The following is a 134092-nucleotide window of genomic DNA, read 5'->3' as shown; positions in this document are numbered from 1 at the left end:
TCTCTACTGATAAACATAACGGGTCTGAACAAAAAATCATTCCAAAAACTAAAAATAGATAGACATTGAATCAAGCCTAAACATGACGAAGTGTTAGTGCGAGAAACAGGTTTTTCTAGTGTTCTGTATGACATTTCTACTCAGGATTCTTTGTGTGTACATGTCTGGAACATGGAGTTTACTACTGCGCCTTTCTTTCTTTTCCGTAGGGTGTATAGTGTTACAAGTCGGCAAACTGACAGATGAGACGCCATGAGAACCATATGTCAGAAGTTTTATTTGTCAAGTTACTGTTTCTATGTTTAAGCTATATGACAGAAACGCCGTATTTTAGTTGCATTTGGACATAGGTTGTTGGCACAAACTTTTCGCATGGAGGGAACCTACTTTAGGCGAATATCATTTTTATTGATTCATTTTTAAAAGCTTGTTTTAGTAAAGCTTGTTTACAGAAATGTCAGTTGAAAGCATCAAAAAGCGACAAAAGGTTTCAAGGTAGGCTTTTCTACACATTAGGCCTTATCCTTTCTACCGCGATAAAAATTTGTAAAAAGCAACATGCATACTTTTTTGCCGCCAAAACAATCATATCAAACTCAAAATTGTGCATTAAAAAGTGATAAAAATTTCATTTCAACTAGGACAGGCTAGGAATTGTTTTGACATATAGCTATATTTCTTGTCAGCTGCCATCTATTGTTATAGCAGCGAAACACAAGGATTGCCTTTGTTCGAATGTTGTTATTCCAAACGCTCGCGTCGCCAGAGCTTTAGTAAACCCAAAGTTTTGTTCAATGTAAACAGACTCTTATTTCTATACATTGTGCTTTCAGGACCCAGACATTGGTTGAGGTTGATCCAGAATCAATTGCTTTCAACCTTACTCAACTGCTTTGCAGGTCATAAAGTTAAACATTTGTGGTTTGATATCGTTGTATCCCAGTCTGATAAATGTTTTGAAGTAGTGTGATTTAGTCTAAATCCAGGGGCGGCTCGTGCTAGGGTGCTGCGGAGCTGCAGCACCCTCTAGATATTTTTACTTAATATTCCCACCACAACATTACAGATACCTTTCATGATACTTATTTTTTATTCTAAAGTATAATTTTTATAAGTATAATTTCCGCCTTGATCGGCATTTTTTTCATTTTTTTAATAAAAAATATGGCATTAATATGTTATCTATGGTGGAACTGCAGATCCAGTTTTATGACTAATCGTGACGTTTCATGACGTTTTGCACTTGTGCGCATGCGCACTTAGAAAAGCTACATGCCGGGCGAAATAGGCGACAGGGGCTGCGGCTCGCGCAGCTCCACCAATCACGCAGCGTGCGAACCAGCCTGCAGTTCAGTGTTGTCTGTTCCGGGTTTACTGTGCTACAAAACCAACCCTGTTTGCTATATTCTTAAGTTCGACAGTGAGTACAGTTAAATAATGATTTTGCCATCTTCTAATTTAAGGTTAGTCGTGTTTTTTTAAAGATAACTGTAAGTGGGCTTCAGTTTTTGCAGTGATCATTGAATTAAAAAGGGTGAAAAAAAGTGTATGTACCAAAAAAAGTGTAGTTACTTAAAAAGTGTATCTACCACCTTGAAAATAAAATAAAGGTCATCTAACGGTTTGAAAAGTTACGATTAACGTTTACAATAAAAACCTGAATAAAAAGTAAAGAAAATTGGGATAAAACATCTGCTATTCCAAATATTTCATGCAGGAATAAGCAACCACAAGAACTACTCAGTTTTATTTTTGATTGCTAACAAAGAAAAAATAGCTTTGTGACTGTAAAGTTAAATACCTTACTGAAATTCAGGCAATATTAAACGCAGAACAAACAATTGCACAAGCAACAGGAATTTTGAAATACCTTAGTGATGACAATTTCAAGTTTTGGTTTCTGAACACACCATGGGGATAGTATTTGCAACCAAGTGCAATCTTGTGTATTGATATAATGGGCATGTACTGTTTCTCTAAACAGTAGCTGCTAAATTGCTTCACAGGAAATGTTTCTTAAGAATGAACATTCTACAGGGGAGATAGTAGTGACCACCAAGCATATCCTGTTGTTAGAAAAGTTACTGAAACTTTTAAAAAGAAAGGCCAGTTAGCCAGCAATTTCCATGAGTCTCTCAAAGGCAAAACCGTTCTTGTCAACACTGAAAAGGATGCAAACTTTTCCAAGGAACACCATTTTTTCCAAAAAGACTTGCACTTGCAGTGATAGCAGTAAATAGAAAAAAAAAAGAGTTTCTTAGTTGTCATTTGGAAATCAAGGAAGAAGCTATCGATTATTTTGTCAAACTATAACTTTATGATTCATTTAAGTTATCAAATCGAAGCACAAGGTTTAATAATATGTTTTAAATTTAAGTGGGAGTGTTGTAATTTTCAAAGCTTGAAGAGTTTTGCACTTAAAAAAAGGAATTATAAGCTGTTTGCCACCAAATAAAGCAGCAAGTATAGCAGTTAAGAACCTTAAAAACAATTAATAGTTGTTACACAAAAATTAAGAAAAGGTGTTGAATAAAATGAACAAGTTCTGACACAAATGTAATGTGGTCGTTAAATTTATCAGTTATGATACAAATAAAAAACTTTATGACTAGTTTTTTTGTGGCAATTATAATCCGTGAAATGTCATAGAATATGTTGAAAATGCTTACTAAGTTACCTAAATGATCTATGACCATGTTAATGAATGAATAGCAAGTGTGTTAGTTAGTAGTCATTGTCAAACCAGTTTTACTTTAATGTTGTCCAACTGAAATACGACCTTTTTTCGACTCATTTATTAATTTTTTTTATATATATACTGTTGTTGTGTTTTACCGTTTTTACAACCGCTTCGTTTCGGGTCTGTGTCACGTGTGTTTTGTGCCACTTTTTTCCTGCATGTTATTGAGTTTAGTCCAGTGGTTCCCAACCTTTCGTTGACCGTGGTCCCCTAAAAACTTTTGGGCCACGTGGCGCCCTACAAGTAACCCTATAGGACCTGTGGCCCCCTTAAAAATGTAAAAGTCAATCTCGTGTTGGAATTCGGTACTATTTCGGCTTTAAACAGGCCGAATAGCGCAAACAAGAATCCGTTATCGTGAAAAACTGCAATACAGATAAATAGTATGTGAAATAGTCGATTAAATTAGGCATGAAGTTAAAAAGAAAACGGCTTTTAGTGCAGGGTGTTTCAGGTGAATCTGTACGCCCGTGACCCCCCGGAACACAGCCTTGGTTGGGAACCACTGGTTTAGTCCGTCGCTGTGCAAGTAAACAAAATTCCCCAATGATACCGTCTGCTGTTTACACTCGTGTACATTATTGCGTAACAAACATTACTATATTGCTAACTTATATTTGTTCTAAAATTTGGAGCAGCAGCACCCCCAGAAACTTTAGGCACGAGCCGTCACTGTGTAAATCAAAATAAATTTTGTTACGAAATCAACATTACAACTTATCCACATCACGTTATAGCTCAATCGATTTTCACTTTGCAGCGATCAAGGAGGATTGCAAGAATTTTGTGACCTGACAATCAGCCACGAAAACGAAGAAATATGTTTGCACAAGTGTCTGTTTGGCACAATGTCAAAATATTTCGACAGACACTTTTCAAAAGTAATTTGAATACATTTTTTTTAATAATATTTTTTTTTAGTGAATAAATATAAATATTGATTACCATATCCACTAGCGTATTTAGGGGGGGGGGGGGGGACAAGGTGCCATGGCCCCCCCCTCAAGAAATTTTGACCGGCTGTTTTAGTATTGAATCTTGCAATTTCAGACAAAACTGTAAATGGCAATGTGCGTAACGCATTGATGTTCGTCACACATCTTAATAAACAATGCCAATCTAGGCCACTTGGCGTCCAACTGCGCGTATGACGTCACAATGGATTTTATAATAGCTTCGTTATGTCAATTCACAATATGGTTAAGAGGCACCCACTGTCAGAAACAACTGTGTAGAGTGTTAAAAAGTGTTACATATATACGATGGAATCGTGACTATACGTTCGTTACTTACAGCAAGAGTAAGGGCTTTACAGGGCCTTAGGCTAACCAGCATTTAGTTGATATTGCGAGTTTAGTAGGCACAACAGGTGCTAACAGAGAGGTCTACACAGTCTACCGCCAGATGGCGCATTTCCACCGCAAGGTGGCGCATTTTTTGCCGCAAGGTGGCGCATTTTTCGCCGCAAGGTGGCGCAAAATATTTTGTATTATTGCCCCCCCCCCCTAAAAACGATCCTAGATACGCCACTGACCATATCTATAAGAGCACATGGTAAAGGTTTCTTACTTAGATGGATATTCACGATAAAAGCTTTGCGCTGGAAGACGATGAAGAATTTCGAAAGTTGAAAGTATTTGTTGACAGCATTTATGACGGGGACGTGTGTACTGATGATGAATATGATGTTACTGAAATGTATGGAAAAGGTATGAAGTTGTATAATTGAACGTTTTAATACTTTAGCCTGTTGCGCTATTTTTACCAACTTTTGTGGCAGATATCAGCGACGAATTTAGTACAGATTCAGTAGAGCACTACATACGTGAACAACTAAACAGGTATCGAGTTATAGTACAAACTACACAATAAATTTATTTTTGCACAGCAATACACAAAAAAAACCTCTAAAACAGCAAATGTATTTGACTGCACCATTATTTTATTTCTGCATTTTTACTTTGTAGCGACAGGTTGGGGTTGCACAAGTACTGTGACGTTGTGATAACCAACGGAACGAGAAATTTTCCCGTCCACAAATCAGTTGTAGCTGTTCAAAGCGAATACTTTTCAAAACTCTTTACCACAGAGGTAACCAATACCATGTTAAATACCATACAACAACATGACCTGTAATGCTTTGTATGCAGATGAAAGAAAAATATAAATCCACTTGTCATGTAACTGGGATCAGTGATGAAATCATGGCATTGATATTGGATTTTTTTTACACCAAACAGATGTGGGTAAAAGACGACCAGTTTTTTGACCTATTAGCTGCCACCGACTATTTTTGCATGACAGGTAGAATATGTCAATTGTTATCCATGCTGCTAGAAAAGAAAAACTACTGTATACCAAGGTCTACTTGCATGTAACTTAATTGTAAAATTATATTGAGTCTCATTTTTGTAGATATGACTGAAATGTCTTCAGAACTTGTGTGTTTGTAATTTGCAGAAGTAAATGAAGAAGTCGGAAATTGCATGATTAGTTTGATAAACAATGACAACTGCATGCATATGTGGCTGGTAGGGCATAAATACAAAACGGCTTCATTGATTGAAAGGGCAGGAGAGGTAATATGCCAAATTCTTGCCTCGGAAACTCCATGTGACGAGTATCTTATCGACGAACAGCATGTTGACGACTTTATGGAAATGATAAGAGTAAGATTTACTTAATATATGAGCGATGAGTTTATTTTGCTTGGTGAAACCAAACATAGCGACACAATAGCACTAAACCAATCACCAATCCGAAAATAACTGAGTAGAGTAAAAAATGTTTCCATAAAACTTTATGGAGTGCTAAATAATAAAGGGCACAATTGGTGAATAATGGTTAAACGAGCTGCAGCTACACAGTATTACCAGGCGTTAAGTAATCGGGGTTCACATAAAAGTGACTTTAGCGCATAACGAGTAAACACGACTTGGATGACATTGGGTGTACCAGTCGAGGTTGTCAATATCAAACTCTATCTGGTATCACAAATGCACCGAAAAACACTAAACTGATTTAAACAGGCAAAACTATCGCATGATGATTTCTTGAGATACACGATTTTCTGGGTGAAACACAACTTTGACGACCGAATTAAAAAGTTTGAACATTTTTTTGGCATGGTCGATAAAATACACCTAACCCAATCAGGCTGGGCACATCTACTAAATGAAGAGGTAAGTTGAGTTGAGTTGAGTTTATTTCGCCGGTGATACAAATCGTAGCAGCACAATTGCACTAAAATATTCACCAAGCCGGAAATAGCTGCGCAACGTTGGGACGTTATAAAGCGCGACAAAGGTAGGGGCACAATTGATGGAAAGATGATGAACGCGCTGCAGCTACACCGTTACTAAAAGCGTTATGTGGCAGGGACTCACATCAGAGGGTGAGGTTGGCGCATTGGGACATCAAGACTGGGGGGGGAAACGTTGGTGGAACCAGCCAGGTTGGGACCTAATCTAACCACCCGTGTTAGGGAAAGAGGGTGGGGTTCAACAGGAAAAGAAACCACCAAAAGAAACCCTGTTGGATAGTTTCCGGCGCCGGAAGGAAGGGTGTAGCACAAACATAGTGACGATTGAACATGAAAGTAATATTGTATAGTTTGTAGGGTAAACCCATAAAATAAGGTGCATTGTCAAACTTGATTGAGTGAATTGATTTTGTGGTTTTGCTAGAATTTAAAGTTAAGGCGACAAAATCGTAACGGATCTAGGTGAAATGTTTAAACGTTTCACTTAATATACACAGTTTTGTTTTTGAAAAAACGTACTGTTTCGTAAAAAGACCGCCAAAACTCCGCTTTTAAAATAAAAGCCAGATCATTTGTTGCTCCGTATTACCTTTGTGTGCAGAAACTGCTGAAAAAAAATTTGGTTGCTGCAAATGCTGTAATTTCTTACACAAGACAGTTTGTTCCGAGCACCACAACAAGTAAGAATTAGTTAGATCAGAACATTAAATTACGTAATTGTAGTAACATAAACAAACAATACATAAAATCCCGTTTACACAACCTCATACTGGCATCAATTCAAACTCACATATAAATCTAAGTACGAATGGCCCATGCCCCGTTGACGGCGTTACACCGAATCAAGTCTATGTCCCAAGTAACCAACATGGCATGGCTATTTTTTTTTTATCTATTTAGGACCTAAATATTTTACCTAAATTTTAGGTTGTTATTGAACTTTTCTTTATTCATTTTTTTCACTTTTTACAGAGTTTAAGTTGGGAAGAATGTACGTGAAGATCAATTCGAACGTGTATAGTTGTGATATGTCGTACGTAAGGTCACACATATCTGATGAAAAAACGATTTTTGTACCAAAATGGCAGTTGTTTGCTGTAAGTGTCTCATACTAACTGTGCGTAGGTAACATTTAAAAAAGACGGCAGATACTGCCAGTTTCTTAATTCGGCATTTTAGGCACAATCCAATTTTTTTAACAGAAAATCTTTGAGTTTTTATTACATTCTTGTTCATACCCACATTACAACACAGAGTCATTCCAGTTCACAGCTTCGTGCCCCAATTATTGCAATTTGTGAAGAAACTTTGTACATAATAAGTGAACATGCGGTGTGGACTTTCTTCGGTAACGGAAACTGGAAGGAGGAAGCGCGGTTGTCTGACGACAGAGATTCTGGCGCAGTTGCTTGTTATAAAGGTATGTACAATCTAGTATACCGCAATAAATAACTATTGAGGTATATATGTGATATAGCCCAGGAATAGCCCTAACTTAAAAACACTGTCAAGCGATTTGTAATGTTGTCACTTTTTGTCACTAAATCTTTCAAGTTACAAACTTTTATAAACATGCTTTCATGGTTAAAGCAAACTTAAGTTGCTCGACGACCTCGCAAGCTGACGTTAGGGTAAAAATACTGATTTAGCAAGTGTTCTAAAATAAGCTTTTGTGTACGCACAAAAATGGGTTATGATGTAGATACCCTTTACGTTGCTGGGGGATATTCAGCAAAATCCAGCATGGAAAGTTATAGAAACGGTTGTGTGCCACGTGGAAAATGGACAAAGCGTGCTTCTATGCAACACAAAAGAAAGAATTTAATCCTGGTATCTTACAAAGGTTTGGATTTCATAAACCGATTATATTGAAATTGTTTGTATTTATAGCTTTTATTCGATACAGATTGCTTGTTTGCTTTTGGTGGAACAACTGGCGATGATTTCTGGGTGGCAGCCATAGAAATTTACTCAATACCCGAAAACACTTGGTCAACAATTTCTGAAACATGCCCTAATATGTCCTGTATAAAAATGGGTGTAGTTTATAGCGATAAAGTTTACATTGGTAAGTTTCATTATACAAAGAATCTGTTTTTGTTTTTTTTCTGAAAAAAATGCGGAAAACTGCAATATGCCTTAAAAAAATCTTGGGACCGTCAAATTTATTTCGTCCTAGTTTAAAGGGCAAAGTGCCCTTCCAATGGGGCAACTAAAGGTCTAAAGTTTAAAGCCTACAATTGATTAGTACCAGACGTCGATCGTCATGCAAGTATAGCGTCCATTAGGGACGTCAGAATAGTTGACATATAAACATAAATGGCAAACCTGCACGATCTAAAAGGTTTTAGATATACAATTCCCTTAGGTACAATCTAATACAAAAATTATTGCCACAATGTGAAAAACCAGTGGCAGAATTTTGCAACCAGCTGTTATGCGTCACCTAGTTGTTTTATTTTTTGTGTGTTTACTGCAGCGATTTTTGTCCAGTTCAAAAATGCGTGTTTTATAATTACACCAAATTACACTGGCATGACCCCATTCCCTTACAGAAATCGATGCCAGTGTCTAAAATAGTACAATCGCTACCGGAATTTTGATTTTCAAACAACGTTTAGACCAGTGCTTCCCAACGGGGGTTCCGTAGAGCCCTTTCAGGGGTTTCGTGAACTTTAACGGTTGGACGGGGTTCGCAGCGGTTTGGTGTAGCAATTCAAACACGAATGATTCATAATATCATTGTTTCAAACTGCTAATCCATCTAATCTCGCCCAAACCATGTAATTAACTTTTGTTACACCATTGATCAATTGTGATGTAATAAACACAACCCAGATACACTCTAGCTAAATTGCAAGATAAATGTAGAAACGACCGTTCCAAATAACATGGCAATACGTTTTAGTGAATCGTTGAATTGAAGTCAACCTTTATAATGTGCTTGATCTTTTTTCTTTGATGTAGCCTAGTTGTATTAGATTCATTATAATTATTTTATGAGAGGTTCCGCAAAGTTTGACAAATTACATTAAGGGTTCCATGCCACTAAAAAGGTTGAAGAGCACTGGTTTAAACTATAAAGTCTTATATGTACGCAGTGTACGAACAAAGCGGAACCCATGTGGTAACATTTGACTTGGCTCAACAACGATGGGTTCGTGAAAAGTCAGTGGAAACAGCGTTGGTTGGAAGATGTGCCAGTTTCACTTTTGGTGTTACAGGTGTTGAGGCTTGCACAATGGATTTTCCATATCGTTAGGAAAAGCAGACTCATTTTCTAAACTAATAATAATATTGGTTATCTAGCATGTGTTTTACGTACAATAATTATATGCGTGATGATGTAATTGCGGCTGCATTTATAACACTGTAATACATTATTGTGTATATATCAGTCCTAATAAGGTCAGAGGCTATATATTACGTTGCAAAACTCAACTCCCGACTGCAACTATAGTTGTTTTACCTGACTGACTAAAAAAGTTACTTAATGAGTTAATGTTGGCTTTTTCTGTTACTACAGCAAAGAAATGCCGAAGTCATTGTTTTAGTAATCTGGTTATTGCTGGAAAATTAAAATCTAATATGTTAGACAGGATTCAGCAAATCAACATACACTAACAATATATTATTAGTAACACAGAGGGGCGAAACTTTTTGATGCTAAATAAACATAAATTTGTGCGATATAAAAAACATTTGCAAACAAATTGATGCTAAATTTTAAATCATTTATTTGTTCACTGATCAGTAAATAGACAAGTGCACACGTTTACGTCAATATTGAAGTTACTAACTCGCAAAAAAACTGAATAGTTTTAGTATTAACAACCACGGAAGGAAGGATGCAAATAGAAGTTTAGAATATTTTCTTTTTTAAACTACGTTTATATGCTTGTGGATATATGCATTCTGAGACATATCTGATATTTTCTCTTCCAAACTCTTCACCCAAAAAGATCGCAACATCCAACAAAGGCATCGGAGCACCTTGTGTCACGCTCACAAGGCCCCGTACACATTTTGCGAATCTCCGGCTTACAACATCACTTGTACGGATCAATAGTTTTCTGTTTTCGTGCTTTTTTTCGATGACCATCTTCTTTATATCCTCCATAACGGATTCATCTACGCTTCTTAGAGTAAAAGCTACTTTAGTGACTTTTTCTTTTTCTTTAAAATTTGTTTTGTTGTTGATCTTTCTTGTACCTTTGCACCCGGCAAACGTTCCTAATATAACCGGAGCTGCTATATCTTCTCGAAGTCCCTGAAAAACATTGGTCTCGCTGACTTTTTGGACAATACCCTTCACTGGGTCAACGCTGGGGTCGACAGTAATTTTCCAAAGAAATCCATTCTCAAAACTGTTGTCGTGAGACAAATATATCACATTTCCGAATTTCAGTTCATGTTTGATGTGACAAAGAGTCGTTTCAAATCCATACGTTTTCATAATACATACATGCAAGGTTTCTACCAAATAGGAACAATTGTCGAGCAAACTTCTATTTTTGTTATTGTTTTTAAGTATTCTGTTAATACCGACTTTTTGTCGCTAACTTGATGCTCTGCAAGAAAAAAAGCAGTTACTAAATACTGTTTATGTAAGTTGATCAGTATATCAAAATAACAATTTTGTATTAGACAAATCCTGCAAAGAAACAGAATTTAAAAAAACAGTCCAACCGGCATAAACGTTGGTTGCAATTTATGAAGCATATTTAATATTAATTGCGCCATTTTATCCTAATGAGGTGTTTCCCTAAATACAGATTTCGTTGTGCTGTGCTATGTGTGTAAATGACTCAGTGCAGGTCAACTACCAGAAACTAAGTAAATTACAGTCTAGATACGTGTTAAGGATTTGAATTCGTTTATATGCCGATAAAATGATCAAACCTTCGACAGCAACACTTCACAGTAGACTACAAAAGTTAGTATTTGGCAAAATTTTGCTTTGTTAAGCAAAACAACGTTATGCCGGAAATAAAATAATTTTGGTTGCTAGGTTCTCTTTCTTTGCAGTCACGTTAAAAATAAGCCACAATAATAGTCTAAGCGAGTACACCGTATAGATCTTTGCAGCAAAACTCAAACAACTAATAACTAATTGAAACAAACTATGCCGAGCTATGTGCTGAAACACTTGTGTGGTGAAAATATTTCGCATTTAGTTATTTAAGTACACTGTACATCATTTGGTATTTGCTTTCTATTGGTTTGTTTCGCATTTTAAAACATGTTTATTTGTGTGTCGTCTCCACAATTGTTTCCCATTAATGTGTTTAATTATGTTTCACTTATGTCTAGCTTAAAAATGCGTTTCACCTTTATTACCTTTTTTAACGTTATTTACACTTTTGTCTTTCTTTCACTCAAACCATATATTTTCACTTATCGAAAAATGCGTTACACCTATATTCCCTTTTTTTAACGTTATCCACACCTTTGTCTTTCTTTCACTCAAACCATATATTTTCACTGATCACAAGTTTCATTTTTCACGCATTATTGTTCTGCCGCATTTTCTCAGTAATCACCACTCCCAGGTGTGCCTGATAACCTAATCGTGTGGAGGACCATGATTGGTCAATCGCCTATGTGTCGAGGTCGGCATGTAATCGTTGCATAAGGAGTGGCAGTCTTCTTGTGGGCGTCTAGGTAAAGAGACCTGGGTTGTTGACGTTGTACATGATATAGCTTTTAATACAATAAACTGTGAGACGCCCTTTTAGCAAAACCAGTGTTAGGTAGATCCGGCTTTCGTGGTGAGCCGTTACTGCAGGGTTCTGGACCCTTTACAGAATTGGGAAGACAGTCTCGGGGAATAGATCAGATTGGCAGGGCTTTTGGGACTTATTCGGCAAAGATAATACCGCCACCCGAAATCGCTAGACCCAATTCCGAGCTGTCAAAACAATTCGGTAACACTTGCTATCAGATAATATCTGAAATGCAAGCAGAACACAAGTTTCGACAAATAACAGACCCTGTAGAGTTATTTACAGGGACGACAATCGTTGGTCGTACGGGTCATAAGTCAACAAACGGTTTACAAATCAACAATAAAGTTCAGTTCTGATTGATACATTTAAGTTGTGACATCATAATGATCCTGAATCTAGACCAGTGGTCTTTAACCTTTTGAAATCCAAGGGCTATATACCTTATAATTAGGGCGATTGTTTTTTGACTTGTCAAAAAAAGTCAAAATTTTGTCAAAATTTTTAGAATATGTCAAAAATTGTTAAAATTGTTTACAAAGTAAATTTTTTTACAAAGTTAAAATCGTTTGCAAACTGCAATGTCGTGGTGTTGCAGAGGTTGCACTACCAGTGAAATATTCATTTTACACCTTGTAGCTTACTTTATAGTACTGTTATAGTTGGCCCATTGCCTAATTATTGCGAATCATAAACAATCAAGTTTTTAAATGGGATTACAGAAAGGCCAGATCTTGACGCCCCTAAAAATCGGCTCGAGTCTAAGTTTGGAAAGGCGGTGCTAGGGCATGTAAACTATGCGGCCCGCGCAAATCATTATTAAACTTATCCGGCCCGCAGTGAAAAAAGTTTGGTGACCCCTGGTTTAGACAAATGTACTGAATAATTTTTGTTGTGTCTTAGCTGTAGTTTTTTGGCAATGGTTTTTAATTAGCTCATTCCCGTTTCAGAATAGGCTTGGTCTGTGTTCAGATTTTTGCCCTTCTGTTAGACTTTGCACATTATTTCGCTCTAGTTAGATTAGCCTCGCCGTATTTTAACTTTTTGAACAATAATGCGTAATTTAACTACTTGAATTCTTCATAGGTCAAAATTTTGTCAAAAGTTTTTTAAAGTTAAAATTTGTCAAAATTTTCAATTTGTAGGTCAAAGTTTTTCGTTTTTTAGGTCAAAAAATAATCGCCCTACTTATAATCACTAAATGGCTCGAGGGATACTAATTCAAAACATACGTAGAAACATGTTGAAAAGGGGACACAAAAAATGTATATTTATAACTTATAATCCGAAAACTAATAAGTATGAATGAAGCACAATGCTCTGTTTGATATTCAGTGCCCATGGTTGATAAATGATAAATGTGATGTACTACTTAAGTAGTTCAATGGAAACCACCAAAAGTTTTTTGGCCAAAACGCGGAGGTGGCGAGAGCCAAAGAAGCAGCTATACGGCCTGGCGCTCTATGCTAACTGTGTTTCAAGTATCTGCGCTTACGAATGCAAATCCTGTTTCAATAGAAAAGTATTTGTCTACCAACCGCGTGAGGTCAGCAACAACAAAAGCCACAATGAATTTTTGCTAAAACATCCAGTTAACGTTTTTTAAGTATACTTGTTTGGTCATGGATTTGGACACACATAAGTACAGTAAACAAATCCCAATTGAAGTAGATCAAAAAAGTGTATACAAATGATAAAACGCAACAGCAACATACAAGCGCTCATTACGCAGAAAACCCAATTTTACGGCCATCAACTTTATGTGCAACAACATTTTATGTGGGAGTGGAGCTAAATTACTCAGCTGTAAATCATACGACTTTTAAACACAAGTTGCAATCGACGTCACATTTCAATACTTGGTTTGCCCACATCGACAAACAAAAAGGGGGAGTTTCCCTATGAGCGGACTTTACTTCGCCCTGCTCGACAATGTAACAGACGTACACCGACAAAATTGCTTAGTCAACGTTTTTGTAACTGTTGTGTATCGACGCATCAGTTAAGTGGGTGCTATATTTTTTTCTGGGGCGATTAAAAGAGGGCCTAAGTTAAATGAAAACGCCTCACCAGGTTAATGAACAAAACCAACTGCTTGTTTTCCTTCTTACATAAAAAAAAACATTGAACTTTTTGTTTTTACTGTGTCTGTGCGGTTTTGTATTACACAAAGTTAGCAGGCCAGACAATTGTTTAGCATAACTTCAAGGGTATTTTGCTCATTCGTCTTAAAATCTGGCAAATCTTGGTTAAAGCAGTAAAACAGCATGGCTTTGTTTTCGATCAAGGTTTTTATTGAAACTGATTTAGTAAACATACCGTAACCTTAAAAATACATAACTTGTTGAACACCGCTTTAAACGACATTATATTAAAGATAAAAAACTTTGCTCAACTTAACTGTATCTTACAATCTGTAGGCTATGCTCAATAATACTAAAACTATAACTAGTGAGCATATGATTTAGTAATGTAACTGCTTAGGTAGTTTATGATTTTGTAATGACACATCTCTTGACTAGGTAGCATATTATTTTGTAATGACACATGCCTTAATTAGAAAGCTTATGATTTTGTAATGACACATACCTTGATTAGGTAGCTTATGACGTTCGTGGCGTAACTTTGTCGCCATCTTGTGACACACGTATTGAAGCAAGTAGTTTTCAACGGCCTTTAGTTCCACAAGTGACAAAGCCCTTTTTTAATGTTTTCGTATAAGCCCTACACGTGTGTAGTGTCAAGCAGGAAAATGAATTAAAATCAATCGAAATGCCGGAGATTGTTAATGACACATATCTTTTGGGTTATTTATCAGTTGCAAACAGACACCCCGATGTTCCTTTAAAAGCTAATTACTGAATGTGTCAAGTACAAATATTTGATGTCAACTAAAAATCGGTTTAATACTGCAACATAAACCATGTTAATTTAAGCAAGAATAATCTTTGATTTAATATCGTGTTTATATGCCAACAACATCGAAATGATGTGTTTTTTTTTTACCTTTACTGGACCTGCGATCGGTGCGTTTGACAGTGATGAGTTTCTGCTATAAACAAACCGATTAAAAGGTTATTTGGTAGGACGACCCGGGTGAAACTATAATTGTAACAACTTGTTGTAACCTTTGCATCATTATCTCCTTTCGTTTTCTTGCTTCTGCAACAACCAAACAAACTGCCTTTTTCCTTGCTACATTCATTCAGGTTAATCTAGCAATACAGACAGGCTCTGTATCAAGGCTAAGTATAACAAGTTTATGTACGAGCAGCAGGTTTATCTAGTGGGTTCTAGTGGGCCATACCGTTCAGGATTCTTTGTGTGTAACTAGTCTGGAACACGGTGTTTGCCAAAGCCCATTTCTTTTCTTACTATGAGGTAGTATTACAGGTCGATACACTGACAGAGTCGCCATGATAAACTTATGTCAGGAAGTTAATCTCAGTTAATAAATACTGTTTGCATGAGTAAATCAGTACATAAAACTAGTCATTTCGTATTAGCCATATTTTGCAAAGAGTGCTGTTTGTTTACACTATAGAACCCACAAGTTCTCATTAGATATCGTCGTACCAATACCACATCAACAAAAACAAAAAGCACATAACCTGTTACTGAATTTTCGGAAAAGTAAACATTGACCTTTTTATGCTCAGAGAGTGAAATTCGCTTTTTTAGCTTAATATTTATACCGATAGGTATAAAGTGGTCTCGCCGCTATGCCTTTTGGCGCAGGTTGCAAATTGTGATGTACAATATATGTTTTCGCCATGTCACCCAAAAGAGGTAGGCTACTACCAGGATTTGCTCAAATAAGGTCACCAACAGAAACTATGTTAATAATAGTTTTTTTTTTATTTGATGGGCAAAGCATCATCCGGAGAGCAATTTCTCAGGATATCTGTCATGGGCCAAGAATGGTGTACAACACCAAATGTGAAAAACCTCAAATGCAACACTGTACACTACAAGAAATTTAAATAAAAAATCTCCTAAATATGCAATATAAGCGTTTGTACCTTACATTAACTTATAATAACTCGCAACCACAAATTCAGAGAAAATATAAATAGCAAACAAACCATGAGCTAACTGTTATTACCGACGTTTAACTTGTGTATGCCGACTTACACAGTTTATTCATTGCTGAAATATTTGCTAATATACAATATCTGAGTCAGTAAGTTGTATCACAGGTTTCGACTAATAACAGCTGTGTCTTAAACTCTCATGATGTAATGTTCACAAATGATGTTTGGTTTGTGGCGCAAACCCTGGAGACTCATTTACAGGGACAACATTCGTTGATCGCAAGAGTCACAAGCCAACAAAGGATTTATAAGTCAACAGACTCTACCTCGTAACACACAAAAAATGCTAAATACGGATATGTATGGTGTTTGAAGCTTCATACTAACAGTTTGTCTTATAGTTCTGATTGACATGTTAAGTGACAACAGATTGACACTGGATAAACCTTCTATTTTCTGAGGAGACAGTGCAGAATAACAACAGTACCATCTTGAATCCAAGCAATAAAACATACTTCCACACAGCATTCCTTTGGGAGGCGTGAATGCCCAATCAAGTCGGTCTTTGCATGCACTTAAGCAAAAAAAGTTAAAATGTGTTAAGTTTCTAACCATCGATCGGCGCCTGTCTTGGCCTGGCACCCTACCACTGTACTGGAAAAAAACTTTTTAATCACCTTAGCAAGGAGTACAAATTGCCATTAGGACATTGCTACATAATCTCGTTGGCTTTAATAACACGAGGCGATATGCCGATTCAAGTCGGTCTCATGCACCCCCACAGGGGACAGGCACAAAAAAATAATTAAACATGCTTTCAGGTGGTTATAATCTTTATATTAGGGCCTTGCTTGATTTGACCTGGTTTATCATATCCCAAAACGCATTCGTAAATCTATGTTCACTTTAATTTTATAACCTAACGCTTTATGTAGTCGTATATAGCTACCATACATCTTTGTGTCCAGTCAACATTCAAACAATATTTGTCTGATCTTGGTCCTGGACACAGATAAGATGGGCAAACAGATACCAATCTAAGCGTTTCATCCAATATAAAAAAAAACGATAAAGCACAATAACAACAGCTGAATTCTTTAAAGTAAACAAAAGGCTAGTTGCGTATAGCTAAATCGTATTTTAAGTCATAGAAGAACGAGAGACAAGAACCTGCAACAAACCGTCAGTTTTATGTGTATTAAACCTTTCTTTATTACGCAGCTACAAAATGATACGACTGTTCTCGCTTTAACGACCTGTTGCCGTCTGCGTCACCTACAAATATTTAATCGCTCACGTCACAGAAACAATTGAGGGGAGTTCCCCCAAAGCAGACTTTACTTTGCACTGCTAGACTAACTGCAACAGACATCCACCAACAAAAAATCTTGACTGTTTTAACTGTTTGATCTTTAACGTACACCACTTGTTTAGAAATTACTTACCGTTACGACCAAACAGAAAAGAACTAAACAACTTTTCGATTTTACTCTGGTCGGTGGGGTCTTGTGATGCACAAGATACACTGGGCAAAAGGTTTAGCATAACTTTATTTTGTGATTTTTTGCGTCTCAAATTCTACGAAGCTCTGTTAAAGACACAGGATTGCAAAATATGTGTGATGAAAGTATTTTTGCAGCTGATCAAAAATATCATTGTAATAAGATTGATGTGGGTTGGTAGAATGTAACAAAGTGCTATGAAACGCAATAGGACGTGAGTTTGGTTTCGCCAAAGTATTTATCGAAACTGTCAGTAATCTTGCCTACTCAGAAATGTTAACCCTAGACAGCAGGATAAGTATGTTCCATGCAGTCGGGCTTTGAATCATACCAGGAAGGACTCGCTTGTTGTGCGAGAATGACATTTATGCGAAAGGCAATAACGCCTGAAACACTCCTTTTTGTAATTAGTGAAGCGCACCTGGCACCGCGCAGGTATTACAATGGGATTGCACTCCAAATTCCGATCCGATTTCTAAACACGCACAGATGTATTGTGTGGAAGCACAACCATGTACGTACTCAAGGTTACAAGTACGACCACACAAGAACGTTTATTCTGCGAAAAAACTACCTCAGAAACATGACAAAACAAATTGCTGGCATGTTGACCGATGTTAGTAAGCAGTGACAGATGTACAACATCGCCTAAACGAATTCAACACACATGCGAAGTACATGTTACAGTTATTGTAACAGCTTTTAACATTTATTATTTAAGAATTGAAATGCGGCTTATCCACAACACAGCACAACAATGGCATAAAATCCGGGTTTTACACACTTTTAAGCTGATAATTTGGGAATACTACATAAAACTTTTCGACTAATCTAAAACTACAAATTAACATACTGCAAGTGATCCCAGCAAAATTCGTACAAAGGTAAATCAAGTAGAAAGAACTACAAAGGTATTAATAGAGGGTGGCATTGTGGTGCAATTACACAAAAGCGATGCGACGTACCAACACGGTTGGGTGATTTTGCGGGGTTACACTTGGTCATGAAACAGGAAGTGAACGAAGCGCCTTTCTTTTGCTTAGACGGGAGGCGAGAGTCTAGTATCGATGGGCGCTGGTATCATCATACTTTTGACTGGATTTGCTGGTTTTGCTTTGGTTAAGTGTGTGTTACAGTAAAGTAGTGACATTGCTTTTAAAAATATCAGGTCATTGTTATCAATTTTTGAACGGAGACTGTTTGAGAACACAGAAATGTCAAGCCCAAGCTTAAAAAGACGAAAAAAAGTAACGAAGTAAGTCCAGGAACAAAGTGTTAAAGTTTATGTACAGTTTGGATTGGTTGTCCAAGGCTGGACAACAGTCGCATTGTTTTTGTAGTTAGTAGAGTTTTTTTTTCAACTCAGGTGAAGTTTTACAAAATACTCGCTTTAACTTAAGAACCTTGTGGTTTTGCTTGCCAGCACCATTGGCATCATGTCATCAACAGAGCAATAAAGCACGATCGTTGCGTTGCGAACAATTATGTGTAGTGTACTGTATAGTGCAGGGGTGGGGAACCTTTTTATCGACACTCGTTTAGGTCGCATAGACTATTTCCCAGGCCTAGAACAGTGATGTTCAAACTTTTGTTACACAGGTAAGATTGTAGAGCCTTAGGCTCTTTTTAGTCCTATGGAAATAGCTTTGTGTACCCATATGAGACCGTAGGCTCTTTATAAAATAAGGTCAAAAAGTACGTTTAAGTATGTTTTTTCATCACCCGGTGCAGTCTGTAATATCAACATCCTAAAATGTATTTTGACATCGAATACCGCACTTAGTGCGATAAAAGACCGCATGGGGCCTTTAGGTCACAGGTTCCCCAGCCCTGGTATAGTTTGACAAAAACGACGTAATACGCCGGGCTTTTCGGGCCCGGTTTCGGCCAGATTCTGACTTTACATTCTGTGTCCGTATTTTTTTTTAAATACAAATTACCTCGATAAGTAGCTAGTTGCTGGTTTTAACCTAATGACCAAAATGCCTTGTTTAGGCCATTGTCGATTATTATTGTCCGTTGTGTCTGCCTTCTTTGTTGTAGGACAGCCGCGGCACACTGGTGTGCCGCAAGACGATGATGGGTGTGCCGCCGGTGTGGCCCTAAGAGGGTTTTTGTGCGGCCAGCGAACTAACTTTTAAATTATAGGTGTTTACTTTAGGTGGAATACCTTGTCAGACCACCGATTTTAGAAACAATCATTCATTATTACTTATTAGTAATGGCTAGAAATAAATGCGACGTTTTAATCGTGTGATGGAAATAGTCCCTCCTGTTGAAAATCAACAATTCCAATTGTTGGTGTTGCGTCATATTTTTCAATTGTTTCGGCATTGTATGCCATTGTTTTCATACATAGTAGTTTATTGCACTTGTGTTTTTTGTTAGCTACACCGTATATCTGTTTTTTGTTTATTGCATTACAAAAGTGTTAAGTACATGAAATGGCATAAACGCACAACATTTTTAAGCACATAATATTTTTGTTCATATTACTTTTTCAAAAACGTCGTCCCTTTACTAACGTAAAAAAATGTTTTTGGCCCTCAAAAAGTTAAAGACCCCTGGCTTAATGTTTTTTTTAGTCTTTTAAAAAATTTCAAATCGCATTTTTGGTTCGGGTGTGCCGCCGAACATTTAAAGCATGTATGGTGCGACGTGCGTGAAAAAGGGTTGCGAAGCACTGTTATAGGACTTCCAATCCAACTATCTGACAAAACGGGCTTGTTTTAGACTCACTTTCACTCTGAAACAGTCACACTAGTGGTTTTTAACTAGGGAGTAATAACCACTAAAGGGGAAACTTTAAAAATTTATCCTGAAAAGTAAAAATTACAACATTTTGTTTTAATTTCTTGACGTCATTCTTTTGCGACATCAAAGTTAGTAGTTTTATAAACGGATCAAATAAAGTTTATTTGGTTTAAGTCAGGGGCAGCGATATAATCAAACGGATAAGAGCAACTGGTTTTACACAAAACGCCCAAGATTATAAACTAATAAAAAAGTTTTGCCAATTATGATTTTCAGGACTTTGGTTGAAGCGAGTGAAGATCCGGCTTTTGATCTAATTGAACTGCTTCAAAGGTACCAACTAAATATCTTGGAAATAATACCAGCGGATTAAAACACTGTTGAAAATGTTACAACCCAAATTTTGGTTTACTTGGTGGTGCTTATTAAAGTCAAAACAGATATTACAGGCAAACTCTTTCGATTTACATTTTGTAGCGAACGAGACAAAACAAAAGAATTTTGTGACCTAACTATCAGATATGGAAACGAAGAACTTGCATTGCATAAATGTATGTTCGGAACAATGTCTGAATACTTCCACAATTTGTTTTCAAAGGTACAAACGGCATTTTTTGCATACACATTGTGTCAAAATACGTTAAATGAACTTTAAGCGAAGTCTAAATATAAGTGAATGTGCAATCCTTGTTTTCCTTGTAGATTTCCGTCGGAGATCAAACAATCGTTATGGAATGTGCCGAACAATTTGGGAAGTTTAAAAAATTTGTTGAAACGATTTATAATGGAGAGCTGAAATCTGACGGTGGATTAAATTTTACCGAAATGTATGGAGAAGGTGCGACACTTTTCTTATTTTTATTATGGTTTGTTTTACTTTTTTCTGTAAGATTGCCAAAGTCAATTTTTTGTATGCAGAAATCGGAGATAACGTTGACAGACATTCAGTGGAAAAATATATTAGAGAAAAACTTAACAGGTGGGCAGTGGAATTTTACGGATTTGCAAATGTTGTTAAATTTGTACAATTTTTAGTGATCGTTTGGGAATCCACAAGTACTGTGACATCACAATTTCAACAGGATTACGGAAGTTTCCAGTCCACAAGTCAATCTTGGCTGTTCATTCCAAATATTTCGCAACAATGTTTTCTACCAATGTAAATATCCCATTTAGTCGTTACGGACTAAATAAAGAGATTTTTTACAGTTTAATTACAGTATAGCAAAATTACTAAACATATATATATATAGAACATATGTGCTAATTTAAATCCATTAGATGCCCCAAGCACCTACCAATATTTAAAAATAAGTAGGGCACGAAATAAGCCTGATAAAATTGGTACTTTCTTTCAATAATTAAGTGGTATCGGAAGCAGTTGAACATCATATGACTTAAATTGCCCTTTTGATCAACTGGTTGTATTTGACTGAGAATAAGACGTAGAAAACGTCTAATGCTGGTTGATCAGACTTATGGATTATGCCAGGCAACAATGTGATATTCATTTACGACTTATTGGTGCCTTTAAATGCTAAAAAACGCTCAACATTCTACTCCGCCTAGTTTCTGCTCCTCTTGTTGCTCGATTGTTGGTCCAGAGGCGTAATAAAAACTTGTTGTCATTTACAACCCGGGAGTATCCTGGGTTCGAATCCCGTGAACGACAAAGGGCAATTTTCAGTTCTCGGACTGCCGCCTGATTGTCGAAAAATGCAATAAAAAAAACACCTGTTATTAAGGCATGTTTTATAGATGAAGGAGAAGCGTACCTTAACTTGTGAGGTGACCACAATTAGTGATGACGTCATGGCGTTGGTGTTGGATTTAATTTACACCAAACAGATGTGGGTGGAAAATGACCAGTTTCTGGACTTGGTTGCTACAAGCGACTATCTGTTGATGAAAGGTATACTAAACCAGCCGTTTTTTTAAATCAGGAGTGGGCAACCTTTTTAACACAAGGGCCAGTAAGGAAAATGTAATACTTACACGAGGGCCGCACATCAAATAAAGACTAATTCATATTGCAACGCTGACTAACTCTACGGCAGTTTTGTAAGTGCTGTCTACTTCACCTCCCTATGCGCCGATGTTCCCAGATACTAAATGCGATTAACGTGCGATGTAACTTCCACACCACATAACTTTTGTCTAGAAATTCCTATGTTGCCTTTATCATACGGTTTGGCTCAGTACAATTTAACAGTCTTAATTTAAAACCAGCTGTTAAACATAACATCTTAGTCAATCTGCGTGGCAAAAGTCTGTTACACCTTGACCGTACCAGACAAGTGGATTGTTGCAAAACAATTCTTTACCATAACACAGCGGTTCTCAAACCTTTTTTTGTTGCGACGCCACTGTAAAAGTTTTCTGGACTTGCGACGCACCAGCAAATAGAAGTTAACGAGAAAACTTATTATTTAAGTTGTGTTAATTGTTACATCAACAAAAAGCCACGAAACGGAACTATTCAGCGACGCCCTTGAAAAATTGAAACGACGCACCAGGGCGTCGCGACGCATAGCTTGAGAACTACTGGACTGTAGCTTATGGGTTTCATCGCACCTCAAACTGGAAACAGAAAGAGCAAAAGTTCCAACATGATAAACACTCAAATACCTTTATTTAGGGAAAAATAGCTGGAAGAAGATGAAGGGCCCCACAAAAAAAATAAAAAGGGTCGCATGCAGCCCGCGGGCCACACGTTGCCCACCCCTGCTTTAATTGTTTCTGTAATTGTTAAAGAAAGTATACAAAAATGGCGTGTTTGGCTGTTAACATATGAGACAGTATTACCAATGAAAAAACATTGTTTAGCACGAAGCAAAATAGGTGTCATATTATGCTGATTACATTTATTTGTTGTTTAATAAAACATACATATACTTTGCCAATGCAGAATTTCAAGCGGAAGTTTTAAAATGGGGTGTTGAACTGGTAACAAGTGAAAACTGCATACAAATGTGGATTACTGGACATCAGTGTCAAGCAGATTTATTGATAAAACGAGCAGGAGATGAAATTTGCAAAAACCTGTCTTCCACACAACATTTTGAAAAGTTTCTCGTTGACCAGATGCATTTCGAAGAACTTTTTAATCTTATCATGGTAAATAAATATGTTGACATCTATGTGTATTGTAACTGTAACTGTGCTGATTATATATTTTTTTAAATGATTATAACAGGGCAGAATATCGGATGATCAGGTTTTAAGATATGCCCTCACGTGGGTAAAACAAGACATTGACAAACGAAAAGAGATGTTTGAAAGATGTTTTGACAGAATTAAACCGGAGTCTCTTTCTCATCTCGGTTGGACCTATTTGCTAAATGAGCAGGTAATTAAAATAAAGTTTGTGGTTTAAAGTTACCGTCATATGAAATACTTTTTAAAAGAAACTGCGATCGATGGTAATACGAGTCGCTGGTGCAAAGCATTTGAAAGAATTTTTTGAAAGAAAAATTCTGAAAAATTCTGAAATTCTATTGTGTTTAGTGGTTAGCCATTCATTGCCCCTTAATATTGACTAAAATCGACAGCATATAAATCACTTTATGGTTGACACAAATTTTGCTTTTATGCAGCAACTGATTGTGAACAACCCCACAGCCGCCAATGCAGCGATTTCCTACATGAAGAATTTTGTCCGAAGTACTAAAACAGGTAGTTCAAATGTAAATATCGTTTTTAACAGAGTACTAGTAATAAAAGAGTTTGAAAGCGCACACCTAACCGGAGAAAAACTTAGTCTCTGCATTATTTTCTATTAGGTAGCACACGACCGATTGCGCTTTGAACAGATAGAAGAAACGCAATACAGTGTTCATTAATTAATATCACACAATTGTTTACATAAATTCATATGACCTGGGTTACCACCGACCTAAGGCTAAAAGTAAGAATAGCCGCAAGAGATTATGATTGTCCAAAAAATGTGTTATGTGTTGCAGATTTCACTTTGGGCACAATGTACGTGTTGTGTTCGGAAAATTCTTCATACTTTAAAGTTTATGAATGCGACATGTCGTCCTTGAAACCACAGTCGTTCGATGAAGAAAAAGTATTCGTGCCAAAGTGGTCATGCTTTGCGGTATTTATAGTAGCTAACAAACAAATAACTATTTGACTATGTTAGTTATAATTACAAATATTTTTTTAGGTTATTTCAAAAAACTGAAAAACGTTTTATTGCAGTAAACCTTGTAGATCAGGGTTCTTTAACCGGGGTTTCGCGGAACCTAGGGTTCCGTGCATCTTATTCAACAATTTTGCAACATGAAAATTCAACGGCGCCAATTTTACGCATTATATAACCAAAAATCATTATCGATAACTTTATTTTTTCTTAAATTTTGGTAAACGTAAGTGAGATCGCCTAGTGAACACGACGTTACAATTTTGTAATACAAAACAGCGCTAAATATTTGTTTTGCTCACAAATTTTGATAAAAAGTGCAATAGGATTGTACGTAATAATCGCTACAGTTTGTTTCTTTGATCAACACTGTTCATAAATTTGTTTAATCACAGAAAGGACACTTTTCCATACAAAAACCTGCATTGACGGTTTTTAATGCAACCTTAAACATAGTAGACCAAGGCACACTGAAGTCGTATGCTGGCGGAGGGTGGAGAAAAATTTTGGACAAAAACGAAGACGGCAGTTTCTTAGGGTTTGGAGGCTTGGAAGGTTTTGGAGATTTTTCCAATCCTGTGGTTGCATGCTACGATGGTATGTTTTCAGTCTATTTACTGAAAACATTTGGATAGTCTAACTGTTGAATTTTTGCTATAACCTTGAAGTTATGTCATGATTTAGATATCATTTACGTTGCTGGAGGAAATTTTAAACCACGTCAACTGAAAAAATATGAAAAAGGAGATGTCTCAAATAAATGGAAGTCCCTTGCAACTATGCCCAACAAAAGAGAGAGTTTTGCTTTGGTTCCGTACAAAGGTATGGAAAATAATTTGGGAGTTAGTAATTGCTTTAGTTGTTTACCTTGCGGTAGTGATGTACCGAAACGACTAAATTTCGGTTCTGATGAAACCAAATATTCGTTTGTTTTGCCCAATAAATTTTTCCAAATTTACCAAATGACTTATAACGACATGAGAACGTCAATTATAGAACAAAATATTTGTGTTTCGTCATCATTGGTTTTGTGGGGTTAAACCTCAAGCATGGTCGCCAACCTGCCAATGAATTACTGATTTTTTTTTGTTTACAGTGGGAAAAACGATAATGTCTTAAAAATTTATTGACGCAATTTTAGTTATGGTGTAGTTTGAAAGATTGCGTGGTACCTTATGAAGGGGAGAAGATTTGGTTTCCGCCCAATCGTAACAAGTTATTCGGCCGAAACCGAACCTATGCAAAAATAGCCGATTCGGCCAAAAAAATTCTCTACTTTACAGGTTTGTTGTTTGCGATTGGTGGTCAAACAAACTGGGCAGCGCATTCTGTCGATGTTTGTTCAATTCGGGACAACTTATGGTCCACAACGCCCACAAAATGCCCTGTCATTTCAAACATTAAAATGACGATAGTTCATGACGACATAGTTTACATCGGTAGGTTTGTCACTAAAAACAAGTGAATACCACAATTGATTTTAGCGCTAAAAACTGTTAATTTTCCGAACTTGATAAATTTGTGAGTAGAGATTTTGAATGTTATATGTTTATCTGCGCAGTTTACGGGTTAAACGAAACCCACGTCGCAACATTTGACTTGGCTCAACGGAAATGGATTCCTGGAAAGTCAGCGGAAACGGCATTGGTTGAAAGATGCGCCAGTCTTACTTTGGGTATTCCAGATTTTCGAGCTTGCGTAATGGACTTTAATAACACTGTAAATAAGGGGGACAAGCCCGTGTTTGGCGACTTTGCGAGATCGACCATGCTCTCGACGTCATCTGAAACACCTAGTTACAGTTTTAGCTTTCCAAAAGTATCGTTTGGAACGCAATTCAAAAACAACGCATAACAAATGTTACAATAAATTGTAATTACTGCAAAATTCCAATCTATAATTTTTAAAAAGATCAAAACAAGGAGCCTAGTTGACTAATGTTCTTACCACGCAAAGTGTTGGCTGTAGTCTCCCCCCTACATAATTGCGTGGTCTCGTTAATATCTTTATTTTCCATTTTCTGTGTATAAAGCTCTGATAGGCGGTTTGACCCTATAAGCATAAATTGTGAACCTAATCACAAAATTTTCTCAAAGAACTCTTAAACAGGCTAGAAAGTGATTCAAAATAATATGAAAATGCGTGATGTTTAGCTTATTTGCTCCAATCGAACACATATAGAAGCATTTGTATGGATTATTTTCCAATTCCTGTAACTGTCACTAGCGATCGACTTCCGTTTAAGCAATTGACTCATTGTGTTCTCCTGCTCTCAAACGCCAAAAGATGAAAAACGTTGTTTGGGCTTTGGGGAAGCGCCAAAGTGCTGGTTTATACGTTAGTTTATTGCAGATTATAGTGTGATTATAGAATTTTACCGCATTTTATTTGAATCGTTTACAGGTAACTGTGTAACTTTGATTATTTGCTATTGTCATAGCACCAACTACTTTACCAACAGAGAGAAATTAAAGTTTTCGATTTAAATTTTAGTCAGGCTATCGGAACACACTTAGGCCCACATGTACTTTTTTAAACCAACGAAATTATGAATATAGCTTCGGCCTGGACATATTTGCCAAATAAAACGATTTGTCGATGGACTGTTGTTGTTTAATACAAAGTCGTGAGCAGAATTGAACGCGAAAATACAAGTCTGAAATGAAAACGTGGCAAGTTGTGATTTAGTGCCGGATTGTTTTAACGTAGCCTGACAAAAAGTAAGAGAGAAAAAACTCAAAAAAAAGGAAGAGAGAAAATAGTTTCATGGCCTTTAAATTATGCTCATTGGTGGTTTGCGTTTATTTTTTTCTTTAAAAAAGCCTCGCAGTTTTTACTATAAGCCGGTACTAACTAAGACGGAAAAGACATGTTTCTAATGTTGTTTCATCAAGAAGTTGTGAGAGCATTAAATGTCACAATCTCCACAGGGACAAAAAAGTTTCCTTTCCATAAATCGATTGTCGCTGTTCATTCCGAATACTTTTTGAAGCTCTTTACCATCAAGGTAACTTTTGGATATCTGTGATTTTGGATTATTCGACTACTTGATTTATGTCTCACACAGATAAAGAAAAAAAAAACGAATTAGTTTGTCACGTGACTGGAATTGACGACGACCTCACGACATTACTCTTGGATTTTGTTTACATCAAAGAGATGTGAGGAAAAGATGATCAGTTTTTAGAGATGCAAACTGTCACAGACTACCTCTGCTTGACAGGTAACTTTTAAAAGCTAGTTTTCATTCCGTACAAATATATTTAAATTCACCAGCTTTCGTTATTTGAAATATTGCAATGCAAATTTTGCTGTCATAGTACTTAGTACTTAAATTTTTAGCTCTTAACGCTGAAGTGGTTAATAGCATGGTAGATTCCGTCTCACAGAAGAACTCCATCAACATGTGGATAAAGTTTGAAAAAGTAATGTGGCGTGCGAAATGTGAAAGCTAACAGCCTTGGTGTTCAGTTTCTCTGTATCGACAAAATTTTTGTTCATGACTTTATGAGACTTATCAAGGTTAGTTCGCTTTTTGGCGATTAACTTATGCCTAAAAGCTCACCGCCAATTTAAAACAGTGTACATCAAGCGCAGCATCGACCATGACGACGTCTGTGTGTTTTGGAAGTCAAGCGCAACTTTAGGGTGCGGTGGGGTAGGTCGGGTGTAACGCAGTGCTGTGTTATGTGACTGATGTTAGTAAGTCAACTTTTTTTCTAAACCAGCAAGGTCATTCGTTCTGCTAGTCATACGCTGCTTTTTTCGTTTGAATTGTCGTCAAAACGAACTACGAGCAAGGTGACAACAGACTGACAGGTTTTTGATTAACAACTTTGCGTTCACATGTGTTTATGATAAGTTATGACATTTTTGAAAACCAATGTCAACCTTAGCCTATTTCTGAATTGAAACTATGATTCAATTGCTTGCATTTGTGAAGTTAAATTCTGCAGCAGATAAACTAATCTATAAACTACAAGACATAACACAAAAAGTAATGTGATGTGCGAAATGTGAAAGCTAACAACCTTGGGCGAAATTAATATTTCTGTTTTTACAAAATAAAACATTACACTGACACTGATCGTCTGGTGCTCTTTGAAGTATATTTTGTATACCATTGTCAACCTTTGCCTATTTCTGAATTGAAACTATGATTCAATTGCTTGCATTTGTGGAAAGTTAAATTCTGAAGCAGTTTAAAGTGTTAAATATCGGACAGTTTGTTTTGAAATTCGATTTTTAACGGAGCGTAAGGTTGGGCAACACATTCTGCTTAGATATATGCGGACGGACAAAGAAGCAGCATTCATACTTACTTGTCACGTGCCTTCGGTTATACTTTATCCATTCATTACAGCCTCTTTGCATCAGTTTTAGTGGCGGGCTGTTATTGTGGGGTATTGACTCGGGCACATCGACATGTTGCCATTTTTGGTAACCTATTAAGATCCAGTTCACTGGAATTGTTGAAATTGATTGGCAAAATCATTAACTCCGTCAATAATTTCCAGATTAAACTTCTGTTTAGTTACATTTTTGTGACAATATCTTAACGTCGATTATTTTCTGTATCACCAGATTTAATAGTACAGTAACAAATCAACCAAGAGCAAATCTATTTGTTAGGTTTGTAAAAGTTTAGACAGAAATGTCGATCTCAAGTACAAAGGGACGAAAACAAAAAACAAGGTGTGGGCAACATTATGTTTTTTTAATCGTGCATGTAATATCTAAACCTTAATACACGAGCGAGGGGGAAACGCCGGATTTGTTCGGTAAATCCTTTCTAATAGGTGTGCTTTGATCGCTGGTCTACATGAGGCTTTAGCGGTGATCCCAGTAACGAATAAATTTGTCATGGTTGTTTTCAAACAAACACTCGATTTTGTACATTGCCTTTTAGGACACAGACTCTGATTGAAGCGAATAAATATTCAACTGCCTTAAACCTCATTCAGTTGCTCCAAAAGTAAGTTTTTGTGTTTAACAGCTTTAATGTATACATTACGTTTTGCAACAATATCTGGCATGAATCTTGATACATAATGTTAGGACAGTCTTTTTGTGCGCAATTTTTATTTCCGTTGTGCAGGGATCGAGAGGAAACAAGAGATTTTTGTGATTTGACGATCAGACATGACGACCAAGAGTTTGTTGTACACAAATGTCTGTTCGGGACAATGTCTGAGTATTTTGATAACTTGCTTTCCAAAGTGAGTATAAAGGCCCGTTTGTTACATTTCCAAAATAAGATACTGTGCGGTGAAACATTCATGTTTTTTTACTGGAATCTAACCCGGCACCAAAGCAGTTTAGTTTTTTAGCTTTTTTGAGACAAAAGGTTTCGAGCATTCTGCCAACCGCTTGCTCATGTTTTGTACAGATCGCTGCTGGAGAAAATACTCTGGTGATGAAAGATGGCGAAAAGTTTGGCAAATTAAAAGAATTTGTTGACAATTTTTATGAGGGAAAGTTAAGTTGTCACCAAGAGTTTGATTTTGCTGAAATGTATGGACAAGGTAAAAGAAATGGAAAGTGTAATATTTTTTCATTAAACAGTATGTTCTGTACAGAAATTACTGGTGAAATTGACAGCAATGCAATGGATGAGTATATTCGTGAATGATTGAATAGGTAAAATGTAGACAACATATTTCATCGTTTTCAACTATATGGATGCAAATGTTGTCAATAAACAACTGTGTTTTGCTGGAATATTTTAACGTTATATTTTAGTGATCGTTTGGGTTTGCGCAAATACTGTGACGTCACGACTTCCACCGCGACCAGAAAGTTTCCCGTCCATAAATCCATAATGGCAGCTCATTCGGATTTTTTTTCGAAAATGTTTTCCATCGAGGTAGCCTTTTTAAGAAGCCTGTTGCAATTAAAACTCTAGAAATACATTTTTGCGCAGATGAAAGAAAAGTACGAAAACACCTGTCACGTGACTGGAATTGACGATGACAATATGGCCTTGGTGTTGGATTTTGTTTACAACAAGGAAGCGTGGCTAAGTAGTGATCAGTTTATTGGCTTGCTCGCTGCTACCGACTACCTTTGCATGCAAGGTATTGCATTGAAGAAGTGATCATACGGTACTTGCGGCCAATGTAGCTAGAACTGTGTTGTAAGTAAGGTTAAAAAAGTTGCACACCTCGTTAACAGTTAACTATGATCTCACTTGGCTAGATTTGAATCAATAAAACCAATTTGAATCAAGTCGACTATGCCGTGGACATATTACAGGTCTTTTCGTGTAACTTGTGTAAATATTATACACAAAACAATTTGATTTGTTTCACTAACTGCATTTGTCATTGATGTGGTTGCAGTAATTAATGAAGAAATCGTGACGTACATGGTTTCCTTGGTAACAAATGACAACTGCATCGTTTTGTGGGTTGCTGGAAAGGCATGTGGATCCGACTTATTAACCGAACGGGCAAAGGTTGTCATTTGTCAAAACTTTACATCCAATACACATCCAGATTTTTGTCTTATCGATAAAAAATACATACAGGATTATATGAAACTTATCAAGGTTGGTCGTATTGAATTCTGTTCGCTAATATATTTAATCTTGCAAAATTCTTAAATAGAACAAAATACCGGTTGATGAGTTTCTGAGACTTGTGATTTCTTGGATAAAACACGACTCCGACGAAAGATTAGGAAAGTTCAAAGATCTTTTTGACATGATTAAATCAGATTCTCTCACTCAATCTGGTTGGGCTAGTTTGCTAAACGAAAAGGTGAAATATAGTTTTTGTAACAAACTTTATGTTATTTTAGAGTGAAATAAATATGTCTTATTTATAAATAATTCTTAACTATTTGAAACATTGCACGTATTTAAAAAAATCGTTGTGCTGATTTTTAGAAACTGCTTCAAAACAACCTGGTAGCTGCGAATGCTGTGGTATCCTACACAGAACAGTTTGTTCCAAACACCAATACAGGTTGTTGTATTGCTGTGGTGAAAGTTGAAAATACAAAAGCAGAACATTTTCACGCAATTCAAACTACACTTAAAATTAAAATTAAAAAAGGCGCAGTTAAATCGATTTGTCCAAAGCAGTGGTTCTCAAACTTTTTCATTATTTTTTTTCAAAACGGTCCCTTCGCCATTATTTTGAGGGCTCGCGGCCCTTAACCTGAATGTGTATTTCATAAAAAAACGAAAGTTGATTGCAGGAGTTTAGCTAGGTATGCAAAATTGCACATAATTATGATCCAAAGACAGCTTGTGACATCACAGACAGAAAAAAATCATTACTAATGTGCGCTAACAATTGTATTTTTGTAAGTTGTCATGCAATAAAGGCTGTTGTTTAGCAATGAAGACACTCTATCTACAATTCTACTTCGATTTAAACTTATTCAGTGGCACAAACTGACGCCAAATAAGATTATTGAAGTACTTCAATCTATTCGCGGTCCCCCCAAAATTGCCTCACGGACCCCAGTTTGAGAACCGAAAGGTATATTTTGTATGTATTAAATTTGTTTTTAATATTTTTAGATCTAAAGTTGGGAACGATGTATGTAATGTGTCAAAATGGACACCGCATTTACAGTTGCAACATGTCATTGTTAAAAACACACATCTCCGATGAAAAAGAAGTATTTGTGCCAGAGTGGTCACTTTTTGCGGTAAGAATTATAACAGTTGTTATTTCAAGCAGATTGTATTACGATAAAATACAGAACAAATTAAAATCACATTGCATACAGTAAAAATTAACTATGCTTTTGGTTTTGGAGATATTTTTTGTGAACCTAGGTCGGATTTAAGTTTTAAAAACTCTTACAGTCGTTATTGGTTTCAAATGCCAAATTCGAATTATTTTCAGTTTTATTAAATGTACAATTTTTTTGAATAGTTAGTCATTGAAAGCGTTTGTCAAAATACAGAAAAGTTCACAACTAAAGCTATCGAATCCCATTATGGCATTTGTTAATGAAAGATTGCACATAATTAATGAAAACAAAGTGTGGTCGTATGATAGAAGAGGAGGTTGGGACGAGGAAGTTGTACTAAGTGGAATTCGGAGAAATGCGGGCGTTGCTTCTTACGAAGGTCGTTGTTTATTTGTGTTTGGCTTTAAACTCGAAAAAAAAACTTTTATGATTGTGCTTTAATGCAGAAACCCTGTACGTCGCAGGAGGATGCGATTCATGTTACACATATTGTCAGTTTGAAAGCTACAGAAAGAGAAGTCTCCCGAACAAGTTGAGAAAACTTGCTTCTATGCAGAACAGCAGAAAAAAATTTGCCCTTGTTCCATATAAAGGTAGGAAATTATTTCACAATTTCCAACAACAGCTTGTTTACATAGTTTTTTCGTTAATAATCAGGTTACATATTTGCAATCAGCGGAGTAGTAAATGTATCTAACTTACAATAAAACCACAATCCATCGAAGTTTACTCGATTCGAGAAGACTCGTGGTCTTCTGTCCCTGGAGTTTGCCCAGATTTACCTGACATTAAAATGACGGTGATGCACGGCAGTAAAGTTTACATCGGTGAGTTTAACTTTTCTATTTTGTTTAGATTTTCGCCTACCGCGACCTTAAAAGCACAAATTTTAACACCGCCCCTAGAGGCGCTGTACGTCAACTTTTGAAAATCATTGCGTCTTTGAATACAAAACTTAGCTGAATAGTCCAGCGTGTCTGACCCACATACAAACATAAAAAGTCTTCATTAGGATTCGTCCTTGGGAGCGTCCTGGGTCGAACCCTTTGAAAAAAATAAAACATATAATTATCTATTGTTTCCCTTTAGTTTACGGAAAAAAAGGCGCAGCTATGGCAACATTTGACATGGAACAAAGGCAATGGGTTTCTATAAAGTCGGCGGAAACAGCATTAGTTGGAAGATGTGCCGGTTTTACTTTGGGCTTTCCGGGTTTTATGGCTTGTACACTGGATTTCTCGACCTAATAATCAAAGTTATAGAGCATGTTACGCTTGTCCTTTTCCGATTTGTTAAGTTGCTTGGTTTAGAAAATATTTTCAGCCTCATGCCAAGTTCAGTAAACATATTGGTGTCACTGATATTACAGTTATATGACTCTTTGCGTGTGTCGCAATATAAGCTATTTTTCGTGACACACTGTGCATGTCTACAACATAAAAGTAGTCGAGAAAAAAAAAACTATATATATATGTTGTTGGTGGGATTGCTTCAATGCAAAAAGAAAAAAAACTTTAAACGTTGTCATGCATGCCCGCTATTCGTTATCGAATCTTATATACAACACAAGGGAAAGACACACTTTAAAATCTCTGCCCCAACTCGCAGTTTGAGAATCTTTGTTTTATGAAATAATTTCGTAGTGCATACCCACCTATTTTATGGTTTATTTAAGTTTATGTTTAGTTTCTTCTGTAGCAATGCAGAACAAACTTATTATTACTTGATTATTTAACCCGCAAACGCGAAAAAACTGCAAAACTATGTGCAGATTTATAGTAGATAATTACTATCAATCAAAAAAATGCCAAAGGTATATTTAAACTGTAAGTTAGTAGAGAATTCTTACACATTCCGTTGCCAATATGGTACAATTATGTCATAAATATTTACCTTGCGCGTTATATCCTGTTCTTCACTTTTCGTTTGCTTTTCTGGCCGCAAAGCTTTCTCTGCGTGTTTTATTTTATTGTCAAAGTATTTTAAACCGGTTCACTTGCGCACCTGCGTGAATGGCGCTAAAAATGGATACAGGATTTGAACACAACAATAATGCGTTTCTAAACGTTTTCGAACAGAAAACGAGACACTAATGTGATTTAGGTAGCGAGTAGAGTCGATTTTGTTTAGATGAGTCGTAGTCTTTAGTTCTGCTTTTTTACTTGCTTTCGTTTCATTTTGCGTTTGATATTTGTAATAAAACTTTCTTAATGTTTTTTTTTTGTTTCATAAATCTCTACCATACTTTTTGCAATACAATATTGCAAACTACAACTTGCTTATGTTTATAACCAGTTTTATTGCGTTTTTGCCGCAAAGACCTAAACAGACACGCCAATTTGGTGCAATAACTAAGAATACACTCTAAATTAAGTGGCGTTTTATGACAGCCCAGATATTACAAACATAAATTATTACAAACCCATTTGGCTACCATGTATGTGGCTGCTTGTAATCAGTGCGGCTTGTTTTGCGCTCATCGGGTTTGTGTTGAACAAAAAAAGCATTCTTTGTTCAAAGCATTGATACGTCCACTCTGAAAAGAGCCTTTGTTTGTTAGTTGTCAGCCTTAAGCCTTGCTGTAGCGAAAGATCTTACTCACTTGGGTTGGACTTGCTTTCTAAAAGAGCAGGTAATAAAAGAATGTGAGTTGTTTGTAACTTATTAACCGTTACATATTTTTTGTGGAAATTACTATGATTGTTTATGTGAAGGAATCTTTTGTTTGTGGTTAGTGATTTATAACCAGCAATACTTAATAAAGATGAGCGATAATGGTGATGAATTGGTAAAACAATTATCTTACTTTGCAGAAACTGATCATAAACAACCCGTCAATCGCTAATGCTGCAATTTCCTACATGAAAAATTTTGTTCCTCATACTGACACAGGTAGTAAATTTTAAAGAATGTCGGAAATGTTTTAAAAATATTACCGATGTGTTGTGCTGCCAGCATTAAAGTTGTCAACCGCCCTTAACCTTCAGAGTTTTTAGGACAGAGTCCAGGAATCTTTACACTGGTGTCTTTAGCGTTTAAGTTTCGACATCACAATTTTACATGCTAAAACACGTAATGTAGCCTGAATTGATGTAGATCTGAAAAAGGACAAACAGAGAATAATAACAATAAAAAAGTTACAAAGTATTTGCACATATATCAAAGTTTCCTCCGACAACGCGTTTGTTTTTTTGAACTTGCGACAACGTCAACTGTTTAAAATAGATAAACTAGTCTAGCAGATTACTGTGTAAATAATGCCAACAGTGGTATTTTTGTGCTGTAAAAGTAAGTTATTTTTTATGTCGGATTATGTTCGCAAACTTACGAAACTGTAAAAAAAAACTGCTTGTAGCCCCTAAAAAATTGCAAAAAAGTCTAAAAGTTTAAATAAAGACCAAATACAAGGATACTCTTTTTCTACAAACTAACGGTCTAGCTTAAACCGATCCGTGATATAAAAGAGTGGTTTGCCGATACCACTAAAATCTAATATAAATCAGGAATGCGAAAGTAAATTGAAACGTCAGGCGAAAACTTACACAAAACAAACGCAACAGATTGTTTACTGTTTTGCAGATTTCTCATTGGGTACAATGTACGTGTTGTGTTCGGAAGATTTTGGTTTTAAGATTTATAAATGCGACATGTCGCCCTTGAAGCCAAATCCATGGGATGAAGAAACAGTATTCGAGCCAAAGTGTTCATGCTTTGCGGTATTTATAAGTATTTTTAGACTGTCATAAAAAAAAACGTATTTGAATATTTCCTTTTTTAATTACAAATAAATTGTCACCGTAATTTAAATACATCAAGTATGTTTTTAATGCAGTGAATCTTATTGTAGATTCATGGTCAACCTTAGTGAACAGTTTTGCGATACTGTCGCAACATAAAAAAGAAACATCATGACATGTGTTATTATTTATACACGTTGATTAACCACAAAGCCGCTCACGCAAATGTAAACTTCGCCTTTCCCGGTATTTTCAACCCCATGCATTTACGCTGGTGACTTCAACTACCAGCACACGACGTGGGGGTACAACTCAAGCAACACAGACGGAGAGCAACTTGTCAACCGGGCCAGGAACGCCGGTCTCACCTTCGTTTAGCATCCAAAGTTGACTGCAGTTTCTACTCTTTCAGTTGGAATACCGTAACCAATCCCGACCTGTTATTTGCGGCAACCGGCAGTGGTTTGGCACTCCCGGAGCGATGCGTGACCCCAAGTTTTCGGTCTTAACACCGACCTTCACTGATCACTGCAGGCAGATACCTAACGTCAGTCACTAGCAAGCCTGCAAAGCGATGGAAATTTCGCATGACTGACTGGAAACCCTTCTGCCTGATCACCAACGATGAAGCGGGTAAATACCGGGATTTATGTAATCTTGTTATAGAAGCGACTAAAAAGCATCCTACGAGGATATCAAAAGACCCACACGCCGTGTTGGGACAGCGAGTGCTATCATTTTTACAGCACCTTTTTTACCGCATCCCCGGGTATCAAGACGGACGCATCTGCCATATTATTGCTATCCTATCCGAACAACGTCGACAATCCATTGACTTCACACATTCCAGTCGAAAGCATGGAGCACTATTAACAGACTCACTGGCAAAACAACTTCCCCGGAAAAGTGTACCATCATCGCAATTCGCGATAAATCGCTTCGCAATAAAGCATCGGTTTTGTTTATGAGTTTTTGTTTGATGCTGGAACCAAGCTAAAATCTTGGTTGTGGAATTTTCTAAACCTGCTTGCGTCAGCTTATCATTCGAAATCTGGAGGAAAGAGACAGTAATTGCAATACCAAAGCCAAACAAACCTCTAGGCGAAGCAAAGAGCTACCTCCGAAACAACATCTTCTCCACCACAAGATCACAGAGCCAGCCCACCTCAATCAAACAATAACATCAAGGCACCCCTTCGTACCGGCTGCTGCTAAGCTACTCGGCGACAACAACAGCTCAGACGCAACCGTCTGGATGACCACCTAATGGAAAAAGAGATGGAGAAACACTATAGCATCCCATTTCATTACCACCCATCGAGCAAACCAGCAGGATTCGGGTTGCCTCAGAGGGCCAGAAGCATCTTAAACAGGCTGAGAACGGGGGTAGGCGCTTTAGATCATCCATGCGCGAATGGGCCCTGGATACTTCTTCGGTATGGCGTGGTGGAACAGACAGCAGGCCACACAACATCATGGTGTCCGATATACTGTCCACCAAGTGGAAAGAGCGGCTTGGCGGCCTTGGATAACAACAAAGTCCGTTAGCCGCTCGACAACTGCCCTGACATTTGAGCAGTGATAACAACGTCCAACAGAAAGAAGAGGATCAGCAAAGCATTGGACAACAAACATTTTTCTCTTACATTTGCCTCGTGATAAATAAGGCCACTCAGCCCGGTCAATGCGACGTGACAATGAATATGTTCTAAAACAAAATGTCTGTAAAACGATTAAACTTTTGGAAACGTTTTTTGGTGATTAGTGACATTCTCTCGAAAAGTACTAGTTTACTGTTGTTCTCTCAGATTAAACACAGTGACTACAACACAAGTGCATTAATTATAGTTTAAAACAAAGAGAAAAATATAAAACAGATTAAATAATAGAGAACATAAATATTTGTTCAAAACATGTGGTATATTTATTTCCTGGCTTTCAATTTTAGATCCTAAAATGAAATTTCGTAAAATTTATGACTTGCACATGACTTAATAATAATTAAAAAATTAAACACTTGCAATTTAACACAGCCCTAAATAAGCTATTTTCTAAGAATATGTTTTGTCATTTGTTGACAAATAAAGTAACAAGCGCAACATTATCATATACTTATTTGTCAGTGCTTGTTTATTTTTTTCACAGTTTTCATCAATTGTTTAATCGCAGGAAGGACCATTTTCCTTACACAATCCGATATTGACGGTTTGTAACGCAACCTTGTATGTAGTAGACGATGATACTGTGATTTTCTTAAGGGAAACAATTTTGAAGAGAAATGTTTCTCTAGATTTGGAAGTTCGAAAAATTTTGGAGGTCTTTTCGATGCTGTGGTTGCATCCTACAACGGTACATTTAAACCGCATGCACGTAAACGATCTGATCTGTGTAATAAACCTATCAAATTTCTTATGAAACTCTGATTTCATTCTAAGACATATTGTAATGTTAAATATTGTAGATACCTTATACGTTGCTGGCGGAAAACTAAATCAACGAGAACTAAAAAAATACCACACAGAAAGTTTTCCAAACGAATGGAGCTCCCTTGCACCTATGCCCAACAGCAGAATGTGTTTTGATTTGGTTCCGTACAAAGGTAGGAAACCCACGGATCTGCCCAGTTCCTGATTGCCTTAATTGTTTACTTTACAGATTTTTTGTTTGCGATTGGTCAAACAAACTGGATACCACATCCTATGCAAGTTTACTCTATTCGGGAAAATTCGTGGTCGATAACATCCACAGAATGCCCTAATTTGTCAGAGATCAAAATGAAAATAATTCATGACGAAAAAGTTTACATTGGTTAGTTTGTCATAAAAAACCAAATAAAGACATTAATTATTTTCCGCTAAAATAGATAATTTATCGACCGCAGTGGTAAAATCAACAAATAATGTGAAATATTTATTTGCACAGTTCATGAGAAAAAAGAAACCCGAGTGTCAACATTTGATTTGGCTCAACGACGGTGGACTTCTGGCAAGTCGGTAGAAACGGCAATAGTTGCGCGGTGTGCCGGTCTTACTTTAAGTGTTCCTGGTTTTCGGGCTTGCGTCATGGATTTTACTAACACTGCAAAAAACGGAGGCAACTCTGTGCTTCGCGACTATAGCAGAGAACTACCAAGCAGTCGACGTCATAGGAAGCACCTTGTTTCAAGTGCGTAATGTTTGGAACGCAATTAAAAAAACATAAATTACAAAATGCCACAATTAGTTTATAACCATAAATAGAAGTGTTTATCACAGCAAATAGTTTTGCTTGTGCTTTACATATTCGCGTGGTTCTGGAATGATTTTCTGGTAAAGTTTCTGCGTGTAATTAGTAACTTAGTATAGCATTGATTATTTTTTACGTCCTTAGCAATTGATGTGGGTTCAATGACTTATAAGTAATATATTTGTGCATTCCTGCTCTGAAACTAAAATCGGAATGCGTATAAAGTAGGTTGTTGGAAACATGTACCAAATTGCTGGTTGGTGTGATAGTTTATTGTAGTATAGTATAGCTACCATTTTTTCTCCTTGTCATTTATTTTGCTTGTGTGCAAGCTGTTGTTTAGCTTTAAAATATAATTTGCTAAATGATGTTATTTATGTTGCAAAGATTGTTCTCACACGATATCATTAAACATACAACACAAATTAAATGATGGAACAGGCCAAAACGTATTTTACAAGCCAGTCAAATTAACCATTATTTCATGGTTGGTTGCGTGTCAATTAATCAACTCCTGATTGTTAGATAAAGTCTGTACATGAGCAAGCTGTAGCGTGGCCTCATTTTTGTTCAGCCTGGTCTCACTTTTTGTTGGTTTTGTTGTGTTGGATATTCATAGCTTGTATACATTGTGTAAAAACGAAGGTTTGAATACTGTGTACTTTGTTCACAAGCCGGTGTCAGTCACATAGCCGGTGGCAGTCTCCTAACGTGCTGTGACGCTTTAATAATACAATGATATTGTTTCACATACGTAACTATGTGTTCGTGAACAAGGAGTTGTTGGTTGTTTTGGAGGTTGATAATTCAAACATTTTACCCGATCAGTTTGCACCGATTGAGATTTATTTGATGGACCGCTATGCCCTAACCGGGACCTTGTAAGCAATAAGTTAAAAATGCCAACACTGCACGATGATAAGGTTTACATAGGTCTTACAGCCTCAATTTATGATCCCAATTTTTGAAAATGAAAACTGGTACTCTTCTTAAATATGCTGATGTGTTCAGTTAAAATATGTAATCTTTAGTAGAGCAACGTTGCCTGTTACTGCGCTCTACTGTAAGGATTGTTAAAAATGTAGAAGCCCAGCAGCAGGTGTTACTGCCTAAAAGTTCACCACAAATTATAAACACTGCATGTCAAGCGCAGCGATAATTACGATAATGTTTTTATGTTTGTGAAGTCAAGCGCAACTTCAGGGTGGGGTTGCGCCAAACATTTCTGTAAACCCAGTAAGGTAAATCGTTGTGGCAGCCATTTCATGCATTGACAAGGTATGTGCTGTGTCAGAAATAATTGTAGACAAGGTTACAACAAGCTGACAGGTTTTGACTTACAACTTGGCCTATACATGTGCCTATAATATAGTTTTTTAAAAACATGTTAGGCTTTGGCTAGAATTGAAGCTGGAATTGAAAGTGTTGCATTAGGTTTTTGTACAAAATTGCACAGTTTAGAATGTTAAATATTTGAAAGTGTATTTTAGAAGTTGACTTTTAAATGAAACGTCTAATTAGGTGGACGCGTGTAAACAACACCCTTATCATGAGTATTTACTACTCTTAAGCTTTGTACACCACAACACCGGCTATTTATAATGCAGTTATTTACAGAACGCAGATTAAATCGTAGCAAAGAAAAGAAGCATGCCCTCCGTTGCAGTTGAATTATCTAATTATTTAACCAGTTTTGTGTAAGCTTTAGTGGCCTTATAGTACTTTTCGTAACAATTTTCACGTTTAGCAACAAAGCAAATAGGTGCAAGCATATTTGTCTGGTTTGCAAACGTTTTTGGCAAAATGTCGGTCTCAAGCACAAAGGGACGAAAACAAAAAACAAGGTGGGAGCAACAAATCTTTCTTTTTTCAAGCCGTACATACTCCACACTTAACTATATACAGGTGCCGGACTATGCACAATACAATCATTTTATTAGTCACACCTTGGAATTGTGTTAGTAATGATATTTGGCCTCAGTTGCTCGCCTTTTATGTTGCACTGTTGCTTTAGAGGCCGGTTTAATTCGTAAACAAAAAAGGGCACAACGCACTGCGTTTAATGAATAAACTTCCCTTGATCGCTGGCCTGCATAACGTTTTCGTGACTGATACCGGCAATGAATACATTTGTACTGGAAGTGAAAAAACATCGCTTTGCTTTTCAGGACTCAGACTCTGATTAAGGCGTGTGAAGATTCAACTGCGTTGAACCTCATTAATCATCTTCGAAAGTAAACGTTTTGTATTCATGGCCAGGTTTTTTTAAGGTTTGGGTGACCGCTAAGTAGTTTTAAGAGACCGCAAGTGTTTCATTTAAATACCAAAAATAGCCATATTTGCCATATTTTTTGGGGGGGGGGGATTTTGGAATTTTGGGAAACCGCTGGAAAAATTTGGGGGACCGTTTGCGGATCCAAAACACCTTAAAAAATACTGTTCATGGCAAATAATATACATTTTAGCTTGCACTTACATCTTACGTCAATAATGTGCACGTGTGCATTTTTTATATTTTTTTTATAGAGACCGAGAGAATACCAAAGAATTTTGTGATTTGACAATCAGACATGAAGAGGAAGAACTGGTTGTACACAGATGTATGTTTGGAACATTGTCCAAATATTTTGATGATCTGTTTTCCGAGGTATACAACGGAACATTTTTTTTTGTACAATATCACATCTTAAGTTTCGTTAAAAAGTAATATGACACAACCCAGTATGTTTTACGTCCAGATACCCATCGGGGACAACTCAATAGGGGTCGAAAATAGTGAAACATTTGGAAAGTTGAAAGAATTCGTTGAAAACATTTATGAGGGAAAGCTGAATTTTGATGGAGGTTTTAATTTTGCTGAAATGTATGGACGAGGTAAAAGAAATAATACATTTGTTTACATGTAGCATTTATCTTTATGTTCTGAGCAGAAATTGCTGAAGAAACTGACAGCCATTCAATAGAAGAATACATTCGTAAACGTTTACGCAGGTAAAAAGTTAACTACATATTTTGGATCAGTTTCATTTACACAGAGAGAAATACCTTTTAAAAAAACTGTACTCCGCAAAAATATTTTGAATAATGCATTTCACATTTTACAGTGATCGCTTGGGTATGCACAAATACTGTGACGTCACGATCTCCATGGCGACGAGAAAATTTCCAGTCCATAAATCCATCATAGCGGTTCATTCAGAGTATTTTTCAAAAATGTTAACTGTAGAGGTAGTCTTGTTAAGGAGCCTGTTGCTTGCAGTCTCAGAAACAGAACCACCTTTTTAGATCAAAGAAAAGAACGAATCCACCTGCCACGTAACTGGAATTGACGATGACGTCATGGCCTCGGTCTTGGATTTTATTTACACAAAGGAAGTGTGGCTAAGAAATGACCGGTTTATTGACTTCCTTACTGCTACCGACTACTTTTGCATGCAAGGTATTTGCGTTGTAGAAGTAACAACACCGCACTTGCTGCTAATGTAACTAGAATTGTGTTGTGAGCGAGTTTAAAAACAGGTTTGATAGTCAATTGACTGCCGGAGAGCATGCTCTGCCTGGACTCTAGGTGGATCAATAAAAACCTTTTGACTTTCATCTATTTTGAACTAAATTATAGGCAAAAACAGAAAAAGAAAATTTTTAGAATAGATGTTAGTCAAGACTGTTGTTACATGCCACAGATCTTTTCATATACCTACATGTCTTCGTTGTAGAAGGTCTACACACGAAACAAATGGGGTTGTGTTTAAATAACTGAAATTACCTGTGTTGGGCTTGCAGCAATCAATCAAGAAATCGTGACGTGCATGGTTTCCTTGGTAACAAATGACAACTGCATCGATTTGTGGATTGCTGGAAAAGCATGTGGGGTGGAATTGCTAACTAAACGGGCAGAGGATGTAATTTGTGGAAACTTAACGTCCAAAATACATCCCGATTTTTGTCTTATCGGCGAAAAATTTATACAAGATTACATGAAACTTATTAAGGTTGGTTGCACTAAACCCTCCAAACCATTGTTTCAATTTTGTAATTTCTTATGTAGGTTAAAATCTCACTGGATGAATTTTTGAGGCATGTGATGTTTTGGATAAAACACGATTTCGACGAGAGATTGGGAAAGTTTAAAGATCTGTTCAATTTGACTAAACGGGATGATTTCAGTCAATCCAGTTGGGCAATTTTATTGAATGAAAAGGTAAAGAAAACTGATTGTCAAACTGAACTTTGAAAAATTTAGTTCTTATGAAGAATGGAATAATCCCATTTCCTATTAGCCAAGTCTTATGTGATTTGAAAGTTGATACGTTTCACGTACGAAAAACTTTATGCCGATTTTCAGAAGCTTCTCAGAAACAACCTGGTAGCTGCAAATGCTGTGGTATCCTACACGGAACAGTTTGTTCCAAACACCGAAACAGGTTGTTGTTTGGCTGTAGTGTTGTGTATTTTAAATGAAGAAGTGTATTATCAAGAAAATCCAACTACACGTAAAAAATAAAGTTTTGTGTCGAGCGTTTGCTGTTTATTTAATGAAGTCCAAAATTGAATCACTAAACACCGGGAAAGAAAGAACGAGCAAAAGGGGCACGATAAACACGCTTCGATAATCGCGGATCTGTAGAGTTGCTACAGTTTCATAAAAACACGCGGTTAACTTTATATATGTCTGCTGGGAGTATCTTTTGCACCAACATTTTTTTTTAGATTTTAAACTGGGAACGATGTACATCATGTGTCAAAACGAAAAACAAATTTGCAGTTGCAACATGTCATCTTTAAAACCACACATCTCCGATGAAAAAATACCATTTGTGCCAAAGTGGTCAATTTTTGCAGTAAGAACAAAAATAATTGTGATATAAATTTAGTTACATTAAGATAGGAAGGATACTAAGTAAATGGCGTTTCGCACAGTACCATTTAGCAAAGCTTCTGGGTTATTTTCTGTGTAGTAAATTAAATCCTAAACACACTCTAAAGTTAACTTTTTAAATAATTTTCTTGAAAATTTTATTTAGGTTCTGTTTGTTTTGTGTTTTTTACATGTAAAAAATGGTTTGAGCAATTAGTCATTAAAAGCATTTGTCAATATACAGGACGGTTCACATCTGCAGTCGTCCAACCTAATTATGGCAGTTTGTAATGAAAGGTTGCACGTGATTGATGGAAGCAAAGTGTGGTCATATGATGGAAGGGGAAGTTGGGACGAGGAAGTTGTATTGGGTGCAAATCGGACAAATGCTGCAGTAGCTTCTTATGAAGGTCATTGTTTGTTTGTTTTCGGATTTTAAATTGCGAAAATTGTTTTGATTTGTCATGTTATGATTACGTGGGAAGGCAGATACCCTGTACGTTGCCGGTTTTCACTCAACACTTGACCGCTACAGACAAGCAGCACTTCACTCAACATTTCAAAGCTACAGACAAGGTCGTTTACCGAACAAGCTGAGGAAACATGCTTCTATGCTATCTAGAAGAAGTGGGTTTGCCCTGGTTCCGTATAAGGGTGGGGAATTATTTCAACTACACGGTAAATTTTAACAACAGATTGATGCCAAATAATTCTTCTTAATCAGGTTACATGTTTGCAATCGGGGGAATATTTAAAAAAAGCGAGAAGAAAAAAACGCCGTCAATTGAAATCTACTCGATTCGAGAAGACTTGTGGTCTCTTGTACCTGGAGTTTGTCCCGATTTACCTGACATTAAAATGACGGTGATTCATGGCAGTAAAGTTTACATTGGTAAGTAAAACTTTTTTTACGTTTTTTCGGCACAATTAACGGCCGCGTTATGTATAGCTTTGTTGCGTTCGCGAGCATGTTTTATGAATTTTTTTTGGCGTCGGCTAAAACAACACAACGTGTAAGCACTGCCTCAAAACGTGCTGTACCGCGCATTTCAGAAATCGTTGGGTTAACCTGATACATGTGTATGTCGTTTTCTTTTCAGTTTACGGTGAAGAAGATGCAAATGTAGCAACATTTGACATGGAACAACGCCAATGGATTTCTCAAAAGTCAGCGGAAACAACATTAGTTGGGCGATGTGCCGGTTTTACTCTGGGTGTTCCCGGGTTTATTACTTGCACTATGGATTTCTGCACCTAATAACTAAATTAATAGAGATGCACAAAACAGCACTAGACAAGAATACTGCTATCTTATAAATTTCGAAGGTTTTAAATATCTTAGTGTCACTGACATCAGTAATACAGTAGTATTTAAACTTTTCAAGCACGTGGGGTACTATAAGCATTGTAAACATTTTTTGCCGCCAAACTTTGCAGGCCAACAACACAAAAGTAGTCAAGGAAAGTTAATTTGCAACTTAATTGTAATAACTGATGAGTTGATCTTCTAAGCTTAGTCGTGACTGGCATCACCTGTCCTTGAGCGTTCATCAGTCTAGAACAATGAGCGAAATTATAATTAAATTCAAAACTTGTCCAGTAGACAATCGTTAACTCTAGGTATTAGGCTTATTTAGCTTAGCACTTTTTTAGCCTGTATGCTTTTGTGAGTTTTTTATGTTGTCATACTTGATTGGGATATTTACATTCTTTTTTGCCACTATGGTACAAACATATCATAAATATTTACCTTGCGTTATATCCTGTTCTCCAGTTTATTTGATTTTATCGCTATTTTTGCGTGATTCATTTGTTTGGTAAAGTATTTTATGAGGGTTCACTTGTACACCAGTGTGACTGGCGCTAAAAAATGTGTACGGAGGAGCGTTGAAATGTACTAAAACGGGATCAGTTGTGCCAAAACTCCACTATTCCAAACGCAAAGCATTTACATTTTGCATACCCAGCCTAACATATTTATTTCGGATTTAGATACGTAAAAACTGCGTTCCTAAAAAAATGTAGCAACACTAATGTGCTTTAGGTAAACAGTAGAATTTGTTTAGACCAGTGGTAGCTTTACTTCTGGTGTTTGGCTTGCTTTGGTTTTATTTCATATTTGGTATTTGGAATAGAGCTTTCCACTTTTCTTTGTGTTTCCTAAATCTCTACAGTACTGTTTGCAACACGTTGTTGTAAACTAAAACTCGTTTACGAAATATCAGAATAATAAGCAATAACAAGAGGTCATCATGTCAGCTTACAATCGGTGCGACATTTTTATTTTGCGATCATCGGATTTATTTTAAACAATAAGGACCAGAAGCATTGGTTAGAGTTGAGCCCGATACGTGTCGTGTTCCTACTCTGTGAAGCGCCTTTGTTTGTCAGTTGTCAGCTGGCCTTTGTGCCTTAATCCTTGCTGTATAGCAAACGGCTGCTCACAGTCTGTTTGGATACACATTCAAAATTGTATGCAATGAAGTTTGGCAAAATAGAAATGCCACGTCAAAGTTTTAGGCATCTAAATAGGCTTTAAACCAACTCGGTTTATCGAATAATTGTAGTTCTTCCTTTGCTTTTGTTTTATAACTTTAACGCATGTATAGACTCTGGACAGAAGGTGCAGGCACAGGATTATTTTCTGGTAACATTTGTGCTAAAATGTCGTTTTCAAGTCGAAAACAAAAAACTCGGTGAGTGAAAAAGTTTTATCAGATCATAAAATTGAAACCTAACAGCCTAAATTAAGGAATTGTTGTTAGGTTCAAAACTATTGGTCCGAAAGTCTATATTATCTAGCAGATCGAAAGTTTGTTGAGAAACCAATATATTTTGGAAACATACTCTACAGCTGAATTTAGCAGTGCCACGTTTTAGGCGCAGTATCAATAGAAACATTAGGTCTTTTGTTCAACTTCCATTCATAACAAAACCCTTGCGCCGCGTCGCCCCTATAGCAGACATTGTCATAGTGGTTCAAAATAAACCGCTTTTGTACAATGCTTTTCAGGACACAGACGTTGGTTGAGGCAAGTGAAGACTCTACTGCGTTTAACATTGTTGATCTGCTTCGAAAGTAATAATGTTGTTGTTCATATTGTTCTGTACATTTGTGCAAGAAGACAAAATTAGTTTACCGTTGCGCTTATACTACTTATTTGCAGCGATCGAGAAGATACAAAAGAATTTTGTGACTTGACGTTCAGTCATGGAGACGAAGAATTTAACGTACACAAATGTTTATTTGGCACAATGTCTGAATATTTTGACAACTTGTTTTCCGAGGTGGGTAAGACAGACTGTTAGTTTTTGTTAAAAATGTTCTCCTCATGTACATTGTATCAATGCACGTTAGCACATTATGGAAACGTAATAAACGACACAACGTTAATAATTCCTTGAACAGGTCGCCGTTGGAAACAACAAACTGGTGATAAAAGATGGCGAAAAGTTTTCAAAGTTCAAAGACTTTGTTGGTAAAATTTATGACGGAAATCTTAATTTTTTTGATGAACCTGATTTCTCGGAAATGTACGGACAGGGTGCGGTGTTTGTTTTATTTTATCTTCTGTTTAAATCTGATTTGTTTAAATTCCGTTTGTTAAAACCTTTCAGAAATCACAGATGACGTCGACAGAGATTCGATGGAAGATTATATTCGTGATCATTTAAACAGGTAAAAGCTGAAAAGTTGTTGTTGAGTAAATTTGTAGAATAACTTCAAAGAACACCAGCTCTGCACAAGCACTGTGACGTCACAATCGCAACAGCATTACGAACACTTTCAGGCCACAAATCAGTCTTGGCTGTTCATTCCAAATATTTTTTAAAAATGTTTACCACTGAGGTATATTTACACGACTTTGGCACTATTGATGTATTAGAAAACTTTTTCATTTTTATTTTTTGTATTTTATTGCAAATAACATTAATATTAATCAATACAACCGTACAAGAGTGCTCATTTTTTATCGCATAGATGAAAGAAAAGTACCCTTCGACTTGTCACTACGTTCCTTTTTTAAACAATTATAATTTTGTTAAAAAAACAATTTTATGTTTGTTTTGTTACAGAGACAGATTGGGATTACGCAAGTTTTGTGACGTCATAATTGCGACTGCGACAAGAGTGTTTCCAGTTCATAAATTGGTCGTCGCTGTTCATTCCGAATACTTTTCAAAACTATTTACCACTGAGGTAACAAAACAAACAGCCGTTTTTAGAGTCAACACCAACGCTTGATATTGCATTTTCGCGCAGATGAAGGAAAAATACGAATCTATCTGTCACGTGACAGGAATTGACGATGACTTCATGGCGTTGGTGTTGGATTTTATTTACACCAAACAAATGTGGGTTAAAGATGATCAGTTTGTTGACTTGCTAGCTGCCACCGACTATCTCTGCATGCCAGGTAACTGGTATGGTAAAGTTTTATTGTTCAAATGTATATACACAAGCATCAGGTTAATTGCATTAGTCGTTTATTTGCATCACTTAGAAATCCGATAAATTTGAAACTGGGTTTCGATGCAAAAGTGGATGTATGTGTAGCGATTGTGCGCTGTTGCGAGGTATGTGTGCGTTGCTACTCATTTGTGAAAACAGTTTAACGATTCGATTTTTTCGGCCACGGTTGATATAGTGATTTAACATTTAGAAAAGAACAAAATAAATTCTGTTGCCTAATTTGAAACTTCACTCTTTTCGTTCAGTGTTCAAACACAATTTCCAGTATGGGTGGAACCCTGTTGCTGAAACACAAGCATTTCTGTTGCTGACAACCTTTGTATTTATTTCTCTTTGAACTAGGATAATAAGAACTATAGAACTGGTTTGTGTTTTCATATGTACTTTTCCACTTTTCTTTGTTTTTGCAGATCTCAATGCTGAAGTGGTCAATAGCATGGTGGGCACTGTTTCAAAAACCAACTGCGTTAAAATGTGGATTACAGGACTAAAATGCGATGTGGATGTTTTGGTGAGAAAAGCAGGGCAAGAAATCTGTCGAAATTTAGCAGCAAACACATTGGATGATCAGTTTCTCAATATCGACAAAATTTATGTTGATGACTTTATGCGACTTATCAAGGTTTGATTCATTTTTGTTTTAAGTGGCCTGGGAGCCAAAGTTTTATGAATTATACAACTATTATCGTCTCAGAGCAAAACGTCGGATAATGGGTTTATGAGATGCGCACTTTCATGGATGAAGCACAACATGGAAGAAAGGATTGAAAAGTTTGGGACATTTTACGACATGGTTGACTCGGGTTCTCTCAACACACGCACTTGGAAGATGTTGATAAATGAAGAGGTTCGTTTATAAGAAGATTAATAAGCACGCCTTGGTCTCCATATATACCTAAAGTGCATGAAACACGTAAAAGTTTCCGTCAACACCAAACTGGTCGAATGAATTTTGATTCTAATCTCGTTACGACCACCCGTGTTTCCTAATTTGTGAGCAACCACCATGAACCCTAAGGGTAAAAAACGTGTTTATTCAGTTGCCCCCATTCAGTGAATAAAAATCCGAACACAGACATAAATCCCTGATCGGGATTCGTCCTTGAGAGTATCCTGGATTCAAACCCCGTGAAAAAAAGTCAAAAGTTTTTTTGTTGAAGAAATTACCAACAATTTCTGGTTTAAGAAAGAAAAAATAATAATCTAAAAACAGTGCAACCAGGTGGTTTTACGTTGTTGTTTTTTCTCTTTTATCTGCAGTATCTCGTCGACAACAACTTGTCGGCAGCAAAAGCAGTAATATCCTACATGAAAAACCACGCTCCAACTACTGAGCAAGGTGAGACTGCTGTGCCGAGGTCAAAACTGTGGCAAAAATACAGAGACATATTTAGGTACGATGTATGTATTGAGGAGCGGTTCAAACGACATATACAGTTGTGATATTTCAACACTGAAACAAAAACCACTGGACTCAAAATCTGTTTTTGTACCAACATGGATCAAGTACGCGGTAAAGTGATCTCTTATTTTGAACAAAACAAAAGTCGTATTGATTAAACAGAGGTGTTATTTTTAATAAGGTTGACGAACACTTCTGAAAACTTATATTTTACAGCACTCTGTTCTAAAATTCTTACATTTTATTCAGATGTCACTAACATAGAACCTCGAGCTTTTTGCACTAAATGCTAAGCAAGACATGTCGATAAGCGAAACATTAATTAAACAGTTAATTTTTATGTTTTAAATATCATATATTGTTGCTATTTGCTTTCAAAATATAAAGCTTCTTTACTTGTTTGGTATAAAGAGTCACCTTATTTGTAAAAAACACCAAGTTCTGCTAGATTTGGTGCATACAACCCACATTTCTTGTATCCGCCTAAATTGCATTTAGGATGCTTCCAATAATAACTTTAAGCACACTTCGGAATTGATGATCTGTACGGAAATGTTGTACTTATTTGAGCATGAATGGCGGTCTGAACTTTGGTCCTATTCCTCTAGAGGAGGTTGGATTCAAGAACTTAGCGAAACCAAAGATGAACCGCGTAATGGTCGAATAACTTGTATTAAAGGTGTGGCTATCCATAACCGTACTTTTGAATAACCACAAAAAAGAAAAAAAAGAAAAAGCATAAAACCCTTTTTTTCAAAAGTAGTTTGTTTACAAAAATTCTAAGAATCACAAAAATTAAAAGATCCTCTGACACTTTAGTGTCACTAGGCATCTTGTTGGAATTCCCAGGTCGTATCTAGATCCTACCGAGATTATACAATATTCAGATCATATATATGTTGCCGGAATGAATTCGGACTGGCGCGGTTTGCAAACATACCAACACAACAGCAGGAATAAGAAATGGAAAAGACTGGCATCAATGGGCCACAGCAGAACAAACTTCGTCCTTGCTCCATACAAAGGTTTGAATGTACAAAAACCACAACACACACTCAAAACCTAAAACAAGATTTACTGACGCAGATTTTTTGTTTGCTATCGGTGGACGGGAAAAAAGCAGTACTTCTGAGAATTCAACCACTAAGTTGGCACCGATTGAAGTCTATTCAATAGCTCAAAACGCGTGGTCTACAATGCCCCAAACATGCTGGGATCAAGGCAACATAAGAATGTCTGCAGTGCACGATAATAAGGTTTACATTGGTAAGTCAAACAGTCAAACTAGATCGACAGTTTTCAAAATAGGCGCAAATACGACCTGATAAAATACAGCTACATTATTTAAATGCTGGTCTGTTGTATTTTAGCAAAAAAACATTTTGTTGGACGCGACTTTCCAAAATGTGACAAGTTATTTAGATCGCCTGTCTTGATTGCTGTTTTAGACTGTGCCTCTTTAATTAAATTTGTTTGTTTAAATACATGGTGACGCTATAAGATTTTAATATAACTACATCGCAATTTGTTAAAAACGTGAGTTTGGTTTCCGCCCAAACTTTTGGTGCCGTATCTAAATTTCGCAAATTGACGCTGAACACTTTTGGACAGTTACTCAACTCAGTGTTACTCAATGCAAGTGTTACTTAATGTTAACGCCACATTAATAGTTTAGCAGAACAACATTACAATTTGATTTAAAGACTTGGACATCTTTACAGTTACTCAACATATGACCAACTTCGTGCAAGTATCAACATTTGACTTAGCTCTACGAAAGTGGGTACCTGGAGAGTCAGTAGAGTCAGCGATGATTAAACAATGTGCATGTGCTGCTTTAAGCCTTCCCGACTTTGTCGCTTGTACAATCCACTTCCCCTAATGAGTTTGTTGACAAATATTTTTACAAGCAAAACCGAAAAATTTGTTTTACTCTTCAAATTGCCTTATATTGTTTCCGCACAAAAAAGCCTATTGCATTTACATATATAATTTGTACAGTTTGTTCTGTAAAAAATAGAATAGAACTTTGTTGCTTTGGTGATTGTTGTCGCAAACCTTAAACAGGCAGATTACAATTTATTGGTGTTACTGTACATTAAGCCTAAGAGCGTAAGTTTAACTCTTGTCAAAAGTTGTTATTTGTCGACTTGCTTCTAGGGTTAGGTGTTCAGTATTACCACTGCTCTTGTGGGATTTCGTATTTGATCAAAGTGACAGCAATATGAACCAGGTATAAATGTCGAAGTTGGAATGTTAATAAAAGCCGACGAAAACGGTATCTTCAACTCGCATAAAGGCGTCATACTCAATTAGGCATACTAAACTACGGTAGAACGATTTAGACACACTTTCTTTCGCCATGCAGTGTGCTCTGCATGAAGCCTAAAAATTGGCGAATAACATATACAGATTAATATCATATGCTGATTGTAAGTGTTCCGAAGATAACTTAGAGCGTGCTTATTACGAAAATTACAGCATCTATGCGAAAAATAAACCAACACTAGCCGACACTTCTAAAAATATTTCTATGACTAATCACCGTTCGTCAGATCTCCTCTTAAATAGCGGTTTTCGAGTCATAACAATATGTATCACTGCCTAAATGCTCACCGCAAGGTTTTACAGAAGACGTCAAGCGCAATTTAGGGTGCGGTGGGGTTGGTCGGGTGTAACGCAGTGCTGTGCTTTTTGAATGATGTTAGTGAGTCACCTTTTTTTAGAAACCAGCAAAGTTTCATTCTTACTGTTGAGTCATATGCTACTTCCTCATTTGACAGCATCGTCTGTTGCTTAGAAAGAGCTATATATAAGCAAGGTTATAATAACGCCACGAAGTTGACTGCTAGTTTTCGACTTTTATGTTTGCCTTGCATGGCCCTATAGTTGGGAAAAGGTTTACCATTGGCAAATCAGAATTGAAAGCTGAGCTTTAATGACATGTATTGTAATTTTGAGAAAAAAAATACACACTAGACATTCTGGAGAGGTAAATATTCAACAAGTTTATTTAAAGGTTGGCTTTCATATGAAGCGAAACGTCAACTAGATGTGCATTTCTACCATAAGTGCTGAGTGCAGTTTAAACAAAATAGCAAATTTGGCTCCCTTAAATCCGGTTATTTATGAAACCAAGATTTATTTTTAGGAGAGAATAAGGAACGGCAGCTGTACGTGAGTTGGCCGCCTGCCGGTTACATCATCTATTTATCAAAGCGTCCATTCATCTAACCCGGCTTGTCTGAGCTTTAGTGTCGGGCTGTTATTGCAGTGTCTTGGCTTGTTCAGAAGTACTAGGTGTTATTTTTTTGGAATACGATAAAGATCACTGATATGTTTGGATTTGATTAGCGAAGTCATTGACCTCGACAAAATTGAGCAGTTGAAATTTGTGACCATTTCTATAACAATATTCAAAATATTTAATGTGCATTATTTTTTGTATCACCAGACTTAAACATCAAGAAACAAACAATCAGGTGCAAAAATATTTATCTGGTTTGCACAAGTTTTGACAAAAATGTCCGTCTCAAGTAAAAAGGGACAAAAGCAAAAAACAAGGTCGGCATAATAATACTTTTTGACATGTTTACCTTCGGTAAAAAAGGAAAGAAACCTTTTATTTCCAGTTTTTTAATCGCAGCAACTACAATGGCGCGTAAATTACTTTGTCCATTTTAAAATAAACCACTATATGTCAGTCTAACAAGGCATACGTTAACACCTAATCCGCGATAGGATTCGAAATTGGCAAATAACGTATCCGAGGATATCGCTCTGAGCTACACTTACCGAAAGTCCAATAACCAACACCATTGCACGCCTTCTGCATATGTGCCAAAAAGGCTGGGTTGGCTCATTTTCATGCACTGTGATTCATAGGCTATATCACCCCAGTAACAAAGAAATTTGTTGTATCTTTTCAGGACTCAGACTCTGATTGAAACGACTAAAGATTCAAATGTGTTGAACCTCATTAAGCTAGTTCAAAAGTAAATGTTTTTGTGTTTTAAGCCTCTTTACATGGAGCGTTTAAGCGTATTCGATACGCTTACTCGATACGCATTTCTCTCGTTTTCGAAAAAAAAGGAATACGTTCCAAACACCAAGTTATGTATTTCAATAATTTTTTCGTCCAACTGGTGCAAAGTTGTCCAAATTAGTCGTTTTTTATACATATAACGCACAAGAGACTCTAATTAAACAGATTTAATATATTTGTACAGTCATACAAACGATTTTTTTAATGTGCTACGTGGCCTGGAAATGATTAAGGGTCTGCTGGCCTGTAAGCACATTCCATAAGTGGCCCGAAAATCAGGGTTGCCAACTAAAAAATTAAAATTATCATTGTTGCCAAATCATGTCACAAAGATCGATGTTGCAACTATAACTCAGGGTTGGCCTACCGTGCAAAAACTTGGTCATATGCCTAACTAAATTACAACTTTGCGCGTTTTTGCGATTGAAAACGTGTTAACTAGTTTTAGGAGGTCAATCTTACGGAGTAGATCGCTTTCAATACACAAAATAACTATTTTAAAAACATAACTAAATTTCTAATGATTTTAAAGTGGCCTGGATATTTGACTGGCCTGTAGGCATATGCCTACTTTGCCTAATGGTTAATCCGGCACGGTGTAAACTTAGAAATCGGTGCGTATTACTATTGGACAATAAAGTCAGAGTAATCTGTACACTTTGAATGTTTCTTCCAATTACTCCTGATAGTTTAACTGTTCACAATAAAGAAATTCATACATTTGGTATGTCTAAACTCGACGCAAACAACCGCTGCACATAAATTAATTCAGATTTTTTGGAAGAATAGACTGAAAGTCTAAAAATACTTTAAAATTAACAATTAAGCGACCTTATGTTTGTATATCACTTTACAATAACCACCATATCGTTTTCGCGCAAAGTTGAAAACCTTGAATGCGATTCGGTTCGACAACATGTAATTTTACGCTTTACCGAATCCAAATCGTGACGTCACACAATGCGCATCAACGATACGATTCGATTCGCTCATGTAAAAAGGCTTGCAAGAATTTATGAAGGAGTGTGTCAATAAAGCGCAATCGTTTTGTGTGTATTTTTGTATTACTTTTCTGGCAGGAATCGAGAGGAAACAAAAGATTTTTGTGATTTGACGATCAGACATGACGACCAAGAATTTGTTGTACACAAATGTCTTTTTGGGACAATGTCTGGCTATTTTGATGATTTGTTTTCCGAGGCAAGTGTAAAGGAAATTACTACAAAAGATAATGTGTAGAGTAAATTATAATTTAAATTAATAGAGGAAAAGATTCTAAGCATTCGGCTAATTGTTTGCCTATGTTTTGCACAGATCGCCATTGGACAAAATACTCTTGTGATAGAAGATGGCGAAAAATTTCGCAACGTGAAAAAATTTGTTGACGACATTTATCAGGAAAAGCTAAATTTTGATATGGAATTTGATTTTGCTGGAATGTATGGGCAAGGTAAAAGCAATTAGGTTGTTTTTTTGCATGTAGTATTACCATAATTTTCTGAGCAGAAGTTACTGGCGAAGTTGACAGCAATTCGATAGATGATTATATTCGTGAGCGATTAAACAGGTAATTTTGCTTGTTATTACCAAAATGGGTGAAAGTACTATAATTAGACAAAACAATGTTTCCTGCAATTCTTTTTTTCCTTTACAGTGATCGCTTGAGTATTCGCAAATACTATGACGTCACCATCTCCACGGCAACAAGAACATTTCCCGCCCATAAATCCATCATGGCCGCTTTTTCGGATTTTTTTTCAAAAATGTTTTCCACAGAGGTAGTCTAGTTAGGAAGCCTGTTGCTTAAGAGCACAAAATATAAAACTTTTTTCAGATGCAAGAAAAATACGAATCAACCTGTCAGGTGACTGGAATTGACGATGACCTTATGGGGTTGTTGTTGGATTTTATTTACACAAAAGAGATGTGGGCGAGAGAAGATCAATTTCTTGACTTGCTAACTGCCACTGACTATCTCTGCATGCCAGGTAATAGCATAGTGCAGTAATACCAAATTGCGACCAGCGTGGTCACAACTATGTTGCAAAGAGGTTGTCTTAATCACATTGACTTCAAACGATAATGTAGACCTCTGAATGCTGCTAACTAATTATATGTTCGCCAAAAGTTTCTACGGGTTAAAATGTCAAAAACGAAACGTTTGATGTCATACTTTTTTCATTCCAAACTTTAATAATTAATTACAAATCAATCACAGAGTGCCGTGACGAAATTGTGAAATTTATCACCAACTCATCCAGCGATTTTAGCATTGAACTTTGGCTATGGGGGAAAAAGTCCGAAAATGCGGAAGTGACACAACTGGCGGAACAAAAAATTCGTCAAAACATAATTTCTAAGACTTTTGGTGACAAATTCCTCACCATTGAAGAACAGCCTATAGAAGACTTTATGAGAGGAATTCAGGTTTATTAATTGTAGTGGCTTTGTAAAATTAAAACTAACCTTGGAATTTCAAATACACTTTTTTCAGGGAACACAGTGTGACGAGAATAGGATATCTGACGATAAATTGATAACATTGACAATTTCATGGATAAATCATAACTTTGAAAGAAGAATGGAAAAGTTTGAATCAATTTATAACTTGATTAATCCGAAATCTTTAAATCAACGTACATGGGCACTTTTGATCAACGAATCCGTAATTATTTTGTTCTATTGATGTTTAAACTGTGATTATACTTTCGTTTTTTTACTGTGAGTTTATTTAAATACCAAATAATAGGGGAAGACAATGTAACACTTCACTATCTATGGTTTAGAAACTTCTAAAAAACAATCTGGCAGCAGCAAACGCTGTGATATCCTACATGAAGGAATTTGTTCCAAAAACTGAAACTGGTGGGAAATCGTGGTTTTTATTATACAATTTTTTTTTGCACAAAACCTTGACACCGTAAAAAATATAGGTTTATCTTTTGGCACAATGTATGTTCTGTGTAGTCGTTCGAAAGATGTATACAGATGTGACATGAAATCGTTTGAAGTTCAAACTTCGGGCAACGGTGCTGTTTTAAAACCAAACTGGACCAAGTATGCGGTATGTGATTATTGTAAAGATTTTTTTACTAGGTTTCGTGAGTATTTTAAAAACCTTACGGAATTACGCTCGCTGCGTTTAATACTTTATCGAGGACAATAAACACAATGCATGTTAATGCTAAAACTAGTTAAGTACAAAAAGGTTAAAAAAAAACTTTAAAAACCAATCATGTACGGTCAAGACTATCGTTATTGTATATGAACAAAAACAAAACATAAATGTTAACAAAATATACAGCACATTTTCTCTTTTTGCGTTGCCACTGCTTGTATAAAATATTGGTGTAAAAATTTAAACATTTACAAATTTACTGTTTAGAATGGGTTGGATGTGGAAATAAGTGATCAAGCGCTGTTTGCAGTGGATAATGAAGTGTTATACATAGTGGATGGAGTAAAATTGTGGTCATACGACAAACGTGGAAAGCGTTGGGAGCAAAAAGCTTCAAAGAGTATAGACAGCAAAGAGGCTGCAATTGCATGTTTTGATGGTAAGTGTTGTGCGAATTTTTTTTTAAATGATTGACAAAAGTGGTAAATTTATGGCTGCCGTAGACCTTTAGTTACAACTGCCGCTGCCGTAGACTATGTCCTAAGTAAACTTTTACAATACAGGTGCTCTCTGTGTTGCTGGGGGAGCAGGAGGACAGGAAATAGAAACATACAGAAAAGATAATAATGAATGGATGAAGCGTAATCCAATGTCTTGCTGCAGAAGAAAGTTCATTTTGGTGCCTTATAGGGGTAAACGCGTTGTTAACTCTTTCTTTCAAACAAACTAAATTTGCTGCTGGTTTTTGCAGGTTTGATGTATGTACTTGGTGGAGAGAACAAAAATTTAACAGCTCTAACCGAAAAACATGGGTGGGTCAGTAAAATACAAGCTTTTTCACTAACAAATCAAACTTGGACTGGATATTACCCAACATTTCCTTATTTTCCAAATTTAAAAATGACATTTCTTCATCAGGAAAACTTGTACGTCGGTAAGGATCAGATTACCTAACTTGTTATGCATAACTCTTATTGCGATGTTCTGTATTTGTAACGCTTTAATATTTAAATAAAACATTTACTACACAAGTACCATTTGTATAGGGTAGTTCTAGGATAGTAGGATACCTTTTGTTTATCATCCAACAATTTATCGGCTATCACGTAGAAGCCGTATTGACGATATGCATTGTGATGTTATATTCGTAGTAAAAATACTTCACATTGCTTATAGACTGCGGGCTCCCCATTACTTCGTGAGATAATTAGAACCATAAAGACGTATTAAACCATATAAGTGGTAGTATTTTTTATTACTTTAATTCTGCCATAGTTAAATAATGGGCTTCGTTTATTTACAAGACATGAAATATGGGTCCAGTGGCTGATAATCGCTGCTTAACACGAATGATGTGGGTGTATGAAAAACAAGTTATACTTTTAAAGCTTTGGTGTTGCATAAATCGCTATAAACTAAGCATTAGATTTCTTGAACATTTAAAGTTTACGGCCATCCTGACATTCAAGTGGCAACGTTTGATATGGCTCAATTGAAGTGGGTAAGAGGAAGATCTGGGGAAACGCATGCAGTGGAACAGTGTGCAAGATTCACTTTAAGTTTTCCGGACTTCAGAGCTTGTGCAATGGACTATCATTAACACATCCGATTATTGAGTTGTTACACTGCATACATAAATGTGCGATATTTTGTACACGGCATTCTTAAATGTTAACAGTATATTTTCAGTTTATATGGACTTTATTTGCAAGAAGCAATAGGCCTATTTATAAGGGCTCGCCACTGCGCCCATGTGGCTTGCCTACACGAGTGTTAAACGCACACAAGGGCAAAGATTTTCAACCACTATTGTGGATCTGGATCAACAAGTGAAGTTTCTGCAGAAGCATGTTATATTTCTAATTTGATGAGAAAACGGTTCTCTGATTTCGTTTCTTACTAAAATCAGTCTCAACCTACACAATAAAGTTACTAACTAACTTCTTAAACAATTATGCATGTTTTACCAGGCGAACATGCAGCAAACAAAGAGAGTGTATCAGCGTAACCTAAGTAAAAAAGATTGTGAAACACTGTTCTTATTTTGTGTAGAAATTAGCAAAACATTACTATGCTAAATGCGAAACGTCACAAAATAATTATTTGCGAATAACATATTTACATTTATAGTCCGAGACCGATACGTAACAAAGCCTTGAGTACCGTTTGCATCATATTTAATACGTTGGTTGCTGTTCAGACTTTGGTCAGATATATCAGTTTGATGTAAAAAAGCAAGGAACTAATAGGTACCATAAAAAATACTGTTAAATCATGTAGCAACGAGAGCATAACTTCAGTCAGTGCGACTCTTTTGTAATGCTAGTATCAGGTTTTTCGAAAACAATACCTGTATTCTTTGTGGCTGAGCCTGATACGTGCCTGGTACCCACCAAACCTATTTTTGTCAGTTGTTTGCTGACAAAGGTCTTACTTCTCATTATATCAGCAGATTGCCTTTATAGCAAAAGTCCTGTTGTTGTAAAAAGGTGCTCAACGCCGAATACGGTAAAATTGTGCAAAGGTTACGGGTGACACAAAACTGTTTGTAATCAACATTCTGAACAGGAGGTAAAGAAAGAGTGTGGGTGTATCTTTTGGTAGCATCAATTTTTAAAAATGTCAGTTTTAAGCATAAAACGAAGAAAACCATTAACAAGGTAGGTTTTTTTAAACATTCATAGCAGATTATTTTGTACAGATAGAATTATGGAAATGAATAAATAGTAACATTGGGCAAAAATATATCACAAATAAATAAGCAGTTGTTTACTAACACTGTAATAACTATAGTTATAATAAATTATAATATTTTACTCTCTGTACCAAGTTAAACGGGCCCTTCGTTTACTTTTTATCACAACTGAGATTTGTTCTCAAAAACCCAAGTAGACTTATGGTCGTTCTTGTTAAAAGTAAATATTCGCGTTTGTGTGTTGCTTTGCAGGAAGCAGACTCTAATTGAAGCTAGCCATGATTCAACTTCATTCGACCTCATTGATCTGCTTCGAAAGTATGTATTTTGTTTTTAATAATACAATACGCTTTATGGTCAGCCAGTCGAACCAGAATTCAACCCGAACCTACCAACCGGTTCAAACGGTTTAACTCAATAGAGTCGAACCGTACCGTACCGCAGCGTAAATTACATTTTCTTAAAACCCCGAATTGGAGGAAAACTCTATATTTTGTTTGGCTGTTGAATCGTAACCGAAACAGTTTTCGGCTAATTTCCCTAAACCGGAACTGAACCAAAATAATAAAACTGATAATGAAAGACATGTAAAACGATTCGACTCCTTGTTTACAATAATGTAGTTTTGTACCCTAAAAATATGAAAATAATAAACCACTTGCTACTTTGCGCTAATTCTTGCTTTTTTGTGTAGCGATCGAGATAAAGCAAAACATTTTTGTGATCTAACCATCAGAAATGGAGAAGAAGAACTTGTATTGCACAAGTGTCTGTTCGGAACAATGTCTGAATATTTTGACAACATGTTCTCCGATGTAAATTTAGCTTGTGGCTATTTAATGATATTGTATCAATGCACTTGTACTAAAGAAACTAAGATACTAAAAATACAATGATGAAACAGATAACCATTGGAGACAATTCATTTTGGATAGAAGATCGCACACAATTTATCAAGTTAAAGCAATTTGTTGAATACATTTATAATGGAAACCTGGGTTTAAGTGGTCAATTTGATTTTTCTGAAATGTTTGGACAAGGTAAGTCTAGTTCTGTTATTTTGTTTATTAGGCATTTTTAATTTTGTTTTGAGTAGGAATTGCCCACAACATTGAGAGCGATTCTATAAAAGAGTTTATTCGTGAACAACTAAACAGGTAATACAAAACAACAGTTGTGTGGAACTTTAAATCGATGCCTGGATCTGTCTAGCAGAAACCAAATTCATTCTAAACGTATTTTGGTTATGTTAATATTTTCTGCAACTACAGAAACATTTTTGGATGCATTTGTCAATAGATATTTTAACACAATTGCAAAACCTAAACATTGCTTATTTACAGTGACCGTTTGGGTATGCGCAAGTTTTGTGACGTCACAATCTCGAGTGCGACAAGAAAATTTCCTGTCCACAAATCAATAGTGGCAGTTCATTCGGAATACTTTTTAAAGCTGTTCACTACAGAGGTATAGTCCGTGGCCCCAGTTTCCCAAACGCCCGCATCAGCATACGTTTTATGGTGCAGATGAAAGAAAAATATGAATTCGCCTGTCACGTGACTGGAGTTAAAGATGACATCATGACGTTGGTGTTAGATTTCATTTACACCAAAGAGATGTGGGTGAAAGATGACCAGTTTGTTGACTTGCTAGCCGCCACTGACTATCTCTGCATGTCAGGTGTGGTAGGCAAGGCCTGACTTTTTATACTTCGTTAATATCAGAGGTGTTCTCATAATCAATGGGATGTGGCGTGATGGGGTACTAATTTGTTAGAGTTAGTTGTAAGATATATTCTTTGCAAGTACCCCATCAATTGAAAAATGGACATAAATATAATTTAACGTTATAATTAAATGTTATAACACAGTAGAGAAAGAGAAATAAAGCGACAAATAAGAAAGTTTTATGTATAGCTGAAAACCGTGAGAACTGTTGAGAGGTTTATTAAGAGCAGAAAAGTTAGATAGCTTATATATACAAGTATATTCAATGCTGTGAGCAATATATATATATATACATATATATATATATATATTTCAATAGAATAATTGGAACTTCTTACAGAGTATGCCAAAGCCAAACAATTACATTTTTTTATCACAGCATTGAAAGAAGAAATTGTGACATGTATAGTTGGCTTGGTTACAAGTGATAACTGCATCAAAATGTGGATTGCTGGAAAAGCATATGAATCAGATGTATTGACCAAACAATCGGGGATTGAAATTTGTCGAATCCTTACTTCCAATTCCTCACTCTCTGAAATGCATCTTATCGATGAACAAAACATAGGAGATTTTACAGAACTCATTAAGGTTTACTAGCTTTTATCGTTTGTGATGTGACATCTACTATAAGCAGTTATACAAAATATACTTTTTAAACAGGACAACGTACCAGTTGATCAGTTTTTGCGGTTCACACTTTCTTGGATAAGTCAAGACTTTGACAGGAGAAAAGAGAAGTTTGATTTTCTTTTTGCCATGATTGAATTGAAATCTGTCACTCAATCAGGTTGGACTATCTTGCTAAACGAAAAGGTATTTCCCTTTCATAAAAATATTGTAGATTATAGTCTTTATACGTGTAATTAAATATGGTTGCGGTGCAAGTTAGTAACCGTAGTAACCTCATGGATGAAGACTATGACGGAAAATCTTGAACTGGATGATGTCTTTCAATGTATGTCGCAGTAACTTGCAACGTATTAATTTTCCAGAAACTCCTAAAAAACAATCCGGTAGCTGCAAATGCTGTAATATCATATGCGGAGCAGTTTGTTCCAAACACCCATACAGGTTATCGTATTCTTGTTTTAATTATTAAATAATCTTTAATAACTTACATGTGTAAGCATTTTTTAGAAAATAAGCACAATCTTACGTTGCTCCAAGACTTAAAAACAGCGTTTGTTTAGACCTAAAGTTAGGAACGATGTATTTGATGTGTCGGGATCAAAACGAAATTTTGAGTTGTGACATGTCTTTATTGAAGCCACATGTTTCAGAAGAAAAGGCACTATTTGTGCCAAAGTGGTCAGTCTTCGCGGTAAGCATTCCCTATTTTGATGGCAAAATCTTGTTGCATTTTGTAAATGTTTTGCTTGGTTTTTGTAAAATTGCTGACAGCACTTTGCACCTACTGCGTTAGTTTGTTGCCATATATTGTTTTCAATTTTCAATCGTCACTGATATACACAGGACAGTACAAACCTAAAATTGAACAAACCAATCATGGCAATTTGCGATGAAAGGTTGCATCTCATTGATGGAAGAATTGTGTGGTCGTATGCTGGAAGTGGAAGCTGGGAAAAAGAAGTTTCGCTGAATCACTACCGAGTAAACTCTGCAGTTGCTTGTCACAATGGTAAATAGTAGCGGTGTTGGGGTTTTCTATTGAAACATAACTCTGTTTGGGTTTTACTGATACGCTATCATTATCCATTGTAAATATATCTACTGTTTAGACACCCTTTACGTTGCTGGAGGAGAAACATGTCAGAAAGCATTGTGTATAGTCGAAAGATATAGAAAAGGATGTTGTCCAAACCAATGGACAAAACTTGCTCCTATGCTGGGAAGTAGAAGTAAATTTGCTCTAGTTCCGTACAAAGGTAAGACATTGTGCACGTACATGAATATTTCTGAAATCGGTTGATTTTTATTTATCCATCCATTATTAGATTACTTGTTTGCAATTGGCGGAAACGTTTGGGTAGACTCCTCACTGATTTTAAACGGTATGTGCTTTGAAAGGAGGCTTCTTTGTGAAAAAGGCGTGCAATCAATAGAAGTTTACTCAACTCGAGAAAACGTTTGGTCTCAAGTATCTGGAGCTTGCCCTGATTTGATGGACATTAAGATGACGATAGTTCGTGAGAATACAGCTTACATTGGTTAGTATTAGCTGGCCTGCAAGGTTGCCATACATTTTCATTTACGTTAGGTTTGTGGGTATGTTTTGAAAAAAAAGATTTGGCAAATATTTCAAGATGGTCCCCTTAGGCTGTCAGGTAGCAGAAAATATGCACTGCAATTAATAGTTGTTTTTATCGAATGGACCTTTTTTTAGTCAAACTTCTCCAGCAGTAAAGCACAAACTACAAGAGCACGATACCTCCTACCTATAAAAACAAGGATGTAAACCAAAACTATTTTATTTGCACGCAGTTTACGGAAGCAGTGATATCCAGGTAGCAACATTTGACTTGGCTCATCGACGATGGGTTTCAGGAAAGTCAGCGGAAACAAGTTTGGTTGGGCGATGTGCAGGTTTTCTTCTGGGCGTCCCCGGTTATATAACTTGCACAATGGATTTCTCCAGTCACGAAAAATGAACAGAGAAACGTAATTTGAACCGCGATAAATTTGCTCCGCTTACTTTGTGATGTTTTTTTTCTCCCGATGTGTGTTGAAATTTTAGCGTAGTTGACATGTTTCAGTTTAACGACTTTTAATTACAATTGTCAATTTAGGAGATATAACTGGCAGGGCTGAGGTAGCAAAATCAATTTTTGAAATAAATCTGTGAAAAGTAATCATCCACCTCAATTTATCAATTTTTTTAGCGAAACTTTATACTCTGTAAATAATAGTTGTATGCTTTAGTACATTTCTTTCGTGAAAACAAAATTGTGTGAACAAAATGCATTCACATAGATTGGAGCAAATTTGCATTGATATGCGCTCAATATTGCATCCATGCGCCAGACAGAAAACAGTATCTGTTTACTTAAGAGAGACCAAAAATATCCGGGCAAAGAAAAAGAATTACATTATTATTAAAGTGCAATCAAACTGACAAAGTCTGCTTCCAAAATGCTTCTTCGAATCAAAAATGTGACGATCCAAACCTGTTTGAAATGTTTGGTCCGGTCTCCGAAAAGCAACAGCTATGTCCGTTGTGATAAAGGAAATAAATTAATTGTACCTTGCCTTCAATGCGCGAAGGCATCTAAAGTGTTGCCTTGTCATGTGCCGGTTTGATTCGGTGCAGCGATTGCAATAGGCCTGGTGATACTGTGAATCGTATATAAGTAGGCCAACGCTAGTCTGCATAAACAACTTAATACCGATCCCCGCAATAAGTGCATGTTCATCTTAACTGAATTATGGTCAAACTGGCAACACCTTACTATGAAGATTACCTACGCAGCCAACAAAGCAGACAAAAGTGCTTAAAGTTTGACTTCGATTGAGCTTATTACCGAGGCCATGTAGATCATTCAGAATTGCGCCAGCCTCAGCCCCTGTCGTGGGTTCGAATCCCAACATATGCCAATGCTTGACTACGTTTGTATTATTTCTATTATACAGGTACTGCTAAATGTCGATGAAATTAAATCCTTTTAAGCGACTATTGATAAGTACAACCTGAACAAAAAGAAAAACAATAAAGCAAATTTCTGACGCAAAAAGCTCGTTCGTTTGTTAAAATTCAAATCGTCAGATTAAAAAATAGTTATCGTGTATCGTATCTATAACAAATGTGTGCAAAGAAATGTAATATTATGCAAAGAATTAACTTAAGACTTCCCGGAGCCATAGTTTGCTGTCAATCATTTAGCATGCGGCATATAATTTAAAATTTAGTAATCGGGCTTTGTACGTTTGGCAAGACAAAGTTTGCAGAGATGCTTAGGGTTAAAGTCTAATGTCGTTATGAAGGTTGTTCACGCCACTCAAGGGTCACTTTTACAACGGCATGGCAGCTGCGTTTTACACTTTAGAACTCTTCACGTTTCAAAAAAGTGGGCGTTGCACACTTTAAAAGCTTGTGTTTATTCTGCAGCCCTTGCTGCAAGTGTTGAATGGCTACTTTATCCACCTGAGGATTCAAACTTTGAACCTCACGTTACCAGCAATCACCCTAAAGGAAAATTAGTGCGAATGATCTAGTCGTCAATCATGCTGGTTTGAACCTATGTTCTGCTGTAGCAATATAGATCAATAACAGCACGTCAATCAAGTCGATGCGCATCATAAGCCAAGTTCACCGTTGAGCTGGACAAACATTTAACTAAATGATGCCAAACTTTCAATGGCAATTCGTCGTTCGATTGAACACTCAGGAAAAGTTACTGGTCCAAGTTTCTACGGACTAAATCCGGACAGAAAATGCATAAATACGGCATAAGATGGATATGATAGACACAATTACAAGAAAAGAAGTTGATCAAGAGTGCAAGAAAGATGAGACTTTTGATCGTTCTGTTTTTCGCCGGAGCGGCGTCTGCCCTCAGTCTTAACATGCCTAGTAAGTGCTTAGTTATTGTTAGATGTTGCTGGTTCATAGAATTATATTTCCTATTGCCTGTGTTATGCCTGTTATAGCTGTATATATTCATTTCATTTAGGCGCGTCAGTCACGTCCAGTTCAAGTGCAAGTGCCTGCACCAGTTCCAGTTCGGGAACCAGATCTGGAACAGGTTTTGGATTCGGCAAAGGTAAATCGCTCTTTGGCGACTGCTTCAGGGAACTGAAGGACTGCTTCAGAAACATCCCTTGTGTTTCTTCCCCACCGACCAAGACTGTAATCGAAACACCGTGCATCGTTCCCCCATCTCCACCCAGGCAAATCAATCCATGCCCACCACAACAGAGGATAATCAGAAGTCCGTGCCCACCACAGCGAAGGGTTATTCGAAATCCATGTCCACCCCAACAAAGGGTAATTAGAAACCCGTGTCCACCCCAACAGAGGGTAATTAGACGCCCTTGTCAACCAAGGACCATCAGACGTCCGTGCCAACCCAGAACCATCAGACGACCATGTCAACCACAGCGTTCTTACTCTCCATGTCCACCGCAGCAAAGAGTTGTCAGACGCCCATGCGCACAAAGAACCGTCCGACGCCCATGTCAAAGGACCAGAAGTCAGCCCTGCTACAGACGGCAACCACAACCATGCTACCGACGTCAACCGTGTTACCGTCGTCCGTGCCGACAGACCGTTAGACAACCTTGTCCACAAAGAAGGGTGATTAGACGTCCATGTGTTAGTAAGTAAATTTTGATTTTATAGTTTATTTTTGCTTTAATACGTGACTTTCTACCAGCTCCTGTGGTTGCCCCGTGCATCGAACCAGAAATCGTCACACCATGCATTGAACCAGAAATCGTCACACCATGCATTGAACCAGAAATCGTCACACCATGCATTGAACCAGAAATCATTACACCATGCATTGAACCGGAAATCATCACACCATGCATTGAACCGGAAATCATTACACCATGCATTGACGAACCAAAGATCATTACCCCAGTCATTGATGAACCTAAAGTAATCACACCGTGCATTGAACCAGAAATTATAACACCATGTATCGACGAACCCGCGATCATCACTCCAGTGATCAATGAACCAAAAGTGTTCACACCATGCATTGATGAACCCGCAATCATCACTCCAGTGATCGATGAACCAAAGGTCATTACACCGGTTATTGAGCCCCAGATCATCGTTGATGAACCCAAGGTTATTACCCCATGCGTTGATGAACCCAAAGTAGCTACAAGATCCAAAAATCCGTTTGGCTTCTTTGGCTCAAACTTCCCATCGTTTGGGCGTAGCAAGTTTGGTGGTGGCTTTGGAAGCAGCTCATTCGCTTCAGCATCATCACATGTGGTAAGTCAAAGACATTTGGGCAGCCAAACATAAACACCGTGAACTTGTAACAAACGACATTTTTTATGTTTTAGTCTATTAGCAAATAAAGGGATGGACCTCGGGAGCACGTCAGTTAGGTAAGTTTGTTGAGATTTTGAAAGAGATAATAAAACAACAAATCAATGTTTTGTTTTGAAATGATAGGCAACAACCATTATGTACCACGCTATAATTTTCGCTGTTTTTGTTGGTTACCAGTCCAATGTGATAATGTAAGTTTATTTTTGCAGGTGTAGCAGCTAAAGCAGTCTCCCAGCAACGTGATTGGAATGGATCAATCACTATAGCGTGAGAGGCCGTCGTTTGTTCTAACTTTTTGGAAAAGCTCTATGACTTCTTTCAGACATTTTTTCTTCCATCTTGGCAATCTATGTCAGCCTTGAACTTTCTTCTAGTGCAATGTTTCATTTGCATCATTTTTTTCTTTCCAACGTTGGCAATAAATCGTCCCCTCGAAACATTTGGAGTGTTTGTTTATAGATTTTATACTTTCGTGATATTTTAACTGCTTTTAAACATCGCGCATAGTTTTATTATGCACCAAATCGAAAGGCGATATGTATTTTAAAACACCTTAAAAACACGTGTTTATAACGTTTATTATTTTAAAAACTACAAAAAATAATAATAATATAAATACTCATGTTAAAACAATTGTTTCGAATTGGCAGAGATTAATTTAAAAAATGTTCAAATAAAATAACTTACATCTGTCCTACAACATTAGAAACATGTATGCAATTTTTTCATAATTAGGCTACTCAACAAGCATCGATTTGCTTGCTATATTTAGACCCAAGTTTGTATTTTCGGCTTAGTTTGAATACAAGTGCCTCCGAAGCTGAATGAAGAAAGACCTGGGTTTAATTTTTTCAAGGGTTGCAAAGAGTCACTTGTGGGCACTTTAGTGGGGTAAAGCGAAAGCATTATCAGTTTTGTACGCCACATAGGTTTGTTTCAAATAAAGGCTGGGATGATAAGGTACAGATTTTATTACAAAGTTGCCGAAATATATTTTATCTATTTCAGGGACATAAACGGTCCTGTTAGATTCTAACTTGTAAAGGATTGCATCCACACGTCTATGATAGTAAAATTGGTTTCTGAGTAAAATATAGGCCACAAAATGCACAGTGATGTGGAGATTTTACGACTCGAATTCGAAAATAAACAAATTGGGTACAGGTTTTAAAAATTCGTGCACATCAAGGTCTGTCTTCTAAACAACATTAACCTATAGCTCTTTGTTGTGTCGGCGGGCGCAGCATTTCTTGCCTACATTTTAAATCTCTTCTGTGGTTAACAAACATTTGTACAAAAATACACTAGCAACATTGCATATGTTTTATTGCTAACATTTTATTGTACTACGTTAACGTTCAATCTAATACGTCGAGAATTTATATATGAAACTGTGTGTGTACAAAGCTGTACAAGCTTGGCCTTTTTGCACTTGGCAAGCTAAAGTTTGTACAGTGCCTCAGGGTTAAGGTTCAAAACTGACTAGGTTCATTACGGTGTTTGTCCATGCCCCCTAAAGGGTCGCACTCACATTGACATTGCCACTGCCAGTTGCCCTTAACATCTCTTCAGTTGTTACACAAAAGTGTGATGGGTGCTTTAAATCTCATTTGTCCAAATGAAGCACATTTTGCAAGCCTTTCTGCAACTGTTGATTGCTGTGCCTGCCGCCATAGCAATTATCTGCATAAAAATCTCTACTAGGTTTGACCTCTTCATCAATCATATGACATCGGGCTATATTTTCTCATGGTAACTATCCAGACGTCAATCAAACATTTTGCACGTCACTTGCCAAGTATGTTGCCGAGCTGGACAAACACGTTGCCAAGCTGATGCCAAATTTTCGATGCCAATTCTTCGTCCACTCGACCACTCAGCCAACGCGGCTCTTCCGGGTCCATAGGCATTCAATCCAAGCCAAAAATGCATAAATAGTGCTGTGGCTTGACCTGGTTGACACATTTCACAGAAGACGTTGATCAAAAGTGCAAGCAATATGAGACTGTTGATCGTTCTGTTTCTAGTTGGTGCGGCATCGGCCTTCAGCATCAATACACCTGGTAAGTGCATGCTTTGTATGTTGCCAAAAAACCCTTACTTAAAAACTTAACAGCTCCTTTCTTTATGAAAATGGTATTGCAATCCACATTTTTTTTATCGTTGCAACACCTGTTTACATGTTCAGGTATCTCAGTGACCTCAAGCGCCAGTGCCAGCGCCACTTCTGGGACCAGCTCTGGAAAGGGCATTGGGTTTGGTGCAGGCAAGTCGATTTTCGCCGACTGTTTTAGAGAGTTGCAGGATTGCTTTAATGGCATTCCATGTGTTTCGACCCCACCTACTAAAACCGTAATCGAAACCCCTTGTATTTCTCCATCTCCTACTCCCACAGTGGTTGAAATACCATGCACTCCACCAACAACCGAGGAATTAATTGTCCCGTGCCCTCCGCAACGGAGAATAATCAGGCGTCCTTGCCAACCACAACGCGTTTATTCTCCATGCCCCCCACGGCAACGGGTGATCAGGCGTCCATGCCAACCCAGAACAATACGACGTCCTTGCCAACCGCGCACCATAAGACGTCCATGCCAACCACGCACCATAAGACGTCCATGCCAACCCAGAACCATAAGGCGTCCATGTCAACCCAGAACCATAAGACGTCCATGCCAACCCAGAACCATCAGACAACCGTGTCCACCCAGAACCATCAGACGTCCATGCCAACCCAGAACCATCAGACGTCCTTGCCAACCCAGAATTATTAGACGCCCATGCCAACCCAGGACTATAAGGCGTCCATGTCAACCAAGGATAATCAGAAGAGTAGTTAGACAACCTTGTCCTGGTAGGTTTACTAGTTCTAGTCTTTATTTTAATGTAGTTAATGCCTCTAACTATATTGTTGTGTTTCAGCTCCCGAAATCGTGACCCCATGCGTTGAACCCGAAATCGTGACCCCATGCGTTGAACCCGAAATCGTGATCCCATGCGTTGAACCTGAAATCTTGACCCCATGCGTTGAACCCGAAATCGTGACCCCATGCGTTGAACCTGAAATCTTGACCCCGTGTATTGAACCCGAAATCGTGAGCCCGTGTATTGAACCTGAAATCGTGACCCCATGCGTCGAACCCGAAATCGTGACCCCAGTCATTGAAGAACCCAAGGTTATTACACCATGCGTTGATGAACCAGTGATCATTACACCAGTCATTGATGAACCAAAAGTGGTCACACCATGTATTGATGAACCCAAGGTTATCGTCGATGAACCCAAGGTTATTGTGCCGTGCGCCGACGAACCTCGAGTGGTTACACCGTGCGTTGATGAGCCTAAAGTGGCTGCCCCGTGTGATAATCCATTTTCCATCTTTGGGTTTGATCTGCCGTCAATTGGGCGTAGCAAATTTAGCGGTGGCTCTTTTGGAAGCGGCGCATTTGCGTCAGCATCATCACATGTGGTAAGTTAGGATTTTATTGCTGGTTTTGCATCGCACAAGTATACCGTAAGATTGCTGCACAAATATATTTCGAAACAGTAATGTTATGTTGATTTGTGTACAGATTTAATGTTTGAGAATATATCTTTTTTTTTCAATGCTACCAAAGTTCCAAAACTTATCAACGACCCCAAATAGTAATACCCAGTGAATTCTTATCCTATTGTCTGTTAAATGAACGTTGTTTTTCGTTTTAGTCCATCAGTACTTAATTTGATGGAAAGTGGGAGCACCTCAGTTTAGGTAAGTTTGTCAATAACAGTCTAAATACGTCAATCAATAGCGTTTTACTTATCTTTTATTAACGTCAACAAATAATTCTTTTCAGTTGATATTTTACTAATTGTGGTTGTTGTTTTTGCTTTCGCTTTACAGATGTAGCAGCTAAAGCAGTCTCCCAGCAGCAGACGTGGTCGAAATTGATCATGTAATATAGCGTGAGCGGTCGTCGTTTGTTCTGACACTTTGGAAAATCGCAATGCCTTCTTACTTCAAATTTTCTTCACCTTCACAATCTGCGTCACCCTTGAACTTTCTTTACGCCCCCTTTTTCTTCTGCACCGATTTTTTTCCTTTCCAACGTTGGCAATAAATCGTACCCTCAAAACATTTGTGATTTGTTTAGGATTTTTTGTGATTGGTTTACTCCAAAAGTCCAACAAGTGTTTGTTTGTGTTTCAGTTTTTTTTGAAAAAAACTGTTATAATACAGAAAATTAATAATATTGTGAACTCAGATCATGGACAATCGATCTTTTATCAGTAATTTACCAATTTCTATTGCAATTAAAGTTAAAATTTGTAAATCATTTTTTTTGTATGTTATGGCCGCCATCGTCTCCACTTTAACTCCATTTTTTGATTACCTAATTGCATCTTTCTGACAAACATTTCTAATTCGTGCGTGTTAATGACCAAGTAACAGGCGCCTGTTTTTTACACATATAATTGGCTTCCTAAAATTACAAGTTTATGCTTGTAGACGACGGTTTATTGCCAACAAGAAGGAAAGAAAAAATTTTGATGAAAGAAGTGCCAAAAGAAAAAAGTATCAAGGTTCAAAAGAGTTTTGTAAACAGGACAGAAAAAATACACAAGCAAAGGCAGCAAAGGGTCCCCAAATGTCAGAATTAACGTCGTCGTTTTAGCTACTGGTAGTTTCTTGATTTTCACCATTGCTGGTATAGCGGGAGCTTCTTTTCACTACACTAAACCTGAAAAATATCAATAATATTACAAGTAACTATCAATACGCTTCATGGCACTTTAAAAATATATTCTTTTTATTCGATACATTGCGCTATTATAACTTATACGGTGCTACAGTGTCTTTATGTTGTAAAAGGTATACCAGCCTTACCTACGCTGACGTGCTCCCGAACTTCGTCACTTTACTTGCTGATTGACTGAAATATATGTAAAAAAACATGTTATTCGTACCATTTATGAATTATTTGAACTGGGCTATAGGACAATAAGCAATCAATTTAAAGGTAAATCATAGCCATGCCATTAATAACTTATAAAAGGGAACCATTGTCACCAAGCTTGTAAATAACTGATTTTAATGTGTTTCATATTATTGCCAATTACTTTTGAACATGGACAAAAATATAAGTTGTTCACTTACCACACTCGATGATGCGGAAGAGAAGGAGCTAAGAGAGTTTCCACCGATGATGCGTCTGAACGAAGGAAAGGAACGGAAGCCGAATGAACCAAACACGTTCTTTTGTGGCTCATCGACCTTGGGATCATCGATGACAACTTCAGGTTCATCAACGCAAGGTGTGATTACCTTGGGTTCGTCAATAATAATCTCGGGTTCGTCGATGATGATCTTTTGTTCCTCAATGCATGGTTCGACAACCTTTGGCTCTTCAATGACTGGAGTGATGATCTTCGGTTCGTCAATGCATGGGGTAACAATCTTGGGTTCATCAATGACTGGTGTAATAATCACAGGTTCATCAACGCATGGTTCGACGACCTTTGGCTCATCAATAACTGGAGTAATGATTTTGGGTTCATCGATACATGGAGTAACAATTTTTGGTTCATCAATACACGGTGTAAAGACCTCGGGTTCATCTATGCATGGTGTTATAACCTTGGGCTCGTCAATGCATGGTGTAATAATTTCTGGTTCAATGCAAGGTGTGAAGATTTCTGGCTCAACGCATGGTGTAATGATCTCTGGCTCAACGCATGGTGTCACCACGGGAGCTAAAATATTTACGTTTTAGGCTAATTATATCTTAACCATTGAAAAGAAATACTTACTAATACATGGACGTCTAATAGTCCTTCTGCAGGGTTGTCGATAACAAGGTTGACGTTGGTAGCAAGGACGTCTGATGGTTCTTGGTTGACAAGGACGCCTGATTGTTCTTGGTTGACAAGGACGTCTGATTGTTCTTGGTTGGCAAGGGCGTCTAATGGTCCTAGGTTGGCATGGACGTCTGATGGTTCTGGGTTGGCAAGGACGTCTGACGGTTCTTGGGTAACATGGTTGTCTGATGCGTCTTGGTGGACAAGGATTTCTAACTATTTGGGGACATGGGCGTCTAATGCGTTTTGGTGGACAAGGGTTTCTGATTATTGGGGGACATGGTTCTCTGATTATTGGGGGACATGGTTCTCTGATTATTGGGGGACATGGTTCTCTGATTATTGTGGGGCATGGGGTTTTGAATGGACTGGGAATAACACAAGGTTCGATTACAGTTTTGGTGGGTGGAGTAGAAACACAAGGGATATTAAAGCAATCCTTCAATTCGCGAAAGCAGTCGTCCAAAATTGACTTGCCTGAACCAAGTCCAAATCCGAGCCCTTTTCCAGACCCGAAACCAGAACTGGAACTGGCACTTGCACTGGAGCTGACAGAAATGCCTTAAAACATAAATAAGAGTAATTGTACAGTGTCAAAGAGGTCAAACAATAGGAAAATTACTTACTAGGTGAATTCAGGCTTATTGCAGAGGCTGCGCCGGCCATAAACAGAACGATCAACAGTTTCATCTTGGATGCACTTGTGATCTTCTTCTTCTGAAATTGTATGTTATCATGTGTCACTGTATCTGTATATATATACTTTTAGCCGGATTTAATGGCCGAGACCCCAACACCTGCTGCTTGTAAAAGCGGTCGAGTGCCCAATGAATTGCCTTTAGAAGTTTGGCGTTGCTCAAATCACATGTTTACCCAGGCTTTGAATGCACTTGGTAATTGCCTTGCACTTGGGTCAAGATGTGATTGACGTCTGAAATATCTTAAAACTGATGTGGAATAACAAGCAAATGATGATTTCGGTAACAACCTTATACACCATGACCATACATCGTAAGAGTGACAAGTTGAAGAGGTTTCACCACAAAATTTATTATTGTAGAAATAAACAACGAAATACAAACTTGGTCGAACTGCAAATAATGTCGTACTGTTTGCCCACATGTAAAAAAACAAAAAAATACCTCTTCACTTTGCCCATCAAAGTGGCGTGGAGTATAAATGACAGCTGTTATATAACGGTTTCCATGGTCAAGGGGAAGGGTGCGCAAACAATAATTCGAACTTGCCTCTCAGCCAACAGTAAACCCTTAGCCACTGAATAAACACTGCCTCGCCAAACTCAAGTGCTAGCCACGTCAACTTTCGCTGTGCATCGCAATGATATGATTGACAGTCAATTGAAATAGGGGCGGTGGTTGTAAATGTTATAAACCATAAACTCTCGAGCAGCGGCAGGAAAATTAAATTTATCACGAAATGTCACTTTAACGGTTCACTTATTTTCACATGACCAAGCTGGCGCAATGACACGTACACGCACCATAGTTTGTCAACTAGTATGATAAGTTTTTTTCACAACCAGAAAATCTGACTGTTATTTTTTTTAATGTTACACAAGTTTTTTTCCGTTGATATTAGGCTACATATTATCGTTGGCTTGTTTCTACTGTAATTGTCCCAAAAAGGCATAAGCAAAATGTTTTTTGAAATGAACCAATAGCGGTTAATAACCACCACGTTAATAGGCTCCACAAGATTCGTCTTAATCTCAGTGACATTTAAACGATCAGTTGCTATAGAAATCACTAAATTTATGATTTTACAAGGGTATTTCCCTAGTGTTGCAATGACGTCACCAAAACGGGTATTACCCGTTATCAAAAGTAGTTTCTCTATTTTATTTATTTTTGTTGTTTATTTTCGCTTCAAAAACTTTTTTCAATACAATAAGAGCTGAAAGCAAAAAGTTACTATATTTCTATTTTATTAAAGAAGGGTCCGAAATAACTGCGCAAGGAAAAATAAGGATTTAGATGATGAATCAGGAAGTTGGTTAAGGAACAGTAAACAGTAAACACCGTTTGTTTTGTCTGATCTGAATTGCATGATTAAGCTAAATGTTTTAATGTTACGCTTTGTACAGGCAGTCGACCAGAGGTTCATTATAGACAGGCACAGACAGTCTGTTATTAAAACAAACCAAGTTTTTTTCCTGACAAATGTTCCTGAAGCTAATATTTTTGGGCGTAAAACAACGAACATACCTCTGTTCTGTTCGCAAAGCAAAACTACCAGCCTGGATAGTTGTAATGTGATATGATGTCATGAATCAAACCTTGTAGCAGTATTTATGCTATTATAAATAACAGAATGAGGAATTTTTCACCACTCACTAGAAAAAAAAAAAAGATTGCAGACTTTGTTGTGCCACCTGCAAAGGAGCTCAGGTGTGCAAATGCAACAAATAATTTAATGTTTGTTTTAACGAAGAGTTTATGTGTACACAATGTTTGGTTCTAAATATTCTCAGGAAAAAGATACAAGCCAGCATATGAGTGAAAAACATCACAATGTTTCTGACGATGACAACCAATACTGGCTTCTATCTTTTCGCTCAGATTTTGTATCAGTTTTGAAAAAGTTGGCAATAAAAATGTTCAATACCTATTGATTACATGTTCAGTGATACATAGGGTATTTTGAAAATTGCCGCTTTTAAATTCTTTATTACATAACTTCAGTGACAATTTTGTGACTAACATCTAAACCATTGGTTATTCATCTGAGTTTGATTGAATCCAACGGTTCACTAATGGTGATTTAAGGTTTGACCGAATTTCTCTGGATTACAAATATACATGATCAATTTCAGTCAATCTTAAATTAAACTAAAACATAAGAGGGTTGTTATCACTTATTTATTTCTCACTGCGATGCAACCAAGAACAGTGTATCCAACAGTAATTATTTCTTTGCAAGTAAAGAAACCATTATTGTTTGTTATCAGCAATATACTAAACCACCGTACATTTTGTGTAAAAAAAACTAGTTACAACATCTACCAAATCTAACTTACTTCATTCTACTTCTTGGTCCACATCCTATTGTTTTTGATTTTTAATATTAGGCAACTTACAAGTAAGAATTACCAAAATTTGCCCGGGCGATAGAAAAATAAAATCCTGCAACACTAAGCCAGTTTGTCACCATCATTGTAACTTGTAAGGATTTGCCTAAAACTAGAGAAGATTACAGAGGTTGGCATGATAAAACCATTGCCAAAAAGTTTGATATTATCAACAAGTTTGATATCATTAAGAGTTATTTCATGTGTTTCACTGTGTAGGTTCAATCATAAATAATTTATAGTCAAGTGGGGTAAAAAAAAACATTTTTTTGAAATTTTGTTGCCAAACTTTTATTTTGGGCCACAAAAGGTCAGTTTTTCTTCCCAACAAAGCTGATAGGACTACTTTTATAGTTATGTGACAAGTTTCTGATTTTACTAAAACACAAAAAAAATATTTGACAAAAACTGTTGTTCTTTTTTAACCCAAAAAAGGTACAAATAAAAACAATGTTGGGGTAAAATAAAACAAGTGGACATTATGACCATCTAAAAAAATTAAGTGGCAGTTGGAACTTTAATTCAATTATATGAACTTAATAAACCATCTTAAATTCCAAGATAAGACAGAAATTTTATTAATAACTCTGTTACAACAAATAAGCCAAAAAAACACGAGCCACATAAAATTCTTTGTTTTCGAAATTTTGCAAACCAAACTTACAGCAGTTAGTAAACTGTTTGTAAATTAATAAAACACTTTTAAATTGGTGCTAAGACTTTCCATGGCTTTGTTCCTTTATTGCACTGCATTTATTGCCTTTGATTTGGTCTTTTTTTTCATTTACCTGTCTTTTGTTGGTATGCAACTAGGTTTAAATAGAGCTCACCCACTTGCTGACCGGTCATGTAACCTAAAACCTTATTGAAATAAAGTTTAATTTTCTACCCCAAACTGAATGAATTACCACATAATGATTTGATAATGTCTTTTTCTTACTTTGTGGCATTTTTCTTTAGGCCTGGACCCACATTTGTACTTTTGGCCATGCAGGTATAATTTTTGGTAAAAAATCCTCCAAAACTGGGCCCCCAAAGCAATTTTAAACAACTTTGGTTTAAGTATATGTTTTATAGGCTTTCTTTTTTACTTTTTGCAGGTGACAAATAAAAATGTTTCGGCAAAAAAATTTTGGGGTGTAAAAAATACTTTTTTATTACCCCATTCCTATAGAACCGTTTGGGGTAAAAAACAAACAACAAGATATCTGAAAAAATTAGAAGCTAGCCAAATGGAGTCTTTTTTGTTTAATAGGTCATAGAAGTGACACAACACAGAACAAAGGTCATTGACACCCAACTTGTAATAAAAAATCTGCAGAAAAGTTTCTAAAGGTTGTTGAAGACTTTTTAAGATACAAATTTAACTACTGTTATTTCAACCTGCAGAACATTGCCTAGAAACAAGATTTGAGAATATTTTATGGCTTATTTTTTAGGCAGAGAATAAATACATCCTATGGAAAAGAAAGCATTTTAAAAAAAAATTTTCGTTTAGCTGTGACGGTTTTTTTTTTTTACCCCAACTTCAGCAATTTTTTTTTTACCTGATTTGACCTTACTTGATGCAGAATTGTGTAAGTATGTCTGAGGTGTCAGCAAAACGGCGAAAAGTAACAAGGTAACCTTTGAAATATTTGTAGAAGGAATTTTTATGCTCAAGCATATTGCTTTGTTCTAGAACACAGGTTTTGCTGGAAGCAAAAAGTGATTCTTCTGAGTTTACCATTACAGATCTACTACAAAGGTGCCTGTTTGCCACAATTTTATTTCATTTTTATTTTATATTACAACTATTTTAGTAATTTCTCTAAGCAAGATCTAACCCTTTCTCTTACACAACTGACTATTTTACAGAGACAGAAATGAATCACAGGAATTTTGTGATCTAACTATTACTAATAGTTATGAAAAAATCATTCTCCATAGATGTCTCTTTGGGACAACAATCAGCTTTTTCGATGATTTGTTTTCTGGGGTAACATGATTAGTCTTTATCACAAAGATTTAATTACAATGTGAATATTAGAATAAGACTGTGAACTTCATATGGTTTTATTTGTTTAAATGGAAACCTTTTGGCAGAAACTTTTATGAATAGATGTTTTTTTAGCTGAAGATTGAAGAACCTGGACTTCTTGAAATAGAAGACAGCAATAAATTTCAAAACATTAAAGAATTTGTTGAAAAGTTTTACAACGGATCGGTTGTTAAAGATGATGAAATATGTGTCCCTGAAAAATATGAAGAAGGTTCCACATAAAAAATAGTTATAATTATATTTAATGCATACAAAAGGATGAAACCATTCCATGGTCGGTAAACTGCCGACTGCACTAGCTCATGTGACCAATGTCTTGTCACTAGCTGCACTGATGAGACAATATAGGTCGAAACAGTGTGTCCTGTCTGCTGGTTACCTATTATTCCGTTATTTTGTAATTATAATTTGTATATTTAGTGCGTTTATTTAAAACATCTACCAAACAACATTATTTTTAAATTACGGTGTAAATTTTATAACTTTTTATTGATAGTTGTTGGTGACACGGATAAAAATGCATTGGATGATTTTGTCCGACACCAACTAAACAGGTAATCTTATAACTCCAGTTTGTTGTTTTATTTAAGTTTTTCAGCCTTTTTGACATAGAAAACCTTTTTTTTGCAAAAGATGCAGGTACATTTTTGTTAAATTTCGAGAACTAAAGGCAGTTTTGTTTTTATTAGTGACAGGTTGGGATTGCGAAAGTTTTGTGATGTTACCATTTCAACAGGAACACGGAATTTCCCTGTCCATAAATCAGTTCTTGCTGTGCAATTTGATTATTTTGTGAAAATTTTTACAACAGAGGTTGGTGATAGTATTTTACTGTTATTTACTATTACAAACTGGTGATAAGTTTGAATTTAAAGGTGTTGTTTCCTTTAAAAACATTTGTCCACTTAACAGATGAAAGAAAAATACCAATCAACTTGTCACATCAGTGACGTTGATGATGAAATTCTAGCATTGGTGTTGGATTTTATTTACACGAAGAAGATCTGGGTTAATGAAGATATGTTTTCTGACTTGTTTGCTGCCACTGATTACTTTTGTATGGAAGGTAATGTAGCATATGTTTTTAAATAAAACAATAATGCTTTATTACAACAAAAATGCGACTGATGAACTAAACCTATTTTGGAATACTACATTTGTCCACCTGTATAATACCTACCCTTCAAGTCCTAAATCTTTATTAATTGTATTGTAGCATTTAATGATGAACTTGTAAACTGCATTGTGGGATTGGTATCAGATGAAAACTGTGTTGAAATGTGGATTACTGGAAAAAGGTTTAAAAGTGAAATTTTGATACAGCATGTGGAGCAAGAAATTTGCACACACATATTGTTTGTCATTAGCAGTAAGCAATTTTGCAACATTGACCAACTATACATTGAGGATTTTGTTAAATTAATCAAGGTTTGTTTCCATTTTTTTCATTAAAAAACTTGACTTTGCTCAATGCCCTTTTTGACACTAGTTTAGTGCACTTGTTAAAAATGACCTGCCACATGATGAAACTGTGAAATTCAGATCAACCACCCCTGGCCATATATTAATTTTGTCATTTGAATTAGGAAAAAGTGTCTGGTGATCAACTCATGCAATGTGCAGTTTTGTGGATGAAACATGACATGACCAAAAGATTTAGAAAGTTTGGAATGTTTTATGAGATGATAGATACAACATCAATTTCTCAATCAACTTGGGTGCTTTTAATGCAAACAAAGGCATGTTTATGTACATAGTATAGTTTATTTCTATAAAACATTGTTTTTGCGACTTGTAATTGTGCATTGCTTTTTGACTTCAGGTTATTTTTTTTCTTACTGGCGCTTGTCCATGAGATTTTGGCATGAAAGTTTTAATTATGTTTGATAAAACTCATACAGAAGATCATCTGGTTTAGAGGTAGGCAAGACCAAAACATTGTGACTGAATTCTCACAGCAACAATGGCCTGATTGATTGGTTTATGATTGGTAATAATTACTGCCTCATACATGACCACAGACACCACTGGGCAAAGCTAGTTGTATTACACTGTAAAGGATGACAGATGTTACATGGATTGCTGGTCTTGCTACTCTGTCATCATATTTTTACCCACTTCCATACTTTCCACTCAAAATGCATATTACCAAAACTGAGGTGAAGGGTCATTAATGGGTTGTTATTGAAACCAAGGTTTACTGCACAGCAAAAAAGGCAGCTCATCATAAACACATTGTGATTAGCAAACAACAGTTAAGAAAAATGTGTCTTTTGTCACAGCGTGTCTTTTTAATGTTAACATGAAATAAATTCGGTAAATGATACCTAGGTTTTGTATAGTTTATGCAAAAAGGTGTTGTTATACATAAAGATTTAACTGTGTGCTACCGAAAACCCTGCTAAATACTGCATGTCAAAAGGCTACACAGGTCATTTTATTGCATTAGGCTACTGCATATGATTTGTGCTCAGTTAAGATTATCTTTTATGCTTTTGCCTCAATATGACTTCAGTGTCTGTAATACATTCTGGGTTTTCTAGAAGCTTTACCTATTTTGCATTTTGAGGTTAAAGGACAATGTTAACAACATTATCGAGATTAAAGCTAGAGATCAAATTCTCAGAGGATTAGGAGATTTTTTTCCTAATTCTATTTCTTTGCTACAATTGTAAATTAAAATGGACAAAACAAATTTGTATTTTTTTCAAAAAAAAAATTTCAAAAAAAAATCACCAAAAATTCTAATAAACAGTGTAGCTGCAGTACATTCAGTCATGATCTACTTTATTGGGGCCTTTAGCAGTTGTGATAGGTTGAGTGTTGCTCAACTAATTCTGACTTGGTGATTGTTCAGACTAATTGTGTCCCTGTGCTTTTTTACTTGGCAAACTCAAATCTACTATCTTAAGGTATCATGTGACTGGACGTAACAAAAAAACAGTTCTATGACCTGATTAGAAAAATTAGTATTGCTTAACATATAATAAAATAATTATTAGTATTTTAACAAAAGGATTTATGAGTATATGGAAAAGTAGATTGCTGAAAGTCACTACCCTAAAATATTTTATTTTATATTACAGGAACTTATGCGCCATAACTTGGATGCAGCAAATGCAGTGATAAATTACACGCAACAGTTTGTCCCAAGTGCAGAAACTGGTTAGTTTTTTGTAGTTGTTGTTGTTTTCTTTTTGTAGCAAACAAAATTTCAGTTGCTTAAAAGTCAAGCTTGTGTTTGGTTGTTGTTGTTTTTCTTTTATATTGTTTTATATGTATATATATTTGTCATGCTGATAATATTGTTTATCGGCCTCTTTCCTTGAAGAAGTTACCCCATTGCCCCCTAAAATGGGTGAAAGTTTGTAGCATGAGTTATAGTTATTATGTTTTGTTGTGGTTAAACAGTGAGCTACTAAAATGGGTAAAATTGTGTGCTTTTGGTGAACTGGGAAAGTTTGTCGAATTTCCATTATGTTAAAAGGTGTCAAATGTTCTGTTTTGCCCTATAGCCCCATCATTTACTCTACTAGCCCTCTGAAATGGCTGAAATATGTTAAACAATACCAGCATTGGATGAAATTTTAGCAGTTTGTAGAATATACCATTGTGAGGTGTTTGTTTTTGTGTTTGTTTGTATAACCTCAATGGGCAATATATAGTTTTGAAAAACAAGATGTGAAGTACGTAAACAGGTAAAATGGGCAGAGTGTATGTACAATGCAAATATGTGCAAAGTCAGCCCTTTAAATATGTACATAACAAGGCAATTGCTCTGTCAAGTTTAAATAAAAAACCTAGAATTTATATCTTAAAAAATCTATAAATAAATCTATGAAAAAACATTCCAATGAGTGTGTGAATATTCCACAGAGTTAGCTTTGGGCACAATGTATGTGATGTGTCAATCGGGTGATGTCTATAGTTGCGACATGTCTGCATTGAAACCCAAAACATCTACCAACAAATCTGTTTTTGTTCCAAAGTGGTCAAAATTAAAAGTAAGTTTAACCTAACATTTTCCTCAGATTTATCTCTTCTGGCAATTGTGTGTTTAGTCCTATACCAACGTTTTGGCGTCCTATACAGGTCGTCTTCATCAGAGAAATAATACTGAATGCGTGTAGCAGTATTTTTAACATTGGTATGTATTTTATCCACTTCATTGAAAATAAAACAAACAGCATTTGGAGAACTTTTACATAGGTTAATTTGTATTTTCAAAATCATGGTACTGGAGGCCTATTAAAGACGCCACGCCAAATCAAGTTGGTCTCCCAAGCATTTCCGGATGGCAAGGCATAGGTTAACAAAAAATAGCTCGTTGTTGGATTTAATCTGTTCCGCCCTGGAGCTCTCAATTGAGCTACACAACGCACAAATTCAGTGGTGAGGTCGCGAAAGTTAAATCACAAGCACCGTTGTTTGCCCTGTACTTGGCGATCCCCTGCCACGAAGCTGACGTGTGCAGCATATGTGGCAGCAACAGTGCTTGTGATTCGCTTGTGGCGGGCTCGATACTGAGCTTGTGTAGCTCAGTTGATAAAACGCCAGCGGACATGTTCCTGTCATAGACTTTAAGCCTATATGTGCGGCGCGCGTGGTTCCCGCAATGAACCACAACGCCCTACACTAAATCTTGTTTTTAAATGTTCTCTTGTGTCAGCTGAGCTTCCTGAGCTATATTTTTCATTGCTTGGAAGCGTGTTGTTTCTTATTCTTCTCGTAGTTCTCATTGGCCGTCTGCAGTAGCGAGTAAGTTACTTATCACGATTACTAAAGCTTGCTGCATGGAGCCGGCCGGTTCCGCATAAGGACAATTTAGTTCTTGCTATATTCTGGTTACGCAACACACATCTAGTTTCATTTATCTCGAGTTAATGGAAGAGGAATGAAAAGAAAGATCAACGAAAAACATTGGCTTTTTGTGATCATTTCGAAAACATTACCATGAAGTATTAATTTGTTTTAAGTTAAAAGCTTGAAAACTGTGAATCACACAATATCTGCTGGCATGGATTGCATAAATATTTCAAAATCACCAGTTTCTGCAACAGTCCATCTTATGGTCAGACTGTTTAACACAGTGGTTCCCAAACTTTATCACATTTTTTTCAAAACGGTCCTCTTGCCATTATTTCGAGGGCTCGCGGTCCTTAAGCTTTAATGTGTATTTCATAAAAACGAAAGTTGATTGCGGGATTTTAGCTAGTTATGCAAAATTGCGCATAACAATCATCCAAAGACAGCATGTAACATCACAAACAGGACGAAAACATTACGATTGTGCGCGAACAATTGCATTTTTGATAGTTGTCGTTCAATAAAGGCTATTGTTTAAAACTTATTTAGTGGCACAAACTGACCCCAAAAAGATTATAGAATTACTTCAACCGCTTCGTGGTCCCCCAAAAATCGCCTCACGGACCGCATATTTCCAAAATGTTTCCGAATTCGAACAACGGGGTTTTTAAGCCAATCACAATAGAGAAAGTTCGCGGGTCACGGCATCTTTCAACCAATCACAACACACCCTGCGTATCAGATTTTGTTAACCAATCAGAGGACCTGCCTTTCATCGTATTTGAAGTATGTTTAACACAGTTTAGTAATGGTTGTAAATTGTAATAGTTAAATGCAATCGCAATTATTGTTTTATTTTTTAAACATAACGCTTTAAAACGATTTTGATAGCAATGTCAGTGTCTATCATTCATGAAAAGGATTCTCTGCAGCAAAGTGAGAAAACTTGAGCAACTAAAAATGGATTATTAATTACTATGGTTTTCTAACTTGAGATTTTTGACACTTTTGTCCTGTATCTACAGAAATGTTCAAATAAATTTAAAACCAAGCCAACACGCCAAATACAGCATAGATAAGTTTATGACCAGGCTTTTCTGTAATTTTGATTGGAGACAACAAGCAGTGGAAAGTTTCCATCTCTTGTGCTCAATCTGCTACGCATGTATGGTTGAAACAGAATCAAGTCTTACCTGAAAAGAAAACCTCGAAAGGACAAGAACAGAGTGGTCAAGACACCACAAAACATTGACCGCAATTGTTTAAAGTGACCAGCTATTGACACTCACATTTCTTTTTGCTTGATATCAATAGCACAAAGTGTAATTTCCTCAGTGCCCCTTCACATTTTCCATGCGCTTTGGTTTGAAATATATTTGCTGTTTTTAATTAAACTGTGCAGCATGTACATGTAGATCTCAAAGTCGTAACATTTCCCACTAGTTGTGGACATTTGGTACTTAATTAATTTAAATTTAGACACAATACATTAAATAAAAATATCATGACATGGTATAAACTTATTCAGTATACTTCATAAATTAATTACTTTTTCTTAGAAATGTTGTGCAGTACCTATATAGTTTCCTAAATGGTAAAGTTTATATTATTGTTGTTCTGTTTTTATGTTGAATTAAACAGTAGTGTTGACTACCATGGTGAATTTTAGAATCTATTTGCACCAGTAAAGCTATGAAGGACCTTGCAACTGTAGAAATATTATAATAAAAGATCGACTGAAATCATTAGATGTGTTTTTCAAAAATTGTGATTAGACCCTGCATAATGAACAGAAATTGGTGACTGTAAAAATAGGTAAACATTTGACTTAATTTAGAGCAGGGGTGGGCAACCTTTTTTACTGTAGGGCCAATTATAAATGTCAAAATTGGATCGCGGGCCGCACCTGTGCATCACACAAAGTGATTTTGCTTTGTCTCTTACCAAATATGCTTAACTACAAGTATAATTCGTATTTGATTCTAGCCACATTTTGCCAGATCGCAGAAAACTAGCATCAGGCGCATTAATCAACTCAAAAATAGGTAATAATTGGACCCGTTTGCCAGTGCTTTTGAAATCCAAGCGTCTCTGCGGGCCACACAAGCTTTAATTAAGGGCCGCATGCGGCCCGGGGGCCGCAGGTTGCCCACCCCTGATTTAGAGTATTGTTGGTTATTATCAGGTCGAATCAAAAATATATATACACACTATAAAAAAAACATTTACAAAATGGCAGTTAGTAGTTAAACATTATGATCCATATTTATTACCACAAGTAATGGATATAAAAGTCATCTAATATAAATTTGTTTGTAAAATGAGAAAGTTAAATATATATTATATCCCAGGCTTTACCACTACATTACAGATCTTTATTGCACCAACAGCTGCCAGTATATTTGTATTTTTCATTTATAAAATACAAATGTATATTGTTTTCTGGTTTTTCTATATGCTCTAAATTGAGACTGTTTTTAGGTGGTAGTTATTCTGTACAACATTTTTGGATAAAAATATTTATTATTTCAATCTCATAAGAAAAACGCTTAAGTAATTCTTCTCATAATTTACTTTATACTGTAGCAGCCTTTTTCAATCGTCCAGTTGTTTCAAAGCATACTACTACATTTTGTCATTCAAGATAAGTTCTGTTTTATTATAAACTTCCGACAAAACAATTACCAGCATTCATAATGTAAACAACATACATTGGTGGTACAGAACAACATTCAAGTCTGAACAAACTGGGAGTTGTTTGGAACAACTATGCAAATGGTGTCCATAGTGTACATTTAAGTTAGAACTGCACTGTGTACAACTTAGAAAACCATTCATCTATGTAAGTTAGGAACAGTTTGTTGATCCCAAGGTATGACATGCATAATGTGATAAATTGCGTTGATCATAGGGCTTGCACTATAGAGAGAATGTGGCAAAATACACACTTGTTTGCTGTGCCCTGCTCATCATATGCATTCTAAAAAAGACATTGATTGATTGAAAGGGATGTGTGTTTTCCTAATATTTTGCACAAAAGCTATTTCAGACTTACAAAAAACTGTATAATTTACCATTCATAAAGCATATATTGCACAGAAGTCATTTTATATTTAAATAAAATTATAATTGACCGCTATTCATAACCTAATGAGCATTACCTTCAGTTCAAACTTCAAACACCCCAACTGCATCAGTCTTTATCTTGTTCTGGCCCGCAAAACGTATTTTTAAATCAAAACTGACCAAAAAACTTTGAACCGTCGACAACAGTGAAGTTAAAGTCACCACTTAGCAACCTAGACGTGACGTAACGACAACCCGCAGGTTTCCGCTGTTGTGATTAGCTAAAAAACCCTGTTGTTCGAATTCGGAAACATTTTGGAAATATGCTCACGGACCCAAGTTTGGGAACCGCTGGTTTAACACAACATGAATCTGCAAACATATGAACTAGTGTGGGAACAACGACACGGATTATAGACTTCCAATAGTTACCGAATCATAAAATCAAAACACATTGAACCGTAAAGTAACACTGCGCGATGTGTCGCAAACAACATGCGATTTTTAACGAAAGGTCACGCGTATAAAGTTACAATTTTTCAGTGCCAAAAGTATTTTTTTGAAAGCCTTTGACCGCTACATATGCCTTGTCATACCCAACTGCGTGGGAGACCGAACTAATTCGTAACTCCTCGGGGCTCCCAGGAATGACTATGGTAATTTTTACTGTTAATTTGTAAGTTATTTATTTTTTAGAATGAAAACAAAAGTTCGAAATTTGGCCAAAACTCCACTTTGGTTTATGGGTTTCAAAAATTGTTTGCATTTGTTGATTATGATGTGTTGTCTTTCAATGAAAGCTGGCAAAATGAAGGTCGTTTGCAAACTAAATGTGTAAACTCGGCAGTTGCTTTTGTTGGTGGTAAGTTGTTTCCAAGCATAAAAATGTAATTTAACTGTTTTTGTTTGTAAATAAACAAACAAATGTACAAGATTAAATTTTTTTGATGAAAATGATTATGTAGGCCAAACTTTATTATCTTTTTTGTGCTACAGTTGGTTTTATGTTTTTGATTATAACTTGTAGATACTTTTTATGTTGCTGGGGGAAGCTATTTCGGGAATGGGGGATTGCAGAGTTACAAAAAAAGTTATGGCAATCAGCAAACTGAGAACCTCGCCTCCTGTATTTATGGCAGATCATGCTTTGCCCTTATACCACACCAAGGTAAAAAAGTGAAATTGAGTAGTGTTATACACTCTTTGGGATGAATAGTTTTATTGCACCCTAAAATGTCATGCCTTTAGCGTTTATTCATTGAAATCCACTACCTAAATATTCGTCGCTTTGCGATCTACCGTTCACATACATGTCAACAAATAATTACAAGACTGAGTTAATCATGTATCCCCTTTTCATTTAAATTGTGGATAAACGTTGTTTTTGTATTTGATTTTTATTGCTTTTTGCCCCAAATATGATCTCCTATTTGGTTAAGAAAAAATACTTTTATAGTTTGCATATGTTACATATCTGTTAAACGTTATTCCCTGTCGAGTTTTAACCCGGGTGGACACTGAACCCATAATATATTTAAAACGTCTTTAAATACCAGAGACATGACCCAGTATGTCCCTACTGTTGGTTAGTGCGCTACAAAGCATTTTACAGTATTTTGTAACTTTTAGTTAGATCCACATAGGTTTTATCCTTATTATTTAATATATGTACGTTACTATGTTCACAAAACCCATTAGGTCAGGCCCATAACATAACAATGCTAAAATGCTAAAATTGTATTAGTTGTATATGAGTTTCGGTTTGATCTTTTAGTCAGATCAGTCCGGTATTTGCCCCTACGTGATTTACTGCTACCTTTATGTCGCATAAAATATTCAACAGTCAAATTTCACTTCGCAAATGTTCTACGCAAGTGCGCAGCTAAGAACGATAGGGGGAGAATAGTTGCTTGATATCTGTTTGGTTTTATTTTGTACAATAATCCAAGGGAATAAACTCAACTCAACCCAAATGTCGAAAAATTCAACCAATATGTTTTATTTTAATGTATGTTTTGTAAAGCTATTCAAATTAATGAACTAAAATGTTTCATACTTATTTTAGTTCCGTTTTTAACAAAACAGGGTATTTGTTTGCTGTTGGTCACAGCTGCTTATATGCGAAAGCGCCGATAGAAGTTTACTCAATAGTGTCAAACACTTGGGAAACGTTAATCCTAACAGGTCCGGATGTTTGCGACGTCAAACTGTCTTTGGTTCATCAAAGCAGGGCTTACATTGGTAAGTTACAACGAAAAAGCTGCGAAACATACTTGGTACAAATTATCACGTAAAAACTTTACCTTTATGAACGGTTCTCTTTGCAAACAACCTTTTCAATATGTTTTTTTTTGCGCTTTAAGCGGATAAAATTGGATTAAGGTAGGGCTAGATACATACTAGGCAAAAAACGAATGCGTTAGGTTTTAACCTGTGGGTCGCGACCCCTAGGAATATTAATTAGCAACAATGTGAAATGAACTATCTTAGACTCAAAAACATATTTTGTGTTCTCAATCTGAGGGTTGTGTTTTAGTATTTCGCTCCTGGTATATATAACACCAGCATGTAAAAACTCACAATTTGTTTAAAACTTGTTTTAGGTCATATTATAACCATTACATAAACCATACATGCTTAGTTACGCGACTATGCTGAACATAACTGATTCAACGAAATTGCGACTGCGCGATATCGATAAAGGAACATGAAAAAAAGTAAAATTGTCAGTGGTTAAGAAAACCAAATAAACTAGCAAGCTCAGACCTTAATTTTCGTCTAAAAACTTCAATAAAGTTATTATGAAAATAAGCGCTGGAAGTTTTTGTAAGGGGGTCGTCAGTTGTATGGGTTGCTACAATGGGACGCCTGAAGAAAAGTTAAAACCACTACTGGTATAAAGGAAAGGGGGCAACACTAAAAAATAGCCCAATATTGGTGGTGTTCCAGTTTTTAAATCTTCATTACAAACACATTCATTGCCTGCTGTTTAGTTTACGGGAACGATACCATCCAAGTTGCAACTTTTGACTTGGCACGACGACGGTGGGTTTCTGGGGTGAATGCAGAAACTGGAATTGTGGAGCGATGCGCCAGTCTCACTCTTGGGTTTCCTGATTTTGCATCTTGTACCATGGGACAGCCACTACCTAAACCAGGAGTCGCCAACCTTTACCTATGAAAGAGCCTCAGAGTTATTTACTAATCATTTTAAGAAGACAAGTTTAGGTTGTAAAACAAGCAGTTTTGACGAAGTTTTACAGCCGTACGTCAATGTTTTTCAATTGACTGCAGATTAAAATCAGCGTGTCACATCCGTCTCAGGAGAATATTTTATTTCATTTAAAAAACGATTTTGCTTTTACATGAAACCCTTAAACTCGCCATTAACATATGTTACATTGGGTCAAGTTTCACATAGTAAATGAAACACTGGGAGCCAAAAAGCCGTAATGAAAAATAAAATGCTACTGCAAAAACGTTTGTTTTACGACATTAAACGTTTTGTAGTTAGCATAATCGTCACAGATTTCGTAATCATATGTTACAAACTTTAGGTATTTTTAAAAAACGAGCCACATTAAAAGGATCAACGAGCTGCATGTGACTCTAGAGTCGCGGGTTGGCGACCCCTGACCTAAACCTACTGACCATAGTGCCTGAGTTCCCCTCTCTCGAACTTACGTGAAGGCGCTCATGACTGAAAGAAGGTCAACTTGTTATAGCTGTTGCTAAATTTTGGTCACTTCTTGAAAATCGGTTTTAAAGTGCACTGTATATTTAGCTCAACTACTTGTTGTTTGTGTTTACTTTATTCAAAAACTTAAAAAAGGATTGGTCCACGACGTACTGTAAATTTAACGGGGGTAGCATGGCCTGAAACGAGATGGGAACCACTACACTAAAATATTTTTATAACAGTGACATAAATAGTTTATAGACCAATTGCCGTGAAACGAATTGCAACCACTGTTGATAAAACAAGAGAATTTGCATACTGATTTCAAATGGGTACTGAGCCGAGTGCCACACACTGTATATGTCTTCACTGCCTAATTCAGAAGTGTCCTTCATATGTTTGACCCTCTCCCCTGAAGGGTATAACTGATTTTATATTTACATGCCCTCAGGTCTGAAATAACCATTCTAATGTGATGAAATTTGAGTTGTAAATAGTGTTTTGCCTTTTATTGTTTACGATTTAAGCAAGACCTGTCCAGTGATTACTGTTGTGCTTGAACATCATGTCAAAGAGGTCCAATCCAAAGGTTTACGATTGCGGTGACTCGATTTAAACATCTCTGCTTGCTTCATGCATGAATTACGTTTCCGTGATTAAAGTTTTTGAGCATTTTTCGTCAATTAGTAGTAAGCTGTTTTTGCGCAGGCCCTGTTAAAGCTAAATATTGAACACCCGAAGAGTATAAAGTATTTGTTTTCTGAGCTTCATTACTTGACGCGACAATTATGTTAAAAGAGCATAGAAAAAGTTTAACTTCATGCTTTTCCTATTTGTCCATCCGCATCCCACTATTTCCTCATGTTAACAGTACAATGTAGTGCTTACTTGATTGTTTGCCTCCCCAAAGACAAACCCAACAATTCTCTAAAATCCATGCCATTTTTGTGTTTGAAAACTCTGTTTTGTGCTTGCTATGAATAACATTTGTATTTACACATTTAAATGTATACAGACCCAAAGAAACCGTGACAATAATTTGCTTTTTCATTTTAAGAAGAAAATTTAAAGTCGTAAAACAAGCAGTTGTAGCGTAGGCAAGTATTACAACCGTAGTTTATTTCCAAAGTAAAAAAAACAGTCATAGAAATCAAACATTTTGATAATTTCAAGGGGGGATTTCCCCAGTATTTTAATGTCCACAAAATACGGGGATTCCCCCGCATCAAACGCACTTTCTCTGTTTTCCAACTTTCCATCAAATACTTACAGTTATTAGTCATCTTCGTTCGTTAGTTTATCAAAAAAAGTCAGATGTAAATACATAAGGAAAACATAGCACTTGATGGAACAAACTGGGTAAAGTACAGTAAATATTTTCTGTTAATTGTATCTGGTCTGATTTGCCTGCACCTGATTATAAACAACTTAAAATGTTGAAATCTGGGACTTTACACGGACAGTCTACCAGCGGTTTTATTCTTATAGGTTGTGGTAAAGCCATGCATCAACCTGAATGGTTGTAAAAATGATATTCTATATGATGGATCAAACGTTTGGATAATAGTTTAAGCGATTATTTACTAGCTGTAAACGTTAGGATAATAATTTAAGCGAAAGCATTTACTAGCTGTAGTGTAGGAAAAGTATTAACTATGTCTGAGGTTTCAGCAAAAAGACGAAAACTAACAAGGTAACTTATACAACTTATTATCATTTTTTCTTATCATGTTGAAGCTTATTTTTGCACCATTCCTGAACACAAGTTTTGCTGGATGCAAAAAAAGGTTCTCCTGAGTTCAGTCTTATAAGTCTGTTAAGAAGGTGTATAATTGCCTTGGTATTCATCATTTTAAAAAGTAACAAAACTGTTCGTTATACAGGGATAGAGATGATGCACAAAAATTTTGTGATCTTACAATCACTCATGACCATGAAAAAGTTATTCTTCACAGATGTCTCTTTGGGGCAACATTGAGCTTTTTTAATGATTTATTTTCCAAGGTAGTATGTACATATTATTGTTTTGTGGATAATCTGTTTCAAAAATATGAAGTCATAAAACAAAATTTATATTTTATTGGGACTTTTATACTGTTTAAAATTACTGTAATTTTTTTTACTGAAACTTATTAATAGGTTGCCATAGAAATATTTTATTGCGACTTTTATATTGTTTAAAATCACTGGATGTTTTTAATGAAACTTATTAATAGGTTGCTGTAGAATTTGGAATTCTAGAAATCAAAGATCGCTATAAATTTCAAAGAATTAAAGAGGTAATTGAGAATATTTATGAAGAAAGGGTGTCGGAAGACCAAGAAATAATTCTCCCTGAAGGCTTTGAAAAAGGTTACACATAGTAATACATACAACAAAAAATAGAAAACTGTACAGCAAAAAATAAAAAAAACTATTTTATGTATGGTGTATGTTGTGCCCTTTTTAAATGTTTAATTATGTTGTTTGAAAAAATCAATTATTGTACAAATTTTATCTCTTTGATTAGTAGTTGTTGGTGATACTGATCAAAGTGCATTGGACAATTTTGTTCGACACCAGCTTAACAGGTAATCTTCAATCTTCTGAACTGTGATGTACAACTTTCATTTTTTTGACAAATCCTTTGTAAAAATGTAGGCTACATGTTAAATGATGACTTTTGTGATTAATAGTGATCGCTTTGGATCGCAAAAGTTTTGTGATGTCACAATCTCAACAGGAACAAGGCAGTTTCATGTTCATAAATCGATTGTTGCTGTACAATTTGAGTATTTCAACAAACTTTTTACAACAGAGGTTGGTACTGTCATATGTAACATTATTATCGCAGTTGTTCATTACTTTGTACAATTTTTAAGTTTTATTTTTTGCTTCTAATATTTAAAATTGTATCACTGTTTGAATGTACCACTGTTTGTCAACAACCTTCTAATTTCTGGAGCAGAACGTATTACTTTAGTGTAGCCCAGTAGTTCTCAAAATGTGCACAGCGATGCCCTGGTTCGGCGTTTCAATTTTCCAAGGGCGTCGCAGATTCATGGCTTTTGTTGTTGTATTAATAAACACAACTTTGATAATAAGTTTTTTCATTAACTTTTATTTGCTGGTGCTTCGCAAGTACAGAAAACTTTTCCAGGGGCGTCGCAACAAAAGAAAGTTTGTGGACCACTGGTGTAGGCACTTGAGACTGTAGTAAAAAAAGTTTTTGTTTTGCTTTGGGCAAGTTTATGCTTACTATGCAGATGAAAGAAAAACATCAATCAACATGTCACATTGGTGAAATTGATGATGAAATTCTGGCATTGGTTTTGGATTATGTTTACACCCAAAAAATGTGGGTTAATCAAGATATGCTGAGTGATTTGTTAGCTGTTGGTGATTACTTTCGTATGGAAGGTAACATAACTATTATGCCTAAAAAAAACACAATTTTCTATATTATTTTATTGAAGAAATTAAAAACAATGTTTTAGTAATTTATTTCACCTAAACATTGTAGTCCAGTGCTAAATCTAATGTAATTGGATTGCAGCATTCAGTAATGAGATTGAAAATTCCCTTGTGGGATTGGTATCATTTGAAAACCGTGTTACAATGTGGATTACTGGAAAAAAGTTTAAAAAAGAAAAGTTAATGCAACAATCTGAGCGAACAATCTGTGCACATGTGCTTTTTGTTGCTGACAGTAACGAATTTCGCAACATTGACCAACATTACATGAAGGATTTTATGAAATTAATCAAGGTTATTGTTATTTGTTTTTCATTCTACGACCTTTTCTGGAGAACTGTCATGAGTAACAATACATTTGAAATGATATATTATAATTTTGGCATAATTATATAAATCCTCTACACCAGTGGTTCTTAACCTTTTTCCTTACTGCACTCCTTTCAAATCACCAACCAATTTTTGCACCCCCTGGTTTTTTTATTTAAATAGAATAGACCTAACCAACCTTAATTATTCAGCATCCCACACCCCCTTAAAACAGTTCTCGAGGTGCATGCACCCCTGGTTAAGAACCCCTGCTCTAGACTAAACATGTTGCTGTAATCAGGAAAAGGTGTCGGATGATCAATATATGAAGTGTGCACTTTTGTGGATCAAACATGACATGGACAAAAGAATGGAGAAGTTTGAAATGTTTTATGACATGATTGAACCAAAATCACTTTCCCAATCAACTTGGGTGCTTTTAATAAATATGAAGGTATGGTAATTATAATGTACCTTAACTTTTTTGTAAAATAAAAAACGTTCGATCTTTTGCAGTACAGCAACACTAAAGGTCTACAGTACCACCAGACTAATGCTAAAACTTTAGAGTTTACACAGCTGCATGATTTATTAGACAAAAAGTGATTACACTTTTCATGAATGTGTTTAATATGTACAATTGCACACAGCTTGCATATTACTATGAAATCCAAATTCTAAAGCAAGTGGAACCAGCAGGAAAAGGACTGCTAAATATTTGGACTGTTTTGAAAATTAAGACACATAATTGCAATATGGTTAAGCCACATTTCGTCAACTATTGGGCTGAAATGTTTTTTTTTTTATTACAGAAACTTGTAAGCCAAAACTTTGCAGCAGCAAAGGCAGTGATACCTTACATGCGAAAATTTGTTCCAAATGCTGAAACTGGTCAGTATGTTTAGTTCATTTATTTTGAAGTTGATCTTGTGTTGTTGTTGCAATATTCTCGCCAAGGTGACCATGGTTAAGTGTTCACTAGAGTGCCTTCTAATCCTATCTCCGTCGCTTGTGCTTCCAAGAACTTGAGTGGTATTATTCCAACCTAGTGGTTGCAATTGGTCAAACTAAATTGACAAAATTTTTGAACAAAATGAAATAAAAAATGATTCACAGGACTTGACATTTTCTTGTTCATTTTAGGCCCTATTTTAACTAGAACTTGCATTACATCTTAGTCATTATTGCTCTTTCCATCATAACCTAGACTTTTTGTACATTATTAGTTGAAACTAATTTCCTCTGAAATGTTATTTTTTTACACAGAACCGGGTTTTGACATATGTTTTGACACATTAAATTTTACCAAAAACATTCAAATGAATGTGTGAATATTCTACAGAGTTAGCTTTAGGTACAATGTATGTGCTGTGTCAACGGGGTGATGTGTACAGTTGTGACATGTCTGGATTGAAGTCAAAGGCATCTGACAACAATAGTATTTTTGTTCCAAAGTGGATGAAAATAAAGGTAATTTTAACAGACCTTTTTTCCGGCAAGTGTTTAGTGCACTTAATTTATTTTTTGCATATTTGCAGGACCATCTGATTTTTGTGTTTATTTTTCAGACTGCAGAGTCCTTCGTTTAAAATCAAAGATCTCCTTTAATTTATGGTTTTCAAAAATTATATGCATTTGGTGATTTTGTGGTGTTGTCCCTAACTAATGCAAAATGGCAAGATGAAGTTCGGTTAACTCATCAAAGTTCGGAAGCAGCTGTTGCATTTGTTGGTGGTAAGTTGTTGTTGTTGTTGTTGTTTTCGATAAAACACCCTTGGGTTTATTGGTAAACACACATGGTAGAATTGGTAATTTTTTAACGGTGACGGAATATCTTGTGCAAATAGCTACTTTTCAATAGCAACATCTTTAATTCTATGTTTGTTAAATTTATGTTGTACCATGCAGATACTTTATATGTGGCTGGTGGAACGTTTAACTGCAAGCTGGAAAGTTACAAGAAAGATTTTAGCGGACAACGAACCACAAAACATACCTCGATGAAATTTGGCCGATCATGTTTTGCCCTTGTACCATATGACGGTAGGCTAATTCATACTTTTCACTATTAAAATCGAATTGCATTTGATCGAACAATATCGAAACAACGCTTAAATTAAACATGCCATCTTTAGTTTTATATAGGGTAGCCTACATAGGTTTTAATCTTAATAGCAATTCTCAAAAACGAAGGCTCAAGCAAAATTATTGCCGTTTCTTAACAAATTTGTGAAACCATTTGAAACAAATACACATCTTTATTTTAACTTAAATTTTTCATTTATAGCCTACATATTATGTGTTCGTATATTCGTTGATATTTTTTGCATATTACACAACCCTGCGACTTTTCCGTATACTAATATTACTAGTTGTTTGCAAATCACAAAACCTAAAACTTGTTGAAATGTCGCAATTCGTTGAAATATTTCTTATATGTTTTGTTCCGCTGGCAACAAAACAGGTTATTTGTTTGCCATCGGTGGCAAAAGAAACACAGAGCCGACAAACAAACATAGAAAGAGACAACAACCTGTACTTAATGTACCACCTCCAACGCCGATAGAGGTTTACACAATAGAGTCAAACACTTGGGAAACGTTAGCCCTACCAGGTCCGGATATTTTCAACGTCAAAATGTATTTGGTTCATCAAACCAGGGCCTACATTGGTAAGTTACAGAAAGAAGGTTGTTCAACAAACACAGTAATGCCTGGTTTAAATCATCACTTTGGTCGCTAACTTTAACCTACTCCTTGTGCAACCAGTCTTTTGAAAGTTCATTTTTGCAAAACGCATCGACTATAAAGCTTGTAAAGTGCCATTTGTCAGGCCTAAAATAACTATTAGGCAAAAAAGCAAATATGCTTAGTAATATAAGAAAAGGGTGCATCACAAAGATATTGCAACAATACAACAAAAATATCAGCTGTAACAATCGCTAAGGATAAGCCACATACGAGAACAAAGTGTTCCGCGCTTAGGCCATCTATAGAGGGCTTCACGTGTCTTTAAATTATTTTTTTGTTTGGCTCCAACAAATAGAATCAACTTTATGTTGTCGGCCTCACAAACCTTCCAACATAACGATGTAACCAGGACTTACACTTACCAAAACCTTTTTTTCCGCACTAAAATTTTGTTGTTTGGTGAAAACGTGTTTATTAACTGTCCAATTTTCGGTAGTGTCCCAGTTTTTAAGTCTTTCGTAAAAATACATTAATTGCTTGCTGTTTAGTTTACGGGAACGATACCATCCAAGTTGCAACTTTCGATTTGGCACGACGACAGTGGGTGTCTGGAATGAATGCAGAAACTGGAATTGTGGAACGATGCGCCAGTCTCACTCTAGGGTTTCCAGATTTTGGTTCGTGTACCATGGGACCGCCACCGCCCGTTAGTACATAGGTACCGCTCCATTAGGTTTCGGTTCAGGACTTTTTAGTAAATAAAAACGAAAATATATTTTAGGATATGATTTGTTTTACAAAAACATAAACATCATCAGCCACATACAACAAGTCTAATTGCTATGTACAGCACTTGATTGCTTCTAAACAGACGTTATTTGTATTAACGTTGGATTTTAAAATGTTCTTTTCTTTTGCTAGATATTCTTTGCCTTCGTGTCGCTAAAGTTTTCGTTGTGAAAACGCATGTAAATAGCAACAACATTTATTTAGCATTTTTTACAAAAAATTAGGCATTAGTTGTAACTATCCTCTGGAAAACAGTCAAAATGTTTTGTTCTGTGCTCGGACATCAATCGCTCTTCAAACTAGCGTCGTAAGTTGGACCAAAATTCTCTGGCTGGATTGGCATAAGTTTACATCAAGTGGCCTTGATTCTGGCTGGCATAACACTCGGCCACATTTCAGTTCTTAAATTGGCGATGGCTTTGTTTATTTAAAATCCGATGAGGGTTTTGTACTTTCGGATTCGGTCCGTCCCCTGTTTTTTTTTTTTTTTTTTTTTTTTTTTTTTTCGGTATCATCTTCAGAGGAAGTGTTACTAAAAAACACTGTCAAAAGAAAATTGTGCTGCTACGATTTGTTTTAAAAAATGTATATTGTGCTTGTGTATTTGGTTTGCTCAGTTTGGGTGTCAAGAAAATGTTACAAAAAAGTTAGTTTTGAATATGACCAGCGAAGAAGTAGCAAAAAAGCTGGGACGCAATCTTCTACCTAAAGGGGGCAAGACGTAGCCGAAAAGGGGGCAAAAGCGCCGTTAAGGCCGGAACAGGAAGTTTTAAGCATTCGGGGTGGATATCTTGCAGAGTTGTGCTAATAACTTCTCCGCTTTGCAGGTTTACTCATAAATGCTGATAACTAGTTTAAAATTGAAAAGCTGACATGCTGAAATTTAAATTTAAACTAATTTAAATTCGGTTTTTGATTCTATTTGTTGACCTACGGCTGGACCCCTTTCTCTGCACATTTGCTATCCCACTGGCGTGACAATTTCCTTCTGCATTTATATGTGACAATAACTTAAGTTGTCTGTTATTTTTGTCACGTACGTCGACCCGCTTTTAGCCCACAACGAACACAACAAGTTTTTTTTTTTAATTTGGCTTGCTCGCGGCCACGGCAACTTTGTCTCATTAACAGTTCCCTGTTACCAATCACAAAACGTATTTGCAAATCTGTCACTGTATATTGTTCACAAAAGCAAACTGCAATCATTTGATAAGCACCCAAAAATTGCACTTCATACAAATAATATGCGACAACCAATACAAGAACACAGTGCATAAAATATAGCGCATAACGATTTAAAACAATTATAGATGGCCCTAAATAGGGTCCCGTTCGCCAGGTGTTCAACCTGAACTTGACGACGCTGCTTGGGCGCCTTAGCACGCTTTTCTGCGCGTTGCTGGTAGGTGCCTTGACAGTATAACCTTCCTTGCCACTAAACAACTGTCGCTTCGTTAACTGGAAGCAGTTGTATATGAGCTGTGCAGTTCGGTCAGCAGGTGCTGGATTGTTATGGGGTTGTAGCCGGTCGTTTTGGCGCGACTCATGGCCATAACGACCCTGTCATGGTCCGATCTGTAAAAATATATGTCATTAGTATGTATGTAAAGAAAACAAAAAACTTGGAATAACACAGTACATGGGTTCAAATTCAAACTTCCAGACACATCAATTGAGGGTAACCAGGTGCTGGTTGGCTCTGCTGGCACCTCTACAGGGACAGTAGCAACACTTTGAGTAGTTACAGTTTTAAAATCTAAGCTACATTAAAAGCATTCATTCATGCTTGTTTGCAACAGCTTTTAATAGACACTTCTGCACTATCTATTACTAGCCGGTAGCAGTAGCTATATCTAGAAAGAAAGGTTTAAACAACTGCCAACTTTAAAAAACAAAAAGCATACCTGCTGAGTGCTGATGATAGCCACAACTGCACTTCACCAAATTGCAACACATTCCTGTCTGTGATATTGCCATGTCTTGCACATTTTTTAAATTCAGAAATGATCTTTGTCTATTTTAAGTCATGTGCAGACTGTTGAGTCAAGCTTGTAGCACATCTTGTCGTGTTCCTGCAGCCTTTCATTCCAATCTTGGCAGTATGACCTGAATTGGGCACATTTAATGTTAGATTTCAAAAATGTTCTCAATTATATAGTGAATTAATTAAGAATCATTACAAAAATTATTACAACTTAGCGTAGGTATGTTACAGTGCAAAGCATAGTTTAAAATGTCCCCAAAACAACTGATAAACTAACTCTCACAATCTCACACTGTGACCTAGTTTATGGGTGTTTCCAAAACAACTGACTATGTTAGCTTCTTCTCCATCCCCATACACATTATTGTTACAACATATTGTAAAACAACAGCTAGCGACCTAAATTAAACAGCAAATACTTGACTGGGTAAACAAGTCATACAAATACTGAGCATAAAACCAAGATATACTTGTCTATGGATATATATATATCCATATCTCTGTAGAGCCTAGCTTTAAAATGTCTCTAAAATAACTGACCCAATGATTATTCATATTGGCGAGTAATAGTTCATGTTCAAATACATTCCGTAACAATATCTAAGTAATCAAATTAACTGGAAAAACCTTTACTGGCCGAACAGAGCTTGTAAAAACAACCTATAGTTCTACTGGGTCTAGTGTACAATTGTACGTACATAGGTTAATGACGTCACAAAATCATGAAATTACGTCACAACATAGTTTAGGTCATATGATGACGTCATGCAAAATTTTGCGTATCTATGACGTCATTAACCCTGTTTTTAACCGCACTAAAAAACTTGACGTCACTCATGCGCCCCCTTACAAACCACTGTGGTGAAAAGGGGGAAATAAAATGGAAAACAAATTTAAGGTACAGTAACAAATTGAACTTAAACAAGTTTTATACATTACTGCTCACATCTGAGTGTTTTTGAAAGCAAAGGATACTTAAAATACCCAAAAATGCTGCACTATAAATACGAAAATGTGAAAATACAAAAAAAGTTATCAAACAAAGACATGTTCATTAGGATGATGATGACTCAATCGTTTTTTTCTCTCAAATACCTCACGGAAAATTTGTCAACTTGTCAACAGAGAAAGAGTTGCAAATGGGTCTGAAACTGGAGCAAGACCCGAAAGTAGCAGCACGAAACTCGGCCGAACCCGAATCGTTTTTGGGGAAGCCCGTTTAGGCCGGAAAGTTTTATTAACATGCGTATATATTAAAGGAGGGGTGTCCAACACGTGGTACGCGTGCCAAAAGTGGCACGCACAGCATTTTAAATTGCACGCAATTTTTGGACATTCAGATGGTAAACATTAGGATTTGTCCCGCATTTAATATTTTTCTATTGATTCTTTTTGGCCTTTATTCTAACTTCAGTAAAGATGATCAGTATCAAGGTTACACAAATCCATTAAATAAATTGGTCGTTTTTAGACTTCATGCGTCCACCTTTAGCCGCTTGAAACTGTCCAATTCTGGATAATTCCGGGGCTTAATGCTGTCGTATTAAATTGGTATGTTATAACAGGTTTCTGGAGTATCATAAAAACGTTATACTCATTACTCGCGTTTGACAACATATTTTTTCTACCGTTAAGACGTTTAAGACATGGTTTGAAAAAAGTAGGCCTACCAAACGTTGGCGCGCGTGCATATTTTAAAACCTAGATTGGCACGGCGGTGCTTTCGAGTTGCACACGCCTGTATTAAAGCTTCAAAAAAGACAACAAAAAAACCAAAATACATTACTGAGGTAATTTTCACAAAGCAGCTAATTTGTTTGTGGCATATCGGCCTTTTCGGCCCTAAGCTAGCATCGAACGCAAAATCAGCCATCTTTGAAGGTTTATTTATAAAAGAAAGCAATATTTAGAAGATCTATTAATTCATGCAGGCCATTTCATCGTCAAATTGTGCTACTGTGTAACTCATAGTGTTAGGAGAAATACTTTGTGTCGTACCAACAGCGTTTTGTTTTTTATCACTTAACTTGCTTGTTGCAAAAAATAGTTACGTAGCAAAACATAAAAGATAGACAGGAAACGCGAAAAAAGGAAGCAGCACCTTGTGGATACCGATAGAAAAGAATGTGCTGTACATCGTCGTCATCACATATCGAGTTAGGTGCATTACGAGTATGATGTGCGGTAAATCAGATTCAATACTATCCAACAATTTCTACGACCAAATAAACAACGACTATTTAATGTCTTTTTAACTGCATTGCTAATCAATTATTAAAATGAACTGTGATGTTTGTGACACTCCAAACGAAATTATGTTATGTATGTTACTTACACAAAACACGATAATTTTCAAGGACAATCCAAGATGTATTGGCGTCATCTTACGATCGCACTCGTCTGCTGATTTTGAAATCCCTTACCATACAGGATCACAGCCCCGAACTTATGAAGTGACCGTTTTTTCGCTGAATACTACACGTTTTTACCAGTCATTCGCCCCTGTTTTCGCATGTGACTTGTAAATTTGCCTTTTGCCAAAACCAACAAAAAATTGTGAAGCTGCTCAAAAATACGTAAGCCCAAACCGTGCGGACTCTACACAAAGTCGACATGCCTCAACTAAATTGTCTGCTGAGAGAAAAGTAATCAAGCGATCGACTTGAAATTGCTCATCAGCCTTCTTGAGGCTTGTATCTATTTTTTACCGTCTTTGCCGACTTCGAATTCCAAAAAATGACTTTGTGACGTCACAATTACCATTTTTAAAAAAGGTCCTTTGGGAGAGGGGGCACTGTGCAGCGCCCTCCGGTGACATATCTACCGGGGGTGCATCAATCGACGGTAGGGGCCCTAAGGTTTCTTGCGATGGCTCCCGCTTGTAGCTAGCTCGTCGCAAAGCCGAGATTTAGGCTCTCAAACATTCCCTCATATCATTTACTTTTTCTTTTGTTGTTGTGTTGGTAATTCCCTGTTGTGTTAATACATTAAATAAGGAACCCAAGATCGTCATAATTCCTCGCTCCACAGAAATATTATGATTCGTAATTATTTTTGGTTGTTTTTCGGTCAATATTGTTTATTGTAATGTTAATTATTGTGAGCATTTGTGGAATTAAGTATTATTTCACACTAATTGCAACTTATAATATCATTTTTTATCAATTTAGTCTAATGCTAGTTCTCTTGTTGGTTTATCAACACTAATTTGTAATTTGGTGTTGTACCTAACTTTTGTTCGGTAGTTTATTTCGACCTTATTGCAACAGTGGTTTGTGAGGGGGCGCATGAGTGACGTCAATTTTTTTGATGTTGTTAAAAACAGGGTTAATGACGTCATAGATACGCAAAATTTTGCATGACGTCATCATATGACCTAAACTATGTTGTGACGTAATTTCATGATTTTGTGACGTCATTAACCTATGTACGTACAATTGTACACTACACCCCATACCTTTTTGGTGCAGTGTCGATAGTGACATAATGAAGTCCTTCCTGATTGACAACTTAAGCATCAGCAGGGGCCAGGAAGAAGTGATTATTGCCGTTTGGCGCTAATTACCGACACCTGCTGCAACTTGGGACAAAACTCAGTGTAAAGTTTCCCGTCTGCAGTATTCTCGGCAAAATCAAGGCTTTCTTGAGCATTGGCAGTTTGAAATAAACAGTTTACTTAAAAACACAACTGATCCGGCTTTGAAAAGCCAAAAAACGCATAAAAACCTGTTCATTGACACAGGTACCTAGAGTTTGATTTTCGCGCAAGTGTCGGTCACGGTCGAGCGAGCACGGGACAAATGAATCAATAGGAATCCCTAAAATCCCAAATGTTTCAAAAATCCCAAATGTTCCAAATTTTGGGAAGATGGGTTGCAGTCAAGCGCGAAATGTTTTAAAGCATTTAACCCAAAAAGTGCGCCCCGCTAACAGACACCTCGCGGTCCGGTGGTTGCCGACCTCTGCTGTAGATGATTGTTCTTATGTCTGTTTTCCTATATGTTATGGTGTGTTATAACCGAAATTTGTGTTTTGATCATGCTTTTTAGACAGTATTCAGTTTTTAAACATATAGTAAACCATCGTTTAGTTCGGTGCGAAATGTGGTGTGGAGGATTAGAAAAGTCACCAAAAAAAGTAACAAGGTATTGTTGAACCGTTCTGCTTCCAAAAACATTCTGCTTAATGTTTCGGACGTAACACACTTTTTTTTGCTAAAAACCTCCCTAATACCACGTTTTTCAGAATACAGACTCTTGTTAAACCGGACGATAAATGTGACGAGTTTGATCTTATTCCTTTGCTGCGCAGGTACGACTTTTGTTTACTTTTATCATAGCACATAGACAGGGCATTTGAAATGTGATATATATTGGTGTGGAAAAAAATACGATTGGGATATAAACGTTTAACAACGGCTGTCATGGTCGGGTTTAGATATTTAAGGCTGTTTTTGGCCGGGTTTCGGAGTTGTATTTTCGGGTTCAGAAACCAATTTTGTGCCCGCTTACAAACCTGGTTTAAACCGCAATTCCTGGGTTTGTCGTTATAAAGGCCGACTTGCAGCGTAGTTATGATATGGCATAGTGACACAGTTATTACACATTTTAATTTATACTTGCAGAGACCGTGACGAAAACCATGAATTCTGTGACCTTACCATTATCCACGAAGACAATAGTGTTGTCGTGCATAAGTGCTTGTTGGAGGCAGTGTCCGAAAATTTCAAAAGAACCTTTGCCAAAGTGTGTTTTAAACATGTGATCAGTAACTAAAATAGCTTTCATGAGCAAATATAAATACGTTCACTATTTTCTATTATTTCAGCATTAGCCCAAGTAATTCTACAACTTTATTTGAACAAAACTAAGCAGACTATTGTTGTTTAGACAATTGCCGAAAAATGACTACAGTTTTATTTCTAGCTTTCCATAGAAGACACAACAGTCACCTTAAAAGATCGCAATGAATTTGAAAAAATAAAAGAGTTCTCCCAAACCATTTATTGTGGATTTGTGAGGGAAGAATTTCAATCCGACTTTACTAAAACTGCTGGAAAAGGTAGGTGTTGAAATGATTTCTTTTTCATAAATAAATACCCACATATTTATTACAAATTTTTGAAGACATTACAACCGAACAAACGTTAGAGGAATTTATTCGTGATCGACTCAACAAGTAAGAAGCCTTACTGTATTGGAAATGACAGTAAAGTAACTTTTTGGTCTGGGAAACAAAATGAACTCGATTCTCCTTTATTTCCTTTTTAGCGACAGATTGGGGCCTCATAGGCATTGTGATGTCACAATTACAACCGGGACGAGGGAATTCTTTATTCACAAGCCAGTCGTAGCTGTACAAGCACCTTATTTCGCAAAGTTGTTTACAACAGAGGTATTATGACTACAAAAATGTATAAAAAACATTTTAAAATAACAAAAATGTGACATGCCATACCTATGGTACATTTGTTCAGACAACTACGCGCAAACTAAATTCGTTTATATGACCAAAATTTCAACACAGCAGTTCACCATTGGTGTGTCCACTGCGCAACCTTAAAGAACGTTGTAAAAATGTTACCTAACACTGCAGACAATGTATTAAAACACCGACTCGTATTGGTTCCTCAGTTCACTTTTTTGTAGATGAAGGAAAAATACGAATCGACCTTTCACGTGACAGCTATTGACAATGACATTATGTCCATGATTTTAGAATTTATTTACAACAAAGAGGTGTGGGTAAAAGATGACCAGTTTCTTGATTTGTTAGCTGCCGCTGACTATTTTTGTATGGAAGGTAACACATTTTGTTATTTTTTAATTTGTATCCAAGTGAAACAGTATTTTCCAAGTGAAACTTTATTACTTTTTGCAGTCTTTGGCAAAATTATTGCATCCACGCTGTGCGATTTGGTATCTGGAGATAACTGCATTAAACTGTGGTACACGGGCAAAAAATACAACGCAGAAGGTCTTACCAAAACAGCCGAGAACCACATTCAAAAACATTCATCTTCAGTTCTCGCCAGTGATGAGTTTCTTCACATGGACCCCGTGCATATCATTGATTTTATGCAACTTATAAAGGTCTAAAATCATTTTTATACTTTCTTTAAACCCAAACTTGATTTTGTATCATAACACGTACTGCAAAGTATTTTTTAGGGTCAAATAGCTAGTGACGATTTCATAAAAAACGCAATTTTATGGATAAATTGCGACGTGGAACGACGGACTGAGAAATTTGGTGCACCTTATGGTTTTGTAGAGCCGCATTCTCTCACAAAATCGTCTTGGCAATTGCTGTTAAATGAAAAGGTGAGCTGATGGAAGTTTATGTGTTTAATATTCGATAAACGATAATGTGCCCTGTGGTTTCATCACTAATTTCTATGTTACGCGAGCTACTTTTTCTATGTTACGCGAGCTACAATTTCTTGCACGTGACATAAAGTTTTATCGCTGTTTTGGATGTGGTCCCTACAGTGTTGCAGAGCTTGCTAAAATTGAAGAGTTTTAGTTTAAAAGGCACTATATTAAGTTTAATTGTAGCACGGCAGGTATATCAAAAACGTCATACATTTCCCAACTGCTCCCATGCGGAAGACACTTGATAAAACATATCTCGGCCTTTACTGGTTCGGGTTTGAATCCCACCACAGGCTGGACCTTCCAATGCTTTGCTAAATGGAAATTCTTGAGACCGCTTTGATGCGTGTAAGCGTTCAGCGATCGTTGATCTGCATAAACGCTTTTCAACCGGTGGAGCAATCAATAAACGTTCATCATAGCTCAATAGGTAAATGTTGGTGGTTATTGGTAAAACATATCATATTGTAGGAAATCGTGAGCAAAAGCTTGGAAGCTGCAAATGCTTTGGTTTCATACACTTGCCGCTACGTTCCCTTTACACGACCTGGTTATTATATATTTCTTGCTTTTACAGTCCACAGACTGTACACAAATCAAGTCCTAACTTTCTATGCTTAAAAACTTGCTGTTATTGCAAAATCAATTAACTTGCAACAGTTGTTTTGTTTACCTTTCAGATTGGAAGTTTAGTTATATATGGATGATGTGATGTAGGTCGAAAGACGTGTATCGTTGTGATGTCGGTTTTATGAAAGAAAACACAGTAAAAGAAACTATGTTCCATATTCCCACGTGGATTGTATGTGAGCCAAGTTTTATTTCATTGCTAATTTGTTCCAAATACGAATCTGAAGCTGGTCGAGTTGGACTCAATTAGACTTGCAGTCAGCTTTGTACTCTTGTAGGCAACATGACTATAAGTACAAAGCAAACACTATGTTTTATGTTTTAACATTTTGAAAGTTTACCGATTTTATGCTCTTGCGCCCGCAGGTAGAATGTTATGATCTCCAACCTAATAAAACGAAGAACTTTAGCTTGGGATTTTCTAACGGGCGTGTTTATCACATTGGCGGTTATATAGGAAGATTGATTGAAACTACAAATGAAGTGTGGTCGTTTGACGACGCCATAAACAGTTGGGAAGAAGAAATACCAATGATTGAAAAACGCCAAAATGCGGCTGTAGCTTGTTTCAATGGTAAGTTTAATGGTTTAGTGTTAAAGCAAAATCACTGATTTGTTTCAAAAGGATGGATTGTCATGTAGCTGTTTAACGGATGTGAAATGCTCATTTAACGGATGTGAAATGCTCATATATATATATTATATACCAAAAATGCTTCGAAATTTATCATTTATAAAAGTTCACAGTGCTGCATATTTAAACAATACCATTTTTCAACACAATCAATCTATTAACCGAGAAAAATTACGTCCAAAGGTAAATGTTTGTTGTATTGTGTCTCATAAGTCAGAATCAGAAAGCTCTCTGCACAGAAGAGATATTAAAAAAGAAACTATTCAGATTCTTGTTGTATGCTGTTCACATGCGTTCTTTTTTTAATTCGTGGTTTTTGCTGCTCTTACACACTGGAAAACTTCCTTCGCCCCGATAATAAAAACGGTTGAGAACCGATGATATAAACTATTATATTTAAATTCCACAGCTAAATACAGTATACATTAACAAACAATGGTATTTATACAATGAACGATTTATGCGTCTAAATCTGTTCGAAGAAATAATAAATAAGGCTACATTAAAGGCAATCACTGTACGGTTATCAACTAATAGTGGATCTATGCTTGTCTTCGCTACTACTGCTTGTTTTACGACTTAAACTTGTCTAACTCCTCAACTAGATGTTCTGTACGTTGCTGGCGGGATTGGGTTCAACGGAAAGCGGTTAAAATGCATGGAGAAGTATGAGAACAATCGTTGGGAAAAACTTGCTTCAATGAGCTCCTTCCGAACAAACGAGGTTTGAATAAAACCATAAACTCCAACCAGTTGCACTATCACCCATTCTTCCCAAAACAGGTGGTCTGTTTGCAATTGGTGGAGAGGGAAAAGGCAATTCTTGGGTACAATCTATAGAAGTTTATTCAACATACTGCAACTACTGGTCAACAATATCTGAAAAATGTCCGAATCTGCCTGACATTAAAATGACAGTGGTCCAAGACGATAAGGTTTACATAGGTCAGTAACTCAGTGCATAAAAATGAAAATTAAAAAATAAACACACTAAATAATGCAAGGCGAATTAAGATAACATTGTGAGTTGAATTGACCCAAAGTAACCTTTCATTTAATTATACAAGCACTGGCATACTTTACACAAACAAAGAAAGATTACAATATACTCTTGGTTATTTGTGCAGTGAATAAATCAATGACAAGCACCATAGAAGTGTCAACATTTAATTTGGTAAAACAAAAGTGGGAATCAGAAATCACACCAACAATGCTTATGATTCAACGATGCGCTGCATTTGTTCTCAGCTATGCGAATTTCAGCGTTTGCGTTTTGGATCAAAAATTTGCAGGCATTTAAGAACTTGTATTTCATATTTGGTTTAGAGACGTATTGTATATTCCGCCATTTGATTACACCAGTTCTAATTTCACTAGATTTCTCTGGTTTGTTGTCCTTATTGCAAAGATGATAAACCACCGTTTTATAATCCACTCCTGTGTCAATGGAGGAAAGCGAAAGATTTAAATTCCATAACCCTAGAAATTAGTGTCAACTTACTGTAAATAAACAGTCACATATAAATAAATGTATTGCTGTTTTGTTTATTAGGATAATATTTGCAATATAATTTTTTTAGGGAGTTTGAGAATTTAAATGCATTGGAATAGTGTACAAATTTCACACGACAGCCAACTTCTTGCGGTTCTAAAGTAAATTTGTGTTTGGGTGATTCCTCGTGTTCGTATTTTTTTTGTGTGTAAATATATATTTATGAAACGCACAAAATACAGTTTTCACATGCTTAATAATATGTCGATAGACATAACCACAAACAGTTTGTAAGATGATGTTTGAAAAACAGTTATAAAAAGGCCTAGGCCTAAACCCGATTAAAAAAATAAAATAATAAAGCCACTTTTACGCCCGAAAGTTAGTAAAGTTTGTACGTAGGTGGGGAGCATATATGCATATATATAAGGTTATAAGGAAAATGTAAAGTCGTAAAACAGGCAGTTGTGGCGAAGGCAAGCATTACTGCCACAAGTCATATTTTATATGAAATCAGCACATCCGTCTCAGGACAACAGGCCCTATATCATTTCATACAAAATCAGCGAACTCAGCATTAACACAAGGTATCAGCCGCATTTTCACGATTTTCAATCTGTGTCGTTTCTTCTATCTAACTGTCTTGAAGCCTTACTTCATCAACTGTTTCAGTCTCTTTGCCAATGTGATGGACCAATTTATCTGAAAGGCCCAAGGTTAAATTCTTTGTTTTATGCGGTTGGAGATTATCACATTCTACCAACGGACGCAACTCCGAGGTCTCAAATTTTCATAAGCGGACTTTTTTTCATTAATGGTACTAATTGTGATTAGTATCCTCTTCCTTTAGACTACAGGGACTATTCACAAATTTTCTTAACGCGTCAAAAATCAAGGAGATTTTAAGTATAGGGCGCAAAATGTACAAAAAAATGTCAAAAATATAAGAATCAAATTTTTAAAACTACTGAAAATTAGATTATGTCTTAGAAATTGAAAATCTTAGAAATGGAAAATTTAATATTTCAAGTTTATTAAGTCTATGCTACATTCATCGTTAATCATATCAGAGACTATCTTGTCTAGTTCGTGTTGTAGCCCAGTGTTTCCCAACCTATGGGTCGCGATCCAAAGTTGGGTCGCCTGTAAATTCTGTTGGCTCGCTAGTTTTTGTGACAATTAGAGTATCTACGTTTCGTCGCATTATTTTGTTATTTCCCAAGGCTATAAATTGTTTCCCAATGACAATTTCATGGCTATTTGGCGTGATAGTGAATTATTCTGTTTGTGACGTCATAATGTTTGTGTGAGATCACTGTTAAGCGTTGTCTGGCTCATAATGCTTTGAGCCAACACTACAGTTGGCGTAAAACGAATAATTTTTGTTTGATGTTTTTAATTTTTCAAACTAGCGTAGTAATTTTCGAAAAACTTTCCTGAACAAAAACACAACCCAAATAGTAAGAATACATATCGATGGGTCGCGAGAAGCCACAAAACAAAATTTTGGTAAGTATTTGGGTCGCGACAAAAAAAGGTTGGGAACCACTGTTGCAACCTACTATATCTAACTAAAAAAGAACCACTTTTTCTGTGCAAATGCATTGAAATTGCCGCTATATGACTGGGTACATTTAAGAACTTTTGAATCATTTAACTGCTGAATTTTTTTTCTTCAAATTCTACGTTTAGATACGGCCGTACTATATAAAGATTTTCGAAGAATCGGTAGGAGATAACCTCTACAAATAGTTGTTGTGTAAACAATTTCTCAAAAGTTAAAAACAAAAAATATTGAAGACTCGGGTCCTATTCAGTGATGCGATTCAGCCGGTTCGCATCGGTTCTATAGAACCATCTCACGAAATTTTATGGGATCAGCGAACCGGTTAGCATTACTGGTTACTGTCACTAGACTTTTTGTAACAGAACCTTTTCACAAAAAGTTGCAGCTAATATCCACCAGATTTAAAGGCAGTGACATTTTAAAAAAAAGTCATAGAAATCAAAATATTTCAATGATTTTATAGGGGAATTACCGTGGTATCATGATGACCCACACAACACGGGGATTACCCCTTATCAAAAGTGCTTTCTCTATGGTGTTTACTTAACATCAAATACGTACACTTTTTAATTCTCAACTTGTCATATTTCGTTATTTTTTCAAAGAAAGTCGGAAAGTAGGGTGTAGAGGGAATAGAATTGGTTAGGTTTGTCCTGCATGACTTAAATGCTGAAATCTTAGACTTTACACAGGCATCTACCAATGGCTTTGTTTATGTAGGTTAAAGAAAAACCATTCACCAGCCTAAACGGTTGTAAAATATGATATTCTTTGTCATCAATCAAACCTGTGGGCAATAATTTATGCTATTATTCATGATGGAATGACACACTTGCACCTGACATAATTGTTTCTCTGATTAAAAATTAGTGCCATAGCCTGAATGGTTGCAAAATATGATATTCTTCTTCATGAATCTAACATGTCTGCAGAAAATAAGCGCAAGACATAAAGGTTCCTCTAATTTGAATTACTCACACAGTACATCAATCAGGATTTTAGGCAATGCTAAACTCTTTTGTCTTAGTAACACACAATGAATTGGAGACTTATTTGTCTTGTGGACATTAAAATGTCAAGAAAATGAATGCAAGTAATATTTACATGGTTTAAAAAAACATTTCTAAAATTTTAAAAATGGGAGAAAATAGTACCTGAGTTGCAGAATAGAGGTTGTTTTGTCAGGACATTTGTCTTTTTATCATCTGCTCATCATTTTGTAAATAAAATACTATTCAGTATTGATTTTTTGACTCATCATATGTTTTTTTAAACAGTAGCATTTACTTCCTGTGGTTTCATTTTTTACACTAAAATAAATAAAAAACACTTACTAGCTGTAGAGTAGAAATAGTATTTACTATGTCTGAGGTTTCAGCAAAAAGACGAAAACTAACAAGGTAACTTATACAACATATTTGTATCATTTTTATGTTAAAACAATATCTTTGCACCATTCCAGAACACAAGTTTTGCTGGATGCAAGAAGTGATGCTCCTGAGTTCAGTCTTACAAATCTGTTGCAAAGGTGCATAACTGCCTTGGTTTTCATGATTTTACAAAAGTAAAAAAATGCTTGTTATACAGGGATAGAAATGATGAACAAAAATTTTGTGATCTTACAATCACTCATGACCATGAAAAAATTGTTCTTCACAGATGTCTGTTTGGGACAACATTTAGCTTTTTTGATGATTTGTTTTCCAAGGTAATATGTTATTGCTTTTATTGAAAAATTTGTAATTATAAAACAAAAGTTATATTTTATTGTTATTTTCATACTGTTTAAAATCTGTTTTTTTTTACTGAAACTTATTAACAGGTTGCTGTAGATTTTGGAATTGTGGAAATTGAAGATAGCAACAAATTTCAAAGAATTAAAGATTTTATTAACAATATTTATGAAGGAAGGGTGGTGGAAGACCCAGAAATAATTCTCCCTGAAGGCTTTGAAAAAGGTTACACATAGTAACTAATATGTTCAGCAAAACACAGAAAATACTATTTTCTATATGGTGTATGTTGTGCCCTTTTTAAATGTTTAATTATGTTGTTTGGAAAATGCAATTGTGCAAATTTATCTCTTTGATTAGCAGTTGTTGACGACACTGATCAAAGTGCATTGGACAAATTTGTTCGACACCAACTAAACAGGTAATCTTTAATTTTCTGGTTGACGTTGTAAAAAAGTTTGTTTTTGGTTTCTTGGTCGGAATTTGAGTATACAAGTGTGATGTACAACTTTCAATTTTTTTGACAAATCCTTCTAAAAATGTAGGCTATATGTTAAATGGTGACTTTTGTGATTAATAGTGATCGCTTTGGATCGCAAAAGTATTGTGATGTCACAATCTCAACAGGAACAAGGCAGTTTCATGTTCATAAATCAATTGTTGCTGTGCAATTTGAGTATTTCAACAAACTTTTTACAACAGAGGTTGGCCAAATTTTTAGATGTAACATTATTATCACAATTGTTCATTTTTCTGTTGTGCTTTTTTTTGCCTGTAAAATTTAATAGTGAATTGCTTACCTATGTTGGTCAACAATCAGCATGTTTTTGCAGCACAATGATTATTTTACTGTAGTCACTTTAAATATAGGTTAAAAAATTTTTGCTTGTGGCTCGTTTACGCTTATTATGCAGATGAAAGAAAAACATCAATCAACTTGTCACATAAGTGAAATTGATGATGAAAGTATGGCATTGGTATTTGATTTTATTTACACCAAAAAAATCTGGGTTAATCAAGATATGTTGAATGACTTGTTGGCTGTCACTGATTACTTTTGTATGAAAGGTAACATAATTATTATGCTTACTAAAAACACTAATTATGGGTCCCCTTTCTTGAACCCCGCCAGTTGCCCCACTAACCCCCTAAAATGGGCGACTTTTTTAAACAATGTCGGAAAAAAATGAAATTTGGACAGCATGTAGAATTTGTCATTTATAGGTGTCGATTGTTGTGTTTTACCTTGTAGCCCCACCATATACCCCATTGACCCCTAAAATAGGTAAAATTTGTAAACTAAGTCGAAATTGAATGCAATTCAGACAGGTAGTAGATGATGTCATTTTTAGGTACCAATTTAAGTTTTCACCCTATATTTTTAACATGTACACCACCAGCCCCTAAAATGGACAAGTTTTTCAAACAGTGTTGGAATTGTATAAAGTTTGGACAGTTTGTAGAGTGGGACCCAAAAGCTTCCTCCTGCTGAAACAACTAAGGTTATAAAAGACGATGAAGAATATAGGACCCATTTCCAATTAAGTATAGAGAATATATCAACATTTCAAAATAGGTTATAGTGTATGTGCAAAGGCAAAATGTGCTAAGCCACCCTTCTAGTTGTTGGCAAAATATTTAACTAAACATTTTTGTTAATTAAGATAAGCAATCTACCTAAACAGTGTAGTGCAGTACTAAATCTTCTGTTCTTTGATTGCAGAGTTCAGTGATGAGATTGAAAATTGCATTGTGGAAATGATATCACATAACAACTGTATTGATATATGGATTGCTGGAATAAAGTTTAAAAAACAAATTTTAATACAACATGCGGAGCAACAAATTTGTGCTCATGTGTTTTTTATCATTAACAGTAACCAATTTCGCAACATTGACCAACTTTACATGGAGGATTTTATAAAATTAATCAAGGTTCTCTATCTCATTCTGCCAAGCATACCTTTTCTGAAGGCATACGTGGAAATACATTTAAAATGATAGTTTATGATTGCTACATAAGTATACAAATCCTTTAATTAAACATGCTATTCAATCAGGGAAAAGTGTCTGATGATCAGTTAATGAAATGTGCACTTTTGTGGATCAAACATGACATGGACAAAAGAATGGAAAAGTTTGAAATGTTTTATGACATGATTGAACCAAAATCACTTTCCCAATCAACTTGGGTGCTTTTGATAAATATGAAGGTAGGGTTATTATGATGTATCTTAACTTTTTTGGAAAATATAAATATTTCAATGTTTTGTAGTACAACCAGAATAAATGGTCTGCAGTACCACCAGACTAATGTTAAATCTTTAGAGTTTACACAGCTGCTGGATTTATTAGAAAAAAGCAGTGATTATACTTTTCATGAATGTGTTTACTATTTGCAATTGCACACTTTTATCTTTCAAATTACTCTGAAATCTAAATTCTAAAATAAATAGAACCATCATTATAAAACATCCAAATATGTAGACTGTTTTAAAGCCAAAGGGGCCATGGTCCCTCCCAAATTTTTAAAGTTGTATATTGAGAAACTTTAATTTAGTGTAGTTTTGGCCCTCATCATTGCGGTTTCGTCTTTCAACTATCAAAGGAATATATAAATTATCAAAAATGACTGTTGTCACCAAGTTGTAAGCTGAAGTCCATGCTTCTTATGTTTATGTGAACATGGAATAAATCTATTAAGCGTTTGGCAGTACCGTCAAAGTTTGGCAAGTCACGTGTTTGCCATAAGCACGCCTTACGCCGAGCATTAGCAAAAAAGTTGTTTTAGACAGCAACCTATTTGGCCCCTCTCAAAATTTTCGTCTGCCTACGCCACTGCAGGGAATTGCAATTTCCATTTTTTCAACGATTTGGCTGAATTTTTGTTTTATATTTCAGAACCTTGTAAGCCAAAACTTTGCAGCTGCAAAGGCAGTGATACCTTACATGCGACAGTTTGTTCCAAATGCTCAAACTGGTCAGTGTGTTCGTTTTATTTATTTTATTGTTGGTGTTTTTGCGTTGTTACAACATCCTCGCCAAGATGGTCGAGTGGTTGGCGCATGATGTTCACAAAGTTATGGGTTCTAATCTTATTTTGGTTGCTATTGTTTCCTTGAGCAAGAACTTGGGCGGTATTGCTCAAACCAGCTGATCGGGTTTAACTAAATGAAAGTCATCAACTGCACAAGTTGAAAAAAATAAATAAAAAATGGTTCAACAGATTTGACATTATTGTGTTTATTTTAATGTCAAGCAGAACTTGCATTACATCTTGGTTGTTACTGCTCTTTTCATCATAACCTGAATGTAAATTTTTTACATAAAACCTGTTTTTTACACACATTTTTTGCCGTTTTAGTAAAACCATTCCATTCACTAAAATATTCACTGTAAATATTCTGCAGAGTTAGCTTTGGACACAATGTATGTGATGTGTCAATCGGGTGATGTGTATAGTTGCGACATGTCTGCATTAAAACCAAAAGCATTTGACAACCACAGTATTTTTGTTCCTAAGTGGGTGAAAATAAAGGTAATTCAAACATAAAATTTTCCCTGACAAGTCTTGCACTTTTGTTTGCATTTGTGCGAGATTTTTTGTGTTTATTTTTGAGACGGCAGACTATAATATTTCAAAACGAAGCTTACCATTAATTTATGGTTTTGAAAAATTGTATGCAATTGATTATGATAAGGCATGGTCCCTTCGTGATGCAAATTGGCAGGATGAAGTCCGGTTGACGACTAGGTATTCAGAAGGAGCAGTTGCGTTTGTTGGTGGTAAGTTTTTTCCAACAAAGCAAAATCTTCAAGTGTATGTTTATTAAATTTAAGATTATACCACGCAGATACTTTATATGTGGCTAGTGGAACGTTTAACTGTAAGCTGGAAAGTTACAAGAAAGATTTTAGCGGACAACGAACCACACAACATTCCTCCATGAAATATGACAGATCATGTTTTGCACTTGTACCATATGACGGTAGGCTAGTTTATTTTTCACGTTTAAAATTGAATTACAAATATAAATACTGAACTTTTCGCTTTTAAAGTTGAATTACAAATATAAATACTGAAGCAAATTTGTTTCCGTTGCCTGCTTCAAGGTCTTAAATCCATGAATCTACGGTGTGAAACCTTTCAAAACAAATACACATCTTAATCTTATAAGGGGTGGGCGACACGGTGACCACAGAGTCTTTCGCTACCCCGCACTTTCTATTTTTAATTTTTTTTTTGTTCGAATGTTTCGTCCGAAATAAACATACTTACTTATTCCAATCGTAAGCATTTATAAATATTAGGCTATATGTCCGTATATTCGCTGATTTTTTGTAAGTTATATTCCGCAAGCCTGCGAAGCTTGAAAAAAAACCTGCGACTTATGCGTGTACTAATATCACTAGTTGTATGCAATCAATTTACATTGTCAAATTTTAAGACCAACCAATAACTTAAAACTTATAGAAATGTTGCAGTTCGTTAAAATATTTCTTATATATTTCGTTCCGCTGACAACAAAACAGGATATTTGTTTGCCATCGGTTGCAAAAGAAACACAAAGCCGACAAGCAAAAATAAAAGAAGACAGCAACCTGGACTTAGTGTACTACCTTCAGTTCCGATAGAAGTTTACACGATTAAGTCAAACACCTGGGAAACATTAACCCTATCAGGTCCGGATATTTTAAACGTCAAAATGTATTTGGTTCGTCAAAACAGGGCGTACATCGGTAAGTTACAGTACAAATGTTGTCCTACAAACACTGTTAATACCTAGTTCAAATCACTTTGCTCACTAACTTTAAACCACTGTTTGTGCAACGAATCTTTCAAAAGTGCGTTGTTTGCAAACGCATAAACTATCAAGCTTATAAAGTGTCATTAAGTCAGGGTTATAGATTAACTAATGTGCGAAGAAAACGTATGTTCAAAAAATCAAGGAAAGGGGGAATCACAAAAACTTTTCACCTAATGTTTGCACTATTTCAGTTTTTTAGTGTATTGCCAAGTCTTTTTCTTCCAATTAATATTGCAACAATATAACAATAATACCAGCTGCAAGACTTTTTTATGTTTGGATTCAACAAATAGAATCCACTTTATGTTGTCAGCTGCAAAAACTTAGCAACTACAACAATTTGATTACGACTTGCACAAAATTTGCCTTTTGCTAAAAAACGTTTATTAACTATGTAGTTCACGGAGACGATACCATCCAAGTTGCCACTTTTGACTTGGCACGACGACAGTGGGTGACTGGAATGAATGCAGAAACTGGAATTGTGGAACGATGCGCCAGTCTTACTCTAGGCTTTCCTGATTTTGGTTCGTGTACCATGGGACCGCCACTGCCCGCTAATACATTTGGTTCAGCTGCAAGTTTCGGTTCAGGACTTTTTGGTAGATGAAAATCTATTTTAGGATATGGTTTGTTTCACAAAAACATAAGTATCATCAACCGCATACAACAAGTCAAATTTCTATGTACAGCACTTATTGTTTGTAAACACGTTATTGGTATCAACGTTACTTTTATTTTTTATTTTTAACTAGATATTCTTTGCCTTTAAAATTCAAACCCCTTTTTAAAAAGCAGTCTGTATCATTTTTTATGTCTCTAAAGCTTTTAGTTGTGAAGACGCATGTAAATAGCAATAAATTTTTTTTTAGCATTTTGTACAAATATTTTTAAGCAATATTTGTTAAAATCCGCTGGAAAAACAATTGAAATGTTTTGTTCGGTGCTCGGGCGTAAATCGCTTTTCAATCTAGAGTTGTAAGTTAGGCCAAAATTCTCTGGCTGGGTTGGCATAAGTTTAAATGAAGTGACCTTGATTTGGGCAGGCATAACAACCGGCCACATTTCTTGTTAATGGCATTATTCGTGTAAATTCGATTTGGGTTTTGTACTTCAGATTCGGTCCCCTGTTTTGTGCCAACTTACAATCTAAACGTCGCTGTCCATACTGTTCATAGTTTATTAGGAACATGTGCATCGACAGATTTTGACAGGTGAAAACTGTATTTTGTGCTTTCAAATATACATTTACACGAATACATATAGGCGTAAGAAATCAAATAAATACACGTATACTTTCATTTGCTTTTTGCATCTTTTCACTTTTTACAAAAATCTGCAAGATAAATTATAAGTTAACGCAAAGCGAGCAGCTAATGAATTTGTCCTTGATGCTAATGAATTTGTCCTTTATCCAAAACGTCCCAAAGTAGGGCAAAAGTTTTGCCGAATACTCTGAGGCGATTGACATAATAAACTAAATTTATTTCCGGGAGCAGCCTTGCATTCGTTAAAAGCAGTCGTCTGTTACCATATTTTATGCACTAAATTTAGAACACTTTTGTTTACCAAACATAAAAACGTTTGGCCCCATATTCAATGTTTAAAGACCGCATTGTAAATGTGGTTTATAAACGACAAAATTAGGTATTAGTAATGCACCACCTCACAATGTTTGTACAACAAATATTTAAACTGATATTCATCATGATATATAACATAAGTGCAGCGGTCGGCAAGCTTTAAAGCTAAAAGAGTCGATTTTTTAATCTTCCCATATTATGCAATCATAATCGCTGTCCTCTTCATCTTCAGAAGAAGTGTTTCTAAAACACGCTGTCAAAGAACACATACAATAGACGCGTTTGTCAATGGGACAATTTACTTTGTAAAAGAAACTTTGTGATGTTTCGGTACATTACTAAAAAGTATTTTATGGAGAGTTGTGATTAGATGTATGGAAAGTGTGTTTGGTTGTTGTTTGAGAAGATACTCAAACAATATTAAAATTTAATTTCGTACACACCTGAAAATCTTTGATCCAAAACGCAAACGCTGAAATTCGCGTTGCTAAGAACAAACGCAGCGCATCGTTGGATCGAAAGCATTGTTGGTGTGATTTCAGATTCCCACTTGTTGCCAAGTTGAATGTTGACACTTGTATGGCGTTGGTCATTTGTTTATTTACTGTACGTGTAACCAACATTTAGTCCTTTAGCAGATCAAGCTTTTCGTAGTCCACGCTAGTGTGTTTTGGTGACCTAACATATTCTGTCATCAAACCGGATGACGCATTGGTACAAACAATTTTTTTATACATTTTGGACTCAAAAGAATATGATTTCGACGACAAATTTATGTTTTCTTTTCGTTTAACTTAGTGTTAGATTGTTTGGCACAAAGTTGTTTCGTTTGACACTCATGTTTATGTCCAAAAAGTTTAAGCTTTCGGTGTATTTTTTTCTGTTTTCACAACTGTCACATATATGTTATCAGCAAAAACAGGATAGAGCTAAAGGAGGACATTTCGGCATTTTTTTATGTTCTTCGAGGACATTTATTTCTTGATGAAAATAAGAACATGCCCTTTAAAAAGAAATTCATCCTAATTTAATCAAAAATGTTACGTAAAAATGCGATGTATTGAGCGTGTTTTAATTTGAATCTTTTTGTAAGTTACTAATAAAGTACCATAGTTGTTCTCAAACGTTTTACCTCTGCACGCATTAATCACCTTAATTTTTTTGTGGTACACTGCTGGCCAACTGTACATGAAAGTTGTGAAAGTAAATTTAATTTACAACTATATAATGTGGTGGAAGGAATTGCTTTTGATAAGAAATAAGAAATAGATGAGCTTATAACGTTGTCGTACACGCTTGCAGTTAAACGTCCTAAAACACCAGAGAATGTTTGCAGTATAATTTTTAAATCTTTCGTGGCATGCTCGTAAATCTCTCGCCGCGTGCTAATGTACCGTTGAACATAGTTTAAGAAACACTGTACTAACCTATGTAAACCTTATCGTCTTGGACCACTGTCATTTCCATGTTAGGTAGATTTGGGCATTTTTCAGATACTGTTGACCAGTAGTTGTAGTTCATTGAGTAAACCTCTATGGATTCCACCCAAGCATTGCGTTTCCCTATCCACCGAATGCAAAGATAATAGCCTACCTGTTTTGGAAAAGAATGGGAGTGGTTGTAACTGGTTGAGTTTGTATATTTTAATTCAAACCTTCGCAAGGTACAAGGACGAAGTTTTTTCGGAAGGAGCTCATTGAAGCAAGTTTTTCCCAACGGTTGTTCTCATACTTCTCCATGCATTTTAACCGCTTTTTGTTGAACCCAATTCCTCCAGCAACGTACAGAACATCTAGTTGAGAAGTTAGACAAGTTTAAGTCGTAAAACAAGCAGCTGTCATGTAGGCAAGCATTACAGCCGAAGTTCCAATCCCTTACGTAGATTAATGTACCGTAACTCCATCGCTACTACTAGTTTCAGGTTTGCATGCAATCCATGCATATATAGCACTTTAGTGGATTAAATTGTTACCCGTGTAAAATGTATGCATCTATAAATTTTATGATACATGCAAGTATCCGTTGTAGTTTTTAGGTGTTTGTCCTAAAATTTTAGTGAAGTTTCACTTGCCTGTGACAAGCTCATTTTCCAATATTACACGCGAGGTTTTGTGTGAATTAACTAAGTCGCTTGCTGGTGTGCTGGTAGTTGCAAGAGCAGATGATACGTTGCAGTTCCTTCAGCAGGCAGCTGAACACCGACTAGGATGCAAACAAGTTGGGCCTATGTGAAATGTTATCCAGTACCCCTGCCAATGACGCGTCAATCCATAGGGTGCTTTATATATTTTTTAAAAATTTATTAACGTTTTTCACATCAATTATGAGTTGTTTAAAGAAAGTGTTTGTTTAGTTTGTAAGCTTTTTCTGTAACTTAATATGTACTTTTGTCAAACGCCCTCTACTTTAGTCGCGCTTCATAACGTCTTAACGTTGCGCAGATGTTTGCGGTTAGGGGGATATTTTAGCACAATTGTGCTGCTGCGATTTGTTTAACCCGACAAAATAAACTCAAATCAGCCGTTGACTGCACCATAAAATCAGCGTGTCACATCCGCCTTTTTATACGATTTTTTGTGTTTACACATGACATTTAAACTCACCATCAACACAAGCCACAGCCGCTTTTTGACGTTTTTCGATCATCGGTCTTTCAACGTTCCATTCCTCACAGCTTTTGTTAAAAGACCACACTTCATCTACTGTTTCAATCTCTTTGCCAATATATCCACCAATGTGATAAACTTTCCACTCAGAAATTCCCAAGCTAAAATTCTTTGTCTCGTTTGGTTGTTGATCATATTTCTCTACCTACGGACGCAAACGTAAGGTGCATTGATACAATTGACACATTTTAACAAGCCAGTCGGGACTTTTGATTTGACGTATCTTTCAATAAATGTACTATGATAATTGATGGTGCCAGTTGTTACCACAACATTATATTCCTCTGCATCACAGCGACTTTTTAAAACGTTTTTGTCCAATAAAAACGAGTAGAGGGCACAAAAATGTTTTATTTCATTTTGATCAATTTTGCATAATGTTGTTTGGACTGGACCAGATTCAAATTTGTATCCAGAAAAAAACACAGAGAAAAAAGAAACTTGCCTCAGATACGGACCACGTCGGAATACATATTTTCTCCTAGCGAAACATAGGTTCTTCGATTAAATTTCATAAAATCGACATGACAACAATACACGTCCTTCGATTTACAACCCATCATCCATATACAATTAAAATCCCAATCTGAAAGTCAAACGAACCTTACTGTTCCAAAGCAATAGATTTTGAATTTTTGCCTTAAAACAAGATTGTTAGCGTGGAACGTTAGGACTGATTTGTGTGAAATTGTAGATTGTGGAAGCAAGAAATAAGACATATACCAACCAAGCCGTAAACAGGGACATAGCGGCGAGTGTATGAAACCAAAGCATTTGCTGCTTCCAAACTTTTGCTCACGAGTTCCTAAAATTAGATATGTTTTAGAAATAAACACCAACATTTACTAAATGAGCTGAAATGAACATTTATTAATTGCTTGGACCGACCGCTTAAGCGCAAGCGTCCATGCAAATCAACGACAATGCACGCTCACATGTGAACAGTTGTAATATCGTATCAAGCCGGTCTCAAATATTTCCCGGCATCAAAGCATTGCCTGCAACGATCTAGCCTGCGGTGGGATTCGAAAACGAACCGGCGAAGGGCTTGAGTTTTTTAGCCAGTTTCTTGCGCATGGCAATGTTTTGAAGACCGATTTCCTTCAACATGATGCTTTTCCCTGACACCTAACTGCAGACGCAGACTTTTTCTTTGTTTGTGGTTGGTTTGTGGCACCGTTGTTAGTGTTGCAGTACCATTACTGGATTATGAGTTTATATTTATGCGCATGTTTTATCGTTTGTAAAATCAAACGTAGAGTATTACTGAGTATTTTATTGTACTTATAGGCTATAATTTGGATTCATAAGTTCTCAAATCGTTTGATTTTAAATATTAAAAGTACGAAATATGGTTTTGTATGCTTAGTGTTGTAAAAAATGAAAGAATACATAATTGTGGAACTTCAGGGTCAATACCTATAGGTCAGGGGTTCCCAATCTTTTTACGATCCCGTACCACTTGGACGCTCTGTACTGCCACGCGTACCACTTTTTGCAGAACAACTAATTTGATGGAATCATATTTTATTCAGAAGAGTAATATTGGCCTACTAAGACAGTTGACATGACGAAACAACAGGAACAATTACGTAACAATAAGAATAGGCTTGGGATTTTTTTGTAAACGAGTTGTGAATCCAGGTTTTTGTAAAAAAAAAACAGAAGCTACTTGCGTACCACCTTAAAAACCATATTGTACCACAGGTGGTACGCGTACCACAGGTTGGGAACCCCTGCTATAGGTATTACACTATAGTGTATTGTAAATTATTTTAATGTTGTGCCTTTTACACCAAAAAACCCCTCAATTTTACCCTAGTGATAACAGCAATAAGACCATGCCGAATGCAATAAGACCATGCCGAAATTATACGACCTGACCTTTTCAAAGGTTTCTTCCGCTGTGAAACAAATGGTTTATTCTATCTGATCAAATTTTAACTTAGAACTCGGATAATATTGTACGTAACAACAGTGCAAACTAGAAATGCTTAGAGCATGTATGGAAAAGTAAAATACGCACCTTAGTTGCGCTTGTCAATAACACGAAAAGACACATCCAACTAATCCATTGTAGCTGATTGAGGAAGTCAGAAAACACTCCTTAATTTTACGCCTTCTGAAAATTAAAAGATCGTCTATTTTTGCTGGTCCTCTGTAACGCTTGCTCGACATTGAACGCAGTTAATAATATGTCACGTTACCATCTTGATTTAGACCAGTGTTTCTCAAATGTTAGGTAGGTCTCCTTTTGATTTGGTTTGATCGTCAAAAAGTACATTATGTTATAGGCAACAAGGCAATTCGAGATAAAATGGGACTGAGATATTGCAACAATTAAAGTTATAAAACTCACAACAATTGCCAACAGTTTTGGTACAAATATTTAATTACTTAGTAGTTAGGGAGCCGCAACACGATAGAGATACACTGGCTGCGACCAATTGCTAAACTTCTGCAAATACTGTACGTAAATTGTCTGCACTCTACAACGGGTAAACGCACGGTGGCCCAAATAACAATTAAACTGAAATTAAATTAATATATGTACGTGTGATCAACACTAGGGTTGGCCCGATTGTACTGTTCATCGGTATACCCTGACGGTATCTGTGCTCGTCCCATACTTTGGCGGTATCGGGTTGGGACCTTTGCTGTTCGCTTTATCAGCATTTTTAATAACGAGAATTTAACTGATTGTTACGCCGTGCTGTAAAATAAAAGTGATCCACGTTTCAAATAAAGCCCATTTTGCTTTGTAAAGTAATTGCCGCGAAAACTGAGATGTTTTTGGATCACGTTTATGTCGTTGCAGTGGTCTGCAAATGAAGATTAAACACGGCTATGGAATCGTTAATGCAGACCCGCAGAGCAGCACTCAAAATTGGCTGCAAACAACACACCTTGCATTCTTAAACGTTGGTCCAATTTTTTAACGCAAACATTTTTATATGTAGTCACTAAAGCACATGGTATCGGTCAGATAGCGGTACTTTTTGTAATGATATCGGATTAAAAACTACTTCGGCCGACCCTAACGAAAACAGAAAAAACGATCTGTGACAAAAAAAGACGTGCCAGTCGCTTAGACCGCCATCTCGAAAAAAATTTAATACTTCAGTTGTAACTTTTACAGCAAACTACAACATAGACCTACCATACGCTTCACTGATCATGAGACAAAGGGTGGTCGCGTGTGTTTTGCGTATCAAATGTGGTTATAAATAAGTTAGTATGATCGTTCGACTAACTTGTTTACCCTTGTGCCAAGGCGAGGCCAGCTTAATGATTTTATTTAGCTGGAAGTGGACATATATTTACGTATCTGATCAATAATTTTAATTTAAAGGCTTTGCACCCGATGTTTTTAAGTTCACATAAAACAGAAATGACATGGAAACCACTTTACTACAATACATTGTTAATCACATTTAAAAAAACTAACATTTCTGTGGAATCTTTATGCATGACGTCTATAACTTTATGCAAGAGAATGCCTTTATGTCACGAAACGCAATACCTTACTTAAAACATTCCCTAAATCACCCAAATTAACTATCACCGGCAATATACAGGAAGCTTGTTTATTGTCAATACGTACAGGGTGCGAAAGTTAATACTGTAGAATAAACTTCATACTCATCTGTACAACAACTGGAACAGTGATTTTGCATTCCTGAGAGAATACAATTCTCGACGTTATATACTGACGTTTGCATATTGAATTACACGACCTATAGATTACTTAGAATAGTTTTTCTCACAAATACGGTTTTGTTTGCTGCGGAATGGATTTAACAGGCAAAAATCAAAATGCTTTTTTAATTCTCAGTTGTTTATTTAAGCGTGCTATAGCGGTAAAAACAAGCTATTAACAAACTGACTCTGTTAATAGTTAAATGAGCGAAACTAAGTCTTTGAATTCATGACGCAAAGATCAAGTAGGCTACATAAGAATACTACCAAAAAGCTGATAAAAACTTGCACATATATACACATATGACAGGCCACATCTGTCATCATCATTACAATAGCAACTGAAGAAAACGGCTCAGATTGCCAGTAGGGACGTCAAAGAGTAACGATATGGAACAATGGTGAGAAAAAGTGTGGAAACGAGAGAGCAAAAAAAACTATACAGAAGCAGTGGTTATTAAAATAATAAGTGGTTATTAAAACGATGGAATAAAAGGGTTTCGCTGTTGTTGTTTTTTGCTCTCAGGTCATTTCGGTTTTCATCAAGCTTTTAAGTTTGTGCTTGAACACAGCAACCAGGGACATTTTTATACCTCGACACTACTCAATATGCTTTGTAATATATTGCAATTTTTAGTTCTTTGCTAATTCCCTATAGATTGATTAATTTAAAGCACTGTTTATGAGCCAACACGCAGAATGCAGCTGGATTTGCGCAGTGGGTACAAATCTAACGTTTTCAAGGCCAAAATAATTTTCTGGGGCGTTTACTGTATTTTAAAGTATATTTATGTGTCATTTCACCTGTTCGTTTACACCTAGGCAAATGATTAGAACAAACCTGTGACAAAAGTTGCGAGTCATTTCGAAGTGCAAAGGCAACATGGAACACCATTAGATCACCGATAGGAGAGAATTACATACTTGTGATACTACAAACAGTGCTATTCGGAAAAATGTGTTGAAGAGCCCAGGATATTTCGGATATGTCGGTATAGTGGCTACCATATCATAGGTACTGATTTTGTCTATGAAGCCATTGATGAAAGTGCCTTGATTGTCATCTATGAAGACTCTCCAATTTTCTTAAAGTTAAAGTTTGATGTATCGTTCTTCCTGGTTTGTTGCACGCCGCGAACATCCAACGATGTAAGCCAGGAAACAGCCTCTGTAGTCAAGTTCAGTGATCGTTTTGAGAGGAATACAATTATTTTTTGGAATTCATTTTTTAAACTATTTTACACACTGTTCTTTAACCAAAACAATAGTGTAATCTTTAGATCTACTTACCATGGAATGCTGACATATGACGCATGTCATTCCAATGGATCACTATTAAACAAAGGCAAGTTTATTGTAGTCGAAATACTTTCAAAATCACCGCTGTAAACGTTTTAAAAATTATTTTGTTCCTAACTGGCGTTACTAAAAGTATTTTTTTTCAAAGAATTTTTATAATTGCCAAATAGAGAGATACTGCTATTTGTGCTAATAATTAAAATATTTGAAAGCATAATAGGTAAGATTGTAAACTTGAAGCAAATATTTAAGCCGGTTCAAGTATGCCCTTTTTCAGAAATTTTGGATACCTTCTTTGATTTTTGGTCTGGGACAATCTTGGAACGGAGCGTTAAACCTGGACAGTTTAACTTTTTCGTCATTTCTTTCAAGACCAGCGTCGGTAAGATGCTCAAATAGATCTCCGCTGACTTCGCTCATAAGCTGGCTTATAAAATTTGTTTCCAAATATTCAACAACTGTAAAACATCCATTGTATTACTAAATAAACTTAGTTATTTTATCAGCTTTACGCCGCAGTAGTCACCCTGTGGAGCAGTCCAGCCAGTTTACCTCTTTACGTTTCATGGTATAGACGCGGTTGTAGCTAACTACTAGAAACTTTCTCCGTTAGTACATTAATTTCATTGTATATCTATATTTTTTCTTAAATTTCTGACTTTTGAGTACATTTTAACATTTCTCCCTGACGCAGATTAAATTCCAGATTAGACCCTTTTTATTAAACCTTCAAATCAACATTCGGACCAAACATAACCCGGCTAAAAGTTTGGTCCAAAATTTAAGCGATCTTTTAAAAAATCGTATTTTTTCCACATGAAAAAATACAGCCATGCCATGTCTATGTGTTATTGTAAAAGAAAACAAAGAAACAAGTCGTACCTGCGCAGCCAAGCAATGATATTAAACTGCTCACATTTATCATCGAGTTTAACAAAAGTCTGTGTTCTGAAAAAAGTGATATAAGAGGAGTTTTATTGCAAAACAAAAGTGTTTGTAGGTGTCACTTCTGCTGGTTTTAAGCAGGGAAATTTTAAAAGCAAAACGGTTTAACTTTACCTTGTTACTTTTTTTGTTTAGTTTCGAGTCTTCCATGCCATAATTTGTTGCGGAAAAAATCTGATATAGTATATCTGCTTACAGTCTAAAAATCGATCAAAACTGTCATAACAAGTTTTCTGTCATAACAAGCAACAACGGGACAGGCATGTAAACAAGCTCTATTGTATCAACTAGTGGAAGAACACCAATTGGTGACAAAATATGAACATTACAAACGACCAAGGTATTTCGAAAACTACTTAAAGGTCTAAAAATACAAGGCAAATTTTATACGACCTGACCTTTTCAAAGGTTTGTTCCGCTGTGGAATAATTAGTTTATTCTATCTGCGCTTGTCGATAACACGAAAAAAGACACATCCAATTAATCTATTGTAGCTGATTGAGGAAGCCAGAAAACACTCCTTAATTTTACGCTTTCTGAAAATTAAACGAACGTCTATTTTTGCCGGTTCCACTGTTACGCTTGCTTGACATTGAACGCAGTTAATATTATGTCACGTTACCATGTTGATTTAGACCAGTGCTTCTCAAATGGAAGGTAGGTCGCCTTTTGATTTGGTTTGATCGTCAAGTACATTATATTATAGGCAACAAAGCAATTCGATGATAAAATGGGACGGAGACATTGCAACAATTTAAAGTTATAAACTCACAACAATTGCCAACAGTTTTGGTACAAATATTTAATTACTTAATGGTTAGGGAGCTGCAACACGATAGAGAAACATTGGCTGCGACCAAGTGCTGAACTTCTGCAAATACTGTACCTAAATTGTCTGCACCCTACAACGAGTAAACGCACTGTGGCCCAAACAACAATTAAACTGAAATTAAATTAATGTATGTACGTGTGATCAACACTAGGGTTGGCTAGGGTTGTACTGTTTATCGATATACCATGACGGTATCTGTGCTCGTCCGATACTTTGACGGTATCGGGGCAAATAGGCCTATCGATGCATTTTGTACAGAAGTAAAACGTGCCTCTGTCTGCAGTTTCTGCCACATGATTTTGTAAAAAGTCATTTGACACTCCTTGTCTGGTTGGGACCTTTGCTGTTTGCTTTAATAGCATTTTTAATAACGAGAAATTAACTGATTGTTACGCCGTGCTATAAAATAAAAGTGATCCACGTTTCAATTAAAGCCCATTTTGCTTTGTAAAGTAATTGCCGCTAAAGCTGAGATGTTTTTGGATCACGTTTATGCTGTTGCAGTGGTTTGCAAATGAAGATTAAACACGGCTTTGGAATCGTTAATGCAGACCCGCAGAGCAACACCTAATATTGGCTGCAAACAACACACCTTGCATTCTTAAACGTTGGTGCAATTTTTTAACGCAAACATTTTCATATGTAGTCACTAAAGCACATGGTCTCGGGCAGACAGCGGTACTTTTTTTAATGATATCGGATTAAAAACTACTTCGGCCGACCCTAACGAAAACAGAAAAAACGATCTGTGACAAAAAAAGACGTGCCAGTCGCTTAGACCGCCATCTCGAAAAAAAATTAATACTTCAGGTGTAACTTTTACAGCCTACTACAACATAGACCTACCATACGCTTCACTGATCATGAGACAAAAGGTGGTCGCGTGTGTTTTGCATATCAAATGTGGCTATAAATAAGTTAGTGTGATCGTTCGACTAACTTGTTTACCCTTGTGCCAAGGCGAGGCCAGCTTAATGATTTTATTTAGCTGGGAGTGGACATATATTTACGTATCTGATCAATAATTTTAATTTAAAGGCTTTGCACCCGATGTTTTTAAGTTCGCATAAAACAGAAATGACATGGAAACCACTTTACTACTATACATTGTTAATCACATTTAAAAAAAACTAACATTTCTGTGGAATCTTTATACATGACGTCTATAACTTTACGCAAGAGAATGCCTTTATGTCACGAAACGCAATACCTTACTTAAAACATTCCCTAAATCACCCAAATTAACTATCACCGGCAATATACAGGAAGCTTGCTTATTGTCAATACGTACAGGGTGCGAAAGTTAATACTGTAGAATAAACTTCATACTCATCTGTACAATAACTGGAACAGTGATTTTGCATTCCTGAGAGAATACAATTCTCGACGTTATATACTGACGTTTGCATATTGAATTACACGACCTTTAGATTACTTAGAATAGTTTTTCTCACAAATACGGTTTTGTTTGCTGCGGAATGGATTTAACAGGCAAAAATCAAAATGCTTTTTTAATTCTCAGTTGTTTATTTAAGCGTGCTATAGCGGTAAAAACAAGCTATTAACAAACTGACTCTGTGAATGGTTAAATGAGCGAAACTAAGTCTTTGAATTCATGACGCAAAGATCAAGTAGGCTACATAAGAATACTACCAAAAAGCTGATAAAAACTTGCACATATATACACATATGACAGGCCACATCTGTCATCATCATTACAATAGCAACTGAAGAAAACGGCTCAGATTGCCAGTAGGGACGTCAAAGAGTAACGATATGGAACAATGGTGAGAAAAAGTGTGGAAACGAGAGAGCAAAAAAAAACTATACAAAAGCAGTGGTTATTAAAATAATAAGTGGTTATTAAAACGATGGAATAAAAGGGTTTCGCTGTTTGTTTGTTTTTTGCTCTCAGGTCATTTCGATTTTCATCAAGCTTTTTAAGTTTGTGCTTGAACACAGCAACTAGGGACATTTTTATACCTGCACACTACTCAATATGCTTTGTAATATATTGCAATTTTTAGTTCTTTGCTAATTCTCTATAGATTGATTAATATAAAGCACTGTTTACGAGCCAATACGCAGAATGCAGCTGGATTTGCGCAGTGGGTACAAATCTAACGTTTTCAAGGCCAAAATAATTTTCTGGGGCGTTTACTGTATTTTAAAGTATATTTATGTGTCATTTCACCTGTTCGTTTACATCTAGGCAAATGATTGGAACAAACCTGTGACAAAAGTTGCGAGTCATTTCGAAGTGCAAAGGCAACATGGCACACCATTAGATCACCGATAGGAGAGAATTTTTCCATGATGTGCCTCAGACCGTCGTAGATAGTTTTCAATTCTGACATCAAAGTGGATCCGACATTATCAAGTTCCATGGTTGGTTTTTTTCCACATTGTTTTAAAGTAAACAAGACTGGATCGGCAACATCGTACTCCGAAAATGGTGTGATCCTGGTAATGACCTCGTAAACAACCATTGCAAGGCTGCAACGTTAAGATTACAACAAAACTATAACAAAATATTTCACACAGCAACATTACACAAATACGAGTTCCAATACCTGTACATGTCGCCAAGCACATTTAAGTTTTCAACTTCGGGAGGTGCATAACGTAATGATGACTGCCTAGTCGCTGGAACTTCGGATGTGCTTGTGTCAAGACCAGTAGATCGAATGATCTGTGCCGCCCCAAAGTCGGTTAATTTAAGGACACATTCTGAAGTGATGATTATGTTTTCTGGTTTGACATCTCCATGTCGAAGGGTATGTCCTGGCTCATAGTTGTGCAAATACTTTAAAGCTAAGGAAAGTTGGTAAGCAATTTTCAACCGAATCGGCCAAGGTATTTCCTGTTTGGGATTTTGGTGCAAATAGGATTTTAGATTTTCCCCCTGCACGTACTCCACGATGATTGCCACGTTGCACATTTTCCAAATCGCGTATCCAAGAACTTTTACAAAATGTTTGTAGTTGATTCGGGCCAAGGAGTTTACTTCTGTATTCCCCTAAACAAAGTATGGAATCCCTTAAGTTCCCAGGGAGTACAGGTGGTCTTCCGTCGCAAAAGCGCCGTTATACAAAACCACTGGCGACCGGATTTGAAACCAGGAAGTACGATATATCATACTTGTGATGAAGGAAATCGGTTGAGAGGTTTTATAGATGGTAATCAAGGCACTTTCTTCACTGCTCAAATAGACAAAATCAATACATATGGTATGGTAGTCCCTATAGAGATAACCGAAATGGCCTTGGCTCTTCAAAGCAAATTCTCTCACATGTAATGATACCAGGTTGTCTTTGCACTTCAAAATATCCGCAACTTTTGTCACAGAAATAGGTTTGTTCCAATCATTGCCTTGGTAGGTGTAAACGTTAATAGGTGAAATGACGCATGAATATTCCTTCAAATGTGTGCGTATGTCTTTTCACTCTTTACCAAATGTAGTAAATGCCGTGGCAAACTAATTTGGCCCTAAAAACGTTAGATATGTAACCCAAATAAGGGAATCAAACAAGCACGAACTTTAAAGCCTGATGAAAAGCAAAATGAACTAAAATTAAAACACAGCGAATCCTGTTATTTCACCGTGTTAATAACCAGGTATGCCAACATTGGCATTTGTATATAGTTTTTGCCCTTTCGTTTCAACACTTTCTCATTGTTTCGTATCGTTACTGTTTGACGTCCCTACTGGCAAACTGTACCGTTTTCTGCACTTGCTATTGTGATGATGACGACTGCTGTGGTTTGTTATATGTGTATATGTGTGCAAACTTTTAGCAGCTTTTCAGTAGTAATCGTATGTACTTGATCTTTGCGTACTGAATTCAAAGACTTAGTTGAATTCAAAGATCGCCCTTTTTGCCATTCACAGAGTCAGTTTGTGAATAGAATGTTTTTACCGCTATAGCACGCTTGAATAAACGACTGAAATTGTTTTTGCTTTGTGCCTGTTGACCAGTTGACATTTTACCTCTGTTGCATCACAACGGGATTCAAATGTCACAATACATTTTGGTTTGTCGCTTAAGAAGAACTTTTTCAAACAGGTTTTATGCTATATTAAAACGCCAAAATTTTTAAAACCACTCGTTCGTTTCAAATCGCAATTTATCAATTCCTTGTGCGCGAATTAAGACAGTGTCGCGGATCCACGGTTAAAAACCATTGCTCTACTCGTAAGGTTTACTGCCTTACGCGAGTATATACAGTTGGAATACCACAGCATGTATATCACGTTTGAATTAAACTATATTAGGCGGTGGCACCACAAATATTGTCAATGAACGCTCGGTGTCAATGCATAAAGATGGTTATTTCATCAAAAATAGTCATACAAAGCATTTTTTAGTAAAACGATTTACTGTTGTTTGTCTACGCTTTTAAAGCAGAACCAACAATATATACATGAAAATCAACTTTTAATCATTTCGAAAGGGCGAAAAAACTGATCCAATCCTACACGATTCGAGGCATGACTGGGTTCAGGAATCTCAAACGTGGCTGCCTCATTGGTTTCCGTTTCGTCACCAAATTCATCGTTAATGATGCGCCGAACTTCTTCTTCCGCTGTAAAAGACAGAACACATTTATGATGACTACAAGAAAATGAAAGCGTGTACACTTGGAGTTTGAATGGAAATCTTAAGCCTAACTATAATTTAATGACAAACACTAGATTCTGTGGGAAATACCGTTTTTAATCTTGGGACGATTGCTCGGATTCTGCGACCAGCAGGATACAACTATTGATTTCATCGGATCGTTTGCATCAAAACGCCCCGCATCTGGTCGTTGTTCATCTTTAATCGCACTGATTAATGCCAAACTGTTCATTCCAAGAAAATCATCACTTGCTAACCTTTCCGTTACAATTTCATATGTCACCACGGCAAAACTGCAATATATTAAAAACGACTGTTCATTTTTTGTAATCATTTGCTCGCTTTGAAAATACAGCTTTTTAAAACAGTTTCATGTGTTTGTAAGCACACTAAAAAACTGCTGTGTGTTTTGTAAAAATATAGCTCACCTGTACACATCCCTTGCGTGGTCATTATATCCGTCCCCATTTAGAATTTCAGGCGCAGAGTAGAGAAGAGTGTGAACTGTGGATATATCCAGCGTCAAGCTTGACGACTGGCATCCAGTTGCTGCTCTAACATTGGCGGCACCAAAGTCAGCAAGCTTCAAGACAAATTGTGGTGTGATTAAAATATTACTTGCTTTAATATCACCGTGAGTAAATTTCTTTTGGGAGTCGAAGGTGTGCAAGTAGCTAATAGCTGCAGACAGTTGGTGTATCAACTTCAAGCCAGTGCTTCTTGAAAATTGAATTTGTTTGTCTTTGATCAAATTTGCCAAGGTTTTTCCACCGACGTACTCAAGAATAAGTCCAACGTTGCTGTTCCATGTAGTAACAGCACATACCTCCACGATGTTTGGGTGGTTTATCCTTGTTAATACATGTGCTTCGGCGCCTTTCCATTTCCACTTGGGTTTGCGCTGACGCCATTTTCACTGTCGCAGTTTCGTGACGCTTTGTCTGGCCTTTTGTCTGCAAAGTAACGTGAAACCGATGTGAGATTGTAACTATTGCGTAAGTTTGATACAGTGCACTAGAAATATAAACTTTGTTACAGGTAACTCTATTTCTGCCGAGTCTTTCATATTTACAAGATAAAATTGTCTTTGTATAAATTTTATTCTATTACACAACATGACTGGAAAATAAGGTTTGTAACTTGGCTTTTAACTCTTGTGTGTTTAAAACCCTACAGGTGCGGAACTTAGTTTTAGTTTCTAGGGTTACGAATTAGTGGCCGCTGTGTGTAGGCTATCGTTGATTTATTACCTGCCGACAAGAAAACTTCATTTAAATTGATAAATGGGGTAATAATTGCGTATAATTATGTAGCTACAGTTGTGTATTGTTTTGACTTAACAATTTGCATTTATTTTTCAAATGTTTAATTTAGCCAAGCCGCTTCAAAAGATTGAAGAAATATTTGTACAAAGTTGTTGTTTTCCATTTGACTATTTTTCAAGCGTCAACTGTGCACCAAGCGAAAGATAAAAGATTTGATAAAAGATTGCTGAATCGGAAACGATAAATTAATGTGCAAGTAATTCAAAGTGATGTAAGTTTACGCAAAATTTTTAGACGTGTAGTCACTTTTTTCCGCTTTTTAAATTAAAGAAAACCGTACATTGTAAGTAAAAAATTCTTAATTTCGTTGCGTGTACATGCACATAACTGTATAATATTATTGGAAACACTTGTGTTCAAAAAATTATTGTACTTCACTTCATTTCGATTAAAATTTGACATAAAAACAATGAAAATAAAGAAGCTTTGTCTAAATCTAAAGCTATTTCAGGGTAATTTTTTGAATACTTATGTTTTGGGGTGGTTTTAGGCTGATTTACCGGAAGTCTCGCAAAGAGTACCTAAGATTTCAGCCGATGCATTGTTTACCAGTCGGAATGCAGATGACTTTTTAGGTAAAGGAGGTTATGCTTCTGTGCGAAGGTGCAAGTACAACAACGATGTTGTGGCTGCAAAGTGCTACAGCCTGACCTTTAGCGGCGATGAGTTACAATCTAAAACTAGTGGGTAAGCTGACATTAAAGTCTTGTTTGCATGACCTGTTTTTCCTAATTTGGCGACCTATATGTGTTTTGTAATTCAGGTTTCTGACAGAAGTAAACTCCTTGGCCCGAATCAACTACAAACATATTGTAAAAGTTCTTGGATACGCGATTTGGAAAATGTGCAACGTGGCAATCATCGTGGAGTACGTGCAGGGGGAAAATCTAAAATCCTATTTGCACCAAAATCCCAAACAGGAAATACCTTGGCCGATTCGGTTGAAAATTGCTTACCAACTTTCCTTAGCTTTAAAGTATTTGCACAACTATGAGCCAGGACATGCCCTTCGACA

The 134092-nt window shown here is 36.2% G+C and overlaps 5 protein-coding genes, 1 long non-coding RNA gene and 1 pseudogene across 10 annotated transcripts in view; 5 read left to right on the top strand and 2 right to left on the bottom strand.

Annotated features, from left to right (window-relative positions):
• The first annotated feature begins 18315 nt into the window (after nt 1-18315).
• Nucleotides 18316-26768, top strand: LOC145223824 (kelch-like protein 25). Its single transcript, XM_080090216.1, has 15 exons — nt 18316-18519; nt 20295-20351; nt 20496-20616; nt 20721-20856; nt 20937-20997; nt 21054-21177; nt 21777-21930; nt 22927-23135; nt 23215-23367; nt 23615-23693; nt 23981-24120; nt 24561-24762; nt 24850-24987; nt 25449-25604; nt 25727-26768. The coding sequence occupies exons 1-15, from the start codon at nt 18479-18481 to the stop codon at nt 26017-26019; spliced, it is 2064 nt and encodes a 687-aa protein (XP_079946342.1). The 5' UTR covers nt 18316-18478; the 3' UTR covers nt 26020-26768.
• Nucleotides 26769-65623: 38855 nt separating this feature from the next.
• LOC145223634 (uncharacterized) lies at nt 65624-67094 on the top strand. Its single transcript, XM_080090034.1, has 3 exons — nt 65624-65687; nt 65788-66432; nt 66490-67094. Exons 1-3 carry the CDS (start codon nt 65624-65626, stop codon nt 67092-67094), a joined length of 1314 nt encoding a protein of 437 aa, XP_079946160.1.
• Nucleotides 67095-77227: 10133 nt separating this feature from the next.
• Nucleotides 77228-90655, top strand: LOC145225185 (kelch-like protein 7). The gene is made up of 15 exons (XM_080091864.1): nt 77228-77672; nt 77733-77798; nt 77909-78029; nt 78165-78303; nt 78589-78646; nt 78782-78905; nt 79005-79158; nt 79309-79520; nt 79679-79831; nt 81179-81257; nt 81969-82096; nt 86661-86826; nt 86992-87132; nt 88050-88205; nt 88958-90655. The coding sequence occupies exons 1-15, from the start codon at nt 77617-77619 to the stop codon at nt 89143-89145; spliced, it is 1941 nt and encodes a 646-aa protein (XP_079947990.1). The 5' UTR covers nt 77228-77616; the 3' UTR covers nt 89146-90655.
• Nucleotides 90656-91128: 473 nt separating this feature from the next.
• LOC145224315 (kelch-like protein 25) lies at nt 91129-96854 on the top strand (annotated as a pseudogene). The gene is made up of 14 exons (XR_013859607.1): nt 91129-91336; nt 91527-91647; nt 91860-91995; nt 92153-92213; nt 92319-92442; nt 92889-93042; nt 93179-93390; nt 93707-93859; nt 94218-94296; nt 94748-94875; nt 94974-95139; nt 95314-95448; nt 95870-96076; nt 96644-96854. The product of XR_013859607.1 is annotated as a kelch-like protein 25 (transcript).
• Nucleotides 96855-98041: 1187 nt separating this feature from the next.
• LOC145224247 (uncharacterized) lies at nt 98042-102634 on the bottom strand. The gene is made up of 3 exons (XR_013859595.1): nt 102326-102634; nt 98789-98990; nt 98042-98459 (listed from the first exon to the last, which is right to left on the bottom strand). It is a non-coding gene; the product is annotated as an uncharacterized LOC145224247 (long non-coding RNA).
• Nucleotides 102635-110847: 8213 nt separating this feature from the next.
• On the top strand, nt 110848-117543 carry LOC145224314 (kelch-like protein 32). Of its 4 annotated transcripts, none has more exons than XM_080090783.1 (15): nt 110848-110965; nt 111028-111093; nt 111153-111273; nt 111388-111523; nt 111659-111719; nt 111879-112002; nt 112213-112366; nt 113022-113233; nt 113359-113511; nt 114200-114278; nt 114709-114836; nt 114919-115084; nt 115153-115287; nt 115832-115981; nt 116505-117543. In XM_080090783.1, exons 1-15 carry the CDS (start codon nt 110928-110930, stop codon nt 116714-116716), a joined length of 1935 nt encoding a protein of 644 aa, XP_079946909.1. In that variant the 5' UTR covers nt 110848-110927; the 3' UTR covers nt 116717-117543. The 4 variants fall into 4 exon arrangements, with proteins under 4 accessions (XP_079946909.1, XP_079946910.1, XP_079946908.1 ...); XM_080090784.1 differs by having other exon boundaries at nt 111225-111273; nt 115832-116038; nt 116505-117542; XM_080090782.1 differs by having other exon boundaries at nt 111662-111719; nt 115832-116038; nt 116505-117541.
• Nucleotides 117544-131562: 14019 nt separating this feature from the next.
• The window catches only part of LOC145223632 (uncharacterized), a 6440-nt gene continuing 3910 nt past the window's right edge, over nt 131563-134092 (bottom strand). Inside the window, exons 5-7 of the mRNA XM_080090033.1 lie at nt 132181-132653; nt 131843-132045; nt 131563-131717 (exon numbers count right to left, since the gene is read on the bottom strand). Coding sequence (XP_079946159.1) covers nt 131563-131717; nt 131843-132045; nt 132181-132653 — 831 coding nt within the window. The remainder of the gene's footprint in view (nt 131718-131842; nt 132046-132180; nt 132654-134092) is intronic.

This window comes from Phallusia mammillata, chromosome 4 (assembly GCF_965637545.1).
Source record: "Phallusia mammillata chromosome 4, kaPhaMamm4.hap1.1, whole genome shotgun sequence".
Taxonomy (NCBI): Eukaryota; Metazoa; Chordata; class Ascidiacea; order Phlebobranchia; family Ascidiidae; genus Phallusia; species Phallusia mammillata.
Note: the sequence above shows the minus strand (reverse complement) of the source record. Positions and strands in the feature narration are given on the sequence as shown.

Excerpts from the sequence above, each read along its gene's own strand:
- LOC145223824 (XM_080090216.1), top strand. The coding sequence starts at position 18,479 with ATGTCAAGCCCAAGCTTAAAAAGACGAAAAAAAGTAACGAA. Across the intron at positions 20,352-20,495 it reads CTAATTGAACTGCTTCAAAG|CGAACGAGACAAAACAAAAG; the intron begins GTACCAACTAAA and ends TACATTTTGTAG. Across the intron at positions 23,368-23,614 it reads CCTATTTGCTAAATGAGCAG|CAACTGATTGTGAACAACCC; the intron begins GTAATTAAAATA and ends GCTTTTATGCAG.
- LOC145223634 (XM_080090034.1), top strand. The coding sequence starts at position 65,624 with ATGAGACTTTTGATCGTTCTGTTTTTCGCCGGAGCGGCGTCTGCCCTC. Across the intron at positions 65,688-65,787 it reads CCTCAGTCTTAACATGCCTA|GCGCGTCAGTCACGTCCAGT; the intron begins GTAAGTGCTTAG and ends CATTTCATTTAG. Across the intron at positions 66,433-66,489 it reads GATTAGACGTCCATGTGTTA|CTCCTGTGGTTGCCCCGTGC; the intron begins GTAAGTAAATTT and ends ACTTTCTACCAG.
- LOC145225185 (XM_080091864.1), top strand. The coding sequence starts at position 77,617 with ATGCAGAATTGTGTAAGTATGTCTGAGGTGTCAGCAAAACGGCGAAAA. Across the intron at positions 77,673-77,732 it reads AAACGGCGAAAAGTAACAAG|AACACAGGTTTTGCTGGAAG; the intron begins GTAACCTTTGAA and ends GCTTTGTTCTAG. Across the intron at positions 78,030-78,164 it reads TCGATGATTTGTTTTCTGGG|CTGAAGATTGAAGAACCTGG; the intron begins GTAACATGATTA and ends ATGTTTTTTTAG.
- LOC145224314 (XM_080090781.1), top strand. The coding sequence starts at position 110,928 with ATGTCTGAGGTTTCAGCAAAAAGACGAAAACTAACAAG. Across the intron at positions 111,094-111,152 it reads CTTACAAATCTGTTGCAAAG|GGATAGAAATGATGAACAAA; the intron begins GTGCATAACTGC and ends CTTGTTATACAG. Across the intron at positions 115,085-115,152 it reads AGCAGTTGCGTTTGTTGGTG|ATACTTTATATGTGGCTAGT; the intron begins GTAAGTTTTTTC and ends TATACCACGCAG.